The sequence below is a fragment of the Armigeres subalbatus genome, chromosome 3 (genome assembly GCF_024139115.2).
Source record: "Armigeres subalbatus isolate Guangzhou_Male chromosome 3, GZ_Asu_2, whole genome shotgun sequence".
NCBI classification, from domain to species: Eukaryota; Metazoa; Arthropoda; class Insecta; order Diptera; family Culicidae; genus Armigeres; species Armigeres subalbatus.
Genome location: NC_085141.1, coordinates 191,060,058 through 191,204,236, shown reverse-complemented (window position 1 = coordinate 191,204,236; position 144,179 = coordinate 191,060,058). Strand labels below are relative to the sequence as shown.

The 144,179-nt window shown below is 41.7% G+C and overlaps 6 protein-coding genes and 3 long non-coding RNA genes across 9 annotated transcripts; 5 read left to right on the top strand and 4 right to left on the bottom strand.

Annotated features, from left to right (window-relative positions):
• Positions 1-64,043: 64,043 nt before the first annotated feature.
• LOC134220337 (mitochondrial outer membrane protein SLC25A46) lies at positions 64,044-67,395 on the top strand. Its single transcript, XM_062699365.1, has 6 exons — positions 64,044-64,209; positions 64,276-64,445; positions 66,014-66,296; positions 66,405-66,461; positions 66,529-66,744; positions 66,806-67,395. The coding sequence occupies exons 1-6, from the start codon at positions 64,172-64,174 to the stop codon at positions 67,341-67,343; spliced, it is 1,302 nt and encodes a 433-aa protein (XP_062555349.1). The 5' UTR covers positions 64,044-64,171; the 3' UTR covers positions 67,344-67,395.
• A 138-nt stretch (positions 67,396-67,533) lies between these two features.
• Positions 67,534-81,763, bottom strand: LOC134220336 (uncharacterized). Its single transcript, XM_062699364.1, has 5 exons — positions 80,859-81,763; positions 80,553-80,726; positions 80,207-80,494; positions 79,946-80,152; positions 67,534-68,114 (listed from the first exon to the last, which is right to left on the bottom strand). Exons 1-5 carry the CDS (start codon positions 81,575-81,577, stop codon positions 67,835-67,837), a joined length of 1,668 nt encoding a protein of 555 aa, XP_062555348.1. The 5' UTR covers positions 81,578-81,763; the 3' UTR covers positions 67,534-67,834.
• Positions 81,764-81,943: 180 nt separating this feature from the next.
• Positions 81,944-84,485, top strand: LOC134220335 (zinc finger protein 436-like). Its single transcript, XM_062699363.1, has 6 exons — positions 81,944-82,170; positions 82,226-82,566; positions 82,649-83,096; positions 83,156-83,536; positions 83,609-84,109; positions 84,255-84,485. Exons 1-6 carry the CDS (start codon positions 82,033-82,035, stop codon positions 84,420-84,422), a joined length of 1,977 nt encoding a protein of 658 aa, XP_062555347.1. The 5' UTR covers positions 81,944-82,032; the 3' UTR covers positions 84,423-84,485.
• On the bottom strand, positions 84,468-85,330 carry LOC134220338 (probable small nuclear ribonucleoprotein G). Its single transcript, XM_062699366.1, has 3 exons — positions 85,126-85,330; positions 84,899-85,046; positions 84,468-84,622 (listed from the first exon to the last, which is right to left on the bottom strand). The coding sequence occupies exons 1-3, from the start codon at positions 85,155-85,157 to the stop codon at positions 84,572-84,574; spliced, it is 231 nt and encodes a 76-aa protein (XP_062555350.1). The 5' UTR covers positions 85,158-85,330; the 3' UTR covers positions 84,468-84,571.
• A 3,456-nt stretch (positions 85,331-88,786) lies between these two features.
• On the top strand, positions 88,787-89,729 carry LOC134224286 (uncharacterized). Its single transcript, XR_009982897.1, has 3 exons — positions 88,787-89,208; positions 89,307-89,367; positions 89,438-89,729. It is a non-coding gene; the product is annotated as an uncharacterized LOC134224286 (long non-coding RNA).
• A 5,275-nt stretch (positions 89,730-95,004) lies between these two features.
• Positions 95,005-96,149, bottom strand: LOC134221236 (uncharacterized). The gene is made up of 3 exons (XR_009982276.1): positions 95,950-96,149; positions 95,810-95,882; positions 95,005-95,731 (listed from the first exon to the last, which is right to left on the bottom strand). It is a non-coding gene; the product is annotated as an uncharacterized LOC134221236 (long non-coding RNA).
• A 5,872-nt stretch (positions 96,150-102,021) lies between these two features.
• Positions 102,022-104,049, bottom strand: LOC134223271 (uncharacterized). Its single transcript, XR_009982503.1, has 3 exons — positions 103,893-104,049; positions 103,458-103,832; positions 102,022-102,708 (listed from the first exon to the last, which is right to left on the bottom strand). It is a non-coding gene; the product is annotated as an uncharacterized LOC134223271 (long non-coding RNA).
• A 224-nt stretch (positions 104,050-104,273) lies between these two features.
• LOC134220299 (uncharacterized) lies at positions 104,274-107,152 on the top strand. Its single transcript, XM_062699312.1, has 5 exons — positions 104,274-105,009; positions 105,081-105,299; positions 105,495-105,713; positions 105,981-106,229; positions 106,289-107,152. The coding sequence occupies exons 1-5, from the start codon at positions 104,352-104,354 to the stop codon at positions 106,903-106,905; spliced, it is 1,962 nt and encodes a 653-aa protein (XP_062555296.1). The 5' UTR covers positions 104,274-104,351; the 3' UTR covers positions 106,906-107,152.
• A 6,834-nt stretch (positions 107,153-113,986) lies between these two features.
• Positions 113,987-115,318, top strand: LOC134222197 (uncharacterized protein K02A2.6-like). Its single transcript, XM_062701341.1, has one exon. The coding sequence runs from the start codon at positions 113,987-113,989 to the stop codon at positions 115,316-115,318; it is 1,332 nt and encodes a 443-aa protein (XP_062557325.1).
• Positions 115,319-144,179: the final 28,861 nt, after the last annotated feature.

The window sequence follows — 144,179 nt, the reverse complement described above, 5'->3', positions numbered from 1 at the left end:
ATCTATGACAAAAGGTCGAAAGACAAAAGGTCGAAAGGACAAAAGGTCGAAAGACAAAAGATCGAAAAGACAAAAGGTCGAAAGGACAAAACGTCGAAAGGGGCTGAAGGTCGAAAAGACAAAAGGTCGAAAGAACAAAAGATCGAAAAGACAAAAGGACAAAAGGTCGAAAGGCACAAAAGATTGAAAGAGACAAAAGGTCGAAAGGGACAAAAGATCGAAATGACAAAAGATCCAAAAGGGCAAAAGGTCGAAAGGGGCAAAAGATCGATAAAGAACAAGTTGATACAAGTTGGGTGTATTCCAAAGGAGTTTGTGAAATGCATTTAACTTCAAGGAAAAATAACACACTCATCTCATCAATCAAAGTTGAAGAATGAGCAATTTCCAAAGAAGGAGTAATTACTATGAAACAATATTATGAATATCTAGATAGTTCTGTTAGAGATAAAAAAAAGATTGTTGATTTAGGAAATGAATAAAACTTGTATTGCGCGAGACAGAGTTGTCCTATTATACAGTTGGCAGAAAAAAATGCTCTTTTTTTCACTATTTTTAACAAATTAATCAAATTCATTCAATGAGTATATTTAATAGATGAATATCTAGGCTTCCTAAATGTCATTTCGATCTGTCGCGCTGCAGGCACGCGCATCGAAAATACACCGGCGTGTATTACACGTATTTGATGTGTGGCGTGCGCCATTTTGACAGATTGAAGTGACATTTAGAAAAATCAAACATCCATCTATTAGTTGCACTCACTAAATGAATGTTATTTGATTGTTGACAATTGTTTTTGCTAACAGTGTAAGGCAACTCTGGTGCGAGATCGATTCTTTCCGTTTCAGTTTATTGTCTATTTTGACCTTTTCTCCCTTTCAATCTTTTGTCCCGTTCGACGTTTTGTCCTTTCGACCTTTTGTCCCGTTCGACGTTTTATCCTTTCGACCTTTTGTCCCATTCGAACTTTTGTCCTTTTCGAACATTTGTCCCTTCGACCTTTTGTCTTTCGACCTTTTGTCCCTAACCCAATGAGAAGGCGGACACACTAGCAAAGGTGGGCGCACAGGAAGGTGGTATTTATGATAGACAAATCTCGTACAAAGAGTTTTTCCCATTAGTCCGTCAGAGTACTCTTCAAAATTGGCAAATGAATTGGTCACAAAATGAACTTGGACAGTGGCTATTTTCCATAGTTCCTAAAGTTTCTGTACAAGCGTGGTTCAGAGGTGAGGACTTAAGCCGAGGCTTCATTCGCACGATGTCGAGACTTACGTCTAATCAATATTCACTAAACGCATATCTCTACAGAATTAACCTTGTCGATAGCAACTTATGTAGGTGTGGCAACACCACACGAGGGCGAACGAGGCACGATACAAACGGGCGCGGAACAGACAAAACTCGATTTTCCGGAGGAAAAAGCGCCAGCAGGAAGATCGAGACCGTGAAGAGACGGAGGAACTGTACCGCGCTAATAACTCACGAAAGTTCTATGAGAAGTTTAACCGTTCACGTAAGGGCCACGTGCCACAGCTCGATATGTGTAAGGACATAAACGGGAACATTCTTACGAACGAGCGTGAGGTGATCCTAAGGTGGCGGCAGCACTACGAAGAGCACCTGAATGGCGATATGGCAGACAACGGTGGCGGTATGGTAATGAACCTAGGAGCACGCGCGCAGGACATGCGACTTCCGGCTCCGAATCTCCAGGAAATCCAGGAGGAGATCGGCCGGCTGAAAAACAACAAAGCCCCTGGAGTTGACCAACTACCAGGAGAGCTGTTTAAACACGGTGGTGAAGCACTGGCTAGAGCGCTGCACTGGGTGATTACCAAGGTTTGGGAGGATGAGGTTCTGCCGCAGGAGTGGATGGAAGGTGTCGTGTGTCCCATCTACAAAAAGGGCGATAAGCTGGATTGTAGCAACTACCGCGCAATCACATTGCTGAACGCCGCCTACAAGGTACTCTCCCAAATTTTATACCGTCGACTAACACCAATTGCAAGAGAGTTCGTGGGGCAGTACCAGGCGGGATTTATAGGTGAACGCTCTACCACAGACCAGGTGTTCGCCATACGTCAGGTATTGCTGAAATGCCGCGAATACAACGTGCCCACACATCATCTATTTATCGACTTCAAAGCCGCATATGATACAATCGATCGGGACCAGCTATGGCAGCTAATGCACGAAAACGGATTTCCGGATAAACTGATACGGTTGATCAAGGCGACGATGGATCGGGTGATGTGCGTAGTTCGAGTTTCAGGGGCATTCTCGAGTCCCTTCGAAACCCGTAGAGGGTTACGGCAAGGTGATGGTCTTTCGTGTCTGCTATTCAACATCGCTGTGGGAGGAGGAATACGAAGGGCAGGGAGTGACACGAGTGGTACGATTTTCAGGAAGTCCGGCCGGTTAATTGGTTGAGCCGACGACATTGATATCATGGCACGTAACTTTGAGAGGATGGAGGAAGCCTACATCAGACTGAAAAGCGAAGCTAAACGGATTGGACTAGTCATCAACACGTCGAAGACGAAGTACATGATAGGAAGAGGCTCAAGAGAGGTCATCATGAGCCACCCACCACGAGTTTCAATCGGTGGTGACGAAATCGAGGTGGTTGAAGAATTCGTGTACTTGGGCTCACTGGTGACCGCCGATAACGATACCAGCAGAGAAATTCGGAGACGCATAGTGGCTGGAAATCGTACGTACTTTGGACTCCGCAAGACGCTCCGATCGAATAGAGTTCGCCGCCGTACCAAACTGACTATCTACAAAACGCTTATAAGACCGGTAGTTCTCTACGGACACGAGACCTGGACGATGCTCGTGGAGGACCAACGCGCACTGGGAGTTTTCGAAAGGAAAGTGTTGCGTACAATCTATGGTGGGGTGCAGATGGCGGACGGTACGTGGAGGAGGCGAATGAACCACGAGTTGCATCAGCTGTTGGGAGAACCATCCATCGTTCACACCGCGAAAATCGGAAGACTGCGGTGGGCCGGGCACGTAGCCAGAATGTCGGACAGTAATCCGGTGAAAATGGTTCTTGACAACGATCCGACGGGAACAAGAAGGCGAGGTGCACAGCGGGCAAGGTGGATCGATCAGGTGGAGGACGACTTGCGGACCCTCCGCAGACTGCGTGGTTGGCGAAGTGCAGCCATGAACCGAGCTGAATGGAGAAGTCTTTTATGTGCAGCACAGGCCATTCCGGCCTTAGTCTGATGATAAATAAAATAAATTATGTAGGTGTGGAACCGGTTACGATGGCATCGACGACGTAGTTTGATATTGTATGAAAAATTACGCCTCTAGAGAGCAATTATTGGATACCCTTGTGACCCGAGATAAATAATCTTTCCGGGAAGTAAGAGGTGTTTTAGGAGATCGCGATGTGGTTTATATGCAAGCAATCTTTGCCTTTCTATGCTCGTCTGACATCAAAGTTCAATTCTTCTATTTTTTTCTTTCTCAGTTTTTTTCTTGTCTTGTTATTTCGTGTACGATGAAGCTCTGGCAATCCGGAAAATGCTCCCTGACGAACCATAACACGAGCACGACGCTACGCCACACTATTCTAACGTCAAATATCCTGGTGAGCAGCGGAAATACCTCAAACCTAAATCCCAAACCCGTTCGTCCTGAAATACGTACCGTCGTCGGGGGTGACAATGGGTCAAATGGGAGTGAGAATGGGTCACTGTTTCAACTACTTAGAATGCTTGTAGAATAGATTTCATGCATTTGAGGGCAAGAAGACTAAAATATAAGAGAACTTTTTGAATGACCTCTAGACTGCTGGTGAGAGCGATGACCCATTCACACCTCCTAGACCCATTGTCACCCCCGATGGCGGTAATCTAACCTTGAGTCGCTACGAGTTTCTTGGGTCCCTTTCTATGTCCCTTTCCCCTTACTAACTGTAGATTATAATGATATAGATTGTAAATGTCGGCTCCGTTAAGTGTTATACACGCCTGAGCCTGTTAAATAAATACAATAGATGAAACACCCAGATTAATCGACCTAGCGGTGATCAGGGTAGAAATATTTCACAGTCAATGCAGTGAAAAACATGGATCTCAGTATAATCTGCAGTCGCCTTCATCGCCGCCGTGGTGAGTGCGACTGGGTGCAGAAGAAAAATCATTTCCAACACCGACAGTTCAATTTCGCATTCAGCCACTCACAAGTCGCTCTGACAGGCTGCTCAGTTCGCGCCTTATCGTATGACTGTGAGTGGCCCATTTAAACGCGTGGTGATTTTTTTCAATTTGCTGGGTGAATGTGTACATTTTGCTGTGGTAAATTTCATCTTCGCGGCGCAGTGGGTGATGTGAGTTCTGTTGTTTACTTTTCTGCCTCTCCGGGAATGTGAGGTTGATTTCAAAGCAGGAAGAAAATAAAAACATGATATAAAAAAACATCACCTTCATCCAGTGCTGCCGAAAATTTTCAACCCTGGTGGTGATGGAGCATTTCTCGCGTATTATACAAATAGTATTTTGGCCATAACTCTTAAGCCCATAGTCCGATATGGCCAATTTTCAAATCGGTTAAAGATAAATGCCAAAAAAATGAGTGAGAAAGTACCGAAATTAGGGTTAGAGCCCAAGGAGGGTTTAGTGGGTGAGAGTCCCACACTCCAGTGCACTGCCATGGTGTAGCTTGGCAACTACTACGCGTGTGCTGGGTCAGTGCATAATGTATCACTACTTGTAAAAAAAAACACACACACACAGGTTACGGCGCGCGCTCCACCGTTATGGAATGTGATGTGCTGACGCTGAAGTTGCCCGAAGGTGTAAAGATTTACGGATTCGCGAATGATGTCGTCCTAATGACAACCTCTTTTTTTAAATCTTTATTTAAAAAAAGGTGAGTCACTGGAGGAGGTGGGTATGCTGGTGGCGGAAGCGACAGACGCAGTAAGAATCGGATGGCACAACATCCCAGCAGTGCAGACTCTGAAACATCTAGGTGTGATGATTGATGACCCACCCACGGTCGGTCCGAAAGGCAGCAGTAGGCGTCTTCTGGCGACAGTATCATCCTCGATACTAAGGTACGGAGTTCCAGCCTGGAGAGTTATCGCAGGGATTATTCCAATCTGCATAACCCTAGCAGAGGATATCGAGTGCTACCATCGGAAAGATACCAGAAATGTGAGGAAGGTGGTGAGACTGGACTATATGGTGAAGTGGCAGCAGGAGTGGGACAATGCAGATAATGGAAGGTGGACTCATTGGCTCATCCCCAATGTGTCGACGAGGGTGAGCAGGGAGGATGGTGGGGTGAACTTTTACCTTACAAAGTTCCTGTCCGGACACGGTTGTTTCCGCCAATATTTGCACCGGTGTGGCCATGCGTCATCGCCATTCTGCCTGGCGTGTATCAACGTAGAGCAGACTCCAGAGCACGTGGTATTTGACTGCCGGGGTTTGCGGAGGCACGTAGATGAATGTCTGCCATAAGGGCGGACAACATCGCAGAGCGAATGTATCGCGATGAAGGTATGTGGAATGCGGTAAGCAGAGTCGTGACGCAAATACTGTCAGAGCTGCAGCGTCCTCGGCACTTGAACCGCCAACCTACTGAAGATAGAACAAAGAAGAAGGAAGTGCTTCGTATATGTAGGGCACCACCAGTACGGACGTCATCCACCACCCGAACTGTCGGACCACCTCTGCAACACGAAGACGAAGTCAGCGCAATGCGATAGCCGCCGGTAGTCGGGGCACCATCAGTGCGGAAGTTTCCTTCACTTCGAGGAGTCAAGAGGATTCGAGTAAGGAAGTTTGTGGCACGACGAAGGATCGAGACAACGTAGCAGTGGATCTCAGCAAGCGAGTCGGCGAACTAGCTAGCTTAGGCTTAGGGGCCGGAATTTTAGAAGAAATGCATGAGCACAACCACCTCCCCCCACACCCCCGAAGTAGTCGCAGCATCCCGTGGTCCCGGGGTATCAAGGCAAGGAGGATAAGGAACCCGGATTTATCCGGGAGGCACATTTTAGCAGGTCGGGTAGGAACCCAGCCCTGTTCGCCTTCGAGGTGTCTGTCGCGCAGATTTTGTATAGCCTTAAACTCTTGTAAAAAAAACACATACAGACATCACCTCGCTTCGTCGTGAGCAATTTTTATCGTGTCTAAAGGAACATATCTAGACCAACATTTGAAAAGGGCGAACAGCCAAAATTTATTCCTTCTGATTCTTTTTCAATATATATCTTGAGCCAGGACTCCTTAGATGGCTTGAATCTTATCTCACAGACCGGCAACAAATAATAAAATTTAACGGAAAGAAATCCAATCCCATTCAAGTCACTTCAGGAGTTCCACAAGGCTCTCATCTTGGCCCTCTTTTATTTATATTATATGTAAATGACATTACCTTCATTCTCAAAAATATAAAGATTTTAATTTATGCCGATGACATAAAGCTATTTATGGAAATAAAAATGAAGACGACATAATGATATTCCAGAATGAAATACACATGTTCTATACATGGTGCAGAAAAAGCCTATTGCAACTGAATGTTAAGAAATGCAACATAATATCATTCAGCAGAAAAAGAATAACACCAAATACACAAATTGTATTAGGGAACAATACTGTAGAAAGACACGAAAGAGTTAGGGATTTAGGAGTGATTTTAGATTCGAAACTAACTCTTGTTGATCACTATAACACAATCATCCACAAAGCTAATAATATGCTAGGCTTTATCAAGCGTTTTTGCTTCAACTTTCAGGATCCCTACACAATCAAAACACTATATATTTCATATGTACGATCTATACTGGAATATTGTAGCATTGTATGGTCGCCTTATACAACCACACATGAAGAAAGAATAGAGTCAGTACAAAAACAATTTCTATTATACGCTCTTCGTAAATTAGGTTGGACGTCATTTCCTCTTCCATCTTATGAAGCACGTTGCATGCTTATAAATATACAAACTTTGAAAGAGCGTCGAGAATGTGCAACGGTTTCATTTGTTAACGATATAGTTTCTCAACGTGTTGATTCAACTGAAATTTTATCGAAATTTAACTTTTACATACCTTCTCGGCTACTTCGACATAGAACATTATTTTTAACCAACCACTGCCGAACAAATTACGCCAAATTTGGGCCTCTCAACCGAATGATGGCCGTTTACAATCAACACTGCGAAACTATTGACTTAACAATGTCTCGGCATAACATTAGACAGTATTTCCAAAGAACAAACATTACAAATTCAGCAATATAAATTCAAAATCAAAATTATACATCACTTTACTAAAAAAAACCTATTATTTAATTATACTATAGCATTACAAAAACAAACATGTATATGTATATGTACTAGTCTACGTTGGTTGACGAAATAAAATAAATAAATAAATATGTAGACGAAGAATCAAAAGGAATAAATTTTCGCTGTTACGCCCTTTTCAAATGTTGGTCTAGATATATTCCTATTAATTGCTAAATTTTTTGCTTAATAATGGATCATAAAATTATTCTTTATGCGGGTTCCCTCACTATTCTATGGGTTTATGGTAACAATCAGGTGTTATTTACGGATCGTTTTTCACTTTTTATGGATCAATCTTTATTGTCCATGAAAGGCAAACACTATGCATGTTAACAAAATAACTTGATTTGAGTTTCTACAGAGTTAGAAAATAGTATGAACAAAAACAAAGTCATTCCGTGCCGATAGTTCGAACGAGCCAGACGTGTGTGCTGTGTCTCACCGCGGATTGTGTTCGGTAGTGAAAAGGCTATTGTGTGGTGCGCTCCTACCTACGGATCCAAGGCGATCACTGTCGGCGAGTGAGGTAGCTGCTTCTGGTGACGCCAGTGAAGCAGGCTATTGTTACTGCTGCTACCTACAGCAGCAGGGGTAGATAAGTAGCAAAACTTTTTATTGTTCTCCCTTCTGTTTGATACAGAGTGGGACTGCTTAGAATTAATCAAATTAGTTTTTTTTTGTTTTTTTTTTCTAATTTGCTATTAGTTTTAAGTTAGTATAAGCAAAATTATCCTTCCACCTTGCGGGGTGAGAATGAAGGCGGAGACTGGAGAAGGCAATGTGCCTGCTAAATATGGAGGGCGCACTCGATTGTACCATGCGGCTTCGCCTGGGCCTTGGGTTGTTTACTTTCGGCAGAAAGTAAAAAGCCTAGATTTTCTCGGCATTAAACGAGATTTGACGCGTCGTTTTCCGAAGCTTGATTTTAGCCAGATCAACAGGAACAAACTACGCATCACCGCACCTACATACCAGGTGGCGAATGAAATTGCTGGCGACAGGGCGTGCAATGTTGAATATATGGTTTGAAGGTGTGATCAACGCAGCGAGCCTGACTTGCAAGGATGTACTTGCGGGAAAAGGCCGCCTAAACAATGTAATGGAGTCTACCGTGGATATTCTGGACTGCAAGGAATTCATTCAGCAGCCACGGTAGATGGAAAGAAGGTATATTCCAGGTTCGCTTCGGGTGACGTTCGCCGGTTCGATGCTCCGAAAATATGTTGATATTGAAAACATGCTATTTCCGGTGCGTCTTTTTGTGCCAAGGGTATTTAATTGTACCAATTGCAAACAACTTGGTCACACTGCCGAGTTTTGTGACAACAAACCACGTTGTGGCAAATGTTCTGAAAGGCATCGGGAGGAGTCCTGCCAGCAACAGGCAACAAAATGTGCTTATTGTGGTTTGAATCCTTCCCATGGTTTGCAGGAATGCCCGGTGTACAAAAAGCGCACCCAAAAAGTGAAGCGCTCGTTGGTACAGCGCTCCAAGCAGTCGTATGCGGAAATGGTTAAGTCGCAAGACACATCCGCCACAGCCACTGCATCGACTGCTATTTCAGCCACCGTATGTGTAAGTGATTATTATGATTCCATATCCATTGATGAATTGGACTCTGACGCAGCCGATATGGATGATCCTGCGGAGGTACACGTGCCCGAAAAGAGGAAGCAACCGTCCTCCCCGGGATCGCGCCGCAAGAGAACAAAAATCATCCATAAAAGCTTGGCAAAATCTGAAGGTAATGGGGGTTTATTTAAAATCCCGAAGCAACCTGTCCCTACTGCTTCTTTTGATGCTAGTTGCAGTAACACATTCCCGCCATTGCCAAAATCCGGCTAGGAGAATCAACGAAAGAAAAAAAGTAATTCGCACTTCTAGTAAAAGTATTCCGTCCAAGCGAGGATTGATCTCCTTTAAGGACATTGTGGACCGTTTTTTGAATTTATTCAATATTCCGAATTCATTGAGGCCAATAATTGACCTCTTTATACCAACAGTGGAAAGTTATCTGAAGCAATTGACTGTTTCATGGCCCCTTCTTGCAGGAATTGTATCTTTCGATGGATAATACGGCTAATACCCAAGATACAATCTCTGTGCTGCAGTGGAACTGTCATAGTTTGAAAAATAAATTAGACGTGTTCAAGTTTTTGATTCGCAATTTCACCACAATTAAGAGTGGCTATCAACAATCTGAGCCAGTTAATGTTCCTTTCGATCTCACGAAGAACATTGACTGGCAAAAATTTGCATCGGCGGTAAAAATTGGTATTGACTCAACTGATACTCTTCCACCTTTGGATGAATATCGATTCCTTATTGAGTTGATTCAAAAAAAGCGCACTAGAAGCTCAGAAACGACGCGTTCCAAGTACATCTGTCATCAGAAGACCAGCCACTCCTGGATGGGATGATGAATGTACTAAGTTGTATTCTGAGAAATCTGATGCCTTCAAGGCCTTCCGTAAACACGGAAGGTCAGAGCTTTTTGAAGAGTATTTGAGGCTCGAAAGAAAACTCAAAAACCTTCTCAAGGCAAAAAAACGTAGCTACTGGCGACGTTTTGTCGAGGGACTATCACGAGAAACCTCAATGACAACACTTTGACAACACACCGCAACATGCGGAACCGCATTTCCACCAATGAGAGTGAAGAATACTCCAATCGATGGATATTCAACTTCGCAAAAAAGGTCTGCCCAGATTCCGTACCAGCAGAAGCGCTATTTCGAGAATCTGTCACTGATCCCGGTTCTTTGGGTGGACCATTCACAATGCTGGAACTTTCTATGTCTCTTTTTTCATCGAATAACTCTGCTCCGGGATGCGATAACATCAAATTCAATCTTCTTAAAAACCTCCCAGATATCGCAAAAAGACGATTACTTGACCTGTACAACTGTTTCATGGAGTACAACATTGTGCCACCTGAATGGCGACAGGTCAAAGTAATAGCTATTCAAAAGCCTGGGAAACCAGCGTCTAATCACAATTCATACCGACCGATTGCCATGCTATCATGCATGAGAAAGTTATTGGAAAAAATTATCCTTTCAAGAGTCGACCATTGGGTCGAACAAAATGCATTACTCTCAAATACTCAGTTTGGATTTCGAAAAGGGAAAGGAACAAACGATTGTCTAGCGATGCTCTCTTCAGATATTCAGCTGGCCTTTGCGCACAAGGAGCAATTGGCTTCAGTATTCTTAGATATTAAGGGCGCTTTTGATTCAGTTTCCATAGAAGTACTGTCAGACAATCTGCACAGTAGTGGATTACCCGTTATATTGAACAATTTCTTGTATAATTTGTTGTCAGAAAAACAAATGAATTTCACACTCGGCACTCTGACAACTTCCAGATTTAGCTACATGGGCCTTCCCCAAGGATCATGTTTAAGTCCCTTGCTTTATAATTTCTATGTTAAAGATATTGATAATTGTTTGGAAGGACAATGCACGCTCAGACAACTTGCAGATGATGCCGTGGTCTCTCTAAGAGGTCCATGTGCAGCTGTCTTGCAAGGACCATTGCAAAGTACCCTAGATAATCTGACTGTTTGGGCCAGACATCTAGGGATCGAGTTTTCACCGCAAAAACTCAGTTGGTTGTGTTTACTAGGAAGCGGTACCCAGCTCAACTGAAACTAAAACTGTTGAATGATGACATCAACCAATCTTTATCTTCTAAATACCTTGGGGTCGTGTTTGATTCTAAATGTACTTGGAAACTCCATTTTGAGTATTTGATACAAAAATGCCGGAAAAGGATCCATTTTCTACGTTCTATCTCCGGAACCTGGTGGGGTGCTCACCCGGAAGACCTCATCAAACTCTATAGAACGACTATTCTCTCTGTTTTAGAGTATGGCTCCTTCTGCTTCCTCTCAGCAGCTGATTGCCACCTGATCAAATTGGAACGAATTCAGTATCGTTGTTTGCGTATTGCCCTTGGCTGTATGCATTCAACGCATAACATGAGCCTTTAAAGCACCGTTACTGGGAGCTCTCACTTAGAATACTCGTCAAATGTGGAACAAGTAACACACTTGTCTTAGATAACTTCGATAAAATGCTTGAACTGACTCGCATTAACGGATCCACTGGCTTCGGTGTTTTCAATGTAACTTCAACCACCTTCCGAAAACTTCAGGAACCGTGCTCGGTTTATGTTGCTGAGCTGGCAGCAATTAACTTCGCTTTGGGGATGATTTCCAATCAGCCCGTAGACCATTATTTCATCTTCTCGGATAGTCTTAGTTCTATCGAGGCACTCCGGTCAATGAAACCTGTTAAGCACACATCTTACTTTCTTACAAACATAAGAGAGCAGATGCGTATTTTGGTCGAAAGATCATTCAAGATTACCTTTGTTTGGGTCCCATCTCACTGCTCAATCTACGGCAATGAGAAGGCAGACTCGCTGGCAAAGGTGGGCGCACAGGAAGGTGAAGTTTATGATAGACAATACTCGAGCAACGAGTTTTTCCCATTAGTCCGTCAGAGTACTCTTCAAAGTTGGCAAAGAAATTGGACACACAACAAACTTGGACGGTGGCTATTTTCCATAGTTCCAAAAGCCGATTATGATGACATTGATCACGTAGTTTGGTCCTGCTCGGAAAATGACGCCTCCAGAGAGCAATTATTGGATACTCTTGTGGCCCGAGGTAAACAACCCTTCAGGGAAGTTCGCGGTGTTTTGGGAGATCGTGATGTTGTCTATATGCAGGCCATTTATAGTTTTCTTTGTGCTTCTGATATCAAAATCTAACATTTTGTTTTTTTTTTCTTTAAAGTTTTTTTTTGTTCTGTCTCTGCTTTTTTGTTCCGTAGAGCTCCATAGCTCTTGCCATCCGGAAGATGCTCCCAGTCGAACCATTCCTCGAGCACGACGACACGCCACATCGTCACTGACGCCAAATGCCCGGATGAGAAGCTGAAATTTCCTGATCCCAAATCCTAAGCCCCGTCCATCCTTAAACATTGTAAATTAACCTCGAGTCACCACGAGTACGCTGGCTTCTACCCCCTTTTACTAACCGTATAATAAAATGATATTGATTGTATATATCACAAAGAACCATGGCTCCGTAAAGTGTTATACACGCCTGAGCCTACCAAATAAACAAAATTGGAAAAAAAAACAAAGTCGATTTGAATAACTGCGTTCAATGGTAGTTGTAGACGGAAATACGGCTGCTGTCCGAAAGCTTTTTGTAATCGAATGTAATCCGAGAGACTCATTGAGACATTACTAGCGACAAACGTTTGTCACACCCTGGAGCCAGTACATACAAATATATACGCATGCTGCAAATATACATAATTCTACTCAGCTCTTGTTCAAAAATTCTACTTTGCTTTCTCCTCACACACCATTAAAACGGACGTCAGACCGTCGAGAGTAAATTATGCGTGTCACCCTTTCGCTGCAAAACTCTCCAGCGGTAGAGGCCCGAGCTAGCATCAGCAGCAGGACGATCGTCGTCGGAGATGCGTGCTGGTAAAGATTGGGTGGTGTGTTTGGGGTGGTTGGGCGGTCCGGCAGTGGGTGGTTAAAAAGTGAAAGTAGAGGACAGTCTTCCTCCCAGCGTGGATTGGGTATGGTGATGGAGTTCAAACTGGGGGGAGATATAATGATGATTTCCAGTATAAATATAAACCAGTGGGCTGCTGCTGGACCGGCTCTTGAGCCTTCTCCATACGACGTTCTCGGTACACACTTGGTGCTTCTCGGTCGTCACTGGCACGCACGTATTATAACTATGTGGATAGACGGCATTGAGGATAGGGAAGCCTTTGGCGAAGACGAGCTCTGGACGGTGTTGCAAGGGAGAGAATAACATTTCCAACGAACGGTGGCTGATTCCATTAAAGGACAGACTGTGGGAGATTTGTAAACATTCTAGAAATTTTAAAAGGTATGTATATGTACACATATTAGCATACACAACTAAGCTTTTTACTCTTTTAGTGACTGTACGTACACACAGCAAGTAAAATGTTATTTTCTTTCATATTAAACATTATTTTGAATTTCGGCGTGTATATCTGTGCAAAAATGTATATCTTTTAAAGCGTATTTAAGGATAAAAGATAATAAAGCTTCAACAACAAGCTGGAATATTCAAAATATTGTCGAATTTAGTTCATATTTATTCTGCTATTAAGTATTCTACAACGAAGCTCAGCGATGTAAGTGTCTGTTTATTTACAGATTTGAATATAGCTCGTGAGATTCTCGTTATGTTTAATTCATTACTATTATGGACCAGATAGGTTATTGCCTTGCCTTCGGAATTTGCTCCAGGAGGTCCTTTGGAAGTTGCTAGAGGAGTTCTTCCGGAAACTGTTCCAGCAAATCCGCTGCAAGTTGCTCCAGCATCTCCTCCGGAGGTTGCTCTAGGAATTCTTCTGGAAGTTAAGAGTCAAGAAATGCTTCCTGGGGGAGGAATTCGCCAAATCAATCGCTATTGAAACCCGAATACTACAAGAATCTAAAAAAATATTTATTCCGTGATAGGGCATGAAAGTGTTCAATATCTGTTTTATTTTTGTGTTTGTCACCACTTTCCTATCATTGAGTTCTTCTTATTCTTCTTATTGGCATTACATCCCCACACTGGGACAGAGTCGCCTCGCAGCTTAGTGTTCATTAAGCACTACCACAGTTATTAACTGCGAGGTTTCTAAGCAAAGTTACCATTTTTGCATTCGTATGTCATGAGGCTAACACGATGATACTTTTATGTCCAGGGAAGTCGAGACAATTTCCAATCCGAAAATTGCCTAGACCGGCACCGGGAATCGAACCCAGCCACCCTCAGCATGGTCTTGCTTTGAAGCCGCGCGTCTTACCGCACGGCTAAGGAGGGCCCCTCATTGAATTAAAGGAATAATATTAATTTATCGACTTGTATTCTTCGCAAATATCTATAAAAATAATTTAGAAATTTTAATTTTAAAACAAAGCACAACATCCTTTCATGACTGCTTTTCATGCGAAATTGAACAAAGAACCCATGATACTTTCATTTGGTCGCCCGAGATAGAAAAAGGCGCTTTGCTCTCTGTCTTAGGCTCGATGCCCACGTAGCGTCATTTCAACGCAGAGTGCACGTGGCGTCAAAAAGACGCAGGTCTGCACCGGGAAAAAGCGGTAACGCAGCGTCACCACGCCGATGCCTACCAGCGTTATTTTAACGCTGCGTGCACGTGGCGTTGAAAAACCGCTACGTGGGCATCGGCCCTTATGACGATCACGACCTTTTGCAGTACTGATTGTGATACTTAAAAGAACCAGCTGGTTTTCAATAATTTGCTTTCCCAGTCACAAACAAATAAGAATCTTGAGAAACTTTCATTTGGCTGCCTCTGATGTCATCCATGCGAATAAATATTTGTAGCATCTCCCCTCCGACGCGCGTTCATGATTCTGCTACAGACGGCAACTTTCAGGCGTCGCAAAGCGGTTAATTTGTACTTTGAACAATTTTCTTCATACAACAACCTTCCCTTTTATAAAATGGTGGTCCTGAAAAGAACAATTTACTGGTTCTGCAACAAAACCAGATCCAGGACCAAGCAAGACGTCGACGATAACCACTCGATAGTTTGCCGCTAAAGCGTTACAGATGCAGAAACCACCGCCATCGATGCTAGGGCCGCTACCAACGCCATCGTTCTGTGTGCTCTCCGTTCCTGCTCTCCGTGGATCATCGTACAGAAATGACGCACGAGCGTGGGTATTTTTATACCCAGAGAAAATGAAACGATGGGTCACAAGGCCTACATACATACATCATTCTGATGTCCGTGTTGGGAATGCATGAACGGGATTGGTTGGTTCTGATATTTTTACTGGGTAGGACAAGAATTGAAATTTTCAATAGTTTATCGTAAATAATCAAAAGTTTCAATGAAATTGACAAATTGCTGGAGAGTTTTCGAGTCGATTGATATATAAATCTCGAAAATTTATCGAAAGATGAAGGCTCTATTAAAGTTTAGTGATTTAAAATGCGTGTTATTGAGACGAGTAATAAGACAGTTGATCCGAGACGAACTTTCTTCAAACTATAAAAATTACTTGTCGTGGAACGCGGTATCATGTTGTCAGAGTCAATCCGAGCAGAGGCCGTCAGCAGCTAGTAGCTGTAGAAATTTATTGGAGTCTTATTGAAAATAAATCGGATCTTCTCAGAGCCATAATTTGTTAAAACGAAAGTTGTTCCGAGACGAATATTCTCACAACACAAAACACTTTTAGTATTCTTATAATACAATACAACACGAAACATAATCTTAAAAATAACAGAAAACAACAGAAATATGGAATATGAACAACTTTTAGATCAAAATAATGTTTGAATATTTTCACATTGAATTGTCCGGTTCGTGGGTCTCCATACACCATTCGCGTGGTTAACAAATTCACGGCATATCGCACATCTGCTGGCCAGACCGAAGAAATCAGTTTACTTCTGTTTCGGGCATCAATGACGACTTTGAATGAAACATAATGGAGTGTAGAGATGTTTTCCCATCGTACGATTCAGTGAAACGAAATGAATTATGGCAAATTATGCTTGAACATGGTTTTCCGTCGAAACTGATACGGCTGATTTGTTTAACGTTGGACGTATCGCAACCAAGTGTAAAGGTTGCGGATGAATTATCGGCGTCATTAGTTACCTTAGATGGATTAAAGCAGGGTGATGCACTCTCGAATCTACTGTTCAATATAGCGCTCGATTAGGAGATCAATATAGCGAGCAATTAGGAGAGCTGGTGTGCAAAGATGCCGTACCATTATCACAAGATCATATATGCTCGTGGGATTTGCGGACGATATCAATATTATCGGGATTGATCGCCGTGCCGTGGAAGAGGCTTTCGTGCCTTTTAAAAGGGAGAAAGCGAGGATTGGATTCACGATCAATGCCAGCAAAATGAAGTACATGGTCGCTGGCAATCAACGTGGGTTCATTAATGGTGCTGGATGGTGAAAATTTTGAAGTGGTAGAAGAATTTCTGTATTTTGGAACGTTAGTGACGTGCGATAATGATGCTACCCGCAAGGTGAAAAGGCGTATTGCAGCTGCAAATAAGGCTTGTTACGGACTTCATAACCAGCTTAAGTCCCTTAGTCTGCCGAAGACAAATTCGGGCTGTATACTATTCTGATTCTTCCGGTGGCTTTATACAGCCATGGAACATGGACGTTAAAGGAGGCTGATCGGAGAGCTTTCGGAGTGTTTGAGCATAAGGTGCTGCGGACAATACTCGGCGGTAAACAGGAGAACGGTATCTGATGGCTTCGCATGAATCACAAATTGTACCAGGTGTATAAAGGGCTGGATGTCATTAAGCTTATACAACACGGCAGACTACGATGGGCTGAACACGTTGTATGTATGCCGGAAGAACGTCTAGCGAAGATAATATTTAGTAGAGAACCCGGAAGAAACCGCAGGCTTCGTAGAAGGCCGCGTACACGATGCCTTTTTGCAGTTGAAGAGGACCTGAGGCCTTGGTACGAGAAAGGCAAAAAAACTAGGTGTAGTTTACGTTCTTCTGATGGCTTTTCAGCAACTGTGACAATTAAGTGGTCTTGTTGTGTACGGCTATACGCCTATCTAGAGAGTAGGAGGTTGAGCGTTCGAATACCTTTAAGACACGTACATTCTCTTTCACAAATTAGTTTCAATTTGTCCATTTTAGAAACATGTGACGTGTATATGCGCAGCCAAGATACTAACCGAAAAAGGATCATTCGTTATACGTTCATTGAAAAAAATCGGAAATTTTATTGTTTTTTTCTTGGTCATCTCTAACGGAACATTTTCCTAAGAAATTAGCTAAGAAATAAATCCTAAAATTATTCTGTATGGGTGCTCCTGAATTAATTTATGGACTTATGTAACAATCATGCGTTACAAATGTATAACAGTTAAGCTTTCTTCGTGTTTAAGGGTAAATATTCATTATTTTTATCTTTCAATTTGTCGTTAATCAACAATTGACCTTTCCCTTCAGAATTTTGTTTTCGCTTGATCGATTCTTTGCCTTATTTAAGGTCAACTTTCCCTATGAACCCATATTTCTTGACACCTCTGAGTAATTTTTAAAATTTAAAACAAAAATCGAAAAAGTGCTGTTTTTTAAGATTGGCCCGTTTTTGAACGAACATCGGGTGAATTTTTTAGGCCGGTTCACACGTGCAACACCTTTTCGGTTTTTGTTTTCGATTTAAAATATAGTTAGATGCTTCAAAAAAATTGGGTTCTTTGGGAAAGTAGACCTTAAATATCGAATCGACTGAGACAATAAAACAAGATACAATCTTTGACAGGAATGGTCAATTGATATTCTCCCCTACTTGCGGATAACAAAAACAATTTGGGAGTTGAATTTTTCGAAAATTGATCTACCCTTGTCCTACTAGTATATTGTGCATAATTTCTATCATTAAATCATCGTGGGCTTCGTGACCGTGCGGTTAGCGACGTCAATCGTTCAAACGCATGTGCCATAGAGTGTGGGTTCGATTCCCGCCTCGGTAAGGAGGAAATTTTTCGTGACCGAAAAATTCTCCACTGGTCCACTAAGTGTTGTGAGTCCTGTCCGTTGTCTCATGATAGGTGTTAAGTGTTCAGTCTGTACGACCTCTGGTCGAAGACGGTGATAAAATAAAAATATATATAATACACCAAAAACCTGTCCTCTGTGAGAGTGTTTATTTTACATGCAAATTATGCCAATACAAATATTTGTTTAGTCTCCCTCTCCAGATTTTTGATTAAAAATTACAATGTGAAGGACCGTCTAGGACGAGTTTAGTACTTTCCATTTAATTTCACTACGTTTTGTTATCTTTGCAGATACGTATTTCGACCTCAATTGTGAGGCGACTCACGAGACACTGAAGGCGGCACAGTTAAGGTCAAAATACGTATCTGCAAAGATAACAAAATGTAGTGGAATTGAATGGAAAGTACTAAACTCGTCTTAGACGGTTGAATACATTCCACTAAAAAGAGCCTAAAATATTTTTTTCTGAATGTAAAGGAATTATAATAAAGTTTGAGAAAAAATCAACGAATTTACAAAACGGCAGCCCTGACTCCATAAAAACTATATTTTGATCCATAAAAAATCAAATTTGCTCAACTTTTATCAAGATGATGATTCATACATTTGATCATATGATCTAAAATTTTGTTATTAACGTACATTGCAATTTTCGGGGGTTTTCTGACTATCGTAACATATTTGCAACCTTTATTCGTCAACAAGACTAACGTTTCTATACACCTTCAATGGAAATTCGACTGATCAAAGAGCTATACCTTCTTTCGAAGCTGATTTTTCTGATAAAAACATTATAAAACTGGAAATATCCGGAAAAAAATACATCACGTTTATTAAATGGATTTATAGGATGCATCGAAATTTTCATGGAACTCATGCAGTTCCATTTGCGGACTATTTGTTCGTGTGCTTATAATTTCTGGAACAGTCTACATATATTCATTAAAGCATTGCGCATCGTTACAATAAGTTTCAACTACTAACAATCTTGAAATTTGGATACATTAAGCATCATCAGCTATGTATTAAGGTTTATCTCCATGAACATTCCTAGAACATAAAACTCATTACTTTAAAAATTGCTTATTCAATCGAAAGTATCCTTTAGGGAAATTGCCATGTGCAAGTAATGCCCATAGATTACAAAACCGGTACAGCATACTAACGGGCAGCTCTCACTTTAGATATGCTTTCCCGGGAAGATTTTTCCAGTACGCTGTTGCGGCTGTTCAGTTCATCCCCGCGTGCCGTGCTCTAACGGACTTACCCTTCGTTTTATTTATTTTTATTAAAAATATTTTCCATTTCCGTACGAGCGGAACATACAGGTCGAACCGGCCACCGCAGCATATATGGATGGGGGAAGAGATGGTCATTGCTTCCACTCACGGCGATGTACCATCTCCAGGGTATTGATTCGCTTTCGCTTTCTCCGGTAGCTAGCCATAGGCATAACCAGGCGTGGCGAAAGCATTTCCCGAGGAGCACAAGTCAGGCAAACATAGTTGCAGCAACTTGAATGTGACTGTTTCTAGTCATATTTGAGTTGCAGTAATTTATATGGAACACGTATGCTACTTGGGATTGTATCTTGTACACTTAGTTCCATCGAAAAAAAATGGTTTACGTATTTAAGTCGATTTTTGGCTTGGTTGCTGAGTAACAAACAGTGTTGTTCTTCCTTATTGATCTGCTGGAATATCATTAAAACACACGGTAACGTGACACCATACATGTGAAATGGTCAACTGCTCCGGTTTCAGCAATGTCAGGTTTATATTTCATCAAATAATTTCAGCATATATGCTGTCTAATACACTTTATGAGAATCGACATTGCAAGAGCAGAGCTTGATTTGGTATGCACGAATATAATCGTCTATCACATCGTCATCGTTATAATCTATTTATATATATTGTCAACTTAAAAAAAACATTATGATTTAAGGTAGCTTCCAAATAGTTGGCCGAAAATATGTTCAAATGAAGGTTCTCCCAAATACACGCGAAGCGCCTATCGCTGTCGCTGGGTGGCTGTCGAAACGACTTTATCGCTGGGTCGCTACATGCAATGCTTCGTGTACGCTTCCATACCAACGGCGACAAAATCGCAGTCGCGACAATAAGGTCGCGTGTGTCTGGGGGAGCCTTAGTGCAAAAAAAAACCTGCTAACACCAATGATCGTCCACGGCAGTTCTGCTCAGCTAGAAGAGCTATACGGGTACGGGGCTTCGCTGGACACTGGTGACTTATTATATATTATTATTCCTATATTCGCACGCACAGCAGCCGGCCCGGCAGTGGGTGGTAAGCCTTGGCACAAGTTACCGCCGCACCATGAATCGTGGATGAAGGGGAACCGGAACTGATGCCAGTGGTAGACGGCATGGTGGAATGTAAGTAAACGACGGACGACGACAACGACGACCGTTGTTTGTGCCCGAGGCCTGAAGGCAAAGATGAAGGGATGTGTATTTTGCATAACACACGCATAGCAAACGAAAATTTTCAACCAGTAGAATGGGAAGATGCTACACGTTTGTCGACCGGGCGGAGTGGGTGATTGCGACTGGGATGAGGTAAGAGGCTGTCATGAAGTGGACAACGACGGCACAGGGAGTTGTAGATATGATTTGTAATTTACATACGGGCACATTTTGCACATAACCTGTACGTACAGGCTAGCGCTTCGTTGTTATGGAGAAAAGGCGAGGCAAGAAGAACATCGTGGTGATAATGGGCTACTGAACTGAGAGGTGAGTGTAGAAGTATCGCGTATTATATATGCCGGAGAAAACAAAAGCTGTAGGCAACTAACGGCCAGATAAAAGATGTTTTCGTGGCATAATCCTTGCGCATACATGTGCTAATATAACGTGATTTGAAAATAGCTTCTTCATTTCTTCGTATTTGCATTATCGTGGAATGCAATCGGTATTTGTAGTTTGTAGATCATATAGTTTCTGTTTACAATCTCCAGAAAAGACGATAGATTGGAGACTGTGCATCCAATTCTGGATCTGTTCTAGATTTTATTTTTCGGTAGGAAAAGTTTTATCACTCGCTGTGTGTTTTCATACATGAAGTTAAATAATTTTCATTAGAACTTTCAAATGTAATTTTTCTATGTTTTATGTATTATGTAGCTTTTCTACCCGAGCAGCACAAGTCATGCAAAAATGGTTACAGCAACTTAAATGTGACTAAATCTGGTGCCAAATCAGTTGTAGTCACCTATGTGCAACATGAGTGCTGCTAGGGTATGCCTGACATTATACAAATATGTGGTTTGTTTGGCTAGCACAATTTATAGTGATGACCCTATAATACACATAAAACCCAGATTAATCAACTAGCGGCGGTGGAGCCTTTCTCGTGTGTTATAAAAATAGTATTTTGGCCATAATTTTTGAGCCCATAGCCCGATAAGGCAAATTTCCAATAGGAAACAATGAAAAAAAATCCGCGTCGAATTCGATCTGGTACGAGCAAATCGGTTAAGAATAAATGCCAAAAAAAATGAGTGAGGAATTTTTACGCGCCCGTTTTTGGTATAAAATGACATTTTTTTCGCTATTTTTCTATAAAATATTGTATTTTGGCCATTAACAATTTTGTTATAATTTATTTTATATTTTTGCCTTTCAAAGTATTTTATTATTTATTATAAAATTAAATTATTTAATAAAATACAGGATTCTGCGTCGAATGCAAGCAAATCGGTTGAGGATAAGTGCCTGAAAAATGAGTGACATTTTTTGCGCACAGGCACACACATACACTCAGCGTTGTAAATATTCGGCAGCACTGGATGAAGGTGATGTTTTTTTATATATATTTTTTTATTTTCTTCCTGCTTCCAACCTCACATTCCCGGCTAGACAGAAAAGTGAACAACAGAACTCACATCACCCACTGCGCCGCGAAGATGAAATTTACCACAGCAAAATATACACATTCACCCAGCAAATTGAAAAAAAATACCACGCGTTTAAATGGGCCACTCACAGTCATGCGGTAAGGCGCGAACTGAGCAGCCTGTCAGAGCGACTTGTGAGTGGCTGAATGCGAAATTCGGTCGGTGTTGGAAATGATTTTTCGGCTGCACCCAGTCGCACGCACCACGCCGGTGATGAAGGCGACTGCAGATTATACTGAGATCCATGTTTTTCACTGCAGTGACTGTGAAATATTTCTAGCCTGCATACAAATATAAGCTCAATTCGTCGAACTGAGTCGATTGGTATATAACACTATGGGTCTCCGGGCCTCCTATAATAAGTTCATTTTTGGACCGAACATATAGCCTTTACGGGGTCTAGGTCATTTGGCATTTATAACGCCATGTGGCATAAGGTAATTTGGCATAAAGGCCATTTGGCATAAAGGCCATTTGGCATAACGGTCGTTTGACATAACGGAGATTTAGCATAATTTTGAGCTGCAAGAAAAGTGCGGGTCATTTGGCATAACGGACATTTGGCATAATTTGAAACTGTAAAGGAGAAAGGGTTAATCAATGTATTTTTTTCACATAGATAAAGTAGATCGAGAATACGTTCTGATAAATTTAGACTCATGGAAGATAGGGTAAGACGGTATAATGCGCCCCACGTGACCAAAACGCTCCACTTTGATTTTTAGAAAACTATAATTACCTAAGAGCCAAAATCAGTTGGTACCTATAAATATTTGTAAAACTATCATACTATGTGAATATGGAAGTATTTTTGTAGTACATAGGGTTTCTCACCCCATTCCCGGCCTAACATGCGCACGACTGCATTATTTAATTGATATTTATGACTAGGGGCAACTTTTCTGAATTTTGTGGGCGTTGTAATATTGCAATGGGGTTCACCTCTGCTTCAAAAATAGTTATTCTTGCTAAACACCGCTTGAAAAAGCTTTTATTTGATTTAAATCAACATGGTGCAGCACTCATTTCAGTCATAGGCGATTGCTTATCCGGCATACCCCAAATCTCCTCGGCATACGCAATATTTTACTCAATCTCTCAACATCTTACTCTCATTCTCTCTCTCGGGACGGTAGAAAATGCGACGTAAACAAAAATATGCACGTTCCACGACAACAAGATGCCAGATGGTATTATTCATAATCATTTTTATTTGGTTGAGAAGATATATTTACTCATCCAAATTTCTTCCAAACACTTAAAAACAATATCTTTTCCACCTTTTGAAATCGAGAGAATTATAAATAACATGATAGCGTCAACGTATTAGACAGTTTTCCTATTAACGATGAAGGATTATCTTCATACTAAAATAAGACTTATGGCCTTTTGGCAGCACTGTACAGTTAGAAGTTCTTGGGCCGAGGTGATTTTTGTTCGGTTTGAGGATACATTTTTAAATGTATTCCAATATGTTTATATAAAATCTAGTGATACGAACAATTACAAAAGATTAAAGTGCGTGAGTTTAGCATTATTGTGTGGTGATAAACAGCCTGAAGCAATGGTTGTATCGAGCACTGTGACGATTTTCAGGTAAGTGTTTATTTGATGATACCGTTTTGTAAAAGTGGAAAGAATCACTCCGGCTCAGTGGTGTTGCAACGAAGAGCAAAAGTTTGAAATCTAGATTTTTATTTTCTATAATTGGATCGATTAGGAGTGAAATAAATGGTTGAAACATATTGAGTATTGTGCGAGATAAATAGGAGACTTTTTTAAAATGATCGATCATAAACCTACGGCTACTAAACAGTATAAATCATTAGCTTTCTGTGCAGTGAGCCGGGAATGGGGTCCATAGGCCCAAGTAGTGATTTACCCTAGTACATAATGAAAATAATAGCAAAATACAAAAACTTACACTTTTGATGTAACTTTCAATGTTTGTTTGCTCAACATTATGGAGCGACTTGCACTGGAACACTCAACTGAAAAACTTCTCATATTTTACGTTTTGCTTCTCACTTGTCATTTCGCCTAATGGCCTGACATCGTAGGGGGAATAGGGAGTAGGGAGCGGCTCACAACAGCGTCTGTTCCCCATGTTAGGGGCGGCTGATCATCGTTCGAGTGCAAACGAGGGACTCTAAACTAAACTGTGCACACCATATTGCCTGCACCAGGCAGCCCCTTCAACGCGATGTAGCGCAACCCTGGTAAGGTAGTCACCGAAGATTCTACAGTTACCAACAAAGGCAAAAGTAGAGCAAACGGATTGATTAACGGCAACAGAACCTGCAACGAATAAAGGACAGCGATTGGATTGGAAAGTCGGATCTCGGAACGTGAGAACTTTGAATGAACCCGCACGTGTTGGGCTCCTGGCTCGTGAGCTGCAGATGGTCGGCGTGAGTGTGGCAGCAATCCAGGAAATACGGTGGCCCAGAACTAAAGAACGTGAATTCCGGGCGGTGGATCCGACAGCGAACACTTCATTCAAGTACCACATCTACTATAGCGGCGGTGACAGAGCAGAACGAGGAGTTGGCTTCATGGTGATCGGGAAGCAGTTCTTCTTCTTCTTCTTCTTCTTTTTCTTCTTCTTCTTCTTTTATTTTTGGCATTACATCCCCATACTGGAATACCGCACAGCTAAGCAGGGCCCCAATCGGGAAGCAGATGAAGCGTGTTATCCGGTTGGAGCCGATAAGCGACCGCATTTGCGTGTTGAGAATGAAGGGCACATTCTTCAACTATAGCCTGATCAGCATCTATGCCCCAACGAACGATAAGCTTGATGACGTGAAGGATTAGTTCTATGAGAACCTCGAGGCCTACGGAGAGTGCCCAACACACGATGTAAAAATTGTCATCGGGGATGCAAATGCGCAGATCGGAAGAGAAAGTTTCTTTCGCCGTCATTTGTACGGAAAGCCTTCATTCCGCTACCGACGATAATGGTCTGTAACCTTTGATGCTGCTAGAGGAATGGCAATAAGTAGTACCTACTTTGCACGTAAGAATATCCGCAAACACACCTGGCAGCATCCGAATGGAGACACTTGCTCACAGATAGACCATGTGCTGGTCGACGGACGACATTTCTCTGATGTTATAGATGTAAGGTCCTTCAGAGGTCCGAACATCGACTCGGGTCACTACCTTGTAGTTGCAAAAATTCGGGCGCTACTCTCCAGCGTCACAAATTCACGAAACAACAGAACGATGCGTTTCCAATATCCTACGCTTGTCAGTTGAAGGAGTTGCTGAACCACACTTTCTTTAGTTCAAGTTCATTTTCTATCAGTTTTGGAGTTTAAAAGAGCTTTGCCTCCATGATTGCCCAAAATTTTTCAATTAGGCGAAGTTCCGTAGTGTTTGGAGGGTTGACGTCTTTTGGTACAAAAACATTATTATCTTTGTACCAGTCTAAGACGGGCCGGGCATAGTGGGAAGATGACAAATCTGGCCAAAACAGTGTCGGGCCATCGTGAGATCTTAAAAAGGGCAGAAGTCGCATTCGTCTTTGTAGATTTGTCCGTTGACGGTCCCAGAGGTGATGAAGGGCTGACTCATTTTTCCACATCCGCAGATCGCTTGCCAGACAAGGAATTTTTTGGCGAATTTCGACAGTTTCTTTTTCCGTACACTCTCCGGAACGGCCAACTTAGAGGTGGCGACGTAGTGTTCCTGTCCTGGCATTTGTTTGGTGTCAGCTTAAATGTAGGTCTCATCGTCCATCACAACGCAGAACGGTTTTGTGAACCACTCCCTGTACAGTTTTCTTGCATGAGTTTTGGCCATCGAGTTCTGCTTAAAGCTCCGGTTCGGTGCCTTTCTGGACCTTGCCTTGTACACATGTAATCCAGAACGTTTCATTGTTTTATGCACAAAACAAACTGAAACTTTCGCCTTTTTCGCAACATCCCTGATTGAAATATTAGGATTACGCTTAAATTGGTTCAAAACCATCCTGGCCTTCTTCGGATTTGATGTGCCACGTTTTTTGCCACTACCATTATTCCGCTTGGTTGTCTTACGGTCCTTGAACGTTTTGATTACATGAGATACGGTTGAATGTGCGATTTGGGTTGTCGAAATGAGTGCCCAAAATTTGTTGGCGCACTCTTCATTCGAAGCCATCACTGAAATCACTCGACCGATTTTCATGAAACTCAGCCTATGTAAACCTTACGCAATGAAATACATTCAGTAAAAATTTCTATATTTTTTACCCACACGCTAAAAAGTTACGAACAATTTCGTGTGTCCAAATTTCATCGAATACAATCTTTAGTGGCTCGTACCCGTTCCAACAGAGAGCGGTACAGTGTAGCAAGGGCAGAAGAGAAACGAATCCACCGCAGAAAAAAGGCAACACGAAGAGAGTGTAATAGCTGAAGCGCAAGAGAACATGGATAGAAACGATATGCGGAGGTTTTACGCAACTGTCAATGGCGCGTGGCATAAGACTGCGCCAGTGCCCGCCATGTGCAATGGCCGAGAGAGGAATTTGCTGACAGACAAGACTATGGTGGCAGCCAGGTGGAAGAACACTTCGAAGATTTGTTGAACGGTGAAAATGAAAGTGTATTAAGGAGCAGAATGGACATAGTCGGCGACGGTCAAGCTGTGGAACCACCAACGCCGAACGAGGTTAAGAAGGCTCTAAACGAGCTGAAAAACAGTAAAGCTGCTGGGAAAGACGACATCCCGGTCGAGCTTCTCAACAGCTGCATCAATAAATGGCAGGTAATGTCCGAACATGGTTTTCCGGCGAAACTGATTAGACTGATACGTGCAACGCTGGATGGCTCGAAATCAAATATCCAGATTGCAGACGAAGTGACCTTAAACGGATTAAAGCAGGGTGATACACTTTCGAATTTATTGTTCAACATTGCACCCGAAGGCGCTATTAAGAGACCTGGGGTGCAGAGGAACGGCACTATCATCACACGGTCGCATATGCTCCTGGGCTTTGCGGACGACATCGACTTTATTGGAATCGATCGCACAGCAATAGTGGAGGCTTTTGTCCCACTAAAGAAGGAGACGGCGAGGATAAGCTTAACCATTAACTCTATCAAGACAAAGTACATTGTGGCAGGTAGAGATAGAGGAAAGCCTAGTGGTGTTGGTGCTGAGGTAGTGCTGGATGGGGATGTGTTTGAAGTTGTTGAAGAATTTGTTTACCTAACATGTGACAATGACGTTTCCCGTGAAGTGAAAAGGTGTATTACTGCTGCGAATTGGGCTTTTTACGGATTACGTAACCAGCTTAGGTCACGCAACATGCAGAAAAAAGAAATTTGTTCTATACAAATTTGCTCTATACGGAAGTTAGGCATAATGTCATACGTAACATAATTCTGCCTTTTTTATGTCATGGGCTGTTCTTTGTGTCATTTTATGCCTAACGTCTTTATGCTTAGCGTACTTATGCCTTACGGGTTATATCCGCTTGAAACCATTAACAAGAATGTTAATGCTGAACTGTTCATTGGAATCAATAGTAATAAATTATGAATCATCTTACTGATTATTTTCCCACCTTTCGAGGATATTTCAATGATTTTTGTGTTTTATTCAAGACTAGCAGACCCGACGAACTTCGTGTCGTCTTAAATTGATTTATTCTCTGCTTAGTTCTCGAGTTATGTAGAAATTTTCTGTTTCATTTGTATGGGACCCCTTTATTCCAAAGGAGGGAGGAGTCTCGAACCATCTTAAGAATCTTCCCGGCCCCAAAAACCTCCACGTACAAATTTTCACGCCGATCGGTTCAGTAGTTTCGGAGTCTATAAGGTTCAGACAGACAGAAATTCATTTTTATGTATAAAGATATAAGAAGATTGAATAACCATTAATCCATAACTGGTTTACCTTTATGACCAACTGAGGAACACTATGGTCGTAACTAGTACATTTTCACCTAGTTTTGAAACTCGTTTTAAAATTGTTTTTTTTTTTGCAGTTCCTGATCATAATAACTGGTTTACAGTTTGTGTTTGAGTGATAAAACGGCCTACTTTTCCATACCAATTAAATGAGTGCTTTAGTGAGCAATGAGCATTATGCAACCCAAATGAGTTGCATAAAATCCATTATAACACTCAGTTGGGTGCTGTAATGGAAAACCAATATCAAAACAGTAGTTACATTACTACATTTAACAGAATTAGCTTGGATAAGTTTTCAAATAATGTATTCGCTGAGTCGCGTAATAAATGGAATAGTTTGATGGACAAGCCATCAAATTTCTTCAAAGCCAGGTTCATCTATCATGGTTTGTCGAGCTATGTAATGTGATACGAATTTATCGTATGAAAGTTATTTTTTGTCATTGCAAGATGATAATAATATTTCCTTCAACGAAATGTAAATGCTTGAGAATGATAGAGAAAAAGATATAAAAAGTGAAAAAAACAAACTCATAGAAAAAAAGAATAGACTAGGAGAACCGGATGTATGCTGTCATCAGAGAAAAAGTAGAATCACTAAAATTTACCACAGCAAGGTATAGCCAACGGAATTAAAAATAATTTTAATAATTGCAAGCTGATTTTTTTCTGAAAACGGTTCATTGTGCGAGATTAGAAATTCAATAAATATAAAAAATAGTACCTATTCCGGGATCAATACGAGAAAAACTTTTATTATCATGAACAATCAAATAAATATATGTACAATGTAGATAATCAAAAGTCTAACCCGGTGCTCAAAATTATTTTCAAATACAAATCATTTTGAAATTTTTAAAATTATTTAAAGAATTGCATCCCATATCTTGCTGTGGAAATTTTTTTGTGATTCTACTTTTTCTTTTTTGACATTTCTCCTAGCGTAGGAAGAAAACGAAAAAAATCAAAAGTGGTCGAAGGCAATGAATGGAATGTAAATAAGGGGAGGTGCATGAAATGGTATCAAAAATACTAGCATTAGCATTAGCATTATTACGGTGTAATTCGTAGATTGGACACTAGTGATACTCATGTTTAACTTTAGAGATCCTTATCTAGAACGCTATCAGAAATCAGAAAAAGGAGTGGTCCTTGATTCCCGTCTTAGACAAAAACAACAAAAGCATGAGGATTACTACTCCTGGGCACGCCCATCTTCACCGTAACTAGGGAGAGGAAGGAAGTGTTGATGTGGTACTTACTTAACGAGAGGCCCCCGACTTAGCGACACCCTCATAAGTATCACGGAGTTGGATAATGAGCAAGGTATTCGTTAGGTCAGGATTTGCCTGTAGCTGGCAATGTAACCGTGGTAGATCTTATCCCGTAACACACCACGTAAGGGTGTCTACTCAGCGTTACGGGTCCATGATATGGTATCAAAAATACGTAACAAATACTTGTAGATACTGCGTTTGCTATTATAATTATCTAAACTTTACAAAATTATGCATTATTATCAGCATTTCTTGTCTGTCAACAGCGCTGACTGGGCTCGAGCCCAGGAGCTCAATAAAGACAAGTTCCAGCATCAACTATAGCGCCATAGCCATGCATAAAACCCTCAGAAATATTTCCTGCTTTATTACCGTTTTATGTGATTGTTATTATCCATTGCACAATTATATGGAGTATTCGCTGAATGGTTGTCCACTTTTACTGTACCACACATTCCTCATGACAAGTATCGCTGATAGTGCCGAGAATGGCGGTTGATTTTGATGGCCGAAAGAATAAAAAGGGTCAACCTCTATCCACTGAGGAATAAATTCTTGTCTATAAACGTGTGCATGCTGATGGCACACATAACATATCCTTATGGAATGTACCATTCCCTAATCCAGAGCTACGTTTCCTTTCATGTGAGCGATAGTCACGTTCCGGTAGTTGTAAGTTGTAAAAACACGACATGTTTGTTACTGCCAGAGGCCAAAGGTATACGAAATGAATATTATCGAAATAAAAATATCATTTCATGATAGGTAACTAAAAGCATTGCTGATAAGGGGTATACAAAATTTTCTTCTAGTATATACCATCAACTATACAAATACCATTTTATTCATTTTTGTCTGCCATGTCGCAAGATCTCGGATTTCATGAAGCACATTTATTTTTTGGTCCTAATTTTACAGGTTCTAGAATTATATGCATGTTCGGGGCTGATTTGCGATTTGGGCGTAACTTATTTTGTAAACAAACATTGGATGGCAAATTCCTGCTAAAACAAGCATTTCCCAGGCAAACCACGATATGTACCCGATAGAATGAGCTTTCCTCTATCAGGTAAGGGAATTAGTTTTGGAGAAAAGCACTTGCATTATTCGGAATCTTTAAAACAATGTTTGCTTACAAAATAAGTTACGCCCAAATCGCAAATTGGCCCCGAGTTATGATAAGAAAGACACCACACATGAGGCATCACCAAACATTATTACAACAGTGACCTCAAAACAAACATTATATGAAGTAATAAACGTGCGACTGACTGAAACCATCGCCAACATTAGTACGTAGACAAAAAGCTGCAATTTGGCTCGAAGTTCAACAACTAAAATTGAAAAAAAAATCGAGTCATTACAGTTGGTCAGTAGTTAACAAAGCCCCATTTTTAATTTGTGTAGAATAAACTTTGTCAAGCTTAATAGAATGGCAGAAAAGTTGCGATTGGCTTTTCGTTTGATAGTAACATGGGTTTTATTTTTATTTTTTAATACTTTATTTATGTGATTTTTTATATTGTATAAGCTCATCACACCGAATGGGTTTTATCTACTGCCCTAGAAGGCGAAAAGGTTTTTCCGTACTCAGTGACTGAGTAGATGAAAGCTATTGTTGTTGTCCGGTTTTGGAACGAATATTTATGGGATCCAATAATGAGAGATATGCGAAAGCGGCCATTTTGAGCCAATCGAGCATTGAGAGCTTTTAAAATGTGAGCCAAATGAACATGTTGTTGCAAATTGGTTGCAATGTTGTTGCAAATTGGGATTGAGAGGTATAACCTGATAGACGTACTGAGAGATCAGAGCAATTTCGAGATCCGAAAATCCGCAATTCGGTTACGCAAAGGCTATGCAGGTATGCATTCCAAGTACCTGTGGCTGAGGTCAAGAAGGTGCTGGATAAGGCAAAACTAAAAGTGCGCTGGTCGGCGTGCTCGTTGAACACAAGCCAACCAATGCAGGCCTGTTACAGGTGCCTTGGCCACGGTCATAAATCCTATGACTGCAAGGGGCCTGACCGCAGTAAGCTATGACGTAGGTATGGAGCTGAGAACCGCCAAGCTCACACCTGTCAGGCTGCACCAAGGTGTCTGATCTGTCCCCCGGGCACAGACAACAGGTATCTTACCGGTGCTCAGGCCAGTCCGGCCTCTAGAAGGGTCCAGACATGCAAGCAACACAGATAATCTTAAACCACTGCAAGGCAGCTAAACTGCTGCTACAACAGTCGGTTATTGAGTGCAAAGCTGATGTGCCCTTGCTGTCCGACCCAAACCGCATCCTTGCTGGAAACAGCAGTTGTCTAGCGGACAAGTCCGGTATGGTGGGAATCTGGACTTGTGGGCGATACTCTATCCAGGAGATAATATCATATCCTTGCAATGAGGGTTTTGGCAAAGCAAAGGTAAACGGAGTTTACTTTTGAAGCCTTCTCCTAGATGGAGTATAGAGCAGTACACTAGGGTAGTCGATATTTTGGCGGCGAAACTAACTGGTTTAAAACCAGTAGTTGGTGATTTCAATGCGTGGGCAGTGGACTGGGGTTCCCGGTTCACTAACGCTAGAGGTCATATCCTGCTAGAGTCTCTAGCGGTATTAAACGTAGTCCTGCTGAACGAAGGCCAAGTGCCAACGTTCAGAGGACCGAACGGTGATTCATGTATCGATGTGACCTTCTGCAGCGCAGGATGGATGGTCGGTGGAGCCACACTGGAAGGTTCATGAGGGGCATACTTCCAGTGACCATCAGGAAGTACGTTTTATGGTCGGTTATACCCCCAAAGGAACCACAAGGCGGGTCGGTGCTACTGATCCAGGATGGCGCACCTCACAGTTTAACCCGGAACTGTTAGAGGAGGCACTACGATGGGAAAGTCGGACTACAGGACTAAGCGGCGACGAATTAACCGAGGTACTAACACGTGCCTGCGACATAACGATGCCAAGAAGGACCAAACCTCCCGGTAATCGACAACCAGTGTACTGGTGGTCGAACACGATCGCAGATCTTCGTAGAACCTGTCTTAGAGCTAAAAGCAGGTTGCGTCGTGCTAGAACAGACGAGTCAGCGAGCAGAACTTTGAACTACAAAAATTGTTCATATATATGAAATGTAGCAAGAGAGCCTGCTTTGAGCAGCTGTGCAGGATGGCCAATGACACCCCATGGAGGGATGCATGCAGGATAGTGATGGTTAGGAGGACCAACAAACATGAATCATCGAACTGGCCCGCTACACCGTACGAGTCAGTCGACGCCAAGTCAACACAAAATCGTATATGATGCAACATAAGATGCTAAGATGGAGGCGATATACGTAACTGTTGTATGGTGAAGTACCTATATGGCCTCCACTTTAGCATCTTATGTGACATCAAATACGATCTTGTGTTGACTGGGCGTGGTACCGCTACTTAGTGACTAACGAGGAGCTTATCGTAGCTGCAAGAACACTTGAGCTCAATAAGGCACCAGGTCCGGATGGGATTCCAAACCTGGTCCTTAAACACGCAATTGCTGATCCAGATATGTTTAGGAGCTGCATCCAACGATGTCTGGATAAAGGAAACTTCCCAGACCGTTGGAAACGGCAGAAATTTGTGCTTTTGCCGAAGCAAAGAAATTGAACATTTTCTTCACTCCACCTGGTACTTAAATTGCCAGAATGAATCGCCTACTTTAAGCGTGCTTACATAACTTCCTACATAACTGGTACCAAATAGTTTTTCATGAATAGTACCTACTGTTGAGAAAACACGCGTTAGATGTCTTTCGCCATACAAACTTTCACATATACGTGAGCGCCTGGATGCTGGCAGCGCCTGGTAGGAAACCAGCCTTTGTATGTGATTCATTGTTCTGATAAAAAAAACTGGTTTCGATTTATTTTGCTAAACAATTCCCAAAGAAATTTATTGTCTTCTTCTTCTTCTTCTTCTTACTGGCATTACATCCCCACATTGGGACAGAGCCGCCTCGCAGCTTAGTGTTCATTAAGCACTTCCACAGTTATTAACTGGGAGGTTTCTAAGCCAAGTTACCATTTTTGCATTCATATATCATGAGGCTAACACGATGATACTTTTATGCCCAGGGAAGTCGAGACAATTTCCAACCCGAAAATTGCCTAGACCGGCACCGGGAATCGAACCCAACCACCCTCAGCATGGTCTTGCTTTGTAGCCGCGCGTCTTACCGCGGCTAAGGAGGGAAATTTATTGGTTTCCTTGAAATAATTCCTGGAGGAAGTTCTGAAGAAATACCTGAAGAAAATTCTTAGAGTCTTGAGAAATTTCTGAATTTATCTCCATATAATTTCTGGAGGATTTTCTTAAGGAATCCATGGAGAAAATTCCGAAGGAACTCTTGGAGGAATGTCCACAGAATTTCTTCAAGAAATTTAAGGATGTCGGTAATTCCTTTAGGGGTTTTCTTTGGAAATTGCTCTAGGAATTCGTACCAAGATACATGGAAATTCGTCCAAGAATTTTGGAAGCAAATAGCAGAGAAAATTCCCAAAAAATACTAGATAAATTTTCGAGGGAATAGAATGTCTTATGGAAACCTGGGAAAATTCCAGTGGAATTGTTAAAATAATATCCGAAGGAATTTTGAATAAATTTTTAAAAGTGTGTATGTACATATGTATGTAGTTATTGTCAGATTTTCTGGATATGATACACTGCGCGGCATTTGTAGTGTTCCCAAATGGGTACTTGCACAAAACTTCACGCGGCGAATGACTGTCGAAAGGTACGGCCGCGCCAAACGATACACCGCAATGCTATTCACCCATAAGTAAACGGGTGCAGAAAGCGCGGCGGAACCTTTCATGAAGGGTTCGCCGCGTGCAATTTTGAGAAAATCAGGCAATATCCACCATCCTGGCTTGAGTCTTGCTCTGCATATGGCTCCACTCAATAGTACAGTTGAATTCAATTACCATTCTACACAGATGAAAAAAAGTTGTTAAAATTTACACGAAAGTAATGCACATAAGGGGAATGCCAAAAAGAGCGTAAATTTCAACGATATTATCACCTGAATGTATGCAATTTATATTGCATTATCTCAATTTTTATACCAAAAAGGTGTCATAATGCTATGTAAATTGCATACATTTAGGGCGAACTTGTTGGAAAAGTTTTACGCGCTGATTACTTTTCATTATTTTTTTCTGTGTGCTTTCAATGCACTGTTGTGTGAAGGTCAAAAAACGGAGGTGACGGACAAAAGATATTTTAGTACTAGATAAAGATTGTCGCTTCGGTTCCCTTTGTTCTGCTGTCCGGAACATGTGTGGTACATACCTGTCAAATCGTATGGATTTTCCTTCTTTGACATTTAGCTCCCCAATCCTCGCCAGCAAAAGATGCTCCGGACAGCGACGACAGCGACAATCTTTATCTAGTAACTAAAATATCTTTTTGACGGACCCGTGAGCAGAGATACTTACGCGAAACCCGCGGGATAGAGATAATCTCTTTTCAACAGTGTAATCCAACGTCAAATCCATTTAAACTATGGGGAAGTGTGCCCATCAACATGGGTAGAAATTTTTGAAAGTGTTTCAAAAAGATTTTTAGAAGGAATTCTTAATGGAATTGTCAGAATTGATCTTAGAATAATTTTGAAGGAATTTCCAAAAGAGTTCCTTAAGAAGTTTCATAAGGTTCTAAGAAGCTCCGAAGCAATTCCTGGAGGAAATTTGAAGGATAAGCCTTGTTTCATTTGTGGAGCTTTCTTCAAAGAATTCCTGGAGAAATTCCCGATCCTGACGGAATTTTTTAAGGTATACTAGAACGATGACTTACTTGATGACTTACCGAATTAATTCCTGAATGTATTTCCTAGGGAATTATTAAGGCTATTACAAATAAAAATCTGCAGAATTTTTAAAGGAGCTCCTGTAGTAAATTCCCAAAGAATTCTTGAGAATATCCGCAATCTCAATATTTTTGAGTTTTTCCTGGCATGTAGTATTGATTCTAAAGTCAAAACTGAGTTTATTTTACTACTGTCCGGACCTTCGAAGAAATTCCTGGAGAAATATAGGAATTTCTATGTAAATTATAATAGATATTTGTTTGGAAAATCCATTAAATCCTTCGTAAATTCCTTTCAGAATACCTTCGGCTTTTTCCTTCAGAAATTCATTTTTTTCTTTTATTCTTTTAAAAATTGAGTTGGGAATCCATCTAGGAATATCTTCGAAAATCTCTTTAGATAAGCCACATGGAATTAATTCGGACACTCATCCAGGGATTCCATCAGAAAAACCTCCGGAAAAGCCTTTGTAGTTTGTTTCAGAAATTCCTTTGGAACTTCTTCCAGGAAGTCCTTAGGAATTTCCTTCAGTAAATCGGGAATGCAGGAATAATTCTGGAAATAAATTTGGAGGAATTTCTAAAGGAATTTTCAAGAAAATTTCCAAAGGTATATGAGTAGAGTAGAGTGGGGCAAGAGTGCGCGTGGGGTAAGAGTACGTTTTCGATTTTTTGAAATAATAAAAAAAGATAAACTAGCAGCACTGCATCAGTTTGGGCTGCGAAATGGTGAGTTGACATCCGGGAAGGGGCGCCTAACATAGCTCTGGTCCTCACAAGTTCCAATACTCACGCTTCCACGGGTCTTCCGATGACAATTGACCACCAGCTAAGGGTTGCGTACTTAGCTGGTAGTGCAGCCTGGGCACTGTTGTCCTTCTGACATCAGCTAGAGTGAGAGGGTGCGTCCTGTGGGGTCTGCCTAGGATGTGGTGGGGTTCGACAGTGGGCTCTGTTGAACTTCTATAAAAAGCTGCATGTGTCCCCAAGCAGACCCTATCAAAGCGACCGTGTGCCGCTCAAAGCGCACTAGCCTAGTCCTGGTGTTGGGTAGGACTTTAAACAAATTTGACCCGACTGATCGAGCGTCTGTCCACCAAGGAGGTGCGGCTCCAACAGCGTCTGTTCTGGCATCCAGCGGCTGAGTATGAAATGCTATTCCCCGGAAGCTATACCTAAGATGGCAGCCCCATCCCGGTGGATAGGGAACCTTGGGCCAACAACCTACTGTTCCCGAAACATCAATTTGTTCAAGAATCCGATAATGAAAGAATACGGACTGATTTTACGGCGACGACTCTTAGCGCGAAACAACGGACACGAATAGGAACATGGAACGTTTCAACCCTAGCCCAGCAGGGTAAATTGGCACAACTTGCCAATGAGGCACGCCGCATGAAGCTTGAGATCCTGGGACTGAGTGAAGTCCGTTGGCCAAACTTTGGAGAACACAGAACGCCGTCGGGACAAGTTCTGCTATACTCTGGTTTACGAGGTGAACACGCTCCCCGGCAACGCGGAGTTGGCTTCCTACTAAGCGCTCAGGCACACTCTGCGCTTATGAAGTGGGAACCTATAAGTGAAAGGATAATCGTTGCCAGATTTAGAACACGGGTCCGAAACCTTACTATAATCCAATGTTATGCGCCAACCGATGCTGCCGATCTGCAAGACAAAGAGAACTTTTACAGTCAACTCAATGCCGTCGTAGATAGAATTCCGAAGGGTGATATCAAGATCTGTTTGGGCGACTTCAATGCGAAGATCGGATCCGACAACTCGAACCATGAGCGCATTATGGGACGCCATGGTCTCGGAGAAATGAGCGAAAACGGAGAGCTGTTCGCAGAATTTTGTGGTAATAATGACATGGTCGCTCTTCCCTCATCGACCGGTTCACAAGGTCACGTGGGTCTCCCGTGACGGCTTTACAGAAAATCAAATCGACCACATCTGCATCAGCCGAAAATGGAAACGGAGCCTTCTTGATGTACGGAATAAACGTAGTGCCGATATCGCGTCTGATCATCACCTCCTCATCGGCGAAATACGCCTGCGCATTGCGCGGATTCGTCGGCAGGAGGAAAGAGTTGGACGACGATTCAACACACGCCGACTGGAAGATGCCACGGTGAAACGGTCCTTCGTTGAAGAACTGGAGACGCGTGCTGCAGATATTCCGGAAGGTGGCAGCGTGGAAGACCAATGGACCGCCATCAAGAATGCCTTCATCGCCACCAGCGAGAACAATCTGGGCGAACTACGCACCCAGAGAAAACAATGGATCACCGAGGAGACCTGGAGGAAGATAGAGGAGCGAAGAGAAGCCAAAGCCGCGATAGAGCGATCAAAAACCAGAGGAGCCAAAGTTCTAGCCCGCCAACGATACGCGGCTCTTGAGAAGGAAGTAAAACGCTCATGTCGACGGGACAAGCGAGCGTGGGCAGACTCTCTGGCCGACGAAGGAGAGAGAGCCGCCGCAACCGGGGACATTCGCATCCTCTACGATATCTCACGACGCTTAAGCGGGCGAAGATGAATGCAACGACGCCTGTGAAAGATGCGAATGATCAGTTATTGACCGACCTAACTGACCAGCTGAAACGCTGGTTTGAGCACTTCGAACAACTTTTTCAAGTGCCAGCCAGGCCATCACCACCTCGGCATGATCTGCCTAGGATCCGACGTATAACACGCGTCAATACCGAAGCTCCATCACTGCTAGAGATTCAAACAGCCATCCAAAGCATGAAATCGAATAAAGCCCCAGGGGTCGACCGCATATCAGCCGAGATGCTCAAAGCTGACCCCATGACATCCGCTCAACTACTGCATCGTTTATTTCATAATATCTGGGACACCGCAACTTTCCCGGTCGACTGGATGCAAGGTATCTTAGTAAAGGTGCCCAAAAGGGTGACCTGACTGTATGCGATAACTGGCGAGGCATTATGTTGCTGTGTACCGTTCTCAAAGTTCTGTGCAAAATTATCCTAGCCCGGATTCAGGAGAAGATCGATGCGACTCTCCGGCGGCAGCAAGCCGGATTCCGTGCCGGAAGATCCTGTGTGGACCATATTGTCACGCTCCGCATCATTTTGGAGCAGGTCAACGAATTCCAAGAGTCCCTTTACTTGGTATTCATTGACTACGAAAGCTTTCGACCGTCTCAATCACGAGAATATGTGGGGCGCCCTGAGACGCAAGGGAGTTCCTGAGAAAATCATCGGCCTCATCGAAGCACAGTACGAGGCCTTTTCGTGTAGAGTGCTGCACAATGGTCTTGTCCGACCCTATCCGGGTCGTAGCTGGTGTGAGGCAAGGATGTATTCTATCACCGTTACTGTTCCTCATCGTAATCGATGAGATTCTGGTAGGTGCGATTGACCGTGAACCAAACCGCGGGCTGCTATGGCAGCCTATAACCATGGAGCATCTAAACGACTTCGAATTGGCTGATGACGTTGCACTCCTCGCGCAACGGCGCTCTGATATGCAGAGTAAGCTCAACGACCTTGCCGAGCGCTCCTCTTCGGCAGGTTTAGTCATCAACGTCAACAAAACCAAATCGTTGGATGTAAACACGGCGACTCCTTCCAGTTTCACAGTAGCCGGGCAACCAGTGGAGAATGTTGAAAGCTTCCAATATCTTGGTAGCCAAATGGCGTCGGACGGCGGTACCAAGATCGACATAGGCGCACGGATCAAGAAAGCAAGGGCTGCCTTTGCGAGTTTAAGAAATATCTGGAAAAACAGGCAGATAAGTGAACGCACCAAAATACGAATTTTCAACTCTAACGTGAAATCTGTGCTTCTATACGCTAGCGAAACATGGTGTGTATCAGTGGAGAACACTCAACGGCTGCAGGTGTTCATTAACAGATGCCTGCGATATATAATTCGGGCCTGGTGGCCTCAAACCGGATCTCAAACAGCGAGCTCCATCGTCGTTATCACCAGAGGCCGATAGCAACAGAAATTCAGGATCGGAAGTGGGGTTGGGTCGGCCACACTCTACGTAGAAAAAAGGAAACGAAATCTGTAAACAAGCATTAGACTGGAACCCAGCGGGACATCGTAGCAGAGGCAGACCCAGAGGCTCATGGCGGCGAAGCCTCAATAAAGAAATAAAAGAAGTCGACCGAAATCTAACCTGGCAACAGGTTAAAGCGATAGCCGGGCAACGCTCAGGATGGAGATCTTTCAAGTCGGCCCTTTGCACCACCGGAGGTGTACAGGATCCGTAAGTAAGTAAGTAACTGCATCAGTTTGACAGGTATTCTGGCCAACTATTATCATGTGTAATTGTAAATGATTTGAATAAACAACAAGGGAGATATGGAGTTAGATAACTTTTTGGTCATTTTGCTAAAAATAATTGGATTTCCGCAATTAGTATTTCATTACCATATGTACGTTCAATCAGGTGAACATTATACCATTTCGACAACCTATTGTATAGAGTACTTTATGGTACAGAAAACCATTCCGGTTGGTTTTCCAGGAAGTCAAAACCATTACTTGAATAATTTTTGGGACTGTGGGGTAAAAGTACGCAGGAACCGGTGGGGCAAGAGTACGCATATGAATCTTCAAGTTATGATGTCAAACCCGTATCTCCGGCCGAAATAAGACTTCTTCCAAAGCGTAAACATCCACAACTAAGAAAATAGGGACTGAATTCGAAATTATCACAAATTTTTAGGATAAGTTGAAGTAATTCGGTGTTAGAAAGCAGAGAAAACAAAGCACTGAAGCGAAATAATGAAATTGTATTAGGACTTGTTGTACACCTAAACATAGTACGAAAACACAATTTCATCTAAATAATAATTTCATTTAATCAAAAGAAACATTCATAAATTACCCTGGATAAGTTTAACTGGGAGGGGTTGCGAGATGTGTGACGATCCATATAATTTTTAGAGGATTCATACAAATAGTGTAAGAATGGGGGAGGTGGGGAGGTTGGTGGGTTGATGAAAGAGCCAAATTTTACGTTACGTGACTGGTGGACTTTCTTAAGGAAAATGTATTTGTATACGCCACGCGAAACCTGATATATATTTTTACCTCTGTAGTTTTTTGTATATATAAAAAAACAATGGTTTTTCGTATGAAAGTGCACATTTTTAGGACCCCTCCCCCTTTAAGAGTTACGTAATCTTTAAACATTCCCTAATATATGCTCATTAAACATCAATTAAATGTTATTAGCTCTTATTTGTGTTAATACATACTTAAAGCACATGATTGGATAAATGCGTACTCTTACCCCACCCGATGCGCACTTTTACCCCACCGGTGGGGTAAGAGTGCGTTTTCCACTTGTCTTGCAATAAGGGTTGTACCAAAACGAATATCAATAATTTCAATATTTTTTCCACTGGGTAACATAAAGGAAGAGTATATGAATCATCGACACTGATTTGATATGCAGAAGCTTGCTTCATAAGGGCAACATGATCGATTGAAAACTAAGTGCGTACTCTTGCCCCACTCTACTCTATACCTGCATACCTGGGTAGCTACAGCGTCGATACACCTATGCCTGGCGTAATGTAGAGCTCCATAATCCTCGGTCTTGAGCGATGTTCCTCCAGTTTCCCCGAACATTCAGAGTCCCCAGGTCCGATTCCACCGCGTGCAGCCAGCGTGTTCGTGGCCTTCCACGAAGTAGCCGGCTCCTATCTGGTTCTCTGTTGAATATTGTTTTCGATATTCTTTCTTCCGACATTCGCATTAAGTGACCAGCCCACTGAAGTCTGCGTATTTTATACGATTCACAATATTCTCTTATTTGTATACTTGATACATCTATGCCTGCGTCTGCGCCACACCATTCAAGCGTCTGCGCCACACACCATTTTTATAGTTTCGCTCCGAGTATTGTACGCAGCACTTTTCGCTAGAAAACCCTTTCTCCGGTCGCCCTTTTTAACGTCCATGCTTCATGTCCATAAAGCACAACTAGTAGAATCAGAGTTTTGTATAGAGCAAATTTCGTTTCCGTCTGCATTCTGCGGGACCTAAGCTGGTTACGTAATCCGTAAAAAAAACTCTATTCGCAGCAGCAATACGTCATTTTACTTCACGGGAAACGTCATTGTCACATGTCACAAGCGTTCCAAGGTAAACAATTTCTTCAATAACTTCAAACACCTCCCCACCAAGCACTACCTCAGCACCAACACCACTAGGTCTTCCTCTATCTCTACTTGCCACGATGTACTTTGTCTTGGCAGAGCTAATGGTTAAGCCTATCCTCGCCGTCTCCCTCTTTAGTGAGACAACAGCCTCTACTACTGCTCTGCGATCGTTTCCAATAAGGTCGATGTCGTCCACAAAGCCCAGGAGCATATGCGACCGTGTGATGATAGTGCCGTTCCTCTGCACGCCAGATCTCCTAATAGCGCCTTCAAGTGCAATGTTGAACAATAAATTCGAAAGTGCATCACCCTGCTTTAATCCGTCTAAGGTCACAAACGAAGTTGACACTTCGTCTGCAATCCGAATACTTGATTTCGAGCCATCCAGCGTTGCACGTATCAGTCTAATCAGTTTCGCCGGAAAACCATGTTCGGACATTATCTGCCACAGCTCATTTCTTTTCACTGAATCGTACGCTGCTTTGAAATCAAAGCACAGATGGTGAGTCTGCAAGTTGTACTCCCGGAATTTATCAAGGATCATCCGCAGGCTAAACATCTGATCCGTCGTTGATCGGCCTTCACGAAAACCTGCCTGGTATTCGCCAACGAAGGACTCCTCAATCGGTCTCAGTCTGTTAAACACGTATCCTATGACAGAATTTTGTACGCCGAGTTCAGAAGGGTGATCCCTCTGTAATTGGCACACTATAGTCTGTACTCTTTCTTATAGATTGGGCATATGAGGCCATCCAACCATCCGGCAGACAGTTCTTCATCCTCCCATATTTTCTGGATAATGTGGTGAATTGATTGATGCAGCTGCTCACTTCCGTGTTTGAGAAGCTCGTCCGGGATCTCGTCCTTCCCAGCAGCTTTACTGTTTTTCAGCTCGTTTAGAGCCTTCTTAACCTCGTCCGGCGTTGGTGGTTCCACAGCTTGACCGTCGCTGACTATGTCCATCCTGCTCCTTAAAACACCTTCATTTTCACCGTTCAACAAATCTTCGAAGTGCTCCTTCCACCTGGCTGCCACCATAGTCTTGTCTGTCAGCAAACACTCCTGTATTTGCTGTATTATATGAGTATTAAACTTATCTGAAGAGATTTCCGAAAGAATTCTTAAAGGAGATTTAAAAGAAAATTTCAATGGTCTATAGGAATTTCTGGAAGAGTCGCTAAAGGAATTTCCGGAGGAATGTCCGAAGAAATTACTATGGGAAATTCGGAAAAAAAAATCCTGGAGAACGTTCTAAATAAATTCCAAAAGGAAATTTTGAAAGAATACCAAAATTTGAATTTTAATTGAAATTCCTTAAATAAATTCCTGAAGGAGTTTAAAAAAAATCCCAAAAAAAATCCGAAGGATTACCCAGGTAACCATAAGCATTAAAATAAGCTATACGTGCGACTATAAGGCTACCACAGGGCTAACAAACTTCATACTGGCTCTATAATAGCCCTATATAGCCGAAAAGGCGAAATAAAGTGCTAATGGTTACCTGGGTACTTCTAAAGAGATTTCCGAATGTACAGGTTAGACAAAAAGGTTGAGATAGGCAAAATTTTGTCGAAGTTCAAATCAGCATAACTTTGCATACAATGATCCGATTTTGATGAAACCAGGGCCATCGGACGCGGAAACTCTTCTAGTATACAGTCTCCATGCAAAACCTCAGATTGGCCTTTTTCCACCCGAGATGTTCCGGGTTTTCTGCGGGTATGTTAAACATGCATTTTTTCCTTTGCTTTTTATTTTATTTGACGTTTACTGCCATCATGTTTTATATTTTCCCCAGAAACTAGAACTAATGTGCTGACTAATGTTGGCTGCAGATCGTTAGGTATACGCGGAGATATGGCCATTTTCTTGAAAACGGTACGGAATTGGCCATACACCCTGAACAAATGTCATTTTCGCAGAACACAAGGAACCTGTTACAACCTGTTATTCATTGGTGAAATTCTAAATTAATTCATAGATTTCCTTTTTCAAATATTCTGGATTTAAATCCAATGAACTTTTGTGCTGTGATGCAGCAATGTCCTAGTGGAGGATGTAATGTAAACTTTTGCTGTGGAGATACAAGTGCTGTCCAATGAGAGCTTGAAGTAGCTCGAACTTTCTCCCTGTCCTGCCCATGCCCATTTGTTGTCAAAAAAGAACGAGCAGGACGGGAACAACTTCGAGCTACTTCGAGCTACTCATTGGACAGCATTACAAGCTACAAGCTATAGCTATTAGGATGTTCACCTCATCAGTCTGACTGTAGCTAGCAATTGTACAAAAAAAACTCATTATTCACTAATAATTACTAAAATTCATAAAAAGCATGATATGCCTTCAATGAGAATAAATAGAAGGTGAGGAAGAAGACCAAATGCAAGTGTATTAGTGGATGATGAAAAATGTAAACAGCAAATGGTGACGTACATATTTGCACGGCTTCTCATGGGAGCTCGTTCGAATGTAGTAGTGAAAGATTTTTCGCCATACACAAAAGGCACGCACACAATATATGGATTTCCATACCTTAGTATTTATTTACATTGATATGCCTTGCTGCGTGAAATTTTTTTCCCAGCTAAAAATTCTTCGCGACGATTCACGCCGCCGCCGAACATTTCTTACGGCGTGATGCCACCGTTCACAAATACTTCGGCACACAGATCTAGTTAAATGGAATGCAGTGAACAGATTATGTCGAAACTACAGCGCTGGTGGCGTCTTGAACAAAACCAGCAGCTGCAGTAGAGACTACTGTGATACAGTGAACACCATGCTCACCCCGACAACAATAACGTTGCTGGTGGGCTGCGGTGACTTCCGTATGTAGATATATATCTACAATCTAACCTGGACCTACCCAGAATCATGTCAAAGTTACCCAGATTCGGCAAAACCGTGGTTACTCTAATTTGGGTTCGGGTACCTAAACTCAAATCTGGGTAACCGAACAAGCGAAAAAATCTGGGTACACAGCAAAAATTATTGTAAAACTCATCGACGTAATTGGCACGATGTAATAAAAAAGCTAATGTAACTGCAAAAAAAAGATACAAAATTACATCTATTTTATGTGTGTTTACATCGCGTAGAAATTACACAGGAAGAAAAGATCCATAATGACATCACATTACCTTCGTGTAATATAAACATACTAAAAATGGTATTATTACATAGAAACATGTGCAACCAATTGATTCAAAACAGCACGTGTATTATTACACACATTTTATGCAATATTGCGTTGAATGATAATACAATATTGAGTCTGGCTGCACTTCTCATTCTTAGCTGCCAGCAGTATCCGACAGACTGTGGAGGTGCCGGAGGTGCCATTTTGAAACCTTTTGCATGAATACGAAAACATATTTTTTTACTTTGGTGCTGGATCGAGCAGCCTTGCTCGCGCATTTAATTGCGATTAAAATATTGAATGTGAGGCCCTGTGAAACCGCATAAGAGGTAAGTTAATTTCTCTTGGATTAGTGCATGATTAATTTGTTCTATTTCTATTTCTTTCCCCAGGATTGTGCATTTTCATGTGGCGGACCGGCATAGGAAAAAGAACTTGCCAAACTACAGTCGAATAAACTGATTCGCGGTTAGATATCCGGAAGGTTATCGGAGAATCCCAGTCTGTTCCGATATGCCGTAGTTTTTTTTTTGTAATAAGCGTGAGGAGAGAGCGATTATCGGCGGAAGTGTCCGGCCTCGACTGTGCGTGCCCATTGATAGACATTAGACTGGCCCAGATTGCTATGGGGAGAAAAAAATGTTGTCGAATTCCACGGGGCACCCCCCAGAATTGTGTCTTTGGGTGAGAAAATCAATCTCTGAAAATTTCAGCTCAATCGCTTGTTGCATAAGCTGGCGCATTTGATTTGAAGTTTGTATGGGGATTTCAGCCAAAATGTATAGGATAATACACCTCCGTCACTCATTCGATCTGGAAATTGGTTCTGATTGCTCTATTCACCACAGAATTGCAAAAACGGCAGTTGGTATGCTACAGAACAATTTCACAGAACATTGCATGATGATTAAATAAACTTTGATATAATTTTCGGCTGAATTATTAGGAGCTGATTTGTGTATTTTTGGGTTTTTTGATCGAATCGCATCAGCCGAAACCCATATAAAAGTTCATTTAATCATCATACAATGTTCTGTGAAATTGTTCTGTAGCATACCAACTGCCGTTTTGCAATTCTGAGGTCAATCGAGCAATCAGAACCAATTTCCAGATCGAATGAGTGACGGAGGTGTATTTTCCTATACATTTTGGCTGAAATCCCCATACAAACTTCAAATCAAATGCGCCAGCTTATGCAACAAGCGATTGAGCTGAAATTTTCAGAGATTGATTTTCTCACCCAAAGACACAATCCTGGGGGGTGCCCCGTGGAATTAGACAACTTTTTGTTTCCTGGGCCAGTCTAATAGACATGCACCCATTCATCGTTTATGTGGCCAGAAAGTATACTAAAAAGTATACAGAAAGTATGTAAAAACAAGTTTTCTTAATCAAAATCCAAAATAATTAAATGAAACAAACAGAGGCTCTATCAAGTGTTGTTCTATTATTGAAAAGGTTTTTTTTGTATAGTTTAATATGAGCAGGCTTGTGACCAAATCCTATTCAGAAATTTCTTGCCAATAATAGAACAGTTTGTTAATTCTGCTATTTGTATTCATACATGGTTGCTAGTTGCAAGATTTATCTATGGTCATTTCCGGATATTTACTGAATTTTTTCCTTTGTTTCAGGCTACCCCGTTTGTTCAGCAGTCCTGTCAACTTTCGGAAGTTCTTAGCGATTCCAAGATATTGAAGGTTCTGCATCGAGAAGCAATTAATTACGGTAAGAACTTAAACTAACTTGTTTTGATTAGTATGAATCAATGAATTCGTTAGAAGTTTGGGTGTTTGGGGGAATATATTCCTCAACAGAACATTGTTTTTTGACGTAGGATTACGTCCTTTTTTAAATTGTTTACGTAGGATTGTCGAGCATCTTTCCTTCTCTCCATTCACAACGTTCAGTGTTCAGTAGCTTGGGTGCATTCAACCCAAAGCATGATATTGTACCGATATTAACAAAGTACTTTTAATCTAGTTTATTGGGTTGCAATTTATAAATGTTGGAGACAATGGTCCTTTTATCTACGTCTAGACTAACTGTTAGGAGAATTGGAAATGGTATTCAGTTGAAGCTATATGGTAGAATGATTGTTCAGGCATAGAGTTAAGTTCATAACTATAGAGTGAGCGCATAGGGAACGTGACTTGGTATTTCTCGTAAGACCAAGGGAAATCATTTCACCTGATCTTACATCACACAAAATCATTGACATGAACTGATATATAACAAGAGACTGATATTAGAAAACTTACGAAACCATACCAGAAATATATACTGTCAGTGTGGTACCAAATAAAAATTCGGAAGTAGGGACTTTCGCACCGAACCTGCTTCCGAAGTTTTTTCCGCCAAACTAAATAATGCGTTCTTAAGCGCATTTAAAAAAAAATCCAGTGCGATGTTAGACTTGATCGACTTTCAAAGTTAGGTGCCATGCCTGCATCTCGAGAATTCCATATTCGGTAGAAATGTAACTTTCTAGCAAGATAGACAATACATGACCCATAGACTGACGGAACGGCAAGACACCGTTAGCCGAGAAGATTGTATCGTTGCAGTTTGTACACACGGCCATCATGCCATACATTGACAAACGTTTTCTCGACATCGAGTAAGTCCATGGCGGATATTTTGGAGACAAACTGGTTCCGCCTGAGGACGTTGGTAACTCGGGTAAGTTGGTGGGTGGTTGATCGACCGCGTCGGAAACCAAACTGTTCCTCGGCAAAAATGTTGTGGTGTTCGGCAGACTCGAGTAACCGCCTACGAGTCGTCTTTTCAAACAGCTTGGATAACCCTGAGAGAAGGCTGATGATGCGATCACTTTTCAGAGAGGAAGGATCCTTTCCATGCTTCCAGATGGGAAAGACTTTGGCTGATTTCTAGGACGAAGTGAAGTAGCTGAGACGGAGACACTGATTGAAAATCAGCGAGGAGAAGAACGGAGCACTCATATGTTTGATTTCGAGATTCAGGATGCTGTCGAAGCCTTCATGGGGGCCCTCATGTTTTCAATGATATGATTATTATTCATTACTAGAAGAACCTGTCCGATCTCGCTCGGATTTTTTTTTCGATCAAACTGTCAATTGTTTAGTTGAATGCAGCGTCGCATTTTAGATCAATTGCAATTCGAGCTTGATATCTTTTTCAGAACTCAAGATAACGTAGCATTTTAACTACCGCCATCGGGGGTGACAATGGGTCTTGGGGGTGAGAATGGGTCATCGCTCTCGCCGGCAGCCTGGAGGTCGTTCAAAAAGGTCTCTTATATTTTAGTCTTCTTGCCCTCAGATACATTCAATCTATTCTACAAGCATTCTAAGTACTTCAAACAGTGACCCATTCTCACCCCCATTTGACCCATTGTCACCCCCGACGACGGTATTTTATAAATTCCCTCGTCAAATTGACCAACTCTTAGTATGTATATGCACAGCTGATCCCAAGACGAATTGATTAGTGATAAAATATTGCAAATCGGTCCATGCATTCGTGAGTTATATTGCCTCAAAGAAAATGTAAACTCATTTTTATATATAGAGATTTATTCAGACTAAGGCCGAAGTGGCCTGTGCAGTACATATAAGAGTCTACTCCATTCGGCTCGGTTCATGGCCACCAGATCTAGACCTTGCTCGCTGCGCACCTCGCCTTCTTGTCCCCGACGGATCGTTGTCGAGAACCATTTTTACCGGGTTGCTGTCCGACATTCTGGCTATGTGCCCGGCCCACCACAGTCGTCCAATTTTCGTGGTGTGAACGATGGATAGTTCTCCCAGCAGATCATGCAACTTGTGATCATTCGCCTCCACTCACGGTGGGTGGCTCACATTGTCTTCTCTTGAACCTCTTCTTATCATGTACTTCGTCTTCGACGTCTTGATGACTAGTCCGATCTGCTTAGCTTCCCTTATGCAGTCTGATGTAGGCTTCCTCCATCTTCTCAAAGTGCCACAATATCTATGTCGTCGGCGAAGCCAATAGCTGGACGGACTTATTGAAAATTGTACCACTCGTGTTTATCCCTGCTCTTCGTATTACCCCTTCCAAAGCAATGTTGAATAGCAGACACGAAAGACCATCACCTTGCCGTAACCCTTTGCGCGTTTCGAAAGGACTCGAGAATGCCCCTGAAACTCGAACTACGCACATCACTCGATCCATCGTCGCTTTGATCAACCTTGTCAGTTTATCCGGAAATCCGTGTTCGTGCATTAGCTGCCATAGCTGGTCCCGATCGATTGGATCATATGCGGCTTTGAAGTTGATGAATAGATGATGCATGGACACGTTGTACTCGCGGCATTTCTGCAGGACTTGGCGAATGGAAAACACCTGGTCTGGTCCGTCGCCCAAAACACCCGCCTGGTACTGCCCCACGAACTCTCTTGCAATTGATGCTAGTCGACGCCATAAAATTTGGAAGGATACCTTGTAGGCAGCGTTCAGCAATATGATTGCGCAGTAGTTGCTAAAATCCAGCTTATCGCCCTTTTTGTAGATGGGACACACAGCACCTTCCATCCACTCCTGTAGCAGAACCTCATCCTCCCAAACCTTGGTAATTACCCAGTGCAACGCTCTAGTCAGTGCCTCATCTCCGTGTTTAAACAACTCTCCTGATAGTTGGTCAGCCCCAGGGGCTTTGTTGTTCTTCAGCCGGCCAATCTCCTCCTGGATCTCCTGTAGATCCGTAGCCGGTAAAATTATGTCCTGCGCGCGTTCTCCTTGGTTCATCACCATACCGCCATCTTCGTCTGCCACATCGCCATTCAGGTGTTCTTCGTAGTGCTGCCGTCACATTTGGATCACCTTACGCTCTTTCGTAAGAAGGTTCCCGTTTATGTCCTTACACATATTAGGCTGTGGCACGTGAACTTACGTGAATGGTTCAATTTCTCATAGAACTGTCGTGTGTTATTAGCGCGGTACAGTTTCTCCGTCTCTTCTTCAGCAGGAAAATTGAGACCATGAAGAGACGGAGCAACTGTACCGCGCTAATAACACACGAAAGTTCTATGAGAAGTTAAACCGTTCACGCAAGGGCCGCGTGCCAAAGCCTGATATGATATTGTGTAAGGACATAAACGGAAACCTTCTTACGAACGAGCGTGAGGTGATCCAAAGGTGGCGGCAGCACTACGAAGAGCACCTGAATGACGATGTGGCAGACGAAGATGGCGGTATGGTGATGGACCTGGAACGCGCGCAGGACATAATTCTACCGGCTCCGGTTCTCCAGGAAATCCAGATTGGCCGGCTGAAGAACAACAAAGCCCCTTGGGTTGACCAACTACCAGGAGAGCTATTCAAACACGGTGGTGATGCACAGGCTAGAGCGCTGCATTGGGTCATTACCAAGATTTGGGAGGAGGAAGTTTGTCGCAGGAGTGGATGGAAGGTGTCGTGTGTCCCATCTACAAAAAGGGCGATAAGCTGGATTGTAGCAACTACCGCGCAATCACATTGCTGAACGCCGCCTACAAGGTACTCTCCCAAATTTTATGCCGTCGACTAGCACCAATTGTAAGGGAGTTCGTGGGGCAGTACCAGGCGGGTTTTATGGCCAACCCCCCCTCCACGGACCAGGTGTTCGCTATTTGCCAAGTACTGCAGAAATGCCGCGAATACAACGTACCCACCCATCATCTATTCAGCGACTTCAAAGCTGCATATGATACAATCGATCGGGACCAGCTATGGCGGCTAATGCACGAACACGGATTTCCGGATAAACTGGCACGTTTGATCAAAGCGACGATGGATCGGGTGATGTGCGTAGTTCGAGTTTCAGGGGCATTCTCGAGTCCCTTCGAAACCCGCAGAGGGTTACGGCAAGGTGATGGTCTTTCGTGTCTGCTATTCAACATCGCTTTGGAAGGGGTAATACGAAGAGCAGGGATTAACACGAGTGCTACAATTTTCAATAAGTCCGTCCAGGTATTTGGCTTCGCCGACGACATAGATATTATAGCAAGTAACTACACTCACAAAAAACTCCGCATTATATTCATGAGTTTACACATGGATTTTTGCAATGGGGGTAGCGAAATGGATTCCATATTTTCAACACATATATTCCATGCGTACACATGCATTGCATGTATGTTCACACATACTTTCCATGTGGGTCATAGTATCCATGTGTGAATTTGTATGCAAATAAGTATGTGCCGACGCATGATATGCATATTTCAAAATACATGGATTTTTGTCATAAAGTATGTGTCGATTTTCCTGAGTGTATGAGAAGATGGAAGAAGCCTACATCAGACTGAAGACGGAAGCCAAGTGGATCGGACTAGTCATCAACACGTCGAAGACGAAGTACATGATAGGAAGAGGTTCAAGAGAAGACAATGTGAGCCACCCACCGCGAGTTTGCATCGGTGGTGACGAAATCGAGGTGGTAGAAGAATGTGTGTACTTGGGCTCACTGGTGACTGCCGAAAATGATACCAGCAGAGAAATTCGGAGACGCATAGTGGTTGGAAATCGTACATACTTTGGACTCCGCAAGACGCTCCGATCGAATAGAGTTCGCCGCCGTACGAAACTGACGATCTACAAAACGCTCATTAGACCGGAAGTCCTCTACGGACACGAGACCTGGACGATGCTCGTGGAGGACCAACGTGCACTTGGAGTTTTCGAAAGGAAAGTGCTGCGTACCATCTATGGTTCGGTGCAGATGGCGGACGGTACGTGGAGGAGGCGAATGAACCACGAGTTGCATCAGTTGTTGGGAGAACCATCCATCGTTCACACCGCGAAAATCGGACGACTGCGGTGGGCCGGGCACGTAGCCAGAATGTCGGACAATAACCCGGTGAAACTGGTTCTCGACAACGATGCGACGGGGACAAGAAGGCGAGGTGCGCAGCGGGCAAGGTGGATCGATCAGGTGGAAGATGACTTGCGGACACTCCGTAGACTGCGTGGTTGGCGACGTGTAGCCATAGACCGAGCCGAATGGAGAATACTCTTATATACCGCACAGGCCACTTCAGCCTTAGTCTGAATAAATGAAATGAATGCCAAGTGCAGTAGTCGTGGAAAAATCTTCGCACTATAAGTTCACCATACCATATTTTGAAATTTAGCCTTTGGAGTGAGTTATTGACATGATCGAACCGAAATTACTAAATGATCGATAACATACTTGCCCAGAACGATTCCCTCATGAATCCCAGAAAGATTTTTTTACGAATCTCACAAGGATTTATTCAGGAATCCTAGAGGACTTTCCTTTAGGAACCCTAGAAGAACTCCCTCAGTAATTCTTTTGCCTAACACGCCCAGAAGGATTCGTTCTAGAATTCAGGAAGAACTCCCTCAATTCTCTCAGGCCCCAAAGGATTCGCTCGAGAATTCCAAATAAATTCACTAAGGAAACCCAAATTCCATCAGGAATTCTTCGGGAATTTCAGAAGGATTCCATCAGTAATCCGAGAAGCATTACTTTAGGAGTCTCCCCTCAGGAATCCCAGAAGACTTTCCTTCAGGAAAGCCAAAAAGATTTCCTCAGGAATCCCGGAAGAATTTCCTCATGAGTCCTAGAAGACTTTCTTCAGAAATCGCAGAAGGGTTTCTTTAGATCTCATAGAAGAACCTCCGAAGGAACTCCTGGAAGAACTCTTGGAGGAATTTCCGGAGAAGTTTCTGGAGGAACTTTTTGAGGGATTCCTGGAGGAACTTTGGGGAATTCTAGGAAGAACTTCCGAAGGAATTCCTGAAGGAACTTCCGGAAAAACTACCGGAGGCATTCCTGGAGGAGCTTTTGGATGAATTTGGAGAAGTTTCTGAAGGAACTTTTTGAGGGATTCCTGGAGGAACTTTGGGGAATTCAAGGAAGAACTTCCGAAAGAATTCCTGAAGGAACTTCCGGAGAAACTACCGGAGTTCCTGGAGGATCTTCCAGAAGAATTTTTGAAGGAATTCCTGGAAGAATTTCCAGAGGAATTCTTAGAAGAATCCGGATGTTCCGGTAATTTCTAAAGAACTTTCGGAGGAATTTCTGGAGGAACTATTGGGGGAATTTCTGGAGGATCTTTCGGAGGAATTTCTGAAGAAACTCTCAAAGATTTCTTGAAGGAACTTCCGGAAGAAATCCTAGAGGAACTTCCGGACGCATTCCTGAAGAAACTTCCGGACGCATTCCTGAAGAAACTTCCGGACGCATTCCTGAAGAAACTTCCGGAGAAATTCATTGAGAAACTTCTGGAGAAATTCCTAGCGAAACTTCCGGAAGGATTCTTAGCGAAACTTGAGGAGGAACTTCTAGAGGAACTTCCGGAGGAATCCCTAGAAAAACATCCGGAGGAATTCCTGAAGGAACTTTCGGGAGAATTTCTGGAGGATCTTCCGGAGGAATTTCTGAAAGAACTTCCAAAGGAATCTTTGAGGAAATTCCGGAAGAAGTCCTAGAGGAACTTCCGGAGGAATTCCTGGAGGAACTTCCGAATGAATCTTGGAGGAACTTCCGCAAGAAATCCTTGAAGAACATCCGAAGGAATTCCTAGAGAAACTTCCGCAGAAATTCCTAGTGAAATTTTCGAAGGAATTCCTAGAGGAACATCGGGAGGAATTCCTTGAGGAACTTCCCGAGTAATTCCTGGAGCAATTTCCGGCTGAATTCTTGGAGCAACTTCCGAAGGAATTTCTGGAGTAATTTCCGGAGGAATTTATGGAGGAACTTCCGGAGGAATTCCTGGAGGAGCTTCAGGAGGGATTCAAGGAGGAACTTCCGGAGGAATTCTTGGAGTAACTTCTGGAGGTAATCCTGGAGCAATTTCCGGAGGAATTCCTGGAGGAAATTCCAGAGGAACTCCTGGAGGAACTTCCGGAGGTATTCTTGGAGCAACTTCCGTAGGTAATCCTGGAGCAACTTTCGGAGGAATTCCTGGAGAACTTTTGGAATTGAGAAATTTGGAATTCCTGAAGGATCTTTCAGAGTAATTTCTGGAGGAACTTCCGAAGAAATCTTGGAGGAACTTCCGGAAGAAATCTTAGAGGAACATCAGAAGGAATTCCAAAAGAAACTTTCGGAGAAATTCCTAGAGGAACATCGGGAGCAGTTCATAGGGGAACTTTCCGAGGAATCCGGAAATTCCTCCAGGAGTTCCTCCGGAAATTCCTCCGGAAGTTCTTCCAGGAGTCCCTTCGAAGGTTCTTCAAGTTCTTCCAAGAATTCCTCTGGAAGTTCCTCCAGCAATTCCTCCGAAAGTTCATCTAGGAATTCCTCCAGAAAGTTCCTCTTGGAATAACTCCGGAAGTTCCTCCAGACTGCAGAAGCTCCTCTAGGAATTCTTCCGAAAGTCCTTCTAGGAATTCCTCCGGAAAGTCCTCTAGGAAATTCTCCGGAAGATCCTCTAAAAATTTCTCCGGATGTTCCTCTAGGATTTCTTCCGGAAGTTCTTCGAAAGATCCTCCAGGAATTCCCCCGAAAGTTCCTCCAGGAATTCCTCCTGAAGTTCCTCTAGGATTTCTTCCGGAAGTTACTCCAGGAATTCCTCCTGAAGTTCCTCCAGGAATTCCTCCGGAAGTTCCTCCAGACTGCAGAAGCTCCTCTAGGAATTCCTCCGAAAGTCCTTCTAGGAATTCCTCCGGAAAGTCCTCTAGGAAATTCTCCGGAAGATCCTCTAAAAATTTCTCCGGATGTTCCTCTAGGATTTCTTCCGGAAGTTTCTTCGAAAGATCCTCCAGGAATTCCCCCGAAAGTTCCTCCAGGAATTCCTCCTGCAGTTCCTCTAGGATTTCTTCCGGAATTTCCTCAAAGATTCGTTTTGAAGTTCCTTCAGAAATTCTACCGAAAGTTCCTCCTGGAATTCCTCCGGAAGTTGCTCCAGAAATTCCTCCGGAAGTTCTTCCAGGAGTTCCTCCGGAAAGCACTCCAGAAATTCCTTCGGAAGTTGCTCCAAGAATTCATCCGGAAATTGTTCCACGAATTCCTCGGAAAGTTCCCCTATGAACTGCTCCCGATGTTCCTCTAGGAATTTCTCCGAAAGTTTCTTTTGGAATTCCTTCTGATGTTCCTCTAAGATTTCTTCCGGAAGTTCCTCCAGGAATACCTTCGGAAGTTCCTCCAGAAATTACTCTGAAAGATCCTTCAGGAATTCCAAATTTCTCAATTCCAAAAGTTCTCCAGAAATTCTTCCGAAAGTTGCTCCAGGATTACCTACGGAAGTTGCTCCAAGAATACCTCCGGAAGTTCCTCCAGGAGTTCCTCTGGAATTTCCTCCAGGAATTCCTCCGGAAATTGCTCCAGGATTACCCCCGGAAGTTACTCCAAGAATTCCTCCGGAAGTGCCTCCTTGAATCTCTCCTGAAGCTCCTCCAGGAATTCCTCCGGAAGTTCCTCCATAAATTCCTCCGGAAATTACTCCAAAAATTCCTTCGGAAGTTGCTCCAAGAATTCAGCCGGAAATTGCTCCAGGAATTACTCGGGAAGTTCCTCAAGGAATTCCTCCCGATGTTGCTCTAGGAATTCCTTCGAAAATTTCACTAGAAATTTCTGCGAAAGTTTCTCTAGGAATTCCTTCGGATGTTCTTCAAAGATTTCTTGCGGAAGTTCCTCCAAGATTCATTCGGAAGTTCCTCCAGGAATTCCTCCGGAAGTTCCTCTAGGACTTCTTCCGGAATTTCCTCAAAGATTCCTTTGGAAGTTCTTTCAGAAATTCCTCCGGAAGATCCTCCAGAAATTCTCCCGAAAGTTCCTTCAGGAATTCCTCCGGATGTTTTTCTAGGGATTCCTCCGGAAGTTCCTCTAGAAGTTCCTCCTCAAGTTTCGCTAAGAATCCTTCCGGAATTCCTGGAGGAACTTCCGGAGGAATTCCTGGAGGAACTTCCGGAGGAATTCCTGGAGGAACTTCCGGAGGAATTCCTGGAGGAACTTCCGGAGGAATTCCTGGAGGAACTTCCGGAGGAACTTCCGGAGGAATTCCTGGAGGAACTTCCGGAGGAATTCCTGGAGGAACTTCCGGAGGAATTCCTGGAGGAAATTCCGGAGGAATTCCTGGAGAAACTTCCGGAGGAATTCCTGGAGGAACTTCCGGAGGAATTCCTGGAGGAACTTCCGGAGGAATTCCTGGAGGAACTTCCGGAGGAATTCCTGGAGGAACTTCCGGAGGAATTCCTGGAGGAACTTCCGGAGGAATTCCTGGAGGAACTTCCGGAGGAATTCCAGGAGGAACTTCCGGAGGAATTCCTGGAGGAACTTCCGGAGGAATTCCTGGAGGAACTTCCGGAGGAATTCCCGGAGGAACTTCCGGAGGAATTCCCGGAGGAATTCCCGGAGGAACTTCCGGAGGAATTCCCGGAGGAACTTCCGGAGGAATTTCCGGAGGAATTCTCGGAGGAACTTCCGGAGGAATTCCCGGAGGAACTTCCGGAGGAATTCCCGGAGGAACTTCAGGAGCAATTCCTAGAGGAACTTCTGGAGGAATGCCTAGAGGATGTTGCAGAGAAATTCCTAGAGGAACTTCCGGAGGAATTCCTAAAGAAACTTCCCGAGGAATTCCTAGAGGAACATCCCGAGGAATTCCTGGAGGAACTTCCCGAGGAATTCCTGGAGAAAATTTCAGAGGAATTCCTGGAGCAACTTCCGGAGGAATTCCTGGAGAACTTTCGGAGGAATTCCTGAAGGAACTTTCGGGGGAATTCCTGGAGGATCTTTCAGAGTAATTTCTGGAGGAACTTCCGAAGGAATCTTGGAAGAACCTCCGGAAGAACTCTTAGAGGAACATCAGAAGGAATTCCAAGAGAAACTTTCATTAAGGAACTTCCCGAGGAATTCGTGGAACAATTTCCGGATGAATTCTTGGAGCAACTTCCGAAGGAATTTCTGGAGTACTTTCCGGAGGAATTCCTGGAGGAACTTCCGGAGGAATTCCAGGAGGAACTTCCGGAGGAATTCTTGGAGTAACGTCCGGAGGAATTCGTAGAGGAATTCCTGAAGGAATTCCAGGAGGAACTTCCGGAGGAATTCTTGGAGTAACGTCCGGAGGAATTCGTAGAGGAATTCCTGAAGGAACTACTTGAGGAATCCCTGGATAAATTCCTGGAGGAACTTTCGGAGGAATTCTTGGAAGAACTTCTGCAGGAATTTCTAGAGGAACTTTTAGAGAAACTCCTAGAAGAACCTCCGAAGGAACTCCTGGAGGAACTTCTGAAGAAATTCCTAGAGAAACTTCCGGAGGAATTCCTAGAGAAACTTCCCGAGGAATTCCTAGAGGAACTTCCTGGAGCAACTTCCGGAGGAATTTCTGGAAGAACTTCCCGAGGAATTCCTGGAGGAACTTCTCGACGAATTCCTGGAGGCAATTTAGGAGAAATTCCTGGAGCAACTTCCGGAGGAATTCCTGGAGCAATTTACGGAGGAATTCTTGGAGTAACTTCCGGAGGAATTCCTAGAGGAACTTCTGGAGGAACTTCCAGAGGAATCCCTGAATAAATTCCTGGAGGAACTTTCGGAGAGATTCTTGGAAGATTTTCTGCAGGAATTTCTAGAGGAACTTTTTGAGAAACTCCTAGAAGAACCTCCGAAGGGACTCCTGGAAAAACTTCTGGAGGAATTTCCGGAGGAATTCCTGTAGGAACTTTTTGAGGGATTCCTGGAGGAAGGAGGAATTTCCGGAAGAAGTTCTGTAGGAACTTCCGGAGGGATTCCTGGAGGAACTTTTGCAGGAATTCCTGGAGAAACTACCGGAGGAATTCCTGGAAAAACTGCCGGACTCCTAAAGGAACATCCGGAGGCATTCCTGGAGGATCTTTGGTTTTTAATCCCTGGAGCCTTCCATCAGAAAATCCATGAGGATTCTATTTTAAATCTCAGAAGGATACCATCCGAAATTCTAGTATGATTCCATTTAGAACCCCAGGAATTTCATTTGAAACCCCATGAGGATTTTATTTAGAAGCTCCAACAGGATTTCATTTGGAATCTGAAAAGCCTTCCATTTGAAATTTGAGGTGAAAGAATCCAGGATTCTACATAGAATCCCAGAAGAAACCATCTGTTTCATATCACAGAATAATCCGATTTGGACTTCGTGGCCGTGCGGTTAGAGACGTCAATCGTCTAGACGCATGTGCTGTGGAGTGTGGGTTCGATTCCCGCCCCAGTAAGAAGAAAACTTTTCGTAAAGCGAAAAGTTCTCCACTGGTCCACTGGGTGTTGTGTGAATGTCCTGTCCGTTGTCTAATGCTAGATGTTAAGTGTTCAGTCTGTGCGACCTCTGGTCGAAGACGGCGACCCTGTCTTTTTTTAATCCGATTTGGAATCCCAGAAAGGAAAAGAGGAATCCCAGGAGCCTTCCATTTGAAATTTCAGAAGGATTTTATTTGGAATCTCAGGAGGATTTGATTTAGGATTCTAGGTAGATTCTATTTGGAATTCCAGATGGATTCCCTTTAATGTGTCAGGAGCCATTTGAAATCCCGAAAAGAATTCACAGGAGCCTTCAATTAAAAATCGCAGAAGGATTAGATTTAGAATCTCAGGAAGACTTCATTTCAAATCCCAGAATGATTCTATCAAGCATTCTAGAAGATTCCATTCGGAATCCCATGATGTTTAGATGTGGAATCCCAGGAGTTTTTTTTCGTTATTTGCATTTGGAATTTCTGCCAAAACCAGATAAAAACTTTAAGATAAAAACAACGTGAACTCCGTTACTGATTCCTGTTACATTGTTTTTCCATTTTTTCAGCGGTTTCGAAGTTTCTCCGAATGCTGAAACCTTCCGGAACGCTCTGTTCAACATCACTCCAGCGAAGGTAATCCGGAAGCGAGCCCTGCAAGGAAATTGCCCTATATCGATTCTGCGGAAAGTTCTGCCGTAGACCAAGGATGACTCAGCATCTGCCGATTATGACTAAAACGTGGAGAAACTTATCAACACCAGCTTGTGGGACTCCGCTGATTTAGAACTGAAGAAGATGAATCAGTTGACCGGTTCAAGGTGTATCGCCATTGCATGAGTCCAGACCCCTGAAGGCGACTGGATACAAGGCTAAAGCCCCAAACGCAATACAACGGAACGGCGACGGAAACGGAAAATTTGACAGGTAGCCCATATATTTTCTGTCAAATTTGCCGTTTCCGTCGCCGTTCCGTTGTATTGCGTTTGGGGCTTAACGCCTTCATGACAGATCAGCAAAAAATTATTATATGTATTATGCCGATATGATGTATTTAATATACAAATCATTTAAAAAACTACTATAGGCCTGGGTGGTGCGGATAGAATCGATTTGGTTGTCAAACTGAAGCCAAAATTTTCTATTGTGCCGGAGCCAAACATTGAAGATTGTGGTTATGTTCGTTTCTGATCTAATATTGAGAAGTATTGTTATTATTTTGGGAAAAAATAAAAATAAACTTTATTTGAGTTTTGTATTCTTTGTAACAAATATTCTCACATTATATTTCGAGTGGAAAATTAGTGGGAATGCAACTAAAAAGCACTCGTTACGAAATTTCACGAGATTCAGCAGCTGATTAGAGCATGAATGTATGTAAACAATTGTAAAGTCATGTAGAGTCTAGCGCATTTGTGTGCCCTCATGCAGCGGGGAAAGAAAAATTCGAAGAGCGGGAAATTTTTGACAGCCGAGTATCTGCAAAATAATTTTGTTTATGGGAGTGATTTCAAAATATCCCTCTGCTAGCTTGAGCGCAGAAAAACGGCTCTATCCGCAGCACCCAGCTATAGGCTAAAAACTTATTGAGCAAGAAAACAAGAAACAACTCAATGAAACAAATGAGTACATCGCACTATTTTACGTAGATTTTTTCACATGGCTCCCATTACGTCAAAAAAAAAAAATTACATCGAGAAACAATTACATCGCTTTTGTTTATTACACAGCAGGCTGTCGAGTACATCGCGCAGTGTAATATTCACCAAGCGATGGAATCGACGGGTTGCATCGATTTCGATGTAATATTCAACAACTTTTTTTGCTGTGTAACCGGTACCCAGCTTATTTCGGTTCAGAAAATTATTATTGTGTAATAAATGTCAAAGAAAACAATTTCCCCAAACGCATATCACTTGCCGGCTGTGCAGACAATGCCCCGCCGCCATTAATTTGACCATGCTTACCTTTTTCTTGCTGCATTCAGCTAAATCCCCTAGCATTTACTCCGGCATACGACGCCGACACCTTGTTGTTATATCCGAAAATGTTTAAGTCCCCGGTTACCCAGATTTCGGGTTCGTCTGACTCAGATCCATTTTGTTGACATAGCCAGATTTTGACAACTGCTAACATTGAAAAAACCCGGGTACAAACGACCCGGCCACTGGTTTGTTTCAGGTTAGCGTGTATAGGTCATTGCGGTTACCGCGCGGTGTCTGTTGTCGGGGTGCTTGTCTCCTACGCGAGTTTATGATACAGACCGATAGGTTACTATCATAGCTTGTGGTCGATGGGTGGTGAGGTTACCACACCACCATTGAAGTCAATGTGTAATAACGTTGTTGTTTTTGAAAACTTTTGGGCTTCCAAACAGAACTTCCGAACGTAGTCCTTAAGGGTTTAGTAACGGAATCCCTTCGAGCTTCTGAACGAAATTCTTTTGGGCTTTCAAAAGAAATTATTCTGCGCTTCCCAAAGAAATCCTTTTGGACTTCCAAACGGAATTCTGATGGGATTCTGAACAAAATCATTCTTGAGTTCCGAACGGAATACTTTTGGTCTCCCGAAAAAAAATCCTTTTGGACTTTCGAAAGGAATTCTTTTGAACTTTCGATTGGAGCGTTCTGGGTTTCTAAGCGGAATTCCGATTAGAATACCGAAGCCCTAAATGATTTTGTTCGGTAGCGCAAACCAAAACCAAGAAAACCAAAAAATCTCGATTCTTAAACCCAAAACAAGTCCTTACTCTTGGTTTCCGAACGAAATTATTTGGGATTCTGAACGAAATTCATTTGGGCTTCTGAACGAAATGATTTGGACTTTTCATTCAAATGGAGATCTTTTAGACTCTCGGAAGAAATACTTTTGGAATTCAGAGTGGATCCATCTAGGCTTTTGAATGGATTTTTTTCAGTACTAGGGATACCAAATCTTTATCCTTTTGGGATTCCGTAACCTAAATTGGTTCCTTTCGGAAGCCAATAGGATTTTGTTTGGGAGCCCAAAAAAGTACGAAGACCAAAGGTTCTTCGTTTGTAAACCCAAAAGACGTTTTTTTCATTCTTTGGGTTTCCATAGAAAATGGAGTTTTTCCTTCTATGCCTCTTATCCGAACCGAAATCTTTTATACTTTTCAACGGATTGTCAGTTAGAGTATGCAGATTTCCGTTTACACTTGCTCAACAAAACAAAAAGATTTAGAGGTATTGCGATTGTTATAAAATAGATTTTGAGAATACTTTCATCGAATGAACTAATTTGTTTTAATTTCGCGAGTAGAAGTAATCTGCTTTATGCATTTCGTTATGTAGGTATTTCGTTAATTTATATTGCACTTTTATTTTAGTGACAATTCTCATTTAAACACTGTTCGTGAATAGACAAACATACTCCAAATTGTCATCAAATGCAAAATCATATCTACTTCTTTTTTTCTAAATTGGCCCCGAGCAGCACTGCCGTTGGACGCATAAATGTCACATGTTACATTTTAACATTTTTGAGGTTTTGATGTCTAACGTCATAATTTGATACGTATTTTTGAAATATTTTGTCAAAACATAGGTTTTATTCTAGAAAACTCGAAAAAAATCTGAAGTCAATTTGTCACATTCAAACAAATGGACGCATACTTGTCACACAGGGATAAATGGACGCATATTTGTCACACTAAAAAAAAGAGATTATAACAATCACATAAAAAGACACATAGCACTGCGTGATGTGTCCTGAAGTCCGTCCATAAAATATACCATGCTTTTAGGGTCATCTACAATCCACGTAAATAGTTAAGAAGGGTGGCTGGTAAGTATGCAAGGTCTTTCCCTACTTTCAGAATTTATATGCACGGTTGTCCATGAAAAAAAAGGGGAGGTATTATATTGTCCAGAACCTCTTCAAATATAACGTGAAGAAGAGAATGAAACTGTGACATGATTAAAATATTCAAGGACCATAAAAATGTGATAAAGAGGACGATCAATGAAAAACGATTTTTCCTCTTGAACCAACAGATTGAACCACTTTCATAAGAGAAGTTTTCTTTTCTTCTTCAATTCCTTGAGGAGCATTTTCCCAACGTACATTTGTCTCAATACTACCAACTTAAATTACTTCTTGGAAAACAACTTGCAGTATTTAAGGTCTTTACTGTTGATATTGTTTGGGTATCCAAGTTCATAACGACTTTTTCTCAAACACCATTTTTCGCATGGAATCCACGTACGGGCGTGGCTTGCAGTGGTTTATCGCATACTCCAAAACGGTGAGCATTGAAGAAGTCAGTTGCTTGCATATCAAGTACGTCAACATTGTTCTTTGCATTTGCCACAGACTTGAAATTTTCATAACTGACGACACGTTCATGGCGCATTTTGAAATCAAACGCCGCATGGAAAAAGTCAGCGGCCTTTAACGTATGTCTCGATTCAAAGTTCTCCAACAATATGCGACCTGAATTTCATTACTGTTTATGAGTAGGGTAATGTGATGGAATAAATTTCAGTTCTTATTTTGCGAACAACAATTATCCGACCAAAAGATAATTGTCTTCAGGACAGCGTACTTCATATTAACTTTGAAGAAACAGCTAAGCATTTCGTTGGCTGTGCAACTGACTCGGACCAAATACACGCAGACAATGGGAATGCTCGTATGTAGGGACAAACAGGCTCAAAGCTTTCATTGAAGACCAGCAGCCTTTACGAGAAAATAAGGGCCGTACACTAATTACGTAAGTAAATTTTCTGGGTTTTTCAACCCTCCCTCCCCCCATGTAAGATTTTTCCCATACAAATATTTTTTTTATTTATATGGTGCGTAAGAAAATGACAGACCCCTCCTCCCCCCATAAGTGCTTACGTAATTAGTGTACGACCCCATAATGCTCTAGAAGCAATCCAGCCGTGGAAGCCGTATGACCTAGAAAATAAGTTCATAACTTACAAATAATTGAGAACTTTTTGCAAATCCACAGAAAAAAACTGCTTCACCTGGTAGCACTTTGTGAAAATCATCTCGATAAGACAATCGTGATTCCTTTGGACGTTGAAGATGTAGTGCATGTCCTTGTCCCTGGCAAGGAAACTACGCCACTGCTGCTAAAAACCGGGTGTTCAACCTCTTGGACCAGTAATGGAACGTTTGCCGGCTTCGCAAACAGAAAACGATCACCTGTTTCTTTTTTTAAATCGATCCCGAGGAAGTCCTCTTCCGATTCCGCGCCACTGGATTGTCTGTATTGGATATTCCATTCCCGGTTCCACTTCTACCGACAGCAAAAAATCACACCAAAGAAATACAATCGTCGCTCGCGAAATGTAAAAACAAATGAACAACAACTATCTCTCAGTTCACTGTGTGACAAATATGCGTACATTTTTCGCCTGACCAGTGAATTTCGCGGCATAAGTGTCACATTCGGGGTTTGATAGAAAAAACGTGGAAAAAATAGTTGTTTTTGGCAATGTTTCAGTCCGGCCCAACGAATATGAATATTCTTTTATAGTTCATTGCGTTAAAGTCAATAAAAAAGCGAAATTTTGCGATAATAGGATGAATGTATTTTGAAACTTCAAATGCGTTTTTCTCATTTTTATCGTTTGTAACATGTGACATTTATGCGTCCGACGGCAGAGCACACATGTTGCACAAAAGTTACTGTAGCCCCTGTACAACCGAATTTAGTTAGATTTGATTTGCTGCAACCAAATTGGTCTGGATTGTGCTGCTAGGAGCATTCCCAAGCAACCAGAAGTTCGGATAAGAAGGGCTATTTTGGCTTAATCAGCTCACATTTTAAGTAATTTTTTGTATGGTGGGAGCGTAAAAGTGAACTTTAAAGTTCCGTTAAGGATGCTTGGAACTTGATGTGAACCATAGTGAACCAATTAGTTCGGTTAAGAGTAAACTTAAGTAAAATCTGAACTTCTGGTTGCTTGGGTTACATCCCCTGCTGGGACATTGCCACCTGGCAGATTAGTGTTCACTAAGCACTTCCACAGTTATTAATTACGAGGTTTCTAAACCAAGTTACCATTTTGTTTTCGTATATCATGAGGCTAACACGATGATACTTTTATGCCCAGCCACGTGCTCACTCCAACGTGTTCCAACAAAAGATATTTATTTTAGTTACAAGATAAAGATTTTCGCTTCGGTTCCCTTTGTTCTGCTGTCCGAAACATGTTGGGTACCGAACTGTCAAATCGTATCCTCGCCAGCAAAAGATGTCCCGGACAGCGACGACAGCGACAACCTATATCTTGTAACTAAAATATCTTTTGCTCCAACCCCCGGGAAAATTGCACCTTATTTGGTTGCATTTCGCTTTGAAAACTGTAAATTTGTAAAAACTGCTTATTCGAAAATAAATCGTCGTTGTAAATATATTTGTATTTATTCAAGATGCAAACCCCTTGTTTCATAATAGAGTGGGCGTAATAGCGCACAACATTCATGAAGGGGGGCATAAACATAAACGTCATGCACTGCGGTTGTCGCGGCGAGCAAATCAATGGACTTAACCACGAGCGTCTTCTTTTTCCACGATTCTTCTTCTTTTCGCTCGAAAAAATGACATCCGCTGCGGGCCGATGAACATTTGAGTGAATTCGATGATTTTAGTTCACCGGATGTTCACGTTGATGTTCATTTTTTGTAAACTTTGCCCTCAGATGAGGTTTTCTTCTTACTGAAAATCGACGCGTGACGTCATCGTGGTTTAGTCCATGCAAAATTTGACATATTTTTCTTTCTGCCGAGTGGAAGGCAAAACTTCTGCAAAACACAGCAAGTAGTTTTTATTTCGGCAAATTCACTGCTAAATGTGCGGTTTTAGGTATATTTAATAGACTGTAATTAATGACTAGGGATATGGCAGGTTTGGAAGACTACGGGAGGTAAGTTAACTGATTTTGTTGGACGCAATTTTCCGGAAATAATATTTTGTTATTTCTCCCTGACAGGTACCTGGAAGATGATGAAGACCAGTTAGATAATATCCCTCGGTTTCATCCGACCTTCAAAGCTTCCCATGAGGCGACACATTATCAGTTCATAAACTCTGAGCGAGATCTGACGCTTCCGTTGCAAAAGCACAAAAATGTGCAGCCCATCTATGAAAGTCCGGACGACGGTAAGTCTCCCACTCAGAGTTGTTTGTTATGGGATACCGGGGCAAATGGGCAACTGTTGCTGTTTTCGCAACAGAGAAAGAAATTGCTCCAGACCGCATAAGGGAAAATCCATTAGATGGCAAATCAGCTTCTTTTAATCAGCCTTCTACCTTTCGTCACGTTTTTAATTGCCATTATCATGATAAAGTGTTACAGTCTTTCAACAAGTAAGAATGTTCAGACTGTAAAGCGTTATAATTTACAATTATCCCTATCGTTGAGTTTTAAATTATCTCCATTTGTATGTATCGTTTCCATTCCAAAACTTTCTTCCTACTACTGACAGTAGATTGAGTGAATTCAATAATGATTATACACTACATTCCTAATTACCATCCCCATTCCATGTCATCTCAGGTAATTTAATAGAAAAAAATTACAGTTCTTTAGGTATAAGTCAAACTAAGTATTCCAAAATTATGCTATGCGACACTATTTGGAGTTTTCAAAGCATTGCCAAAAACAACGACCTTAATATGCTCTCTTGTGAATGTTGGGGCAAGCTCAGCTCGCAACAAGCGATTGTCCCAATATTCAATAGAACAAGACAATGATCGTTTACCAAGGGACCGTATACTAATTACGTAAGCATTTTTCCTGATTTTTTCAACCCCCCTCCCCCATGTGAGATTTTTCCCGCACAAATCATTTTTTATTTATATGAAACGTAAGAAAATGGCAGACCCCCCCCCATAAGTAGTTAGTGTACAGCAAGCATCTGAAGAAGTCGCCGATGACGATGTTTTCGGATACACATTTATTGGTTGTCAACATTTATACATAAAAATCTGTTGACATGATTTCATTTTTGCTTTTGAACAGGGATTGAATCCTGAAGAGAAAGAACAAGTCTCTCACTTATCATCTCTGTATACATATACGATATGTAGCATACCGCGAGAGACTTTTTTCGCAAGCTGTCTTGATAGAGGACTGATTCGGGAGGCTATACCCCATGATAAATTTCTTTTTGAAAGCTCCAAATGCGGGGAGCACTAGCTCTGACGATGCATTTCAACTTGTTCTACACAGCTGTGCAGTAACCAACACGAAAGGAGCGAAAACAAAGTGAAAATCACCATTTTTCTGTGGGGGCAGCCTATCCGATTCTGTTTTTTCGCACTTGTATACAAGTTTGATAAATTTGTTATCATGGCTTGTTATGTTTCGGAACAGTTTTTTCCTCTCTTTTATCATTGTTCGTTATCTATTGAGAGCCATTTCTGCAAACCCTGCTTTTGAAATATACAAATAATCGTAGTTTGAAAACCTCACAACAAATCCCTAAACATATTAGTTGCAGATTAAATTTCATGCAGATAAAATATTGTCCTATGCAGATGGCGACAAAGACATTATTACTAGTCTCTTTTGTTGCTCCTTTCTTTGCGTTTTCAGCGATAATTACTGCAATTGAACAAGAGTGTAACACTTCTTGGGCAAAATCGGTAGAACTTGTTTTTCTTTATTCATCGAATCTCGATAAAGCCCAATTTAATAATTTTACTTCTCCAATTCATTTCATTAGAAATTTCGCTCAAGAAATATCTGGGCGCCAGTGTCAACCTGATAAGTCTGATAACGGAGAACCTCCTATGCCATCCCTTCATGGTTCTGCGACGGCAGTGTCAGGTGCACCACAATTCGAAGAAGTACCACATCGTTCCACTAACGTTGGTTCCGGTGATCGTTCATCTCCATCAGCGACAAGGAGTGACCACACTGTGGAAAGGTATAGGAAGTGTCCTCCTTGTGCGTGGTCTGACTCTGGCGGTGGAGGATGTTATTTCAAAATTTACACCATGGCCAAAGTGAGCATCTTGTTTTATTTAATAAAATTAATATTTTCAAACGGAAGCGACTATGTTTAGGCGATATCAAACAACAAATAAAATTTTCTAAATCATTTTCCTTTCTAGGGAAGTAAATTCAAAGACCACACTGAAGCAGTTTGGACAACATCTGTTACTCAAATGGTAAGCATATTGCCGTTTTTTTTATCCAGCAGCCCCAAAGTACATGAGTTTTTCACTTAACCTACAGCATCAGCTTAGCCACAATTGTTCCGTTCTATTCGGCGTCTTTAGTAGAGACGGTTCAGAGTGACATCGCCAGCGAGAAGCCCGGAATCTTTGACGTGTTCCGTGAAGGTGCAAGCCGATTGGTTTCTTGGAGCGTTCCTCAGAAGGGTCGAATGCTACCAATATGGGCGCTAGTCGGCCCGAGTATATCGCTCGGAATATCCAAATACATTTGCCAGTATGTTGGATCATATATTGCTTGTTACCTAATTAGTAACCCTGATAATTGTTTTCAACAGGCTCTTCATTAGAGGAATTTCCACACGAATCATGTGCCGTCGGGTTACGTTCTTCGAAGAGAAACGAGGCGCTCGTACTCGCGATTTCACCGCTCAAAGTCAGGTCATTGAAGTGTACTCAACGATGATTTCGCTCATGACCACGGAGATTATTTTCTACCCATTTGAAACAATCCTGCATCGAATTCAGCTACAAGGCACCCGTACCATCATCGATAATCTGGATTCCGGATATTCGGTAGTTCCGATATTGACCAGTTACGAGGGCGTCGTTGACTGCTACCGTCAAACTATTGCCACCGAAGGCGTGTCCGGTCTGTACAAAGGCTTCGGAGCAATGCTGCTACAGTTTGCCGCTCACGTTGCTGTGATAAAGCTGGGCAAGTGGATCATAACGCAAATATCGGAGATCATGTCCAACAAGCCGCCCCCGAAGGTGGCCGAATTCTACAATCTGGATGCGAAAAACTCCGGTGGCTCGGCCAGCATGTCGAGAAGCATCAGTGGAATAAGCTCCCTCAGCGAGGAACTATCTTAAGTCCAAATTCATGGCGACACACGTGATTAAAAGTTGTTTCATTACCAAAAGACCTACAATTCTTGTTATTTTTTAGAATATGCTGACAAAAAGAAACAAGGGTTACGGATGGTATTCCCGGCAGGGTCCTGTTATCGACACAGGCTCCAACACCAAAGATAAAAACATTAGTATGCCAAAAACTCATCCCTAATCATATGTGCTCACTCGATAATTATCAATGCAGCTATTTTAAATTAAACTTAAAGATGTTAAAAGCACAATAGCCCGCCGGGAATTCCTGCCGATACCCAACAGTCTTTTTTTTTCGAAACTGCTATGTAATGACTTTTTCTCTTTATTACTATTTTTTCATACGATATTGCAAATCGTATTTAGTAACTAATTCTCGCGTTCCGCGCATATAAGAATATAATAAAAAGGTTTAAAAAATAGAATTCCTGCTGTTGAATGAATAACTTCTTCTTCTTCAATGAATAACTTGAAGCAATTTAATCAAAAGTGCCGAAGAGGTGGCTCCAACGGAGAAAATCCGCGGAAGTTCCGTCGTTCGGAATGGGAATCACCGGAGGATCGCCGATGATCGGTGTGACTCCGAACTCGAAACGCATTTTTCCATCGTTCACGTATCCGGCCTCCTCCGTCAATTCCTTGAAATCGACGAACGAATGTTGACCGTAGCTGAGTTCGTCCAGTTCGAACATCTCCTCGCCGAACATCCGAATGATCTTTTCCGAGTCATTGTTGAATAGTGTGGCAAAGAATTTGCACCTGAAATTGTTAATTCCTTTAATAATACTGCCGGATTCGTTCTCATATTGTGCTTGGCAGCCCCACCGATAGTTATGATAGAACACATCGTTACCACTTATTCGCTGTTGTTGAAATGGATAGTTCGCATATCTATTAGGGGGCGTCGGGGTAACTTGGCCAACAGCTTATTTTTATTGATAATGTGTCAGTTATTATAATTGAAAGTTTACACTAAATTACATTCACCTTGTTACTTAATTTCAGTAAGCTATCCCAGCAAATTTTCGTTTTATAGCTAATAAAGTGACTTTTGAAGACTCGCTCCAAAAACGGTCAATCTATATAGGGGAACTGTTCCGATCTCCATCTCACTGTACATATATCCATCTCATCGCTAAACAAAGAAATACGGCACCAAATTCGTCGCTTCTTTTTGTCAACATGCGTGCTCACTGCTGAAAAAAATCACAAAAATAATAAATAAACCAAATTCCTTTCCATTGCTTTGTTTTTGATGGGATGGAAGCTATGAGATGAAGTGGCGAACCGCTCCCCTATACAAAAAAAATTGGCTTTATTACGGCCGCGCATCAAAGAATAGACAGCCCAAGTTTTGCTAACTTATATTTGTTTTTTCTTCTATTTACGAGGAAAAATGTTAAGATGAAATGCAAAACACAATCTTTTCGATGAAATTGTTTTCGTACAATTTGTATATAATTTTTAAATGTTGATCATCTTTTGACGACAGCGCATCACTCAAGAATAGACAGTCCAATTTTTGCTAAATGGTTTGCTAAAATGGTTTTTCGTACAATTTGCATAGAATTTTTGACCATCTATATAAAAACCAAGTTGTAAAAAAATAAAAGATCATTCTGAAGAACAGATTTGTTTTCTAGAAAAATTGTGGACGCAAAAAAACGTATCAGAAAATTGATCATTTTTTGGCGAGACAAAGTTCGCCGGGTAAGCTAGTTTATTATAAAAAGTAAGGCATCATAAATAACATTTTAGATGTCTTTTTCTTTACTTGTAATATAGTTTAGATTACAGCATTAATATGAATAGCATAGTATTTCGATCATAGAGTGGTGAATCATTTTTAAATACTTTTTTTAAAACAAAATAACACAAATAAAAAAATGCTTCTCAATCGGAGTAAAATGGGCAATATCCGTCGGGGTGTTATCGCTATCCAGTTTTCCGCGAGCGGTAATGGCCGCCAGCTTGCCTGCGGGTCAGTCTCTGATTTGACGTTTTTGGAGGTCAACTGCACCACTGCCTGAGCAAGCTGACCAATGTGGCATATAAGAAGGTCCTGATTCAGTGAATTCAAGCCTTCTTATATTACACATTGATCAAAATGCTCGAATGGTGGGTGCAGTTGACCTCCAGAAACGTCAAATCAGAGACTAACCCGCAGGCAAGCTGGCGGCCATTACCGCTCGCGGAAAACTGGATACTGGATACTGGCCGTAATATTTTCATACGACCAAACTTATGATAATGTTTCATACGAATTGAACTATGAAAATTGTAGGATCTTTATTCGATCAATTCTAACTCTTTATTTTATTTATTTATTATTATTTATTTATATTATTTATTTTATTTTATTTAGCTCTCATTTTTCACAACTTTTTTTATATATACCTAGATGGTCGATATTTTATAATTCCATGAAAATTGTACGAAAAACCATTTCATCGAAAATATTGAGTTTTGATTTTCAAAGACTTATACGCATAACTGTCCCATGGATATAGAACATTCCAGCAGACATGGGACAAATCTGTGTATAACGGCAGTATATAGATAGGTAGAAGATATATATGATGCTGATCAATACCGTGTTTTCCCAGTCACATGAGGAGGAACTTATGCTATACTTTATATGCCTTTATGCACTCACTCGGACGAAAAAAAATCATATCTCGCATCAGTTCAATCGCCAAACAGAATGTAGACGACACCCTGGTTTTGAAATCGCCAGAGCCCATCCTAAAGGTAAAAGCGTAATGGCCATGGTCACGGTCAATTCTTAAAATTTACCGTATAGGGGCTGATTTTTTTTTAAATTTATTGTAATCGAACCCGAGTATTGTTTTGACCACACACGAACCATATTGGCCACCGGGTGGTTCCCTGGAAGATGCGGAACATCGGCAAAAATGGTGAATTCGAAATTTTATCGTAGAGCGGTGGATTTTTTTAGGAACATGGCTTGTCGAACCCTGAATACTGAATTGCTGTTTTGACCACACATGTACCATTGTGGCCATGGGCTAGTCCCCTGAAAGATCCGGCACATCTATAAACATGATGAATTCCAAAATTCATCGTAGACCGCAGGTATTTTTTAAAGTTCCTCCAAGAATTTCTCTAGAAGTTTCTCTAGGAATTCCTCCGGAAGTCCTTTTTTATCGTGATGAACTTTTATACTCACAAAAATAAAAAATCACAGAAATAAAGTTTAAAAAAAACGGTTTTACCTCCAGTCCAGAAATTCCTCCGGAAGCTCCTCCAGGATTTCCTCCGAAAGTTCCTCTACGAATTCCTCCGGAAGTTCCTCCAGAAATTCTTCAGGAAGTTCCTCCAGGAAAGCTTTCAAAGGAATTTCCCAAAGAACTCCTGAAGGAATTCCTGGAATATCCGCCGAAGGAATTTGTGGAGGAACTAACGAAGGAATTCCTGGAAGAACTTCCGGAGAAATTCATGGAAGAACTTGCGAAGGAATTCCTTCAGGAACTTCCGAAGGGATTCCTGGAGAAACTTCATGAAGAATTCCTGTAGGAGGAGTTTCTTGAGAAACTTCCTAATGAAATTCTGGAGGAATATCCGAAAAAAATCTTGGAGGCACTTACGAAAGAATTTCAGGAGGAATTCAGGAGAAAATTCTGAAGGAATTCCTGGAGAAACCTGCGGAGGATTGCTAGGAAGAACTTCTGCAGAAATTTTTAGAGCAACTACCGGAGGAACTTCCGAAAGAATTCCTGGAGTAAATTCAGACGGAATCTGGAGAAACTTCCGAAGAACTCTTATTTGTGTTTTTTATCGGAATTAAGTACGACATAACGAATAAAGGATCACGATTGGAAGCTTCGAACATGAAACAAGTCGCTAGGCTTTGCAGGTTGCGACAGGATAATCTACGATGAATTACATCCCCGCAACTTCGATGTCGTAACTCGTAGCACTGCAGGAAATCTGCTGGACAGGACTGAAAGTGTGGAAAAGCGGGCATCGAGCGGCTACCTTCTACCAAATCTGTGGCACCACCAACGAGCTGGGAACCGGAATCATAGTGCTGGGAAAGATGCGCCAACGCGTGATTGGGTGGCAGCCAATCAACACAAGGATGTGCAAGCTGAGGATAAAAGGCCGATTCTTCAACTATAGCATCATCATGCACAGCCCACACGAAGAGAAAGAAGCGTTCTACGCACAGCTGGAGCAGACATACGATGGATGCCCACGTCAAAATCGTCATTGAAGACATGAACGCTCAGGTAGGAAGGGAGGAAATGTATAAACCGGTCATCGGACCAGATAGTCTGCATACCATATCCAGGGTGTCTACTACCTGGAAAAACCTGGAAAACCTGGAATTATCAGGGAATTTCTCCCCACCTGGAAAATACCTGGAATTATCAGGGAATTCCTGACATAATCAGGGAAATTTCAATACCTGGTGATCATGAGTGAAATTTTCTCAAAAGATGAAAAAATCCATCAAAATATTTGAATAAATATACCAATTAAATCTATTGAAAATGTAGTGAACGTTAATGGATCGTTATTCCGCAAAAAACTTTTTGCCTTCTTCAAAAGAATTCCTGGAGAATTTCCGAAGCTATTCTTGGTGATATCTAGGAATTTATTCGGGAAATTAATTAGAGATTACTTTGTAAATTCTTTTGAGTATTCCCTCGGAAATTCTTTATGAATATATTTTGAAAAATACTAAATTAGTTAGGATTTTTCAAAGCAATTCCTGGAGGAACTTCCGAAGGTATTTCGAGATCAGTTTTCCAAGGAATTTTTCAAAGAAATCACTAAGAGAGTGTCTATAAGAATGATTAGCAATTTTCTAAATTATTTCTGGAGTAATTTCCAGAATAAAAACCAAAAAGAATTCCCGGAAGAATATATAGAAGAATATATTCAATAAATAGTGATTTGTGAAGAGTTTTTGCTGAAGAAATTCTTGAAAGAACAGCCGAAGGAATCCCGAATAGATTTTTCAAAGAATTCTTTAAAGCAAAATATCCGAAAAAACTCCTCCAGCTGTTTTCTAAAGTTTTCCTCAAGATTCTTCTGAATGAGTTCCCAAAAAATCCCAAGGAATCTCAAAAGAAAATCTGAAGCATTTTCCGAAGGGTTTTACAGTAAAGCAGTAATAGAACGCTAGTGGCGCTGCAACCATTGACATTATTCTGCCAAAATATGCTTCAATAAGCTTAATAGCCTATTCAGATTACGATTAGATTATTTATCTTAATAAATATCGTGTTAAACCTGAGAAAGAAAATTTGTGAGTATTTATTTGAATATCACAAATTATTAAATAATCGTAAAACTGAACACATGTTTGATGATTTAAATAAATACACGCATAGATCTAATCCCGACGTTCAATTGAGGGGCGTTTTTAGCGCCAAATTTCAATATAATCAAGGCTAATTTTGTTTTTTTCGCGCGCAGTTGCTAAACTCAGTGGTAATCAATTAAATGAATTTATGAAGAAGTAAACTAAGTAAGTCATTCTATGTTTTGAATAATCAAAACACGAATGTCAAAAGTCGAAGTGAATGTGCTTCATGAAAGTGAATATTTTATGCTCTGGTACCGGCACCTTGGCTGCTAGGTCCAAGCAAACTAGATGTTGGTCACGCGAACAGGTATAAGGACGTTCGGCATGTGTACTTTAGGCATAAAGGTTGTTAAGCATAAAAACAGCCCACGACATAAAGAAGGTGTTATGCCTAACGTCCTTATGCCTAACGTCAGGGACCCAGCAATCTCATATTTTTGCATCAACACATTTCCTGAAGGAGTTTTCGTGAGAAGTTCTGAAGGATTTCCAGAAAAAATTCTCAAACATATTTTGGGAACATTTCCTTAAGAAGTTTTCTTAAGTTTCTTAAAAAAAACAGCTGAAATAAAATTCAAATAAATTTCAGAAAGAATTCTTAATCAAAATGTTTAAATTCTTTGACTAACCATTTTGCTATTTTATGAGTTGGTGATCTTTCGGCAGATATTCTTTCTCTGTTCCTAAAAAAAATTAGAAGAATATCTGAAGAAATTTGCAAAGTATTTTATAAAGGTATTTCCGAGGGATTTTCCCAAGACATTTTCGAACAAACACCTAAAGGAATTTAAACAAAAAAACCGTGAAGGAATCGCCAAATGCATCTCTAAAGGAATTTCCGAAACAATTCCTTGATTTGTTTTCTAAAGTTTTGGCAAGGAATTTTTCAAATTAAATCCTGGAGGAAGTTCTGAAAATACGGAGAATTTTCCGATGGAATCTTGGGAGAAATTTTCAGAGGAATACTTGGAGAAGTTTCCTCTGTGATTCCTGTAGGAATTTTGATTCAATGGCTGAAGCAATTTCCGGGTGAACTTGCGAAGGTATTCCTGAAAGAATTTCTTAAGTAATTTACACCATTGTTCATGTGAGGCTACCAACAAATTCTTTAAAAAAACATTTTTCGCAATATGTATGTACTTTTTTGAAATGACTATTTTGCTGCTAAAATCTATATATGGCACGTTTGTTTTTACCTGGAAAATAATGTAAAACACCTGGAAAAACCTGGAAAAATCAGGGAATTTTGTTTTTACAGATGAGTAGACACCCTGATATCGAACGACAACGGCCAACGATGTATAAGCTTTGCAGCCTCCCGCGGAATGGTAGTCCGAAGCACTTTCTTCGCCCGCAAGAATATCCACAAGGCCACATGGACATCACCCAATCAAGTAACGGAAAACCAAATCACAGATAACAGATATTGAGGCTGGCATCCGATACGTGTGTAAACATCCACAATCGTTAATTCAAATGTATTTTAAATTGGGACCGCGTTTGGCAATCGATTGGAGATGGCGCAAGGATCATTTTTATTGAAAACGCAGCCCGAATGCTGCTGTCAAATGCATTGGATGCGTACGACGGATGTTAATCAATTGCGTCCGTATGTACTGCCGCAATCAGTTGAGTAGATGGCAGTAGTGGGCCAACGTATATCAATTCTAAAGTTCACACAGGATTTTCAATAAAATTTGTTCTATAGCCTAAATATCTGTTATCTGTGACCAAATCGACCACGTTCTAATCGACGGTAAATTCTTCTCCGAAATTCACGAAAGTACGCACTTACCGCAGTGCAAATATTGAATCCGACCACTACCTCGTTGCAGTATGCATGCGCTCAAAACTCTCGACGGTGTACAACACGCGTCGCAGTCGTCCGCCGCGGCTAAACATTGGGCGGCTATAAGACGGTAGACTAGCCCAAGACTACGCGCAGCAGCTGGAAGTGGCACTCCGAACGGAAGAGCAGCTAGGCGCAGCATCTCTTGAAGATGGTTGGAGAGATATTCGATCCGCCATTGGAAGCACCGCAACCGCTGCACTAGGCACGGAGGCTCCGGATCAGAGAAACGACTGGTATGACGGCGAATGTGAGCAGTTAGTAGAGGAGAAGAAGGCAGCATGGGCGAGATTGCTGCAACACCGCACGAGGGCGAACGAGGCACGATACAAACGGGCGCGGAAAAGACAAAACTCGATTTTTCGGAGAAAAAAGCGCCAGCAGGAAGATTGAAACCGTGAAGGGACGGAGCAACTGTACCGCACTAACAATGCACGAAAGTTCTATGAGAAGTTGAACCGTTCACGTAAGGGCCACGTGCCACAACCCAATGGATATGTGTAATGCAACGTACACACCAGTCAAGCAGTTTGACGAACATTGACTCCGCCCCCAAGAAAACGCTTCGGTTGCTGCTTTGTTTGAACGTGTGTGAAGTTGTTCGAACAACAATTTGACAGTTGGCGGCTCGGTTGGAAATAATTAAAACGGTTTGATTTTGGTTTGAGTTGTCGGGGGTGGAGTCATGGTTCGCCGAACATGTTTGAGCATTTGTAGTGAAGTTGCACAAACCCCCATATATTTTCTGATGGTTGGTGCTCAAGTTGGCGCTTCGGTCGTTCGTGTGTGATATTGTTGGTCGAATAAACTGATTGTTCGTGACGGTGTTGGTAAAACTTGATGGATGTTTGAATAAACGAGAGGTGGAGTCAATGTTGGTCAAACTGCTTGACCGTGTGTACGTTCCATAAGGACATAAACGGGAACCTTCTTACGAACGAGCGTGAGGTGATCCAAAGGTGGCGGCAGCACTACGAAGAGCTCCTGAATGGCGATATGGCAGACAACGGTGGCGGTATGGTAACCAGACCAGGTGTTCGCCGTACATCAGGTATTGCAGAAATGCCGCGAGTACAACGTGCCCACACATCATCTATTTAACGACTTCAAAGCCGCATATGATACAATCGATCGGGACCAGCTATGGCAGCTAATGCACGAAAACGGATTTCCGGATAAACTGATACGGTTGATCAAGGCGACGATGGATCGGGTGATGTTCTATTCAACATCGCTTTGGAGGGAGTAATACGAAGGGCAGGGATTGACACGAGTGGTACGATTTTGACGAAGTCCGTCCAGTTATTTTGTTTCACCGACGACATTGATATCATGGCACGTAACTTTGAGGCGATGGAGGAAGCCTACATCAGACTGAAAAGCGAAGCTAAACGGATTGGACTAGTCATCAACACGTGGAAGGCGAAGTACATGATAGGAAGAGGCTCAAGAGAGGTCAATGTGAGCCACCCACCACGGGTTTCTATCGGTGCTGAAGAATTCGTGCACGGTAGCTTCCATTTACCCAGTAATGGGTACTTTCGTACCCATTTCGAAGAAAAGTGGCAGAACTCATTTAATAAGTAAACCGCATTTACTCATTAATGGGTACTCCCATTGAACTTCAAAAAATGGGGAAATTTTACACCTTTGTTTCGCTGCAAAAAATGTATGAAATTTACCCACTTGTGTTGGTGAAACTTCATAGTGGGTGAAACTTCAACAAGGGAGTAAATGCAAAGTACTCACCAGGTTTTTTTTGCCATTTTACTTATTTGACTTCTTCCACGCATGGGCGGATTTGAGTGAAAAGTGAGTTGTTTTGCGGTTCCGTGTAGACTGTGCTACTGATACGGGTGTCCTACGAAAGGCTGAAACACATAAGGCTGAAATACCGAAAGGCTGAAAGTCTCAGCTGAAAAATCAGAAGGCTGAAATTGATGGGATGAAATAAATCCCAACTATACGATATGTTGTACCAACTATGTTGAGAGGTTGGATAGTGAATAATGAATAAATAATAGAGAATGATGAATAAAGAAGAATAGAGAATAATTAATAAAGAAGAATAAAAAATACAGAATAAAGAACAAAGAGTAAAGAATAAAGAACAAATAATAAAGAATAGATAATAAAGAATAAAGAATAAAACATAGAGAATAAAGAACAAAAATTGCACAGAGAAGAAGGAAGGAGGAAAGAAGAAGGAAGAAGAGAGAAAAAAGACGGAAAAAGGGAGAAGGAAAAAAGATGAAAAATTGAAGAAAGAACATAGAAGAAGGAATAAGGAAAAAATAAAATAAAGGTGGAAGACGGAATAATGACGAAGCAATAAGAAAAAAGAAAGAAGGGAGACAGATGGAAAAAGGAAGAAGAAAATGGAAGAAGGGAGAGAGAAGACGGAAGAAGAAAGAAGGAAAAAAGATGAAAGATTAAAGAAAAACATGGAAGAAAGAAGAAGGAAAAAGTAAGATAAAGATGGAAGAAGGAATAATGACGAAGCTAGAAGAAAAAATGAAGAAGGAAGACAGACGAAGGAAGGATACATATGAAAGAATGAAGAACGGAGAAAGAAGAAGTAACAAGAATGAAGAGAAAAAAGAAAAGGAAGAAGGTAAAAGAAATAAGAAGGGAAAGGGAAAAAGGAAGGAAAATGAAGAAAGAAGAAAATAGAAGCAAAGAAAAAAGAAAGAAGTAAGGAAAAAGGAATAAGGAATAAGGAAGAAGAAACTTGGACAAGGAATAAGATAGAGCAGCGGTTCTCAATCTGGGGTACATGTACCCCTGGGGGTACCTTCGCTGGTCCTAGGGGGTACCTCGGACACAAATGCATAATGGCGGACGTATTACAATTACAATCAAAACTTATCGATAAAGTTTTGGCAATTGTGTATTTTTCATTTCAGAACTTTGTCTTGTACATAATATGCATTATTTATTTTTATTTTTCAGACTAAGGCCGGAGTGGTCTGTGCAGTGCATAAAAGTGTTCTCCATTCAGTTCAGTCAATGGCTGCATGTCGCCAACCACGCAGTCTGCGGAGATTCCGCAAATCGTCTTTCACCTGATCGATTCACATTGCTCGCTACGCACCTTGGCTTCTTGTTTCCGTAGGATCGTTGACAATTTTCACCAGATTAGTACCCGTCATTCTGGCTACGTGCTCGGTCTTCCGCAGTCTTATGATATTCGCGGGGTGAACGATGGATGGTTCTCCCAACCAGAGCTTAAAATATTCATCTTCATGAAGCAACTTCGGTCCGAATTTTGACAAACATTGCATGAATATTCAAAACATAGAATGACATAGTCTGACGACTACTCCACCGAATCATTCATTCGACTGTCATTGAAAGTGCTTACTATGTGCAGAAAAAAACATAATTAGCATTGTTTATGTTGATGTTTACCGCTGAAAGTGCCTAGCGGATGAAAATCGGATCCAGTCCTCTGTGTGGTTAATCACTTTACTCATTTGAAACGTGTTCAGATTTCAGATAATTTATCAATTTGTAAAAGGTGCATGAATAATATTCAACTGAATATTGACCGTCCAGAGCTGACTATAAATGTGTCTGGAAGTGAGCTGACAAGTGAAGAAAGGTGGACTTCACCAAAAATTTTCGATTATTTTACACTCTGCTCCCAACAGCTGATGCAACTCGTGGCTCATTCGCCTTCTTCACCATCTGCACCCCACCTAATGAGCGTTTCGTAGATATAGTCAGTTTGGTACGGCGGCGAAGTCTACTCGATCGGAGCGCTTTGCTTCTCGGAAGCATTCACCCAGACAGCTCGAAGGCATCCTTCCAAGATGTTCAGAAGCCTTCTTTCGAGAGGCTTGGAGGCATCATTTCAAGATGCTTGGATATCTCCCTTCAAGAGGCTTGGAAGCCTCCTTTCAATAGCCCTGCAAGCCTTCTTTCAAGAGGCCCGGAAGCCTCTTTTCAATAGACTCGGAAGCTTCCTTTTAAGAAGGTCGGAAGCCTTCTTTCAAAAAGCCCGGAAGACTCTTCTTGTAAGGCTTGGATAACTACCTTCAAGATGCCCTTTCAAGAGGCTCGGAAGTCGCCTTTTAAAAGAGTCGGAAGACTTCTTTCAGAAAGCTCGGATGGCACCTTTCAAGAGGCTAGGGAAGCTACTTCCAAGTGGCTCGGAAGCCTCCTTCGAAAGGCCTGAAAGCCTCGTTTTGAGAGACCCGGAATCAAAAGGCTCCTTTCAAGAGGCTCGGAAGCCTCCTTTCAAGAGGCTTGTAAGCCTCCTTTTGACATGCTCGGAAGCCTATTTTCAAGAGGCTCGCAAGCCTATTTTCAAGAGGCTTGCAAGCCTATTTCAAAGAGACTGGGAAGCTTATTTTCAAGAGGCTCGAAAACCTACTTTCAAGTGGCTCTGAAGCCTATATTTGAGAGGCTCGGAAGCCTCCTTTCAAGAGGCTTAGAAGCATACTTTCAAGCTCAGAAGCGTCCTTTCGAGATGCAAAGGAAGCCTCCTTTTAAGTGGATCGAAAGCCACCATGCAAGAGGCTCGAAAGCTATGCAAGAGGCTTGGAATTGTCCTTTCAAAAGACCTGGAAGCCTACTTTCAGGAGGGGGTTCCTCAATTAATGCAATAGTTTGAAGGGGTACCTCTCAAGAAAAAGGTTGAGGACCGCTGAGGTAGAGGAAAGAAGACAGAAAGGGAGGAAAAACAAAGTAATGAAAGATGGAAGAAAGAAGAAATAAAAAAGAAAAAACAAGGGAAAGGAAGAAGAGAGAAATAAGATAGCAAGAGGAATGAATAAAGAAGGAAGAAGAATAAAGAAAATGAAGGAAGAAGAAAACAGAAAAAAAGTAAGAAGAAAGAAGGAACAAGGAAGGCAGAAAAAGAAATAAGGAAACAGGAACAAGGAAAGAGGAATTAAGAAGGAAGAACTAAGAAGAAAGATAGAACGAAGAAACAAGAAAGAAACAGGAAGAAGGAACTAGGAAGGGTTGCAGAAGAACAAAAAAATGAAAAAAATGGGATAAAAAAGGGAGAAGGAAGTAGGAAGAAAGAAGGGAGAATAAATAAGGAAAAAAAATAAAAATTAAAAATGAGAAAGTAATTTTGGCAAGAATCAAAAACCAAATACAAGAACCAAGAACAATAAAGTCTTGTTCCTTTCTATGTAACCTTAAAATTGTTTGAGCTGTGTAGACTAAAAAATAAGAATTCCGTATAGATATTTTTAAAATATGTTTTGGACCTCCATGTGTCAGTTTAGCAACAACGTTGATATGACGATTTATGGCACGTAAATTTGAGAATACGAAGGATCAGACCAAAGGAAAAAACTAAGCGGACACATACCAAGATAATTTTTGAGATAGTAAACATTCACATGACTAGTTCTGTAGGAATATTTCATATCCCTGAATACTTACTTGCGTTTTGGGCCGCAAAGTTGCACGATGTAAACGCCCAAATGAGCAACTTTCGATTCCTTGGTACGGGTCTCCTTTTCATTACGCCTCAAGCGTAAACACCACTCAGTCCCCTGGCTGTCCACAAGCGGATGAGACAACACGCAATCCTTGTCTTTGACCAACAGTGCGAGCGTCAGGAAAAAATAGCTGCATGAGCGTTGCTTGCTGAAAACATGGAGCGATTATTTACGTTATTTGAATAAAATTGAGGCTATCTACAGCTGGTCAACTTGATCTTTCAAAGAGGCAACTTCCTCGTCCACACCGTGCCGGTACTTGTTATTCTCATCGATGTGAAGATAATTTTCCACGATCAAGCTGGATGGTCGAATGCCAATGCGCATCATAAGCATGTGATGTTCGTCCGTGCTGATAAAGCCGTTTTCCTTCAGGAACTTCATTTCGACCAGCTCCAAACTCTGTTCAGAGCGCTGGATTATGAACGAATAGTTCAAGGTCTTCATGAAATCATCATGAAGAAGCTCAATTATCACCTTGTGGGGGTACCTACAGTGAGAAATGTTAGTTTGAAAACAAACTCAAAAGGAGTTGGCAAAAGTATTACTTTTCTTGTCTTTTGTTTTTTGCAAAAAACTGCAGACTGAACTTTTTCTGGATGAAGGCAGTTACCGACCAAGGATATCCGGAAGCATCGAACATAAGGAAGGACATGGGAGACTTCCTTTTGTGGACGTTGTCTACGAAAAGCGGTTGCATGATAACGCGTGGAATCAACGAGCTAAGAATGAATAAAAAGATCTGTTGTTAATATTTTGTTGTACAAAAATCTCTGCAACAGTCTGCTTGTTATATAAAAGAAGCAAAAAATGGATAGTTTAGAAAGGTTTAAAACAATGATAAGCATAAATACCATCTGATGTTGTGGCACTCGACCAATTCGTGAGCCTGTCCAACCGGATCTGGCATCTGCTGTGAAATTTCCTTCACAATCCCAACATGCTTTTGGATGAGCTCCGTTTTCGACATGCTGTTCACCTTTGCATCAAAGTCCCTCCGGTCCATCGTTTTCTTGATCGGCTTTGCCAATTGCGCCGTCAACTCCTCTTTGCGTTCTGCCACCGCATCTCGTATGTCGCACTTGGCCGATTCAGCCAAGGCGGCCACTTCCGTAACCAATTCCTGTTCATTGGCTGTTATCATCTCCAGATTCCTGGCCACTCGTTTCCTGTCTTCTTCTCGGCTTTTGAACCGCTCGCTGAGTTCGTCCAGCTTCTTTGTGACGTGGTCTCTCAGCTGGCGGTAAATCTTCTCCAGATCTCCATAGTTGTGACCAGTGTGATCGTTGGAGCGTAGCACACATTCCATACAAAGGCCTTTGGCACAGTTCAAGCAGTAATAGGTCACCAACTTGCCGTGGAATGTACAGATCGGAAAATTGTTCGACAACCGTTCTGCGCAATCAGTACAGATATATCGTGCCCCATCGTGGAATCCGTCGTGAGGGCAGTTTAGGAAAAGATTTTGGTTGCATTCACCACATTGAGCGATCAGCGGAAGCGCCCCGTATTCCGGACAAGTCTCGCAGTGAAAATTCTCGCGAAGGCGTTTGTTGGGATACATTCCAGACATGATTTGTAGCGAAATATTTACGAACAAAATAAAACAGAATAATTATTGCAGAAAACAAAGGATAAAATCAGGAAACTTCTTCACAAACGTTGCAAACTTTATCGTGTTATTTGCGTACCTTTTGCACTACTCTCAAGAAAATATTAATTTTGAACCGGAAAAAACGAAAAAAAAACTCGATGCATCCTTGCGCTTGTTTTGCTAGGCAAGGTTGCCAGTTTTAATCTCGAACGCAGCCAGTTTTGTCGGTATAAAACTATTCGAACTATTTACTGAATAAATAATTGGCATTTAAAATTTTGTTGTTTTGGTTCTATAGTTTTGTCAATAATTTTGTTATCAGTCTCTTGTTATGATGCAAATGACAAAAACAGATTCAATTTTTTTCAAATAAAATGAAATAATAATTATTTCATTATTTATTACCATTATTTAATCAGTGTTTAAAAGTAGCTATGGATGTCCCATTGAATGTTGATCGTATCTGCCGAACCTGTCTTACGGAAACTGGAAGTCTCATCTGCTTGTTCGACAATGATCCTCAGCAAAGTGGAACAATTTCATCCATCATTTCTGCTTGCAGTAATATCAAAGTAATTATTTGTGATACAAACGCAGGGAACAAGTAACGAGCCGTAACAATTTCAGATAAAACGCAATGACGGCCTTCCGGATAAAGTTTGCCGAAAGTGTCTTCAGTCGGCGAGGAATGCCTTTGCGTTCAAGCAGCAGTGTGACATCGCTTACCGGACTCTTCGTACACTGGCCGAACAGTACAATCTGACCGTTGCAACGTCAGAGGGCGATTCAAACGATACTTCCAGAGGGACCCAGACGGATAAGGTGGTATGCTGTGGGCAGCGCTGCTCTGTGAACTCCGGTGCCATTGATAAAAGCGTCGGTGGTAATGCTGAGACGCAAATAGATCAAAAACCGGAAGTGCAAGTTCAAGAGGAACAAACGCCAGAAATTGCTGATTTCTGTGAAAGGTAAGTTCTAAATGTGATTCAAATTAATGTATTTGAGTCCGTAGAACTTGAGAATGTGATAATTTTATATTCCATATTATAGCAAACCTAATTGCATACGCAACGATAGTGCATGCAAATTGGAATCTTTCGAAAATGTCGAATATTTGTTGGATACTATCGAAGAAACTGTGCCGCAAGTTAAGGAAGAACCAAATGCCGAAGAGGAGGTCTCAAACTTGGATACGGATTTTAATAGCGAGCAGGTGGATTTTCTAGAGCTCGAGTTCGAAACCGGGAAGGCTAGTCCCGATTGTGTCCCCAAGCCAAAGAGCAAAAAGGCTTCGCCTGGAGTCCACAAATGCGAATATTGTAATAAAGAGTTCCGTAGGGGAACCCATCTGCGGCGCCATATTTTGACCCACACGCAGGAGAAGAATTTTAATTGCAAAATATGCACAAAAGCATTCTCGCGGAGTGACCATTTAGCGATTCACGAATCGACGTTCCATTCACAGGAGCGACCGTTCTGTTGTCAGCTTTGTGAGAAGGTTAGTAAAAGGTAAAATCGAACATTTTGAAACATTTTATGAGTGACCATAACTTGTAGTCGTTTAAACGTTCTGAGCATCTTCGGAATCACATGGAAACCAAACACAATGGAGCGGCAAACTCAAAGAAACAGAACTTCTGTGAAGTCTGCGCTAAGGGGTTTGCCTCGGCCAAAAATTTGGAATCGCACATGAAGACGCACTTGCAGCCAAAGGTTTACATGTGCTCCTATTGCGATGAGCAGTTTGCTAATAAAAACGACCAGCGGTTGCACGTTCGGCAGCTGCATCTAGAGGGAAAGTCTTTTCTTTGCTCCGAGTGCGGACAAAGCTTTCTCAGGAATGATTATTTGAAGGTGCACATGCGAAGACACAAAGGTATCAAACCTTTCAAATGTAAATTTTGTCCAAAGGCTTTTCCACGTAAAACGGATTTGAGGGTGAGATATTGATAGTTCAATTATTTTTAACAACATTTCTAACAATTAAATTGTGGATAATGCGTGTTTTAGGTGCATGAAAAGTACCATACCAATGAGAAACCTCATCTCTGTACCATTTGCGGCAAAAGCTTCCATCGAGCGTACAATCTTGTTGTGCACAGCCGAACACACAATGGTTTAAAGCCGTATCAATGCCCACATTGTCCAAAGTCCTTTGCCCAAGGAAACGACCTGAAAGCCCACATCCGACGACACACTGGAGAGCGCTACAGATGTGAACTTTGCAATGAAGGATTCATCCAGGGTTACCAGTTAACGAATCACAAGCGTACCGTCCATAACATCGAGGACAAGGGAAACACTCGACGAGTAACCAAATATCTAACAGAATCAGCGCAAGACCATCAGGTGTCTCTGCAGAAGCGGCGACAAGAGCTGGAGCAATTGCTAAAGGATCAAGAAGCACACGAAGAACAACAAAAGGCGGGGTTGGACATTGATCAAACAGAGCATGACTTGGAGCAGAAAATTATGGAAGCCAAAGACCACATTCAGCAGATCGAACGTCAGGTATGGTACTAAAAAAACAAAAAATAGTCCAAAGATTAGGACCTTGGTTCGCAAGACCTTGGTTGCGTTTTTTTCGTTTGTTTTTCCCGATTTTTTTAGACAAAAAATGCCTATCTAAATATGAACTTTTATTTTTATTTTACAGTTGGCAAAATGCAACAGCCACCTTCAAGAAGAACTGGACCGCCAAAAACAAACAGAAATAGGTAATCTTCAGGAAGATTACAATAAATCGGTTAGACCACCAAATGCCTCATATGGGCAAGATTTCTTGAACGACCCGGTCAGCACTTCCGTAAAGAATGAAAACTGATTGTAAACGTCATTTCTTTTCAGAGAGTGTAATTATTCAATAAGATACATTAAATTATACAAATGGATCATTGTTTTATTTCACCAATTCACACAAGTTCTTAATGCTATGGAGATGTTTGCGTAGACTCGTTTAGAGCCGATGCAGCATTATATCCTGTCTAGTGCCTCCACCATGATGATACTGTTTCCACGGATAACCTGTTAGTAATGAAAAACGTTATTATTTTATTGTTTTCGATTATTTCTCGAGCCACTTAGCGGACTTCGAAGATAGTTGAGGGGTAACGCTCTAGGCTCTTACTCGGAGGGTCTATGTTGGACGCTCGTGCTGATTCAAATTTTGACCCTTCCTTGACCCGATAATAAGTGTTAACTAACCGGTTATCGTTCCCAATAAAATTACAATGACTTCTTAAACCGCTGTTCAACATTCGAAGAACAGTAAAATGATCGTTGCCCTCATATCATACTCACCACCATCCCAATGTTGTTGCGAGTGCTATCCTTGCATTCCTCGATCGATTCATCAAGCACGACATTCATGAAAGGATCGAATCCTCGTAAAATACCGGAAACCACCCGGCCACCGTTCAGCTTCAAGGACAATCGTTTGTCCATGTATCTGAAATAATCGACGCCAAATTATAACCTCAATGTTCTTGTCTTTGTCGTAACATCCGACCGGTAGCGGCAATACTCACTTTTTCAACTCTGGGGGATGGGCCTTAGACATTTTGGCAGGTTTTTAGTAAAAAAAAACACCTGATTACTTGAAATTTTCGTGTTACTTATAAAATTAATCTTGTTCTCAAAAGCTAATCTATCCGCTTGCCTCACTTTTTTTCCGAAGCTGTCGCAAAAACCGATATAAATTTGTCAAACCGCGCGATAAAATAAACAAGGATAGTTCGAAATAAAAATATACCGACAAAACATTTTGCTCAGAATAACTACACCAAGGGCCTCAATACGCCGGTCACTGGCGAACAAAGCTCGTGTACTCTGCATCGAAGCTTAGAACCGGTGTTAGGGCGCAATCGTTAATGTGAACATTTTTATATTCGGTTAGTTACTGCAAATAAATTCTTTTTCGAGTCCCTATAATCAAGCAGGTATCTCAAGCATACCACATCGTCATATTGCTGCATGATTGAGTGTTTAATTTTGATAAAATATCGAAAACAAAAATGTGCATAAAAATTGCCTCGCCATAACAAAAAGGTGGTAGAGAATTAACACTGTTGTTTACAGTTTAGAACCAAATCCAGATGTCGCACATGTTGGGGTAGGGATTCAGTGCTCCACCTTCTCCCCCTGAACTACACTGAATTAAATCTGGGTGGTGCGGATAGAATCGATTTGGTTGTCAAACTGAAGCCAAAATTTTATATTGTGCCGGAGCCAAACATTGAAGATTGTGGTTATGTTCGTTTCTGATCTAATATTGAGAAGTATTGTTATTTTTTGGGGAAAAAATAAAAATAAACTTTGTTCGAATTTTTTAATCTTTGTAACAAATATTCACACATTATATTTCGAGTGGATAATTAGTAGGAATGCAACTAAAAAGCACTCGTTACGAAATTTCTTGAGATTCAGCAGCTGATTGGAGCATGAATGTATGTAAACAATCGTAAAGTCATGTCGAATCTAGCGCATTTGTGCGCCCTCATGCAGCGTGGAAAGAGAAATTCGAAGAGCGGGAAATGTTTGACAGCCAAGTAACTGCAAAATAATTTTGTTTATGGGAGTGATTTCAAAATATCCCTCTACTCGCTTGAGCGCAGAAAAGCGGCTCTATCCGCAGCACCCAGAATTAAATAAGTTTGAACGCTATTTAGTCTCTGTCTCATTTGGGGAATTAAACTTAAAAGGGACAGTTTGAAAATTAGCAAATTGCCCAATCATAAGAATGGTGGATGCTACCCAGCAATTCGAAGAAGACATCGGTGCAAAATGATTCGATATCTGTCATAAGTAATCTCGCTCTGCGAGCACGGTGATTTGATAATTATTGAAATGTCACTATTAATTTTAATTTCAGTTTAATTCTCCAAATGAGACAGACTCTTATGGGTCAAACACAATTGATACGTTTGCGTGCGTTTTAACAGTTTTCCCACGGGGAAACTGTCAAAACGCACGCAAACGTATCAATTGTGTTTGGCCCATTAGTGTTACCAGATTTGGTTTGACTGAAAAGGGGCTGTTCAAATATTACGTAACGAAAATCACGTTATTTTTAAGAACCCCCACCCCCTCATAGTCCTTTTCACGAGACGTTTAAAAACAGCTGATTTTATCAGGCTACTGACACCCTATTGTTTAGCCCTGAGACGAGACCGGCAAAGACAGCTTCTTTTTCTTTGTTTTGACACTTGTTCTTCTTTTCATCACAGTTGACCATCGAGTTTCAACTGTTTCCTTGACTGTTTCACCTAAGCCCCGGGTGGACTCTTCTGAACACAATAAAAGTTTATCCAATTCACGAATTAGTAAATTCATTTTGTTGCCCGCTAGCTATCTCCGAAGCTAGGGAAGGGAGACAATTACAGGGTCGTTTACCTTAATAATCTCACACCACTCAAATTCACCCGCAACAGGAGCATACACACGTGTGTTGCGCGACACGTGCCCTCTGGTGTGGTAAGGCGGAAAGGTTGCCAAAAAGTATCGTACAGAACAAGAAATGCTCAAAAGCTTACCGAATCAGAAAACTCTATACCTGACCTCTTCGGGCGAGGCTTGACGACTCCTTTACGAGTCCGGAGAAACGAATGCAATTAAAGAACAGTGGAGAAGAAACCTCAGGGAATGCTTGCTCTGAAGTAATGCTACCTACACAAAGATTTCGGTTTTACATGCTATTTATTGGCCTACATCGGCCTTATCTACTGTGACGTCACTACAACATAGGGGTACTCATCACTTTCTGGTCTCCTCGGGCATCGAGTTTCGGTTGACGATTGCATGCGATTACTGGGCGGTTGGTGGTAGGTAGCTGCTGGCATTCAGGGGTCCGACTTTTCGATGGCCGGGCTGCTTTTCGGTCTGGTTCGTTGTAGTGTTGAGACTTCGGCACGCCGTGGTACAGCGAGGGCCACGGAATGCTTACTGGTTCGCCTCCGGTATCTTCGTGGGCTGCTCTCACCGTAGAAGGGATGTGCGGTTCGTTCCTTAGCCTCCGTCGGTTGCTTGCCGTTGGTGGCGACTCGATGATAGTCTGTAGAGGTCGGAATGTGGCTTCGGACAGCTTCCGGGACGAGGTAATCGAACCGTTCCTTGGCTCGGCAGAAGACGAAGGTGCTTGCGGTGTGACACCGAAGTAGATGAATGGCCACGAGATCGACGCACGTTTGGCTCACAGCGATGGCGGATTAGTCGGCCGGCCTTGGGCCACCGGGTTGACAAAATGGCCGCTTGCAGGGCGAAGGAAGACCCAACGTCTGTCACAGACCTCGATTCGACGAACGGGAAACACGTGCACTGCTACAGAAGGCCACCGAACTCCGTATTACTCTGCCAAGCACAAAGAAAAGGCCCCTATACGGACCTGCTGCCATAATTAATACCCCCGTGACGTCACATTTGTATCACTTGTACATCGAGTATAGCTAGACAAACAAAATTACCTTTTCCTTTTGAGTTTGATGGTTTTTTATAACAAATGAATCTCTTTATCACAATTGTGGTCAAACGTACTCTATAGAAAGAACAATATAATGCTTAGCAATGGCTGCCACATAGAAACACTGCTTTTGTAACTAACCGTACTACAATAGCTTTAATCTTTCCCGTACTATTGCTATTTTGTCGAACTAGCACTTTTAACTTTCGACCACTCACTTTCTGAACAGCACTACTAGAGAAATCTTCTTTACTACACTGTGTCAATTTTTCAATTTACTTTTACTTTTCCGCCGCGCCCTACTATTCCCGTATGAGGTTGGGGACAGACTAGCCTGATTCGGGATAAAGCTGAGCTTTTAATATCAAGGAAAGTACGAGAGAACAACGAAATATGCCGAAGTCGGCGTTATTCTACCATTCTGGCATCCCTTCTCTCATGCGACAACGGAGAGCAAGTGAACGAAATAAGTGATTCTACTTTTTTATGCTCACGCTCAAACCGCTGTGCATAAATTGGTGTGTGACGTGTGTGGTACTCATTTCGGTATTCACCATTCATATTGGTGAGATGGTTTGTCTCCCTAATACGAGATAGATACATTACATGGTGGGCTTGATGGACGGGAAACTAATGCTTGCGGAGGAGCTGCAATCAACATTTGTAGCCGCAGGTTACATTACCCCATCACCCTCCTTTGAAAAGTGTGTTGCTAATTTTCACAACTTGAATAGTTATCGTGTATTATACATTACGACATAAATCGATAAGAAATTTATGTTGAATTATTACTGCTTAAGGACCACCTTGAGTCTGCCATTTGCCTTCATCGCACTCACGATGAAGCAAAGACACTCAATTAGCCTAGCGAAAGTTGAGAACTGTCAAAACGTCAATGTTTGTTTACTACTCCGCGCGACGTACGACGGTGCCTGCAGGCGAAGTGCCACGGGTTTACGTTTTCCGCTAGTTTTCCAGCAGATTTCGCGAGTTTCCCGACTGTTTACGCGAGTAAGTGTCCCCGAGAACAAGTTCTCTCCGCGCGCATGAATCAGTGACCGGTTAAGCATGTATCAGTCGCACTGTCATTCTAGTGTTTAAATGGGTCAGCTGATGGAGAGAAAATGCTATCGGAGTTTATTTCGCTTTTAGCCAGGTACGTTTCTATCTATTCATTAGTAGTAGTTTTCATCGACTATGGCTTTTGACCTTGACCTTACTATTTACATAGTTTTGTTTCCAATCTCTTTTTAGTTCCCGGGGGATCAATCCGAGGTGCAATCTGAATGCTGTCGTCCGGACGACTTTATGAATGGTAAGTGTTTCTCAAATAAAACGACCCACCTGAAGAATTTTATGAATAGTGAATGGTTTTTTTTTTTTAGGATTCTGGCTTGAGATCGCAAACGGAGAACACGCCGATGTTCTTTCCCATTTCGTCTGCCAGTTCGTAAGAGCTCGTTCCTACTCGAGCTAGGATGGTGCAGGGAACATACAGGGCGTCAAGTTTGGCGTTGTATGAGTCCGCAGCCGACGATTGCCGAAAATTCCGCCGAAAAACCCTTTGGCCAACCGCATAAACTGGTGCAGCTTGTTTTGCAGACCTCAGGTTATAGTTTTTAATATTTTTCTCGTGACTTTTTTTTAAATGTTTCATAACTGTCGAATAAACATGTTCATCAATCCTACCTCTCCTTTCCAATCTTCCCTCTTCCGACAATTCCTCCTTTTCCCTATCCATTCTATGCTCCTCCCCAGTTTCAATTATTTCGTGTCCGAAAAGTACTCGGTAAGGGGAATAACCGGTAGCTGTATGGGGGGTGCTATTTAAACAATGTTCGATCTGGGATACACGGGTGTCCCAGATCTTTTGGTTGTCCTTCACGTAAGACCTGATGCACGCATTGACCGTCCGGTTAAGGCGTTCCACCGGGTTTGACTGGCTATGATGCCGAGCATTTTTCCAATGTTGTATTTGATACTTGTCCAGCAGAGCTTTGAACTCTGAAGAAAGAAAAGTGGAAGCATTATCCGTAATTAGGAATTCCGGTACGGAATATCTCCTAAACCAGGATTCTTCAAGAATTTTAGTGACCAAAGGAGCGGAAATTTTCCTCACTGGGGTAAGTAGGCAAAACTTCGAGAAGAGGTCCATAATGACTAGCAGGTGAGTATTGCCGTTTTTGCTGCGAGGCAAAGACTGGATAAAATCCAATGCAATTATTTGAAAAGGCTTATTGGTTATTCTCTGACGTCCAGGTTCCGGAACTTGGGATCTATTGGCCGGTTTGTTTTGTCGGCACAAGGAACACTTTCTGACGTAATTCCGAACGTATTCTTGCATTTTTGGCCAGAAATACTTCTTTTTAATTAGGGCCAATGTTTTTTCGGCCCCCAGATGCAATTTATCATCATGCTCCTCTACGAGAACCTTTTCTCGAAAGGAGGCCGGAACACAAGTCTTCCACGAGAACCGATAGTCCAAGAGATCGTCTTGGGATGATAATAATTTCTTAAGAACCCCTCGTTCTATCCGGAAGTCTTTAAACTTCTCCGGATCCAATCGAACTTTTTTCATGAGATTCGCATACCAGCTATCTTCCTCGCCGGAGATTTGCACTTCTTCTACGGATCTCGACAATGCATCTGCAACGATGTTGTCCACCCCTCTGCGGTGCACAATGGTCATGTCGTACCTTTGTAATTCAATGCTCCAGCGGCATAAGCGCGAGGAAGTTCGCCAGCTGCTACGCATTATATACGTTAGGGCAGATGCGTCTGTATAGACTGTGAATTGGCTGCCTTCCACGTAACACCGGAATTTTTCAATCGAATTAAGGACCGCGAGACCCTCTTTTTCGGTCGCGCAATACCGTTGTTGCGTGGTGGACAACTTTTGCGAAAAATATGCAATTGGTTTTTCGGTGTCCTCTTGCGTTTGCGTCAATACGCCCGCGATTGCAGAATCGCTTGCGTCGCAGTGTATGGTAAATGGGAGGTCAAAATTCGGATTAGCCAAAATAGGAGCGCTTATCAAAAGTTCCTTGATGTGGTTGAATGAAGCTTCTGCCTGATCATTCCAGGAAATAGTTTTTGGCTTATTTCTAAGCAGATCTGTGAGGGGTTGTGTGTAACCACTATAGTTGGCCAAAAACCTCCTATAGTAGTTACACATCCCTAAAAATCTCCTTAGAGACCTTAATGATGAAGGGCGTTCGAAATTTACGATCGCGGCTACTCGGTCTGGGTTTGGTCTCAGACCATCTTGACCTAAAATGTAACCCAAATACGTTACTTCGGCCACGCAAAAATGTGACTTATCAAGGTTTATCGACAGATTGGCAGCTCTTAGTCTGGATGCAACCTCCTGAAGTAGGGTCAGGTGCTCCTCAAACGTTTCACTTACGACAATGATGTCGTCCAAATAAACGAAAACGTTAGGTTCCAGTTCACCTCCGCCTAGAACTCGGTCCATCAGCCGTGATAGTGTTGCTGGACTATTCACTAGGCCGAAAGGCATCCGGGTGAACTGGAACAATCCCCGTCCCAATACAGAGAATGCCGTGTATTTGCGAGATCTAGGATGCAGAGGTACTTGCAAAAAAGCTTTTGATAGGTCTATCGTTGTAATGAAATTTGCATTTCCTAGTCTGCTCAAAATACGGTCTGCATGTGGGAGGGGATAGGAGTCCCTGACCGTACGTTCATTTAGCTTACGTGCATCCAGACAAAGGCGCACTGTACCGTCCGATTTATCCACAGGGACTAAGCGCAAAGCCCAGTCACTGTAGGATTTTTCGATTATTTTGCATTCCAGCATTTTGTCGAGTGCTTGGTTGATCTGTTCCTGCTTCTTTGGAGAAGTGGGAAACGGATTGACTCTTGCAGGGGGAAGTTTCTTGGCTTCCTCCGTAATTTCAATACGGTGGCTAATCCACCCTGTGGTCTCCAGTACCCCATCTGAAGCAACTTTGAATAAGGACTTCACTTCATCTAAGCTCGCATGTTGCTCTTCGGTCAATTCAATCTCCGAAGCACTGGTCGTTAACAAATTTCTCGCTTCCACATCTTTATTCACAACCACTTCCTCAACCTGAGGTTGGCCAACCGCGGGACGAATTTCAAATGCTCGCCAAAAGTTCATACCCAGAAGGATTCTTCTTTTGAGCGAGGGTGCAACGAGAGTTTCAATTATTTTAGTAGCACCATTAAAGGTAACTGGCAGGTGGACTCGACCAGTGACTTCCAATTCCTGTCCATTCGCGGTGCGAAGAGTTACGTCAGACGGAAAGATTTTAAGTCCACATTTACGTATGAGGCCTATAGCGCCAAAGCCAAGAATGCTTAGGTGAGCCCCGCTATCCAACAAGCCTATGAGAGGAATTTTAAAGATGGATAGTTCAACGAACGGCCGATCATCATTTTCGACATTGATAATCGCTTCATTAATTTGGTAGTCATGTGTATGTGTATAGTCCGAGGCTGATACTCGGTTGAACCCTTGATTCAGTAGAGTATCTACAACCTCGGTGGAGTCAGTAAGGGACGTTAGTTTTGGTTGAACTGCCGGCCCTCTGCGACAGCCTTCAGTTCGTTTTTTGAACAGTTCGGGCATGAAGCTGTTTCAACATTTTTGAAACCACACTTCTGGCAACATCTTTGTCTTGGACGATCGCAGTCTCGAGTATGATGTCCTTTGCCAAAACAATTTAAACAGTATTTGGGAGTGGGTTGATTGAATTGGGAAGGAGTCGATGAACCAGTCTGTTGTTTCGACTGCGACGCGTTTTCAGTTTGTCTCCGCGACGGATGATAATCCTCATCCGACCCCCGAGGGTAAGACGACGAGTTATGGAACGTGCGCGATTTCTGTTTCCCGTATTCGCCCTTAGGCTTCGGTTTTGCTTTCGTGCCCGCGTTGAGCTCATTTACTTGAGAGGGTTTACCGCGCGTATTAGACGGTTCATTCGATTGAGTCTGATATTTAAACCAAAAGGTTGCATCTAGGCGCCTGCCGAATTTTTTAAGATCGGCCAGGTTGTCGATTTCCGAGGACACCGCATGTCCTTTATAATCCGCGCGCATGTTACGGAACACGATTTCGAATTTGCGGCGTTCAGTCATAGGTCGGGTTAACGAATTGAAAATTTTCTGTAATTCCAGAAAATAATCATGAAATGTTTCACGTGGTCCCTGTTTTCTGGAAATCGCCCGTACTTCGGTAGAGTGGTCATGGTCGGGACTCAAGAATTCCTTCTTGAGCTCCTCTTTTAGCTCTTCCCACGAGGTAAAATCCTCGTTATCAAAGCCAGTCATAAACCATGTTTTCGCGGCGCCACTGAACAAATGAATCGCGGACCGAAAGAGCTCTCTGTTCGACATGTTTTCCGATTTCGAATAAAACTCCACTTCCCGTAGGAATTTCATAAGACTTTGCCCGTGATCTGACCCGTCGTATTTGAGCTTCCAGTCTGACACTGGTCGCCGTTTCCCCGATTTGAGGAAACGTTTCTTTTCGCGTGACGAATTTCGCGGCTCGTCTGAGGAGCAACCGGCTTCCGTGTCGAAGGACTTTTGCGATTCTGAACTCGACCGTTGAGACGAATGTTTCGACCGTCGCGATAATTTGTTCCGAGAATCAGAGTTCCGAGAAGAATGTACGGTTCCCTGCACCACACTATGAGAGTTGGATCGGCTTGCATTTGCAAAATATTCCGAAGCTTGTTCCCTCACCATCTGCTGAACCCAGTTTTGAATCTGTGGGTCGCGCATAAACCACTGTTGAAGAGCAAATGGCATAGCATTTGCTCCACCATCCAGCGAATTGGATTGGTTAGGTGTATTGTCTTGGATTGATTTTTCGTTTCGCGATCGCGTGTTCGATGATTCACCGAGCGGATTGATTTCTACCTCCGAGGTGGAAATCGCATTTTGTTGCTTACCGTTACTCGACGCGTTTTGATTTGAAATCAGAAGACTTGAAATCGATTGATTCAACTTCTCCATCATATCGCTTGATCCAGCCGATGCGTATATCGAAAAATGATTATTGAATGTTTCGCGAATGCACACAATTAATCCATCTATCCCCGCGAGTTCATTGTCGTTATCGGTAATTTCTGTTAAACGTTTAGTTCGCTTGTAATAGTGAGCTAGTCGTGTTTTTAAGCTTTCGCGTAAACCGTCGTATTTATTCTTCGGAGCCAGGAAACCCCGGATTTCCTTGACTTTAGCAATAATATGCTTAATCTCGGCATCTGCCGGAACGTCGTACCGCGAAATGTCGATACCGGCGTTGGAATCTGTTCTAATGTGGTCTTTCAAACGTCTCATTAAAGCCGCGCGCGTTTCCGTTTCCGTGAACGGAAGACCACGAATCGCGAGTTCATACACTATCTCCTCTCGTTCGAGGTGATGAAGTAGAAGGTTTTGGTACAGTAGATCAAATTCGACGTCCATCGCGATCAACGAATTGATTTAACAGTTCTCAACTTCTCAACAGAAAAAACAATCTTCGTTTGGAGGACGAAGAAAAATTAAACAGTACACTGTTTTTACTCCTCCTGTGAGGGGGGAGGGGGGTGGTAATGTGAAAAAAATCTAATTTTAGCTGGGCGCCAAATTGTTACCCGCTAGCTATCTCCGAAGCTAGGGAAGGGAGACAATTACAGGGTCGTTTACCTTAATAATCTCACACCACACCACTCAAATTCACCCGCAACAGGAGCATACACACGTGTGTTGCGCGACACGTGCCCTCTGGTGTGGTAAGGCGGAAAGGTTGCCAAAAAGTATCGTACAGAACAAGAAATGCTCAAAAGCTTACCGAATCAGAAAACTCTATACCTGACCTCTTCGGGCGAGGCTTGACGACTCCTTTACGAGTCCGGAGAAACGAATGCAATTAAAGAACAGTGGAGAAGAAACCTCAGGGAATGCTTGCTCTGAAGTAATGCTACCTACACAAAGATTTCGGTTTTACATGCTATTTATTGGCCTACATCGGCCTTATCTACTGTGACGTCACTACAACATAGGGGTACTCATCACTTTCTGGTCTCCTCGGGCATCGAGTTTCGGTTGACGATTGCATGCGATTACTGGGCGGTTGGTGGTAGGTAGCTGCTGGCATTCAGGGGTCCGACTTTTCGATGGCCGGGCTGCTTTTCGGTCTGGTTCGTTGTAGTGTTGAGACTTCGGCACGCCGTGGTACAGCGAGGGCCACGGAATGCTTACTGGTTCGCCTCCGGTATCTTCGTGGGCTGCTCTCACCGTAGAAGGGATGTGCGGTTCGTTCCTTAGCCTCCGTCGGTTGCTTGCCGTTGGTGGCGACTCGATGATAGTCTGTAGAGGTCGGAATGTGGCTTCGGACAGCTTCCGGGACGAGGTAATCGAACCGTTCCTTGGCTCGGCAGAAGACGAAGGTGCTTGCGGTGTGACACCGAAGTAGATGAATGGCCACGAGATCGACGCACGTTTGGCTCACAGCGATGGCGGATTAGTCGGCCGGCCTTGGGCCACCGGGTTGACAAAATGGCCGCTTGCAGGGCGAAGGAAGACCCAACGTCTGTCACAGACCTCGATTCGACGAACGGGAAACACGTGCACTGCTACAGAAGGCCACCGAACTCCGTATTACTCTGCCAAGCACAAAGAAAAGAAAAGGCCCCTATACGGACCTGCTGCCATAATTAATACCCCGTGACGTCACATTTGTATCACTTGTACATCGAGTATAGCTAGACAAACAAAATTACCTTTTCCTTTTTGAGTTTGATGGTTTTTTTTATAACAAATGAATCTCTTATCACAATTGTGGTCAAACGTACTCTATAGAAAGAACAATATAATGCTTAGCAATGGCTGCCACATAGAAACACTGCTTTTTGTAACTAACCGTACTACAATAGCTTTAATCTTTCCCGTACTATTGCTATTTTGTCGAACTAGCACTTTTAACTTTCGACCACTAACTTTCTGAACAGCACTACTAGAGAAATCTTCTTTACTAAACTGTGTCAATTTTTCAATTTACTTTTACTTTTCCGACGCGCACTACTATTCCCGTATGAGGTTGGGGACAGACTAGCCTGATTCGGGATAAAGCTGAGCTTTTAATATCAAGGAAAGTACGAGAGAACAACGAAATATGCCGAAGTCGGCGTTATTCTACCATTCTGGCATCCCTTCTCTCATGCGACAACGGAGAGCAAGTGAACGAAATGGGTGAGCATTCTACTTTTTTATGCTCACGCTCAAACCGCTGTGCATAAATTTGTGAGTGACGTGTGTGGTACTCATTTCGGTATTCACCATCTCATATTGGTGAGATGTTTTGTCTCCCTAATACGAGATAGATACATTACATGGTGGGCTTGATGGACGGGAAACTAATGCTTGCGGAGGAGCTGCAATCAACATTTGTAGCCGCAGGTTACAATTTTTATAAGGAACCGGGAACAAAATACAAGTTTATAACTGATTATTAATAAGTTGATGATTTGGAATACTCGTTTAAGTGAAAAAGTCGTCGTAAAACAAATTTTATGCGGAATATTTTATTTGGGATACCAATACTTTTACACAAAAAGCTGCTGGCTGCACCTGACAGTTCGTGACAGCAGTTGACTGGCAGCAGCTGAAGTTACATTTTTTCCTCTTTGCAAGTCCCGTCCCAGGTTTAGCCCATCGCCAGATCGTAGCCAGGATGTCCTGGGCTATAATTTTATTCCATACTGCGTTTCAATGATGACAGCGGGCTATGTCTATCGATGATGATGACACCGCGCTTGTCACCTGCTCGGATTTTATCGTCAATTGACAGTAGTTCTTCTATGAAAGTGACAGCTTCGGACTTGCACGGTCGTTCAGCGGTTGTAAACAAGTTCAGTCTCGGCAGTGTCACATGAAAAGGCAATCTGTTCAAAATTCAGCACAACCCCCCATGCATGTACTACTTTTAATTCATACGACCCATAGAGATAAGGGTCTGTTCAAATATTACGTAACGCGAAAAACGTCGTTTTTGAGATCCCTCCACCTCCTCGTAACAATCAGTAACAATTTTCAGAACTACCCCCACCCCTATGCGTAACGCGTAACAAAAAGATTTTTGATTTTTTTTATTTTTGGTAGGATTTAAAACACGTTACAATAAATTATTATATGCATTGTATATTTTATTCTACTTTAAAGAAAATAGACATTTTTTAACATTTTTATTTTTTTTCTCTATGCAATTAATTTGTTACGTAACAATATTTCGAAAGACACCCACCCCCCATATTTTGTGTAACAAATCGTAACAAAAATCAAACAACCCCCCACCAGTGGTGGAAATACTCGCTTCACGAGTAAGAAAAGAGTGTAATTGGGCCACCCAAAAAGGCCACACTCGCGCGAACCTACTGCCAGCATTTTTCTGGCGCTTGCTTTGTTCGCGAGTACGGGCAGAGCAAAAACAAAAAGCTGAGCTATATTTTGTTCGGGAGTAAAAACACGGTCGCGAGTTTTTGTGATTTCTTCGAACACAATGGATAGATTTGACTTGACATAAACACAATAACAATAAACAATTGTGTTCTTGCTCGAACATCAGTGAAAAATAAGTTCCAAGGTTGTTTTATGACTTTTAGCGAATTAACCCGAATGACTCGCGAAGCTTCACGAACATTTTTCGGGGTTCGTTTTTTTGTTTTCTCTGGGAGTAGTAGGTAGGCAAGAAAAAGGCAAAACAAATGTTCGCGAGTCTTTTGCATTGCCTACTTCTTGTTTTGTGAGTAACCCAGCAAACAAGGTGACTCTAACTTGAGCCTAACATGAGTGTAACCTGTTAGAAAGTTACACTAACATTCTCACTAACTTTAGGGTAAAATGAGACTAAAATTAGACAGATCTGCAACACTTTTGTTAGGTATGTTTATGATTTATGCATATTTTAATCTAACCCGTTACCCTAACATTAGATGAACGTTAGCTATGTTTCGCTTTAGGCGGTTAGGCAGTGGTTAGGGTATTTTCGGGTGGGATTTCATGCTGGTTTATTTACATCCAGCTGTCATACGAGCAAAAAGTGCATGTATTGGCGCGAAATATATTATTAACCAACACAAGCACACTTTTGCACCGAATGACAGCTAGATGCAAACAAAACTGAATTAAATGAAGAATAGTTCGTTTATTTTTGTGCAATTATTATTTTTAAAGTTTTGTTTGATTGTTTTACAAAATTGCGTTCGCGAAGGCTTTCCTTACCTTCAGTCTATAAAAAGAGGTGCACCAAATTTCCGGCAGCGACGATCCATATTCGCCGGTTTATGAAAAGCTGAGCCGCAAGCAGCTGATTTACGACGTCGTGCCTCTGGGACTGGCTTCGGTTCCGAAAACTCCAATCCGTGACAAATTGGCGGCCATGTACCCCGATGCAGTGTTCGTTTTTGGATTTGGAACCAACTTTGCAAGTAACGCAGGAACCGTATGAAGAAGATGCACGGTAACAAGATGTCCAATGGCGGACAGGCAGTGACGATGCAAGCAAGTAGCTTGGAGTTGTGATTTGACTCAGTCAATAAAAAATTCTCTCAATAAAATCATATTAGACTTCATTGAATTTTGATTTTAAGTCTCTTTTAATTCAAAAACAATAAATAGGGAATGTCATTAAAATTCCTCCAGGAGCTACTTCCTTAAGCAATTCCTCTAGGAATCGTTCCAGGAAATCTTCCAGCAGTTCCTCTAAAAACTCATTTGGGAATTTATTCAGGAGTTACTTTGGTAATTCCTCTAGGAGTTCCTTTAGGAATTCCCTAGGAATACATTTTAGAATATCTCCAGGAGTTCCTCTAGGAATTTATATAGATTTTTTTTTTAAAAGTGAAAATCTGGGAATTCTATGTGTTTCTCTTAAAAATCCCCCAGAAAATGCCTAGGTGGTTGCTTTGGGAATTGCGCCAGGAGTTATTCTGAAAATGTTTAAGATTCCGCCACAACTTTCTTTGGCAATTCCACCAGAAGTTCAACTACGAATTCGCAGGAATTCTTCTAGATTTTATTCCAAAAACTCATTCGGGAATTCTTCAAGGAGTTTCTCTAGAAATTTATTTGTGAAATTGTCCAGAAGTTCTTCTGGGAATTCCCCCAGGAGCTCCTCTAGAAATTTCTTCAGTAGTTCCTAGGAATTTCTCCACGACTTTCGCTGGGAAATCCACCAAAAACCTATTTCAGATTTCCTGGAAGTTCCTCTTGGAACTGCTCTAGGTATTTCTCTCTGCATTCCTTTGGCAGCTTCTCTAGGATTTGCATCAGGGAATTGGTTCAAGAGTTACTCTGGAAATTCTTCCAGGAATTCGTCAGAATCTGTGGGAAATTCTCCAGCAATTCTTCTGCAAAATCCTCCAGGAGTTACCCTGCGAATTTATACAGGAATACCAAATTTTTAAAACGACTTTCTGCTTTTGTAAACAAAGATGCAAACGACGATTTGACGAATCTGGGAGTTCCACTAAAATCTCCTTCGATAGTTACTCAGAAAATGTCTTCAAGAGTCCATCTGGGAATTACTCCAGGAGTTCCTCAAGAAATTCATCAAGAAAGTTGTTCTGGGAATTCCCCCAGGAATTCTTTTGAGAATACCTCATGGAATTCTTTTGGGAATTCCTCCAGCAGTTTCTCTAGGAGTTCATCCACGAGTTTTTCTTAGAAATCTCCCAGAAACTTATTTCAGAATCCTCCAAGAGTTCTTTTAAGAATTCCGCCAAGATCTCATTTCGGAATTCCACCTGGAGTTTCTCTGGAAATTCCACCAGAAACTCATCTGGGAGTTCCTTAATTACTTCCTCTAAAGCACTAAATAAAAACTAAATTAAAACGCAATTAAAACTAAAATAAAACTAAATTAAAAATAAATTAAAACTAAATCAAATGTAAATTAAAAGTAAATTAAAACAAAATCAAAACTAAACTAAAACTAAACTCAAACTGAATTAAAACTAAATAAAACTAAATTAAAACTAAATTAAAGCTTAATTAAAATTAAATTAAAACTAAATTAAAAGTTAACTGAAACTAAAATAAAACTAAATTAAAATAAAATAAAACTAAATTAAAACTAAATTGAAACCAAATTTCAACTAAATTTGAAGGAAATTAAAAGTAACTAAAACTGTACTCAAACTGAATTAAAACTAAATTAAAACTAAATGAAACTAAATTAAAAGCAAATTTAAAATAAAATAAAACTAAATTAAAACTAAATTGAAACCAAATTTAAACTAAATTCAAAGAAAATTAAAACAAAATTAAAACTAGGTAAATTAAAAGTAAATTAAAACTAAACTAAAAACTTAATTAAAACTAAATTAAAATTAAATTAAAACTAAATTAAAAGTAAATTAAAACTAAAATAATACTAAATTAAAAGTAAATTTAAAATAAAATAAAACTAAATTAAAACTAAATTGAAACCAAATTTAAACTAAATTTGAAGAAAATTAAAACTAGGTAAATTAAAAGCAAATTAAAAGTAAATTAAAACTAAACTAAAAACCTAATTAAAACTAAATTAAAACTAAATTAAAACTAAATAAAAACTAAACTAAAAGTAAATTAAAAGTGAATTAAAAGTAAATTAAAGCTAAATTTAAACTAAATTAAAACTAAATTAAAACTAAATTAAAACTAGATTGCAACTAAATTAAAACTAGCGCCATCGGGGGTGACAATGGGTGGGGGTGAGAATGGGTCATCGCTCTCACCGGCAGCCTGGAGGTCGTAGAGAAAAAACGTTCAAAAAGGTCTCTTATATTTAAATCTTCTTGCCCTAAGATACACTTAATCCATTCTACAAGCATTCTAAGTAGTTGAAACCGTGACCCATTCTCACCCCCGACGACGGTAAATTAAAACTAAATTAAAAGTAAATTAAAACTAAATTAAAAGTAAATTAAAAGTGAATTAAACGTAAATTAAAACTAAATTAAAACTTAATTAAAACTCAATTAAAACTCAATTAAAACTAAATTAAAGCTAAATTAAAATTAAATTAATAATTGATATAAATAACTTTAAAATAATACGAACAACTGTTTTGCACATGTGTAATTGAAATTGTGCCCATTTTGAGACGTGTGGAAAGACCTTTGTCCAACGACCTGAGATCCTCCGTATACAACAACAAAACTCCTGACTGAACCAAAACTATCCATCGTATCTTGGTTGTGTCCAACTTCCGGTATTTCTCCGGTATTTTTTGTCAGTCTGACCGCCCGTTGCCAGAATCGTGTTTTCTTGGAAATCCACCAGAAACTTATTTCAGAATCCCTCCAAGAGTTCCTTTAAGAATTCCGCCAAGATCTCATTTCGGAATTCCACCTGGAGTTTCTCTGGAAATTCCACCAGAAACTCATCAGGGAGTTGCTTAATTACTTCCTCTAAAACACTAAATAAAAACTAAATTAAAACGCAATTGAAACTAAAAAAAAATTAAATTAAATTAAATTAAAACTAAATTAAAAATAAATTAAAACTAAATCAAATGTAAATTAAAGTAAATAAAAACTAAATAAAAACTAAACTAAAACTAAACTCAAACTGTATTAAAACTAAATAAAACGAAATTAAAACTAAATTGAAAGTAAATTAAAACTAAAATAAAAGTAAATCAATACTAAATTAAAGCTTAATTAAAATTAAATTAAAACTAAATTAAAAGTTAACTAAAACTAAAATAAAACTAAATTAAAAGTAAATTAAAAATAAAATAAAACTAAATTAAAACTAAATTGAAACCAAATTTAAACTAAATTTTAAGTAAATTAAAATTAAATTAAAACTAGGTAAATTAAAAGCAAATTGAAAGTAAATTAAAACTAAATTAAAAGTAAATTAAAGCTAAATTTAAACATATTTAAATTAAAAACTAAAATAAAACTAAATTGCAACTAAATTTAAACTAAATTAAAACTAGCGCCATTGGGGGTGACAATGGATCGGGGGGTGAGAATGCTCTCACTAAACTAAACTGCACTAAATTGCAACTAAATTTAAACTAAATTTAAACTAGCGCCATCGGGGGTGACAATGGGTCGGGGGGTGAGAATGCTCTCACCGGCAGCCCGGAGGTCGTAGAGAAAAAACGTTCAAAAATGTCTCTTATATTTAAGTCTTCTTGCCCTAAGATACTTTCAATCCATTCTACAAGCATTCTAAGTAGTTGAAACCGTGACCCATTCTCACCCCCGACGACGGTAAATTAAAACTAAATTAAAAGTAAATTAAAACTAAATTAAAAGTAAATTAAAAGTGAATTAAACGTAAATTAAAACTTAATTAAAACTAAATTAAAACTCAATTAAAACTCAAATAAAACTAAATTAAAGCTAAATTAAAATAAAATTAAAATAAAATTAATAATTGATATAAATAACTTCAAAATAATACGAACAACTGTTTTGCACAATTGTAACTGAAATTGTGCCCATTTTGAGACGTGTGGAAAGACCTCTGTCCAACGACCTGAGATCCTCCGTATACAACATCAAAACTCCTGACTGAACCAAAACTATCCATCGTATCTTGGTTGTATCCAACTTCCGGTATTTTTTGTCAGTCTGACCGCCCGTTGCCAGAATCGTGTTTTCTTGAATCCAACCAGCGTAATCTAGAAAAAAAAGAAAACAATTCCAGTTTGAGAAATCATACCATATGATAAAAGCACACCAAAACTACTATTACCCAGGACAGAACTCACGGAGCATGCCAAGGAATAAATTATATGACTTCATTGAACAAATCCCAGAGAAATGTCTAAAGTAGTACATCCGAAAAGATTTTTTAGTGGAAATTTCAAAATTCCTAACTTTTCAGAAGAATTCCCGGATAAATACTTGCCAGAGTAATTTCGAGAATTCGTGAAAAAATTTTTGAAGGAAATGACTGGAATTTGCAGTATTGATACAACAATTTAGGATTTCCTTAAAGGAGATTTTTTGAAGGAATTCCCTACACTCCTGGAGCTATTTATAGAGAAATACCTTATGCGTCAATTAATCGACAAATTAATTAAATATAAAGGATTAACAGGAGTGTAGGCGATACATCAAATTTGATTAGTGTTACCTGTTAGGGGCTGTCCATATACCACGTGGACAGTTTAGGTGGGAGGGGAAGTATGTCGATTGTCCACGTCCATACAAATTTTTGAAAATTTATATGAGCAAATGTCCACGCTGGGGAGGGGGTATTCAAATCTGACCAAAACTGGTCCACGTGGTATATGGATTACCCCTTATCGCAAATCTGTCTCATCTGAATAGAAAACATATCAAAGATGGGACAGATATGCAATTACAGGCAGTGTCGATAAGATTACAATACCACCTTATTCACACAATTGAAGCTACCACTTACCGGACCGGATTTGAACTCTGTGTCCGCAGCGGTTTTATTCCCCTTCCTCAGCCAGCCGTAGTTTTTCCGCTTCGGTGCACTGCCGCTGTTCATCATCGTCGCTTCCGCTCCTGCTCTTCGGCAACGCATTGAAATCAAATGCGGTCCTCCATCCATCGCCGGCTTTTTTGATCCACAGCGACAGTTTTATTCCCCATCCTCAGCCAGCCGTAGTTTTTTTCTGCTTCGGTGCACTGCCGCTGTTCATCGTCGTTGCGCTCCTTCTCTTCGGCAACGCATTTCAATCAAATGTGGTTCTCCATCCATCGCCGGCTTCTGATGCACAGCGATTATTGTTGACCACTCCTGGAGAATCCACAAATTCAGATGCGCTACCTAATACAAAAGAAAATAAATTGAGTTTAAGGCTCAAATTGAATCAAAATTATGAATTACTTTTCATGATTACTGTCGCCATTCAGATACGAAACGTGTTTTCTTTGTGTTCTGACCTGTCACCGCTCTTTACCACAGCGCGAAAAAAAACGAAAGAAAACATAGCATTCTTTTTATGCTTCTTGAAGAGAGCATACCTAACATTATCTAACCAGAGCCTAACGCCTCACAAAAAGTGCTTCTGGGAAGGTTCGCAGATTTCCACCACTGCCCCCCACCCCTATTGCGTTACGTAATATTTGAACAGACCTTAAATTTCTTGAACGTTCAATTCGGCTGCGTACTCCACAGGCTGTCGGTATTCAGTCGTTGTCGGTATATCAAACCACCTCTTTTTGGTTTGTTTTTGCCGAAACCATCTGATGTTGACAGTTTCATTCGAGTACGGCTCGCTTCACAACACATTTTCAAAACACGTTTATCAGTAATGCTACGCGCATTACAGAAAAGAGTGCTAAAATGATCGCAAATACGTTCACAAAGTATACTAAATATACTTCGGAAGAGCTGGAATCGTACGTGGCCGATTCCAATGCATGTGTTCAAAAATTGGAATGGACAAACATTGTTTCTGTGCTACCGAAATACCTCGGTAATATCTGCGAAGGTGTGAGGGCATGCTTGACCCTGAAGATCGGCAAGTATGACCGGAAGGTGGACGGAATTATTCTGGCGTTCAAAAACACCAAGATACTCAGCCCTTTGTCTGCCATACGTCCCAATGGAGTCCGGGTTCACGTCAAGGTATCATCGCACTTCTACGTGTTTCGTCCCTTATGTGGTGCCACGATCGAAGGCACTATCAAGTATGTGTCGAAGAATTACCTCAGCGCGGTCGTCTATCGGGTCTTTAATGTTACTATCCGGGTGCGCAAGGAGAAACTGCAGGAGATGAAGCAGGGAAGGGTGATCAGTTTTTTAGTGAAATCCTTCGACATTAAGTGCGACCTACCATTTATTGAAGGAGAACTTATTTCTTCTATAACTGATGAGCCAGATGGGCAATTGGAGTACGCTGGAGAATGTGTGATAAAGAAGGAAAAATCAAAGACAATAAAATCGGAACCCTCGGATTCTGAAGATGAAGTCACAGAAAAGATGAAAGGAAATAGGATAGGCATGTTAAACGCTCAATATAATATATTATGCATCCTTATATATAATTCGGTTCTACTGGTATATTTTTAGCCAAACGAGAATCTAATTCAGTTCCACCTGAAAATTTGAACAATCCAATTCCTGCCGGCGAAGATTATGAGTCTGACACGGATATCAAATACTCAATGAAACATATTTTGAGTAATCTTGAAAAGGAATTGAGTGATGCCGCCGATTCTGCTTCGGAAAAGAATGCGTCAAAAAGTAAAATGCAAGCTAATTCGGTTGCACTGCACAAGAAGATGAAAGGTACGTTATCCCTCTTTATCTAATTAATAACTTAATGTTATCAAACATAAAAAAGCTGTCAAAAAAATTGTTTGAAATTATTTAATTTATCTTAAGATAAATTAAGACTAGAATATGTAAAAGCAAAATCTAGTTTGTTTAATTCAGCATATTAATAACTAGAGTTATAATGACATTTTTTTAAAAATATTTCAGTGAAAACAGAAAGTGTTGCTTCACATAAGAAAAAAAGTAAACTAAAATCTGTAACAAATCGAGGCGCCCTGTCCGATGATGAGATCAAGCATTCAATGAGAACTATTTTGAGCAATCTTGAAAAAGAACTTAGCGACGCTGCGGATTCTGCTTCAGAAAAAGTTGTAACAAACAGTCGAGTACAGCCTGACTCTGTCGAAGGAAGTGAAACGGTGAAACGTAAGTTTATATCAGAAACGATGAATACTGAAAAACGGCGGTATAATAATTCAGTTAGACACTGTCTTAATTTCCGAAGAAGAAACAAATCTTTTTATTTCACATAAGTTTGATTCGGGAATTGAGACATATTCTGAATGCTTTGAAAGTTATATAGCAAATAGAAGGAAAGCAGAGATCCAATCCAGAATATCAATGCAGTTCTCTGTTATTCTCCTAATGTCTCAACTAATGTTCAAAATTGTTCTAATGATTATTTTTCTACAGGGAAAAAAGATAACTCCGACAATAAAGGAAAGTTAAAAAAAGTTAAAGAGAATGGACATGCCTTGAAAACCAATACCAGAAAATCGACTGACAAAGACATGGATGATACTATAAATGCCATTCTGAATAACCTGGAAAAGGAAATGAGCGACGTCGCTGATTCGGATTATGGTTCGTCTAAACAATCGGAGTTCGAAGCAACAACGTCGTCTTCCGGCACTAATACGAGTCGCAGTACTAAGCATGAACGTAAGGTTATAATAATATAGAGGTTATACTTTTTATTAACATCTTTTATTTATTACCAGAGAAAAGCGACGTAACTATCGGCACTCCGAAGAAAGCGAATAAACGAAATCACGCCATACTTAATGGACACTCCTCTGCTCAGAATGATATGGAAAGCTCGATCCAGGCGCTTTTAAATGGCATGCAAAGGGAAATAAGTGACGTAGCGGATTCAGATCGTAATCTGTTCGTAACTAATAACTCAAAATCGAAAACGCCACGACCCACCAAACCGTCATCAGGTAAAAAGAAGAAAAAGAAGCTCGACATCGATTCTCTGGAGAAGCAACTTTTCTTGAAAATGGCAGCGGAATACGGCGAAAAGGAAACCAGCGAGCCTGCGGCAGCATCATCAGAAGTGCCGCACGAGAAGAAGAAAAAGAAGAAGAAGGCATCGGAAGCGGATGACTTCGAGTCTTCGATTATGTCTTCCATCCTCAAGTGTGCTGCCCTCGTCGGCGAGGACGAACCGAAGAGCAGTCCTGCTTCGTCTCCTTCGAAGAAAGCGACTCGTAAGTCGGTTAGATTCGACAACACAATCACCGAAGCTTCGTTCAATGCTTTTGACTCGTCGGACCTGTTGGAGATATCGCAGCTTCGATCACCTACATTGTCGTCTACGTTGAGGGGAAACTAGAAGATGGTAACATTTTCTATTGATGCAGTCATCGTTTATCAAAGCAGTGAAAATTATGTTAGCACATTTTAGATTAAATGGATCTGTTGAGATAGTAATAAAAAGTACAACCCCACGTTTTATTATTTCAAATGTACCGAAGAATAATATTGTGTCTTTGTCATATTTACAAATAAAGGTACAAGGTGCAATTTAATGTAAAATGTGTAATAGACAAATAAAAGCAAAATCCTTATGTTTGTCATTATATGATCGGAGGATGAAATGATTTATTTATTGGGACATTTCCATCTGACATGAAGCCTTTATGATTTTTTTTATCTTTTGATGAGGGAAAATTGTAACCGATGGTCCCAATTTTGTAACTTGTTGGCTCCTCCTCAAGCATTTTCATGTCTCGTCCCCCACGCCAGTAAGAACCTAAAGCCCAGTCCGTCCCTAATAATAATAGAAGGACAGCCTTACGTTGTCGGACTGGCTTGGAGGTTTGTTTGCGGTGAACTGTGGCACGATGGCGGTCGCAGAGGTGGTGGTTTATCGTTCGAGTGTCCGACCACGTCGGACTGTGTGGGGCAGCGGCCGAGAGAGCCCGATGATGGTCAGGGAACGGTGGTGACCTAAAGTTCGTCCAGCGAATTGTCGACTCTGCTTCCAATTTGGCACGATGACGGCTAGCGATCGATGGTGGTCTGTCTACGTAGGCCGGCGACGAGGCGCGATGGGTGACGGCGTGTCTACGTGTCGGAGGGTCTGGCCTGCTACACGAGTGGTGCGATGGCGTAAAAGTGCGATTTGGAGGTTTTCATTGTTGACATACCGAACATTTGCGGATGTAGTCTCGTACGTCACCACCCAAATTCGGCCAGTAATACTTTTTCTTCACCCGAGCGATAGTTTTGTCCGTTTCCAAGTGAAGTGCACGACGGTGCTCTTCTACGAGAATATTTGTCGCATTTCTTTCCGTGGCACAGTACTTTTGTTCGGGGCCGGTCAACTTTTGAGAATAGCATGCGACGGGTTGCTCCATACCATTTCGGTCTTGAGTCAAGACACCGGCTATGGCCGTGTCGCTGGCGTCGCAATGAACGCAGAATTGCTTACTGAAGTCTAGGTTGGCCAATATTGGAGCGCTTATCAGCAGCTCCTTAATTTTGACGAAGGAAACCTCCGCAGATTCGTTCCATCGGATAGACTTACGTTTATCCTTCAACAAATCAGTGAGTGGGCGAACTACCTCACTGAAGCTGGCAATGGATCTACGGTAGTAGTTGCACATACCGAGAAACCGCCTTAGAGCACGGATGCTGCTAGGACGCTCAATATTTATTATGGCCTCGACACGATCCGGGTTGGGTTTCAGACCTTTATTTGTCAAAATGTACCCCAAGTATGGGAGTTCTGGTACACAGAATTTGAACTTACTAATGTTGATAGACAAGTTGGCCCTATTCAGTCTAGCGGCAACTTCTTTGAGCAGAGCGACATGCTCTTCGAATGTTTCGCTGAGGACAATTATGTCGTCTAGGTATACAAAGACTTCAGGTTCTAGGTGGTTCTAGCTTACCCGCACCCAGAACTCGGTCCATAAGTCGAGACAGCGTAGCTGGACTATTGACCAGTCCGAAAGGCATGCGGGTGAACTGGAACAGTCCACGGCCTAGAACGGAAAACGCTGTAAATTTTTTTGACTTGTGGTGAAGGGGAATTTGTAAAAATGCTTTCGACAAATCAATAGTCGATATGTATTTGTTCGGTTCTAGTCTGCTCAGAATTCTATCGGCGTGGGGTAAAGGATAGGAATCCCGGACTGTTCGCTCGTTCAGTTTTCGAGCGTCTGGGCATAGGCGTACGGTTTCGTCGGGCTTGTCCATCGGGACCAACCTTAAGGCCCAGTTACTGTAGGAGCGTTCGATGATGCCTGCTTCAAGCATTTCGTCCAACTCCTTGTTTATTTGCTCCTAACGTTTAGGAGAAGTGGGAAAGGGATTAATACGGACCGGCGCCAATTGTTTGGCCTCTTCCGTTAATTCTATTCGGTGAGCAATCAACTGTGTTGTGTCTAATTGACCTTCAATTGCGACTTTGAACTGGCTTTTGACCAATTCCAGCTCTTGAAGTTGCTCATGTGTCAAGGAACTCTCTTCAGGGGTGATTTCTACTTCTTCACAGCTACCGATTGAATTGTCGGAACAATTCCAAGCGTCTTCCAGAAATCGATGCCTAATAAAAGACGTCTTCTTAACTCCGGCACTACCAAAGTGGCGATCAATTTGGTTTGTCCATTGAAGGTTATGGGGAGATTCACATAGCCGGTGACTTCGAGCTTTTGTCCACTAGCCGTAATTAAGTCAACATTAGCTGGGAATATATTCAGCTTGCTAGATTTTATTAGTTTCAGTGAACCGGTACCTAATATACTTCGGTGTGCACCGCTGTCGAGTAAGGCTACTATTGGAGCATCGAAAATGGAAACTTTAACGAAAGGACGATCATCATCAACCATATTGATGAACAGCTCTTCAAGATGTATCGGTTCTGGGGGGTCATAATCGGTAAGAGATACTCGGCAATAGCCGGTTTCATGAAGACTGACTTGTGAAGATTTGGAATAGGGATTTTGCGAATTTGTTCGACTAGCCTGCCCTCTCAGACAGTCTACCTGAAGTTTTTTGCACAATATGGGCAGTTTTTAGTTTCCACTTGGTGCAAACCACATCTCAGACAAAATTTATACCGGGGTTGATTTCAATCCATGTGGTTATGCGCCGGACCTCTGCAGTTAAAGTAGATTCCGTCTCTAGGAAGAACATACGTGTCGATCCACGAAGGTGCGTCTTCTTCTACGTTTGAAGGTCTAGGTTCCCTAGGTTTCGTTCTTTCTACTTTCGAATTCTTTTGACTCTCCCGCGACGGTTTTCTCTGAAAACGCTCCTCGTCGGAACATTCCTTCTGCGACCGATAAAAGTTACGCGATTTGTACATCTTGTTCGATTCTTCGACCGGAGTTATCGACTTTTTGTGTGATTCGCGACAGACTTCGTTCACCTGATTTTGAGCCCGCGGCGGGTGCTGATCCTGCGTGTTTGGAGCATATTTGTACTTTGTAGGTGTAGGATCGGTTATGATACGATCAACCAGTGGTGTTATAAAGAGTATTACACTAACACATATGTATGTCACAGGGGGAAATAAGAGAAATAAAGCTAGAGTTCAGTTGGTTACGAGTATACGACGAAGACGGTTGTTTCTTATTTCGCGTGGTGCACAATCCGACACTACATTTGGCGACGAGGAGGAAAGCGATTTTAGTTTAGTCGACCTCACGTGGTAACCATATTGTTTTAGCAAAAGTGAATTAATCGACGTTTCGTGGTGTGGAAAATCACAAGGTAAACCGGAAAGCCATGTTGAGTGAGCAAATGGATACAAAATGGCCGACGTTTATGGTGTGAAAATTGGTTTGCATGGGTAAAAATAATATGATGTGATATCCAATATGGATGTAAAGGCAATTAAAAGTGTTATACATGAAAGGCTGATAAGTGAAGAGAAATCAGAGAATCAAATCTAATCGTTGAAAATTGTGGATTGTTTCTGGTAAAGGGTAGTGAAATGGAGTTATTTGAATTAATATTGAAAACTGGTGGCAGGGGACGAGCAAAATATTGGACCGAAATTATGGACGGCCGTTGAGTTATTTTGGGATGCCTTCATGGCATCCTCAAGCTGTGAGCATGATGAAGAGCAGAAACGGTAGCAGGTGTATTTGTAAACGTGCTTCAATCTTTATGCATAGCTACTGTCTGTGTTGCGAATGTGCGTTTGAAGGTTGGCTCCGCAAATGGTGCGAGTATGGTTTAGTTCAAATCGCAACTGTGTGCGTCGCGCAGCAAAAATATATCGTAACGACCGCACTGGAAAAAAATGCAAGGGTATGTATTCAGCTTACGGAATCCCAACGGTTTAATACAAGTTATATACTGTAACTGTTTGAGAAAATTATATTGCACTGCGTGCATTGAAAAGGAGACAGCAAATAATGTGCAAATTGATTCTCAACTGTGCTCCTTGGAAAAAAATGCAACTGTGTGCAATAGAAAAGTAATGGACAGTAAATCTGTGTGCGTAGCTAATATGATTTTGCAACTGTGTGCATTGAGGAAAAAGAAAATGCAACCGTGTGCGATGATGATGATAGTGCAATTGGGTGCATTAGCTAAATAATGGATGACAAATATGTGTGAGAACGGCTTTGCAACTGTGTGGCTTGGTGATATTGTGTGCGATGGTGATATTGCAACTGTGTGCACTGGCAAAGTAATGGGATAGTAACCGCAACTGTGTGAATTGGAGCGTTAGAACGATAAACCAGTTATACTCTGTTATACTATGTGTATAGATGTGGAATGCCGGTTTTGTTGAAGGACAGCAAAAAAAAAATGCAGGTATGTACTTGATTTTTGTCTCGAGAAGATGACTCCAAAGGACCAAAACACAGAATAGGTTTCTATGGTTGATGAGTAAGAGTAGTTATAGAGATGTGTGCTAAAGACACTATAACCAAAGACGGGAAATGTTCCAATTGGAATTCCAAATTTACTGTCAGTGCTATTCCAATCGAGCAGAAGACCTGTCATTCCAAAAAATCACGCAGAACATTTGGTAAGGGCTAATTTAACTTCCACAAATAAACATGTTTAAATTATTGTTGTAATATTTTTGGATCAATGTAGCCTAATAAACCCCTACAAATGGTAGAAAATGACTCTCAACTTGTTTATATTGTATTTACTATCTGATTTGCGTGGGTATAAGCGTTACTAATCATTTTTTTTGAAATTAGGAAAATCACTTACACCAATTTGAAAACTTTATGCAATATGAGCAGTGTTGCGCATTCAGGGTTGCCTGTCGAATTATTTTCTCAGGGATCAGATTTCGCGTCTTTGTATATAGTGTCTTTAATGTGTGCGTGTTCGGGAGAGAAATATGACAAATATAATACAATATATTTAGAAATGAGTTATTTAAGGAGAGCTTTGCGAGCTTCTCGATATGGCAGAATCTCATATTCTATAGCTACAATATACTGAAAGAACTTTTAAAATACTTAAATCAAATATTCAAAATACATGTTTATACTCCAGACAACAAACTGATTTGATTCTCTGTTGTTGGTTTAAATCAATTTTTAGGTATTTTTACCCATCGCCAATTTTTAACTTTTTGATATACATATTAAATCGGGTAATTGGGTTATTTGTATCACTAGGATGGATTCGTTTCGTCGTATCAAACCATTTGAGTTGGTGGCGGAAAGATCACGATTGCCCACAGAGTGGCAAAAGTGGAAAAGAGAGTTGGAACGCTACTTTGATGCTAGTAATGTGACGTCTCAATGGGAAAAGCGGTCGAAACTCTTGCATTTAGCAGGACCGGATATTCAGGAAATCTTTGATCATCTTCCAGGGGTTGACGATATTCCCCATGTGGTTGCAGACCCTCCCTATTACGACGTGGCCATCCAAAAGCTTGACGAACATTTTGAGCCTATGAGACGTCGTAACTATGAGCGACATTTGTTCCGACAAATTTGCCAGAAATCGGATGAGCGATTCGCAGATTTTGTTTTAAGGTTACGAATACAAGCAAAACGCTGCGAGTTCGACCGATATGACGTAAGAGAAGTTGAGGAAAGAATCGTTGAACAAATTGTTGAGTGTGGTGTGGAATTGTAAAGCAAAAGATATGTCCTCAAGTCCCATCTCCAATCCGAGGTTTCGTTGATTTGACTTATTTGCAGGCGTTTCTTCAAGGCTCTGTTTGCAGTCGTTAAGCAGAATGGAGACATCAGATTATGCGTTGATATGCGAAGAGCGAATCAAGCAGTAATTCGAGAGACACATCCGCTTCCGGTGATGGAAGAGATGTTGGCCAGCGTAAGCGGAGCGGTAAAATTTTCAAAGCTTGACGTTAAGGATGCATACCATCAGTTAGAGCTCTCGGAGAATTCCAGGGTAATTACAACGTTCCTGACCAAATACGGACTATTCAGGTAAGATGTCCGCAACATCGTATAACTGATAGAAATATGAATAAACAGAAAGTTCAAGAAACATTTATATTTTCTTTAATTCTTAGATACAAACGTTTAATGTTTGGGGTTAGTTGCGCCCCCGAATTGTTTCAAAAGGTCATGGAGTCTATTGTTGCGGGACTGGACGGCGTTATTGTCTACTTAGATGACGTAATGGTTTCGGGGCGTACACAAGAAGAACATGACAGTAGATTGAAGGCTCTGTTAGTCCGTTTAGAAGAGTTCAATGTTCTGTTAAATAAGGATAAATGTCAGTTTAACGTGTCCTGCTTAGAGTTTTTAGGGCATAATCTTTCAGTTGACGGAGTCAGGCCTGTAGAAAGTCGAATATTAGCAGTAAAGCAATTTAGAGAACCTGCAGACGCAGCAGAACTAAGAAGTTTCCTTGGTCTAGTCACATATGTTGGTCGATTTATCCCCCATCTGGCTTCGAAGACGGATCCGTTAAGAATGTTGTTACGGAAGGGAGTCATGTTTGAGTGGACTTCGACACAACAAAATGCATTTGATTCTATAAAAGAGGCTGTTACACACATTGATAATCTAGGATTTTTTGATCCAAAGGATCCCACGATCCTAGTCGCAGATGCAAGCCCATTTGGTTTAGGAGCGGTGTTAATACAGGAAGGTGCAACAACAGGACGAAGAGTTATCGCATATGCAAGCAAAGCTCTCACCGATCTCGAAAGGAAATATTTCCACACAGAAAAGGAGGCTTTAGCTTTGGTTTGGGCGGTGGATCGGTTCAGTATGTATTTACAAGAAATAAGGTTTAAACTAGTTACAGATTGTAAACCGTTACAATTTTTATTCAGCCCTCGCTCTAAACCATGTGCTAGAATTGAGCGGTGGGTACTACGTTTACAGTCCTACACTTATGATGTCGTATATGAGCCAGGAGTAACAAATATCGCGGATGCAATCTCAAGATTATCTAGATCATCTCCGAAAGCTTTCGATGAAAATGATGATGTTTCAGTTAGGATGCTAATGGAGATGACCGTACCTACATCGATAACTGTAGACGAAGTTTCCCAAGAAACCACGAAAGATCTGATTATTAATGATGCATTCAAAGCTCTAGAGGATCAAGATTGGACAGGACCAGCAAAAATCTTCAAGCCGTACAGCTTGGAGCTGTGTAGAGTATCAGACATTTTGATGCGGGGTGAGCGAAAAGTAATACCGCAAGCGCTACAAAGCAGGATCCTAGAGTTGGCTCACGAGGGACACCCAGGTATCGTCGTTATGAAGAGACGTTTACGACAAAAGGTATGGTGGCCTGGGATGGATAGAGATGCAGAGAAGTTTGCTAAAAGGTGCAGAGAATGTATTCTAGTTTCAGCGCAAGACCCTCCAGAGCCATTAACGCGAACAACTATGCCGGATAAACCATGGGCGCACATCGCAGCTGATTTCATGGGACCATTGCCATCAGGCCATAATCTACTAGTACTAGTTGATTATTTCAGCCGATTTATCGAAGTTATCGTGATGAAGGACCTAACAGCAAAACTGACGATTCAGGCATTCCATGAAACGTTTTGCAGGTATGGCATCCCGGAAACATTGCGGACGGATAATGGGCCACAATTCGTAAGTGAAGCGCTGAACCGATTCTGCAAAGAGCATGGCATTCAACTGCTGAGAACTACACCATATTGGCCGCAGGCTAATGGAGAGGTCGAAAGAGCAAACAGAGCCTTGAAGAAACGCCTGCAAATAAGTCAAATCAACGAAACCTCGGATTGGAGATGGGACTTGAGGACATATCTTTTGCTTTACAATTCCACACCACACTCAACAACAGGAGTTGCCCCGTCGGCTTTAATGTTTGGACGCGTGTTGCGGGATAAGCTACCATCTCTCTCAGCAGTTAATAAAGGGGCCATTGAGGAGATTCAAGACAGAGATCGACAACAGAAGCTGGTGGGAGCTGAATATGCTGATAATCGGCGCCATTCTCAACCAAATGCGATAAAAGTTGGCGATGTGGTAGTGGCTCGTAGAATGCTAAGGGAGAATAAGTTGTCGAGCAATTTCCACCCAGACGAATTAGAAGTAGTTGAAAGAGTTGGATCGGATGCAACGTTGAAATCATCGCACTCAGGGAAGATATTTCATCGAAACGTTACTCACCTGAAAAGGATTACCCCAAGGACGGATGAACAAAATGTGGATAGTGGATGTACCACAAATGAGTCGGCAACACAAGAAGAAGCTCCTGAACCAAGTAAGATTAATCGACCAAAACGGGATTATCGTACGCCGAACTATTTGAAAGAATATCAGTTAGGGTTAGTACAGGACCATTAAGAAGGAATGGAGGTGTAGGATACGATCAACCAGTGGTGTTATAAAGAGTATTACACTAACACATATGTATGTCACAGGAGGAAATAAGAGAAATAAAGCTAGAGTTCAGTTGGTTACGAGTATACGACGAAGACGGTTGTTTCTTATTTCGCGTGGTGCACAATCCGACATTACAGTAGGTAGCATCTAACTGTCTCCTAAACCTCTTCAGATCGGCTAAATTGTCAACATTTGACGCGACCGCGTGACCTTTATAGTCCGAATGTAGGTTACGATAAATTATCTCGAACTTTTTTCTCTCCGACATCTGTTTAGTGAGAGAATTGAAAATCTTTAACATTTTCGATAAATAATCAGAGAATTTCTCCTTCGGACCCTGTTTCCGCGAAATAGCTTTAATCTCGGTCACGTGATCGTGATCGGGACTAAGAAACTCACGTTTGAGTTCCGTCACGAGTTCGTTCCAATTCGCGAATTCGTCGTTTTCCATACCGGACATGAACCACGACCTGGCCTGGTCTTTGAAAAGGTATATCGCGGACCGAAATAACTCTCGTTTTGACACGTTCTCCGATTTCGCGTAGAACTCAACCTCTTTGATGAATTTCATCAGGTTCTGTCCATTATCTCTCCCGTCATACCTAATATTCCACTCGGAAATATTGGACTTGTGGTTACAGCGGAATGAAATGCAGAGTTTAATTATTTAAAATAAAACAGAAGTTTATTAAACAACGATGTTTACTCTTCGAATTCACTTTTACATATGACAAAATGGCGCTTCACGCGCAAAGATGCTGCTACCAAAAAAGAGCCTCGAGAGAGCAGCAAGCTTCGAGAGAGCAGCAACTTAAAGAGACTGTAGAAAGAGAATGCAGGGTTGCTTGCTCGTTGTATATATCAACACTCCTCCTCAACGAACACTGCCAACCTTTGACGACAGTCCCATCATATATGCGAATTTATGCATCTTGACTGCACCCACCGGTTTAGTGAGTACATCAGCGACCATGTCCTCTGTTGGACAGTATTGCAGCTTCATGCTTCCGGCTTCACACAATTGCTTCACAAAATGTTGTTTCACTTCAATGTGCTTGGAGCGACGATTTTTGCGATCCGACTTGACAAACTGGATACAACTCTGATTGTCCTCCATGACCGTCACCGGGCCTTCGATGTGCTCACCCATGTCCGTCAATAAACTCCACAGCCAAATTAGCTCTTGACTAGCTTCGCTTAGCGTCACATATTCTGATTGCATCGTGGATAATGTGACGCAACTCTGTTTCCTACTAACCCAGTCGTAGACTTTCTAGTACCAACGTCGCCAGCCCAATCGGCATCTGAATAGCCGATCAGTTTTCCACAAGTGTTGCCATACGATAACTTCCACTCCTTTGTCGCCTTCAGGTAGCGGACAACGCGCTTTGCTGCTACCCAATCCGCTTCGGTTGGCGAACTCACTTTTCGACCTAGTATCGCTACACTAGCTGCTACATCCGGTCTAGAACAGACAGAGATGTAGAGAAGCGCTCCAACAAGACTTCGGTACTCGTTTTCTTCCAGTAATTTAGGGCTTGTATCTTCTGAACCGACAAACCCTCTTCCATTGGCGTCTTCGCCCGTTTCGCGTTGCGGAGACCGAATCTATTCGCAATACGATCGATGTAACCTTCCAATGAAATACTGTATTTTGTTCATTGCATTCAATCTTCAGCCCAAGAAAATCTTTAGGCTCACCAAGATTCGTCACTTCAAAATACCGTTTCAACTGCTCATATATCGAGTTAATTTTATCTTTATCTTCACAACCAATCATAATATCGTCCACATATACCAGCAGGTAGACACGCTTTCCATTATCAACTTTGGTATACAGGCACGGATCAGTTGCACTTTGTTTGAACCCCATTTCCACGAGCACACTATGCAGCCGCTGATTCCAGCACCGCGCTGATTGCTTGAGTCCGTAAATGCTCTTTTTCAATCGACACACCATGCTTTCTTTCCCCTTCACTGCATACCCAGGCACGGCAAATGCTGGGTAAAGCGTACCATTGGTACTTCGCGTACCTGAAGGAATAAAATAGACCCCATCTCGCGGTCCTTAGCCTCTTACCCAGCAACTCCTATCCCTACCTCCCCGCGGTGCTGGCCGGGATACGAGCAACCTTAGGGAAGATCGGGTAACCAACCCCGGTGGGAACTATGGTCGTATGCTGACAGGGAAGGGGGTTTGCTCCTTCCGGAGGTGCAAATCTTATTGAGCGTCTGTTCTCCATGTCAGGATCGGCTCACAACAGCGTCTGTTCTCCATGTTAGGGGCGGCTGATCATCGTCCGAGTGCCAGCGAGGGACTCTAAGTGAAACTGTGCACCATGGTCCACCGGAAATAAGGAGGAATGGTCCTCCGGAAATTTAGGGCGTTTGGTGTCAGGCCCTGCAAGCCAGCCTTTAAAAAATCTTAAGCAACGAAAAATCAACAAGAGAGTACGGACCGGAACCATCGGCGAAGACCACTGCGACGAAACGGGACTAGCGATTGGAAACTCGGTTCGTGGAACTGCAAATCTCTCAACTTCATCGGGAGCACACGCATACTCGCCGATGTGCTCAAGGACCGTGGATTCGGCATCGTAGCGCTGCAGGAGGTTTGTTGGAAGGGGTCAATGGTGCGAACGTTTAGAGGTAATCATACCATCTATCAGAGCTGCGGCAACACACACGAGCTGGGAACAGCTTTCATAGTGATGGGCGATATGCAAAGGCGCGTGATCGGGTGGTGGCCGATCAATGAAAGAATGTGCAAGTTGAGGATCAAAGGCCGGTTCTTCAACTTCAGCATAATCAACGTCCATAGCCCACACTCCGGAAGCACTGATGATGATAAGGACGCATTCTACGCGCAGCTGGAACGTGAGTACGACAGCTGCCCAAGCCACGACGTCAAAATCATCATAGGAGATTTGAACGCTCAGGTTGGCCAAGAGGAGGAGTTTAGACCGACTATTGGAAAGTTCAGCGCTCACCGGCTGACGAACGAAAACGGCCTACGACTAATTGATTTCGCCGCCTCCAAGAATATGGCCATTCGCAGCACCTACTTCCAACACAGCCTCCCGTATCGGTACACCTGGAGATCACCACTGCAGACTGAATCACAAATCGACCACGTTCTGATTGATGGACGGCACTTCTCCGACATTATCGACGTCAGGACATATCGTGGCGCTAACATCGACTCTGACCACTATCTGGTGATGGTTAAACTGCGCCCAAAACTATCCGTCATCAACAATGTTCGGTACCGACCGCCGCGGTACGACCTAGAGCGACTGAAGCAACCTGATGTCGCCACTGCATACGCGCAGCATCTCGAGGCAGCGTTGCCGGAAGAGGGTGAGCTCGATGGGGCCCCTCTTGAGGACTGCTGGAATACAGTCAAAGCAGCCATTAACGACGCAGCGGAGAACAACGTCGGGTATATGGGTCGAAGTCGACGGAACGATTGGTTCGACGAAGAGTGCAGACAGATTCTGGAGGAGAAGGACGCAGCGCGGGCGGTCGCGCTGCAGCAAGGTACCCGGCAGAACGTGGAACGTTATAGACGGAAGCGGAGACAGCAGACCCGCCTTTTTCAGGAGAAGAAACGCCGCCTGGAAGAAGCGGAGTGCGAGGAGATGGAACAGCTGTGCCGTTCTCAAGATACACGCAAGTTCTATCAGAAGCTCAACGCATCCCGCAAAGGCTTCGTGCCGCGAGCCGAAATGTGCCGGGATAAGGATGGGAGCATCTTGACGGACGAACGTGTGGTGATCGAAAGGTGGAAGCAGCACTACGAGGAACATCTGAATGGCGCTGAGAGTACAGGCAGTGAAAGTCAAGGCAGCGGAGAAGATGACTACGTCAGTTCAGCGGACGATGGAAGCCAACCAGCCCCCACCTTGAGGGAAGTTAAGGATGCCATTCAACAGCTAAAGACCAATAAAGCAGCTGGTAAGGATGGTATCGGAGCTGAGCTCATCAAGATGGGCCCGGAAAAGCTGGCCACTTGCCTGCACAAACTGATAGTCAGAATCTGGGAAACCGAACAGCTACCGGAGGAGTGGAAGGAAGGGGTTATATGCCCCATCTACAAGAAAGGCGACAAACTGGAGTGTGAGAACTTTCGAGCGATCACCATCCTTAATGCCGCCTACAAAGTGATATCCCAGATCATCTTCCGTCGTCTGTCACCATTAGTGAACGAGTTCGTGGGAAGTTATCAAGCCGGCTTCGTTGACGGCCGCTCGACAACGGACCAGATCTTTACTGTACGGCAAATCCTTCAAAATGCCGTGAATACCAGGTCCCAACGCACCATCTGTTCGTTGATTTCAAGGCGGCATACGACAGTATAGACCGCGTAGAGCTATGGAAAATTATGGACGAGAACAGCTTCCCTGGGAAGCTTACCAGACTGATCAAAGCAACGGTGGATGGTGTGCAAAACTGTGTGAAGATTTCGGGCGAACACTCCAGTTCGTTCGAATCGCGCCGGGGACTAAGACAAGGTGACGGACTTTCGTGCCTGTTGTTCAACATTGCGCTAGAAGGTGCCATGCGGAGAGCCGGGTGTAACAGCCGGGGTACGATTTTCAACAGATCCAGTCAATTTATTTGCTTCGCGGATGACATGGACATTGTCGGCCGAACATTTGCAAAGGTGGCAGAACTGTACACCCGCCTGAAACGTGAAGCAACAAAAGTTGGACTGGTGGTGAATGCGTCAAAGACAAAGTACATGCTTGTGGGCGGAACCGAGCGCGACAGGGCCCGCCTGGGAAGCAGTGTTACGATAGACGGGGATACCTTCGAGGTGGTCGAGGAATTCGTCTACCTCGGATCCTTGCTAACGGCTGACAACAACGTTAGTCGTGAAATACGAAGGCGCATCATCTGTGGAAGTCGGGCCTACTACGGGCTCCAGAAGAAACTGCGGTCGAAAAAGATTCGCCACCGCACCAAATGTGTCATGTACAAGACGTTAATAAGACCGGTAGTCCTCTACGGACATGAAACATGGACAATGCTCGAGGAGGACTTGCAAGCACTCGGAGTATTCGAGAGACGGGTGCTTAGGACCATCTTTGGCGGTGTGCAAGAAGACGGTGTGTGGCGGCGAAGAATGAACCATGAGCTCGCCCAACTCTACGGCGAACCCAGTATCCAGAAGGTAGCTAAAGCCGGAAGGGTACGATGGGCAGGACATGTTGTAAGAATGCTGGACAGCAACCCTGCAAAGATGGTGTTCGCTTCCGATCCGGCAGGTACGAGACGGCGTGGAGCGCAGCGAGCGAGATGGGCAGACCAGGTGCAGAACGACTTGGCGAGCGTGGGGCGTATCCGAGGATGGAGAGATGCGGCCTCGAACCGTGTATTGTGGCGTCAAATTGTTGATTCAGTGTTATCTGTTTAGATGTTAACTAAATAAATGAAAATGAAAAATGAATGCATACCCAGGTGGCTGCCTCATGAAAATTTCCTCGTTCAAATCACCGTATAAGTAGGCCGTTTTCACGTCGAAGTGTTTTAACGTCAAATTTTTCTTACTTGCCACGGCCAACAGAACCCGCAGAGTAGTGTGGCTGGTCACCGGTGCAAAAACTTCGTCGTAATCGACACCGTATTTCTGGGAGTATCCCTGAGCCACCAAACGTGCCTTGTACTTGGTGACCTCGCCGTCAGCATTCCTTTTCAGCTTATATACCCAGCGACAACCAACTACTTTCCGTCCGGCAGGTAAGTCGGCGAGTTCCCACGTCCCATTTTGACGATGAGACTTGAGTTCATCAATCATCGCCGCTTTCCAGAACTCCTGCCGTCCACATGTTACCGCTTCCTTCAAAGTCTTCGGTTCAAGCTCGTCCGGATCCAGTGATTTCACAGCAAAAATCTCTTCGATTAATCGCCGTGGTGCTATCCCCTTTGTAGCTCGGCTGGAGCGCTATATCATCCAAGGACAAACACTAATTTCTCCGCTTTGTGATCCAGCTTGCGTCGCTTTTCTTTGGGAATGTGCACGTACGCTTCCGTACCAAAGATGCGTAGATGTCCGTACGTTGGCTTCTTACTGTGCCAGAGCTCGTATGGTGTCATGGTTACAACGGACGACGGCAAACGATTCTGCAAGTAGTTTGCAGTGCAAATCGCCTCCCCCCAGTAACGCTTTTGAAGCTCCGACTCTGCAAGCATACAACGAAGCATCTCGACAGGATAACGTGAAGATATCATGACAATTCCAACATTCAATACACACGTTTTCAGTGAGCGAGCTTTTGCTATAAACGTTCGATTAAAAGCTCGCGCTGATGTAACGCACAGTCAGTGTGTAGACACACATATAGATATAGACACTAGAGATAATGTTATTAATCACTATTGGAATATGCACTTCTTACATGACTATGACAATGATGCCAATAAATATTTATCCTTTTAAAACCAAGAGATACTTGTGTTTTATTTTTGCGTGGTTAACGCTGAATAATACCTGATTATTCTAACAGGTTATGAGCCCAGTAGTCAACTGTGAAAGAAGAAATTCGAAACGGCAATTGTTGAAGAAATGTCAGTGGAAGCAGAAGCTGTCAATCAACGAGCTAGTGGTCATACTAGCAGATTCTCATCCGAACGCGGAACGAGTAGCAGTGCGGCAGTTATTCGAAGCAAGCGGTGCTTCGTGTTTGATGGCACGGAGGGTAATTTTCCCGCATGGAAGTGGAGAATAGAACACCGGCTGACAAAAATGAAATTGATTCATACTTTGTTGCGGACGCCGGATGAAGAGCAATGTGCAGTTCCGATCGCTGGGGAGACGGCAGAGGCAGCAGAAGCAAGAAAGGCAGAGTATCAACGTCGTGTGGATGAAGACATCGAAGCGGTGGATGAAATAGTGATGGCGGTTAATAATGACGTTCTAAATCGGATTCTTGGTCTCACGTACGCGAAAGAAGTTTTCTCCGTGCTCACGCAGACGTACCAGAAGGTAGGCACGGGTGCGCTGATCAATATGCGTCAGCGTTTGTTTTCGTTGAAAAACCGCAACTTTTCTTCGTTGAATAGCCTGTTCGACGAATTCGACATGATTATCAGGGAATTAGATCGCATGCAAGCAAACCTCGCGGTTAGTGAGAAGATGCATGCGCTTTTAATTGCTATTCCTGATCGCTATAACCATGTTCGTGGAGCATTAACGGTCCTTTCAAATGAGGAATTATGCAACAAGCCGCTTGGTGAAATAAAGCGTATGTTTCTCGACGCGGAGTTTACTTTCGATTCCCCTAGATCATCTGGACAAAGTGTTGCGCTGTTCAACAAAAAGAACAAGAAGGACGTAAACAAATGTTCCGGGTGTGGTGAAACCGGTCACTATAAATCGAAATGTCCAAAATTGAAGAAGCAGGGGAAGAAACGTTTTCAAGTGCATGCGATGCTGGCTGGGCGTTGCATGAAGAAGTCCGTTCGTTTTGTTGTGGATTCTGGAGCAACCCAACATATGGTGCACGACGAAAAGCTGCTGGAGGATGCTAAAGTTTTAGCGGATCCGGTCTACATCTCGACTGCCAAGAAAGGTGAAGAGCTTCGGGGCACGAAGAAAGGGAAAATTACTTTAAAGTCAGCAGTGGGAATGAATAAAATTCAAAAAAATACACTGTATAACGTGCTTTTTATTCCGGGTTTGGAAACAAATCTTCTTTCAGTAAGAAAGATAAATGAATCGGGGAAAAGAGTTACTTTTCAAGAGAATCGTATTAGCATTAAAGCCTTTGGCGAAGTTATCGCAGAAGGGGATGTATGCGATGGTCTCTATTGTTTGGATTTTATTTTGGAAACAAATGACGATTCGTTGGCACTGGTTAGCAAAGAAGTAAGTATAGACAATCTGCATAGAAGATTGGGGCATCTGAGTTTTTCAGGAATAGAGAAACTATTAAAAAATCAGATGGTTGAAGGAATTGAATGTTCGCTGGCAACCGAAATGAGAAATTTGAAACTTTGTGAAAGTTGCATAGCGGGGAAACAAAGCAGAAATAAATTTATTAGTATGGAACTACCAAGATCAAGCAGGCCGCTTCATATAGTACATTCTGACGTATGCGGTGCAATAGGGCACTGCACGGACTGCTTTGTCTCTTTCTCGCTGCAAAGAAATTAGAAAACAACAAGGCCAGTAAACGTCAAAATTTAGGAGGAACGAAAGAGAAAGAGATGTTTCCGTGCAGTGCCCTATGGAAGAAGAAACGTACGATGGATACAAATATTTCGTATCATTTATCGATGATTACACTCACTTTATCAAAGTTTATTTGATTTCAAAGAAAAGTGAAGTATTTGAACGATTTAAGGAGTTCAAAGCCATGGCGGAGACACACTTTGGTCAAAAGTTGTCTATTCTGAGATGCGATAATGGTGGTGAATATATCGGAAAGGAATTTCGGAACTATTCTAAAACGTTCGGAATTCAGATGCACTTTACGGTACCGTACACGCCTCAGCAAAATGGTGTAAGTGAACGTGTTAACAGAACGTTGATGGAAAAAGTAAGGGCAATGCTGTTTGACAGTGGTTTGCATAAAGAAATGTGGGGTGAAGCGTTGTATTGTGCAACTTATCTTACAAATCGTTCTCCCACAACGGCAATAACAGAAAATAAAACTCCTTATGAGAAATGGTTCGGTAAACGGCCAAATCTTAGTAATTTGAGGGTTTTTGGTTGTGTGGCTTATGCACAGATACCAGGTAATAAAAGACAAAAGCTTGACGTGAAATCGAAAAAGTTAATATTTGTGGGTTACGCAAATAACGGTTTTCGGCTTTGGGACAACCATGCAAGGTTATTGCAGATCGAAAGGAATGTAATTTTCGATGAAGAATCACTATACAAACAAAGTATCATTGAGGAAAATAATGCTCATGGGTCACAGCCAGAGCCGTAGCGTGGACTCCCAGCGCCCTTGGCGAATCGTTTATTGGGCGCCCCTTTTCTACTAAGAGAAATCAAATACGTTAATTTTAGATTTGGAGAACAATTTGAATCTCATACCGTCGTCGGGGGTGACAATGGGTCAAATGTGGGTGAGAATGGGTTACTGTTTCAACTGCTTATAATGCTTGAAGAATAGATTTATTTAGATTTTTAGGGCGAGAAGACTAAAATATAAGAGACCTTTTTGGACGATTTTGTTCTATGACCTCCAGACTGCCAGTGAGAGCGATGACCCATTCTCACCCCCAGACCCATTGTCACCCCCGATGGCGGTACCTAAAAAATGTTCAATGATTTAAAAATGTTTCAAATAGTATTCAATATGATACCTGATACCTGAAATCCACAAAGAAGGATCGAATAAAATACCCTTAACATAATTTGATATTTTGTTATACTTTTTGACGCAAATAATGTAAGGAAACTTGTAGAGCCGGGTTAGAATCTCATAATAAGGCTACGTTTTGTTGTGTAGCCTCTAAATCCCTGAAGAAGGTGATGAAATATACACCGAAACGTCGGAAAATAGACGCAACAACGTTTCAGCTGCTTTATAAGACTGAAAGAGACGATAATAGTCATACAAAATTGAGCACAACAGTCGGAAGCATCCCATATAAAAAAAACATTTAGATATTTAAACAGATATCGTGACGAAGGGGTCGAGGGGAGGAAGTTCAAAATCAATCATTTTTGCGTGATGCACTAAATGAATACTTCCTTTATGGTTTTTGCAAGCATCTGTAGTCTATGTTCGGAAATGGTTAAAACAGTAAAGATTACGTGTTTTGCTAAAAAAAAATCCTAGAAAAATCCATGAAAAAAAAACTTAGGCTAATCCAGATTATTTTTTCAAAATTCACGCACTGCTAGATCTTGTTGGGTCAATAAAATCCAACTTTAAAAGGAGTCGGTCGATGCTCAGAAACGCAATCGGCTCTATTCTAATCAAGGAAAATCTAACTCTGAAGCGGGCCTGACCATGGTTTGGAACTACTATTGGACATATGTGGTTGGATTAATAAAAATTCCATTCTAGGGTGAAGTGACCTCTTGAGATTTCCAGAATCACTATCGGACCTAGTCGAATCATGAAAAAAAGTTACACTAAAGTAGATTGCTTGAAGGCCAGAATCGCCATCTGGAGTAAGCCCTTGGATGGTTTGGAGATGCCACTGGACCTAGTTTAATCAATGAAATGAGGTAGGTTTATCGATATTCAAAGTTGGTTGGAATCACTTTTAGACCTCGTCCGATCAAGTGGATTGGTTGGTAGATGGAATCAACATAGGATCTATTCAGAGAAAGGAAAATCCTATTCTGGATTGGAGCTGTTGGTGGTCTCGAGGCTCTTATACACATAGTTTGGTCAATAGAATCCAACTCTGAAACAATTCAGTCGAGGTCCGGAAACGTCATCGACAGCAGGAGGGCGAAGGAAAATATCCAACTCTCGATTTGATTAATATTAGAAAAAGAAGAAAATTGTCTTACAAACAGTTCTAACAAAGCAAATATTTACTAGTTATCGATATTCCTCGATACAACCGCCGATATAACTCAATGTTATTCGGACTACAAGCAAATTCATATCAAATCGCAAAACCAAACCACTACATAGGAGCAAAAGGACCCTTCGGAATTTGGTTAATCGCTTGGTAATGGATGTATTCCTTTGAAGGAACCCACATGGAAAAACTGAATCATTTCTTCACTATTCATTCCTCACTGCTGAAACATTACGGTTCCGGAGGACTCTCGGTGGTCGTAATAGGGCTCAAAATCTTTACCAATCGCAATGTGGGTATCAAACATCATGATTTTCTTTTTATTTAATTGCCTTTTCCAATCTGATCCCAGAGGTCCCTGAGAAATTCAGGGTAGTCAAAACTAAAACCAACACATATAACATGTGGATGTGAATTAGTGAAAAGATATTCTTTGTTTGTTGTATAGATTACTATCTATAGATTACACATCTGCCATATACCCATGGATCTTTGGACCAACCCATAATCGGTTTGATAATTACATGGCCTCTAAGTAATGAAACTCATTTATTTATTATAGAGTACATTGATTTTGGCGCCCCCCTGAAGGCTGGCGCCCTTGGCGGGGGCCAACCTGGCCAACCGCACGCTACGGCGCTGGTCACAGCGGAGTACTGAAAAATTTCACGAAACGTTTGTTTGGAAAAATATGCAAGCAGAAGGAACTCTGAATGATACAAACATTAACTTGAGCATGATCTCAGAAGAAGATGGAGATACCATTTAAGGAGATCCGTTAGAGTATGCGGAAGAAAGTGAATATGAATCTACAATTGAAGAGCAGGATGAAGGCAGTGACGGAGGCACAGAGGTGCCACAGCAGATACGACGCAGTACAAGGAATATAAAGCTTCCAGAACGATTTGGGGTTACCAAATGGCAAAAATTGCTTCATCAGTAGGAGATGTGCCTCAACATATAGAAAAATTGAAGCATCGAAATGATTGGGAGCAATGGAAAGTTGCTATTAATGATGAGCTAAAATCTCTTGAATGTAATCAAACCTGGAAGTCAGTTGAAGGTACTATAACTCAAAAACCCATAAAGTCAATGTGGGTGTTCAACATAAAGGATGATGGGCGATACAAAGCCAGATTGGTAGCAAAAGGTTGCTCACAGCGACCAGGGTTTGACTATCAAGATACATTTGCACCTGTATCAAAAATAGAAAGTATTAGAACAATTCTTTCCATAGCCAATGAGAAGAAATTACTGATACATCAAGTGGATATTTCAACTGCTTTTCTAAACAGTCGTTTGGACGAAGTCTTATATATGCATGCAACTTCCCAACGATGACGTAGGTCAAAGTCGAACTGTTCTTCTACAGAAAAGCTTGTATGGGCTAAAACAAGCTAGTAGAAGTTGGAACAGAGAATTAGATAAAGCGTTACAGCACTTGAAGTTTACACAGTTACAAAGTGATAATTGCGTATATAGGAATCATGACAGAAAACTAATTTTAGTTGTATATGTAGACGACATATTAATTGTTGGTTCTCATATTAAGGACATATGCTGGTTTAAATCGGAGCTTGGAAAGTTATTCCAATTAAAGGATTTAAATGAAGTAAAACATTTCCTAGGTATGGATATTGAAAGAGATTTCGAGAAACAGACTTTAAAAATCTGCCAGTCTGGCTACACTGAACGGATTTTGAATCGCTTTGGTATGAGTGAATGTAAACCCGTAGGAACACCATTAGAACCGAATGTGAAATGGATAAAAACAAACGAAGGTGCATCGGATGAGGGTAACCATCCATACAAAGAGCTATTAGGATGCCTACAATATTTAGCTTTGACTTCGCGACCTGATATCAGTGCTGCGGTAAACACACTGAGTAAGTTTCAAAGCTGTGCTACAAATGAACACTGGGGAGGTCTAAAGCGTATTTTACGTTATCTCCGAGGCACAACAGAAACAGCTTTCTCTGAATAGCAGATCGAGACTACGACGCTTCAAATTGCACTGCTCTAATCACCAACTCATGTTCAATTTCATGTTTTTCCAGATGGTGAACCATCAAACGCTTGTATTGTAATTCAAACTCTAAATCCATGTTACTGATACGTTAGGAGAACGAAATTCAATTAAAAAAACTGAAATGTTTTTAAAATCCAGGAAATGCAGGAAATCCAGTTTGAGTTGACGTTGTTTGTCATGCTCATATCGAGGAATTCGGTCAATAAACAATAACACGCGGAAAAACACGAGTTAACGAGTATGTATTAGAAAGAAAATTTATTAAAGAAAAGAATACAGAGTTTTGGTATCGCGTCCGACCGTTAGAACGTTTCGTTTTGTTGTAAGTTTCTCTACACAGGTTGAACAAGTGCCAGCGCGTTATAGTGGTGCACCGATGCGAAGGTGTGCATTGTAGTCCCAGACTCCTCATCAATGGACAGTATCTTCGTTCACAATTGCAGACCAAGCATGTTAACAAACAGTGCATGCTCTTCTTGAACAAAGCTCTGCCTAGTGTCAATGTGCTTCGACCTGCGGCTCATCCTTTCGCACTTGTCAAACGATAAACATCCCTGGTTGTCTTCACGAATTATAGTCGGCAAGTCTTGCGTTTCACCGAAATTCTTTAGCAGGGATCGGAGCCAAATCACCTCCTGGCACGCTTCGCTCAACGCCATGTACTCCGCCTCCATGGACGATAGGGTTATGCTCGATTGTTTACGGCTCGCCCAAGAAATTACTGATCCGCCAAAAAAGAACACTAATCCAGACGTTGATTGCCGATTTTCAGGATCACCGGCCCAGTCCGCATCTGAATAGCCGATCAACCGCTGTCTTGGATCACCGCCAATGACCAGAAAGTATCCGCTAGTCTGCTTCAGGTAGCGTAATACCCAATAGACCCAAAAAACTAGTCCTAACGAAGTTAGTTCGTGCTCCAGCTTCAAACTGTTGAAAATCTTCACTACAGCTCTTTCTGATAACGACGCCAGCAGAATATCATCTACGTAGATGAGCAATAGCACTTCACATTTTCCCTTTCGCACGTTCAAACACTGATCCGTCATTGAAGGCTTGAATCCAAGTTTCAAAAAAACATCGTTCAGACGCCGATTCCAGCACCTCGCTGATTGCCGCAGACCATAGATAATCGTCTCAATCTACACACTAACTGCTTTCGACCTTCCTATTCGAATCCGGGCGGCTGCCTCATGAAGATTTCGTCGAGGGTTCCATGCAAATACGCAGTTTTAACATCGAAGTGGTGAACATGATAGTTTCCTATTCGCGGCAACGGCAAGGAACGTCCGAAGTGTTGCTTGATTCGTGACTGGCGCGTAGACGTCGTTGAATTCCACTCCTTCTTTCTGCGAGTAGCCTTGAGCTACTATTCTGGCTTTATACTTTACTGGTTCACCTTTTTCTTCAAATGCACAAGACGCTCTTTCTTCCACCGTATCTAGAACATAATCTCCCAAGTGATGTGGTGGCACACCACGAGTTGAACAAGTATATCGTCAAGTATATACCCCTTTGCCAAAAGGGGTCTAGCGAGGTCCCCTATTAGAGAGCGGGAGAATGGAGTGATGGTTGCTGCAACTGGCAGTACCGAAGAGTCTCCAGTGGTGGTGGGGAGTAGCCCTGTTCATAAGCGGTAAGCAGAACACCAACAAGGAGCTTAAATAGAGCCTGTTGGTGGTTCTGGAGGTTCTCTCAAGTCCTACTCAAAGTATGAGGGATATCCGATAAACAAAAGCTATTATTTGAAAATCAACAGATTGCTAGGGTGCGAACAAGTATGAAGCGACAGAATGTGAATGGGATCTGCAGGAGGAATTCCAAAGTGAATTCCTGGAAGAACAGTTGAAAAAAAAATCCTGGATGAAGTCCAGCAGAAACATCTGGTAGAACTCATGGAAGAATTAATGATGAATTCTTGGATAAACTCCAATATGAATTCCTGTAGGAAGTCCTAAATAAAATCTTAGCGGAACTCCTTGATCAAGTTCTGGATAATTTTTTGACGGAATCCAGTGGTAAAATTTGGAAGAACTCCAAAAGAAATTGTTGAATAAATTGCAAAAGAAATTTCTAGAGGAACTCCAAGAGAGTTTCCTGGAGTAACTCTAATAGGAATACTGAAGGAAGTTCAGGAGAAATCTCTGGAGCAATTCCATGGTGAATTCTTGAAGAAGCTTTGAGATGAATTCCAGGTCAAACTCCAGAATAAACTCCTAGAACTGTGAAATAAATTCTAGGAGGATCTTCAGGACGAATCCCTGGATGATCTTCGGGAAGAATTTCTGGATGAACCGTAGGAGGAATGTCAAAAGAAGTTCATCAAGAAATTCCACCTGTAATTCACCCAGGAGTTCTTTCTGAAGTTCCTCCTGGAATTCCTTCAAACGTTTCTCTTGGAATTCTTTCAGAAGGTGCTCGGGGAGTACTTCCGGATGTTTCTCAGGGAATTCCTGCAGATGTTTCTTCCGAAACTCCTCTTATAACTCCTGGATAAATTCCTTTCAAAATTCCTCCAGATGTTCATCTTGGATCTAGAATTTCTTCACGAGAACCTCCACGAACTAACATATAGGTTCTTTCTGGAATTCTTTCGGAAGTTCTTCCTGAAATTCATCTTAAACTTCTTCCTGGAAATCCTCCAGCTGTTCTACTTCAAATTTCTCTGAGAGTTCCTACTGGAACTGCACTAGGAATTATTCTTGGACTTTCTCCAAATATTCCTACTGGAATTCCTGAAGAAACTTCTCATAGAAATCCTCCTGGTACTTCTTTTAGAATTTCTGCAGGAATTCACTTATTTTTACTGTATTTCCTTCAAGTATTCATCAACGAATTCCTGTGGTAATAACTTTAGCGATATCTTACAGGAATTCTTTTCAGAACTTTACTAGATTTGGGGAGAATCACTGAAAAATCCTCCAACATCTTCAACGGGAATCCTTCCAAAAAATCAACTGAAATCTCTCTAGGATCTTCACTGAAAGCCCTTCCTGTCTTAATAGAATAAATTCCCCATAATTTCAAAGGAACACCCCCAGAACATCAGAAATAATAATAAATTCCCCAGAATTCGAGAAGGAACCCCTTTGATCCTTAGAATTTACTCAGAGTTACATTTAAGATGTTGAAGTTCCTGGGGGATTTTCTAAAATTCCTGATTTCCGGATTTCTTGTAAAAGCCTTTTGAATTGAGCTTTTTCCGAAAGTTCCAATGTTTTCAATCGTCTAAGACAAGTTTAGTACTTCCACTTAATTCCACTACGTTTTGTTATCTTTGCAGATACGTATTTCGATCTCAACTGTGAGGCCGTCTTCAGTGTTTCGTACCTGACTCCCTATATGTATTACTTTCCTAGGTTCTAATTTCCTTCATGCGGTCTGTACATTCAGAACAGTATCAGCCTTAAGAATTCTATCAAACATTGCATAAAATAGAAACCACTATCACATTCTATATTATGAATTCATTCAAATGGATCGCTTGCTTTTTATTAGCATAGACTGAATTATCTCTTGAATGGCAACGAGTGTATTTAGTTTTCACGCTCGGCTATTTCAATTTTCTAATCGAAAAGCATGATCACCGCAAACAAAATTAGATTATGTCTCATATTATTATGCAGGGCAATAGGAACGTGACAGCTCACATGCATAGTTTACCACAGATAAAATTACCTTTCGAAGCCGATTATGCGATTTTGCATATACAGTCAGTAGGGTGTCGTGTGCACATTCACCTCATTGGTCTAATGAAGCAAACGAATCACTTTTTGGATAATATGATGATAACAGCTGAATGGAAGGTAGACTTCGCAGTGATGGGACTAAATTAATATTCATAGTTTATTAAACTCGTGTTGTGGCAGGCCTTTCGTTGCCATAGATGAATTGGTGTTTCGTATTTCATATTTCTAATCACGCAATTCGAAATAGGCAAATCACAAGCTAGTCGCATTTATCGAAATGATTAGTTCTGTGCAGTTGGTTCTGTGCATATTTTAAATTAATAACATCTGTAATCAGCGGTAAAGTAAAATGATGCATAATATAATCATTACTTTAGTTCTGTGATTAATAATACTTATTCGATTTAGTCTCATAATGTCGTATAACATTCTAAATCAAATAAAGCTGTCAAAATCAGTGCTCACTCAAATATTAAATATCTTTTTTCCTTTTTCGTGTGTAGTGTAGTGCAGGGTAAAGGCTAAAGGACCCATTGTCAATAAATTGAGGTCTGTGCGCATTATTTTTATTCAGGGTAACAGAAATTTTCAAACAGACATCTGGGTAAGGCAAAGTGGCCCGAGCAGTGACGAATGTCTGTTCTGTTGTGCTGTGTGCAACTTCCTCCTTTCTGGTGACTGAAAATATAGTGGATCTATCATTCTCAAACTAGAAAAGGCCATTGGATAGATAGAGTTTAGTTCGACCAAGGAAGAGAAATGGTCGCATTACCTAATTACGTATGATGATGGCTGAAGAGAAGTCACCCGAAACGTGCAACGTCAAAAATCCATCGTCTCCGAAAAAAAAACAACGAATTTCAGAAAAAAATATTTTAAACTCTTTTTAGTGGAATGTATTCAACCGTGTAAGACGTATAGTACGAGACACTAAAGACGACCACACAGATGTGGTCGAAATACGTATCTGCAAAGACATAAGAAATAATTGGTGGAATTAAATGGAGAATACTTATCTCGTCTTAGATGGTTGAATCAATTTCAATTAATGAATTCCACGGTGATTAGCTCAAACCAGATGGCTTTTGCGATGCCTTTGAACGAATTTAGAAGCATAGTGACCATTTTGGGTACCCTGAAATTGATCCCGGGGCTCAGCCTGGGAACATGTATCCGAATACCTTCAAATGTATCATGAGTCATACCCATCTACGGCATTTTTGTGAAAAAAGAAGAAAACTAATCTCAGAATTCTACTATAAATTTTAACCGCTTTGGATTCATAGGAAACATCCTGGGGCTGGGACACCGGGAACGGATTCCTGAATCCATTTTAAAAAAACGTATGCGACATATCAAATTTCATGATTTTCCACGAAAAAAAAATGTAGAAGTATATTTCTTAGATTTTGAGACTACCACAGGGCATAACGACCATCCCAGCTTGACGCTCCCTAACTTGACTACCTTGGAGGCGTCCGTTGCAGGTAGCCGAACCAATGCTACCGGCGTCCCTGCCGGACCTTTCCGTAGCCGAACGGCTGCGGTGGTCGTCTCCACTTCACACTGTCGCCGCAGTGCCGTGACGAGCTCTTCGACTTCGGTGATCTCGTCCAGGTCTTTAACCCTTAGATTCACCTCCGTAGTGAGTGCCCTCACCTTGACCACCTCGCCTAGAACTTTCTCCGCCAACTTCTTGTAGGCGGCGCCCTTTTGCGAGATGCCCCGCTTCAGCTCGAGGATCATCTCGCTCATCCGGGTACGTCTTATTCGACGTACGTCGGCGCGAGTTCACCGAGCTTGACGTCACTCCTCATCGCCTTCAAAACGTCCGAGTACTTAGCCTCGTCCGCCGTGATGACTAGGGCATCGCCCTTGGAGCGATTGGTGCCTACCCTAGACTTCTTGCTACCCTCATTCGCCTGGGCCTTCTTTTCGGCCCTTGACGTCTTCGGTTTCCTCTTGTTCTTAACCAGGGTCCAGGAGGCGTCATCCCCCTCTATTTCCCTGGTCTTGTGCGGCTGAGAACTTTCAGCCTGACGTAACCCCATACCACCGTCTTTCCTGAGTGGACGGACCTTTCCAGGTCCTTCCTCCCCCAGTTTTGGAGGTACCTGGCCGGGGTTCAGCTTCCCAGCCCCACTACCCTTGTTCGGGGTAGTAACCCTCCGCGTTTTGGAGCGGCCCCAGGGAGCTCATCCCCTGGAGACTGTCTCCCCCGTTTTTGTGTCTGCTCCGTTGGAGCAGTCACCTCCGACGTACCCGCAAATACTTGAACCTCAGTCTGGGTAGACTTTGGTACCACCGTCTTCGCTGGCACGCCCTCTGTCGATTCGACCTTGCCCGAGTCCGCGAATCCTTGGGCCTCAGTCTGGGTAGACCTCGCCTCCACGGATTTCACGGGTTTACACTTGGCCGTCCCGACCGCCCTCTCCAGCTTGGCGTCTAGCATCGACTTTCGAAGTTTCTGCAAGCTCCTCTTGAGTTCCCTACTGATATTATGCTTCGATGACGCAAAGTCGATGATGGCGTCCAGCTGTTCCGTCGCCACCTCGAAGGCCGAAAGCCCATTGCGTTTGTGGTTCATCGCCTTCACAAGCCATGGGCCGTCAATAACCCCTACCGGCGTTTTTTTAGCCGAGAGGAAGGTTGAGTGGCCCACGCTGGCGCTGCGCACTGAGCTGCCGACTATTGCCTCTGGCCTCCTAGGCGGAGACCTGAACAACCCACCTCTTGCGAAGGGGTTGTCGCCTACACTACTACCACTAATTGAAGAATTGACTTGGTTTTCCATTTTGGGTTCCACGAGTTGCTCGGGAAAAGAGGTCCACCACGCCAGAGCCCAGCCTGACGCGGTAAGGGACAATTACTGTGGAGAGTGCCCAGGTACCCCACAGGCTCCGTTAAAGGCCTAGCTTATTATTTCACCCCCTGGCCATGCATCCCCTCGGCACGGGTCGCTTGACGCCTTGGTATTAGGGGTTAGGGACGATGGTCCCGGTCTAACTCGCAGTGGCCATGGGGAGGGGTCGTCAAGCCCTTGAACAAAATCCCTGCTGCTCCACAATGTCTGTTTGTGTGTATGTATGTATGTGTGTGTGTGTGTGTGTATGTGTACAAAATTTTGTAGACACACTTTTTGGAACTTAGCATTGGCCAAATTACTCGCAACAAGTTCCATTCGACTGAGAATCTTGTCCCATTGTTTGCTATTAAAAATTGGCCAAATTGGACTAGGACTAGAATACTAGTTTTTATGCACAAAACACGCTAAAAAGCACTGACTCATATTTTTTGGTATATTTGACAAGAAAGGCACCAACACTGCTAGGTGGATTTTTCAGGTTTTTTTTTCATATTTTCAAAAAATCGAAAACGTACTCTTACCCCACGCGCACCCTTGCCTCACTTTACTCTACAGCTAATCAGGACACACAACCTCTTTCGATTACAATAATGAGCCTCATTCTTCTTCTTCTTATTGGCATTACATCCCCACACTGGGACAGAGCCGCCTCGCAGCTCAGTGTTCATTAAGCACTTCCACAGTTATTAACTGCGAGGTTTCTAAGCCAGGTTACCATTTTTGCATTCGTATATCATGAGGCTAACACGATGATACTTTTATGCCCAGGGAAGTCGAAATAATTTCCAATCCGAAAATTGCCTAGACCGGTACCGGAAATCGAACCCAGCCACCCTCAGCATGGCCTTGCTTTGTAGCCGCGCATCTTACCGCACGGCTAAGGAGGGCCCCAATGAGCCTCATGTTTCAATCAAAACAAACTTTTACTAAACAATACATTCGTCTAAAACGAGCGGACACTTCTCTTACGCTAGTTCTTTCAGCCACTACTGAGAATTTGCAATTTATTCGAATTGAATGTGTATATTCAACTATGCATTCGATTGTAACGATTTTCATAGTTGATTTTTCTTCACGCGTAGCTGCGTAGGTACAATTACTGCTGCCATGAGCTGTATAACAAATCAATCTTCAACGTTATTTTAATGACTCACTGGACGCTTTTAGTAAAAAGCCAGCACTAATGGACTCGTTTAAATCATCGATGACTGCATAAGTTATGGATCGCATGATAATTCATACATACAGTAATATCTCGATTTTATCACCCCCGGTGAATTTTGGGGTGATAAAATAAAGAATGTGACCAGTGTTGTAAAATGTCATTTGGTATTCTTCTTCCTCTTCTTTTTGGCATTACATCCTCCACTGGGACATTGGTGCCTCGCTGCTTAGTGTTCATTCAGCACTTCCACAGTTATTAACTGCGAGGTTTCTAAGCCAAGTTACCATTTTCGCGTTCGTATATCATGAGGCTAACGATGATACTTGTATGCCCAGGAAAGTCGAGCCAATTTCCAAACCGAAAATTACCTAGACCGGCACCGGGTATCGAACCCAGCCACCCTCAGCATGCTCTTGCTTTATAGCCGCGCATTTTACCGCTATACTAAGGAGGGCCCTAAACGTTATGAGTGAAAGTTATTTCACGAAAATCATTGTTGTTTGTGTTATAATTTACGAAAATAAAACCAATAACTAAAATTAAAAAAAAAAACTTTGGGGTGACAAAATTGAGCCGAAAACGTGGTAAAATCGGGACGTCACCAAATTGGGTCGAAACGTGATAAAATCGGGTCAACACAGTATAACCAATCAGTCTGCAAAGAAAGAAATGCATATGGTTTGATTAATAAACAGCAAACCAACAGAATTGATGATTTTGTTCATCTTTATCGCAGTTTGGAACCGGAATTGAAAAGAAACTTCGGATGGAAGTATTCGGAGAATTGATAGAGAATGAAAAAAAAATATAAATTTCCGTATAATCTTATAATCTTATCAAACATGAACTGTTTCTTTTCTCATAACGGGTTATGTCGCAAACGTAAGCAATGACTTCTTATAATTTTGGAAAAATCAGAAAATACGATATTTTCACATTTGTTCGGCAGAAATGCGAAGCACTAAATAACAGTTTCCGGTGGATTGGGTGGTAGCCATTGGGAGATTCACCGAAAAAAAAAATTAGATTGACGATTGCATATTTTGTCCTTCACCTAAAAGCAATGATTGAGAACCTTAAAGCAATATAAAGCTCGCGAATTGCCGCTGCTACGCTGAAGGTTCAACGCAAGGCTGTCATTGTCTATTCAGTTGGAACTAATTACGTTGCCTAATGAGCGGAAAATTGCGTCTCATATAGTTGCGGATCGAATCCAATGTTATGCTTACTTAGCGTAAGCTTGGTTGTGTCTGGTTGCTGTATCTTAAGCGTTCGTACATATGTTCTATACATATGAGATATTGATTCAGAGGACAAGATAAATAAATAATACTTAATGTTTAATTAGGCATGCCTTCAAACTGAAATATTGATATGAATATCTTAAGTGGTGTTTGAAATAGATTTTAAAATGATGTCCTATTTCATTATCACCTGAAATTTGTTGAAGTGGAAGGTTGGTTCAGTAATGTATGCAAGCCCAACACTGCTATGGATTGTAATTTTCAACCCCCCTTCCCCCTATGTCACACTTTTTTTATAAAACATCTGAAAATTTTGTATAGATCGTCACACTTTTCTCACCCTCCTCCCTTTAAGCATTTCGTAATTTGTGGACACTTCCTATTCTGTTACAATATGTGACATCACATACTTTCATCTTGCATATCAAGCTTATAAGAAAGTTGCTGCCAAATAAATTAATCAACAATGTTTGCTAAACCAATTGCCAATAACTGAGGAAATGTTAATAGAATACTAAGTTGAAAAACAGGCCAAGTTCCAGTTTGAATGTAGAGCCATAGAATAAGAAGAGATGCTGTGTTTTCGTACACTCTGAGCAAAAAAAAACATATCTTATTGTTGTTCAAGGCTTGGAACTAAGATTGTCAGCCATGGCCTGACCTCTTACCAGTCCAAGTTGTTTTCATCGCTCAGATCAATTATCTATCATAGGAAATAATGATAGCAAATAATAAGAACTTGCAATAATTACTGCTGAATTTCATGATTTATTGATAAGGCCTATACCTTGTGTGCATCTGCTACAATGCTACATTTTCACTTTCCAGTCTTCTCTTTTTGGAAAAACGCTTCATCCACAAGCTTAGTTCAAGTTTTATAGGCTTAGAAGACATTTATCTTGTGTCATCCCTTTGCTTCTCACAAGTTCTACGGTCTATACTATGCATATATGCTGAAGGACATCTGCGGAAAGCTACGGAAAATGAGCAAACTAGAAAAGCTAGTGTCTCTTTCATCAAATTGTCAATCATAATAGCAATGTGTGCTTGAATGTTCAAGATTAATAATTAAAATTGATTGCAATGAGCTTACATGATATAATCATCATCGCTCAATCACATCATTTCACACCAGAATTAAATCGTACGGTGTTGAAAAAGGGTAACATCTGAGTCAATGTGCAGGATGGCAAAATCTGGTGTGACATCCCCTGCGATTCATTTTCATTTACATCACCAGTACTACATGTATGTAGCATTGAAAGCATAAATCAATGCTGACTTCTTCCCCAACTAGCCGTCATCATTATCAACGTCAACATGTTGGAACCGGAAGGCACAACGGTCAACGCAGTAAGGAATCCATAAATCAACCAGCAATTTAGGGCATGTAGGAACCTCACAAAGTGGGATGGAAAGTAGTTTGCTTGTACTTGTGCTCTACTCGTTTTGTCGACTTTATCCCAATCTGCACAGTAGTGGAAAGTTCTTGAGCTGGGCGGCATGTGTATGGATGAATCCGACAGCGACAAGATGCGGTGTTGTTTTAAACTTTTATACATGGCAAAACGTGAGCATGTCAAGACGGTCATTATCAACTTTCATTTCACTGAAACGCCATGTGGCTGGCGTAAAGAACACCCGTACTCAGGACTGTTAGAATGTTTATAAATTAAGCATAATCCCGACCTTCGAGCAAAAAAAGTTTGTTTTTTTTTGGAAATAAGAGCATGATGAAATAAAACTGAATTCTAAGGTAAATCTTTTTTAAAGGTGTGATACCTGCAGCGAATAACATTGGTTCTGGATACCTGTTTGAGTATACTAAAAGAAAATCCGGATGGCTCGGGGGAAAAAATGAGGTTAGAAATTCTAGAAACAAAAAAAAAATCCGTTTTCAGTTCTAATGTTGGTCCTGGAGACTGAATCCAATGGCTGGTGGCTGTTGCACTGCATAGCTCCCGGAGAGCGTCAAAAAAATAAAATAAAATAAAATTATTTGGAATAGGTATACCTACTTACATATATTATCGCAATAGTGACGCCATGCCTACTTGAGTTTGATTTTTCAAATTTCATACGCGGCTCTGGAAAAAAATATAGTCATAAAAAAGTAGTAATCAATGCTTTTCATTGAATTGCAGGAAATCGATCAAACGGGCGGTATTGGTCTAATCGGAAATTTATTTGGAAAGTGTCTCGAACCGGAAAGAAAAAAATTAAGGTAAAATAAAAGGAAATAAGAAATAAACCTTGCACTGAGAAAACGCATACTTACAGAACAGAAATCGTCATGGATAAGTGAACGAAATACGCGATAAATGGCAGCGATACAAACGTAATTTTGAATATATGGCGCTGGCAAATGGACCGACAAACAAAACACGTCTCAAGAACATTTTTTTGGCCCGTGCTGGTCCCGACGTTCAGGAGGTGTTCAGAACTCTTCCTGGGGCAGATGTGGAAGAGCAAATGGGCGTCAATCCATTCAAGACAGCATTGGAGAAATTGGACGAGTATTTTGCACCGAAACAACATGACGCGTATCGGCGATTTTTGTTCTGGTCAATGACCAGGAAAGATAACGAAAAGTCTCTGGATAAATTCATTTTGCGAGCCACAGAACTTGCAAGCAAGTGTAACTTCGAGCAAAGTAAGCGAGAAGCTCAAGACATAAGCGTAATAGATAAGATCATCCAGCTGGCAACTTTCGAGCTACGGGAAAAACTTCTGCAAAAGGAAAATTTGGTACTTGAGGATGTAATTAAATTGAACAACTCCCATGAAGCAGTCAAGTTTCAAGCAAGCCACATGAGTACGAACAACGTCTGCCAACCCTCTGTTTCTTTAACGGAGCCTGTGGGGTACCTGGGCACCCTCCACAGTAATTGTCCCTTACCGCGTCATGCTGGGCTCTGGCGTGGTGGACCTCTTTTCCCGAGCAACTCGTGGGACCAAAATGGAAAAACAAGTCAATTCTTCAATTAGTGGTAGTAGTGTGAGCGACAACCCCTTCGCAATAGGTGGGTTGTTCAGGTCTCCGCCTAGGAGGCCAGAAGCAATAGTCGGCAGCTCGGTGCGCAGGGCCAGCGTGGGTCACTTAACCATCTCCAAGGCTACGCCGGTAGATGTTATAGACGGCCCATGGCTTGTGAAGGCGATGAACCGCAAACGCGATGGGCTTTCGGCCTTCGAGGTGGCGACGGAACAGCTGGACGCCATCATCGACTTTGCGTCATCGAAGCATAATATCAGTAAGGACCTCAAGAGGAGCTTGCTGAAACTTCGAAAGACGCCAAGCTGGAGAGGGCGGTCGGGACGGCAAAGTGTAAACCCGTGAAATCCGTGGATTCGAGGTCTATCCAGATTGAGGCCCAAGGATTCGCGGACTCCGGCAAGGTCGAATCGACCGAGGGCGTGCCAGCGAAGACGGTGGTGCCAAAGTCTACCCAGACTGAAGCTCAAGTATTCGCGGGCAGGTCGGGGGTCACTGTGTAACAAATTTCTTTTTAAACAAACATAAAGATACACACTCTACATGTAACATAGGGGAAAAGACGGCTTTGGCAGGTTTTGTTCTATTATTGGCAGGGGGGTTTTTGTCGACCAAATTTTATGAAAATTGGCCACAATATTCTTTGATATGTAAACAATATTTAGGCCAAATTTGAGCATAATCAGTCATAAAACCCCCTGACAATAATAGAACAAAACCTGCCAAAGCCGTCATTCCCCCTATAACAAATTAAAATAATGCACGTTCTATCCTGGTGCCCTGAGAGAGACGGCTCGGTGGTGCCCATCACGGGATATGACGAGGTTTCATATGAGATTTAGGTCCATCGGTCAAATCCCGCAAATACATTTTTATTGCGTATTGCGCTTTTGTCTACAGCAAACAGTTTGCTGTATTCATAGCTGAGCCTTTGTATAGCATTCTTATATCCTATTTGGGCACCTCGAATCAATTAATGCCATTTGGCATCAACGATTCGATGTCTCTGTCTGGAACAAACTTGGGACAAATCACAACTAAATATTTTATTGCCTACTTTTAGGCTTTCCTCTTCAATCCAGACACAGAATCAACAAATAAAATATACACAAAATAGCACAAATGATACAGACTTGATCGAATATTTACAACTATACGAACAAAATAAAACCAACCGTAACACAACCTTATCCAACAGCACAGAATTTTTCATGAATCGGAGAGCCGATTCATGAAAAATTTTAAGTTAGCTAGTGACGAAAAATCTGACTAGAGGACTAACAGACAGGATACTTAACCTAGGCCACAAATCTCAAACTAAATCTATTCTAAACCTCAATAACGGTAGCGAATCCTACCAATAGTTGTCTGAACGCCAACGATTCTAGGCAAATTGTCCTATAATCAGATTCTTTACTACACTGAACTAACTCTGTTGACCCAACAATTAAATTGAATTACAAATGATTCTCGCGAAAAATCAATGAATCACACACGAAACAATCAAATCGATACTTGTCGTAATCGCAAATCGTCATTCTTATCATTGTGGGTTATTTAGCTGGGCGCCAGTGTCACACAGCTATGAAGACAGGAATACCTGAGGACGATTGATGCAAAACCCATTACGTGGCAGGACCGTTAGCCGATCGGGAAAAATCGTGCAGGTGAGTTCAGTGAGCAATAACAACTTCGATTCTACCTCCCAACTTCGACCACAAGTAATGGGAGACACTAGCCCCACGCTGCACAATGGGGAAATCAGATTTCAAAGGTGGAAAAAATTGATAACTTTCTTCACGAACAACTTACATAAGAGATCAAAAGCTTATTCGAAAGGTAATTTTGCAAAGAATTCAGTGAGTGCTGTTTCATGGACGTGGAACGCTTCTGTATGTAGTTATTAAGCTCGTTTTGCCCTAATGCCCCATATATCGCGAGTTTCCAAACTATTTGTCATTTTATCTTTAAGACATTGTTCTAAAATTGCGTTTATCTCTTCACTGTGGATCCACAGAAGGGCACTAAATATATTTTGTTGGTAAAAGTTGGAAATTTAAGGGATTTTGGGGTCAAATAAGCATCAAAGTGCATTTTATGTGCAATTTTCATGTATTCTGTAAAAAATAGTAATATTTACAGATAAATGTTGATATTATTGTCTCAAAGTGTTGAACAGATGTTGACAAATGTTTGCCGAACAAAAATTAATGAAATAAATCGTTTCACAAATGTTTTATTTGGTTATTTATTGAGTAAAAAACGATTTTTAAAAACTTTTGAATAGCACCGATGCCAAACATTTCCAAACCATACCCGATAGCACAACTAGACAAGAATAGTCATATGTTATGAGTCTTGATCTTGATCATAGATAGGAGGTGATGGGAGATACTCTTTTTTCTTACCTTTTTGCCCAAATTCCCCTATGAAATAATATAGCTCAATGATTCTGAGCAAGGAAATGATGTAGTAATGTTAATTTAATTGATATTTTCCAATGATATAATGAAAATAACGAATAATCATATAATTCATTAAAAATATTGAATTATAGGGGATTTAGGGGTCATACAGCTCATTTAATGTAACTTTTTATACAAAATAGGATAACTTTTCTCACGAGCGACTCACAGATAAGGTTAAGGGCTTATTCGAAAACGAAATTTCCAAGAAATTCAGTGAGTGATATTTTATAGACATGAGACACTTCTGTATGTAGTTATTGAGCTGGTTTTGTCCCAATGTCCCATACATCAAAATTTTTCATATTTTGGTACTTTTATCTTTCAAAAATTACACTTAAATTCTGTTTTCCTCTTCATTGTAGATCCATACATAGCGCTATACATGCTTTGTTGGTAAAAGTTGGAAATTTAAGGGATTTTGGGGTCAAATAAGTATTAAATTGCACTTTACGTGAACTTTTCATGTATTCTGTAAAAATTAATAAAAATTATTATTATTCTACCAAAATGTTCTACAGACATTGATAAATGTTTGCGAAACAATTACCAATGAAGTAAATCATTTCGCAAGTGTTTTGTTTTGTGATTTATTGGGTAAAACCTGATTTTTTGAATGCTTCTGAAAAGTGCCGATGTCAATCATTCCTAAACCATACCCATTTGCACAACTAGATAAGAGTAAATATTTTATTCGATGTGATAATAGATAGGAAATATTCTTTTCTCATGACGTTTCACCCAAATTCCCCTTATGAAATATTATTGCTCAATGATTTTGGGTTAAGAAATGATGGAGTAACATTGATTCAATTTGTAGATTCGTAGAACAAATATTCGTAGATTGCATTGAAAAAAATCCAAGGGTTCAGGACTCATAACCTTTTTTTTAATACATAATTAATGATTTTTTTTGCTTATTTGTCTCAAAATGCCTTAAAAATCCATTTTTAATGTAATATATGGATTTTTGTTTTTATATGGTATCAATTTCTGTTAAAAAAAAAATATGACAATAATATCAGCCATTATCTGTAAATATCACAATAATCAATAGGCTGTAGATTTCGCCAAAATTGGCCATATGTAGAGATACATCAATGCTTACAAGTTTTTAAATCACCATATATTAACCCTAAATGATCATTCGACGTAATATAGTGCAAATAATTTCTTGGGTATTATTATTTTTTACAGAATACATTAAAAATTTACATAGATGCAGTTTGATGATTATTGGACCCCAAAATCCCTTAAATTTCCAACTTTTTTCAACAAAATATGTATAGCGCTATGTATGGATCTACAATGAAGAGGAAAACAGAATTTCAGTGTAATTTTTGAAAGATAAAAGTACCAAAATATGAAAAAAAAAAATGATGTATGGGACATTGGGGCGAAACCAGCTCAATAACTACATACAGAAGTGTCTCATGTCTATAAAACATCACTCACTGAATTTCTTGGAAATTTCGCTTTCGAATAAGCCCTTAACCTTATCTGTGAGTCGCTCGTGAGAAAAGTTATCCTATTTTGTATAAAAAGTTACATTAAATGAGCTGTATGACCCCTAAATCCCCTATAATTCAATATTTTTAATGAATTATATGATTATTTGTTATTTTCATTATGTCATTGGAAAATATCAATTAAATTAACATTACTACATCATTTCCTTGCTCAGAATCATTGAGCTATATTATTTCATAGGGGAATTTGGGCAAAAATGTAAGAAAAAAGAGTATCTCCCATCACCTCCTATCTATGATCACATCAAGACTCATAACATATGACTATTCTTGTCTAGTTGTGCTATCGGGTATGGTTTGGAAATGTTTGGCATCGGTGCTATTCAAAAGTTTTTAAAAATCG

Bases quoted from the DNA above. Each gene is read 5' to 3' on its own strand.
- LOC134220337 (XM_062699365.1), top strand. From the start codon at position 64,172: ATGACTAGGGATATGGCAGGTTTGGAAGACTACGGGAG. The intron at 64,446-66,013 runs GTAAGTCTCCCA...TCATTTCATTAG, and splicing joins CTATGAAAGTCCGGACGACG to AAATTTCGCTCAAGAAATAT. The intron at 66,297-66,404 runs GTGAGCATCTTG...TTTCCTTTCTAG, and splicing joins AAATTTACACCATGGCCAAA to GGAAGTAAATTCAAAGACCA.
- LOC134220336 (XM_062699364.1), bottom strand. From the start codon at position 81,577: ATGTCTGGAATGTATCCCAACAAACGCCTTCGCGAGAATTTTCACTGC. The intron at 80,727-80,858 runs GTATTTATGCTT...ATTCATTCTTAG, and splicing joins GAGTGCCACAACATCAGATG to CTCGTTGATTCCACGCGTTA. The intron at 68,115-79,945 runs GTAAGTATTCAG...TAACAATTTCAG, and splicing joins CTTTGCGGCCCAAAACGCAA to GTGCAAATTCTTTGCCACAC.
- LOC134220335 (XM_062699363.1), top strand. From the start codon at position 82,033: ATGGATGTCCCATTGAATGTTGATCGTATCTGCCGAACCTGTCTTACG. The intron at 82,567-82,648 runs GTAAGTTCTAAA...TCCATATTATAG, and splicing joins ATTGCTGATTTCTGTGAAAG to CAAACCTAATTGCATACGCA. The intron at 83,097-83,155 runs GTTAGTAAAAGG...CATAACTTGTAG, and splicing joins GTTGTCAGCTTTGTGAGAAG to TCGTTTAAACGTTCTGAGCA.
- LOC134220338 (XM_062699366.1), bottom strand. From the start codon at position 85,157: ATGTCTAAGGCCCATCCCCCAGAGTTGAAAAA. The intron at 85,047-85,125 runs GTGAGTATTGCC...CGATTATTTCAG, and splicing joins CATCCCCCAGAGTTGAAAAA to ATACATGGACAAACGATTGT. The intron at 84,623-84,898 runs GTGAGTATGATA...CATTACTAACAG, and splicing joins GCAACAACATTGGGATGGTG to GTTATCCGTGGAAACAGTAT.
- LOC134220299 (XM_062699312.1), top strand. From the start codon at position 104,352: ATGATCGCAAATACGTTCACAAAGTATACTAAATATACTTCGGAAGAG. The intron at 105,010-105,080 runs GCATGTTAAACG...GTATATTTTTAG, and splicing joins GATGAAAGGAAATAGGATAG to CCAAACGAGAATCTAATTCA. The intron at 106,230-106,288 runs GTAAGGTTATAA...ATTTATTACCAG, and splicing joins TCGCAGTACTAAGCATGAAC to AGAAAAGCGACGTAACTATC.
- LOC134222197 (XM_062701341.1), top strand. From the start codon at position 113,987: ATGCTAATGGAGATGACCGTACCTACATCGATAACTGTAGACGAAGTT.